This window comes from Nesoenas mayeri (genome assembly GCF_963082525.1).
Source record: "Nesoenas mayeri genome assembly, chromosome: 11".
Lineage (NCBI taxonomy): Eukaryota > Metazoa > Chordata > Aves > Columbiformes > Columbidae > Nesoenas > Nesoenas mayeri.
Window position 1 is genome coordinate 21,331,632 of NC_137563.1, and position 143,050 is coordinate 21,474,681.

The 143,050-nt window shown below is 46.0% G+C and overlaps 11 protein-coding genes and 1 pseudogene across 12 annotated transcripts; 6 read left to right on the plus strand and 6 right to left on the minus strand.

Annotated features, from left to right (window-relative positions):
* Positions 1-2,016: 2,016 nt before the first annotated feature.
* On the plus strand, positions 2,017-17,758 carry LOC308044745 (olfactory receptor 12D2-like; the record flags this gene model as incomplete). The annotated part of the gene is made up of 3 exons (XM_080351612.1): positions 2,017-2,941; positions 16,388-16,475; positions 17,506-17,758. The coding sequence occupies 3 exons, from the start codon at positions 2,017-2,019 to the stop codon at positions 17,756-17,758; spliced, it is 1,266 nt and encodes a 421-aa protein (XP_080207738.1).
* Positions 17,759-22,151: 4,393 nt separating this feature from the next.
* Positions 22,152-23,144, minus strand: LOC308044746 (olfactory receptor 12D3-like; the record flags this gene model as incomplete). The annotated part of the gene is made up of 1 exon (XM_080351613.1): positions 22,152-23,144. One exon carries the CDS (start codon positions 23,142-23,144, stop codon positions 22,152-22,154), a length of 993 nt encoding a protein of 330 aa, XP_080207739.1.
* Positions 23,145-27,870: 4,726 nt separating this feature from the next.
* Positions 27,871-34,042, minus strand: LOC308044747 (olfactory receptor 10A7-like; the record flags this gene model as incomplete). The annotated part of the gene is made up of 2 exons (XM_080351614.1): positions 27,871-28,855; positions 34,008-34,042. The coding sequence occupies 2 exons, from the start codon at positions 34,040-34,042 to the stop codon at positions 27,871-27,873; spliced, it is 1,020 nt and encodes a 339-aa protein (XP_080207740.1).
* A 2,388-nt stretch (positions 34,043-36,430) lies between these two features.
* On the plus strand, positions 36,431-50,041 carry LOC308044748 (olfactory receptor 12D2-like; the record flags this gene model as incomplete). Its single annotated transcript, XM_080351615.1, has 2 exons — positions 36,431-37,355; positions 49,944-50,041. 2 exons carry the CDS (start codon positions 36,431-36,433, stop codon positions 50,039-50,041), a joined length of 1,023 nt encoding a protein of 340 aa, XP_080207741.1.
* A 5,359-nt stretch (positions 50,042-55,400) lies between these two features.
* Positions 55,401-56,174, minus strand: LOC308044749 (olfactory receptor 12D1-like; the record flags this gene model as incomplete). The annotated part of the gene is made up of 1 exon (XM_080351616.1): positions 55,401-56,174. One exon carries the CDS (start codon positions 56,172-56,174, stop codon positions 55,401-55,403), a length of 774 nt encoding a protein of 257 aa, XP_080207742.1.
* A 7,282-nt stretch (positions 56,175-63,456) lies between these two features.
* On the minus strand, positions 63,457-64,676 carry LOC308044750 (olfactory receptor 12D1-like; the record flags this gene model as incomplete). The annotated part of the gene is made up of 2 exons (XM_080351617.1): positions 63,457-63,474; positions 63,738-64,676. 2 exons carry the CDS (start codon positions 64,674-64,676, stop codon positions 63,457-63,459), a joined length of 957 nt encoding a protein of 318 aa, XP_080207743.1.
* A 2,343-nt stretch (positions 64,677-67,019) lies between these two features.
* On the plus strand, positions 67,020-73,189 carry LOC308044751 (olfactory receptor 10A7-like; the record flags this gene model as incomplete). The annotated part of the gene is made up of 2 exons (XM_080351618.1): positions 67,020-67,054; positions 72,205-73,189. 2 exons carry the CDS (start codon positions 67,020-67,022, stop codon positions 73,187-73,189), a joined length of 1,020 nt encoding a protein of 339 aa, XP_080207744.1.
* A 4,727-nt stretch (positions 73,190-77,916) lies between these two features.
* On the plus strand, positions 77,917-78,909 carry LOC308044752 (olfactory receptor 12D2-like; annotated as a pseudogene). The gene has a single exon. The product of its transcript is annotated as an olfactory receptor 12D2-like (transcript).
* A 6,802-nt stretch (positions 78,910-85,711) lies between these two features.
* LOC308044754 (olfactory receptor 12D1-like) lies at positions 85,712-86,485 on the plus strand (the record flags this gene model as incomplete). Its single annotated transcript, XM_080351620.1, has 1 exon — positions 85,712-86,485. The coding sequence occupies one exon, from the start codon at positions 85,712-85,714 to the stop codon at positions 86,483-86,485; it is 774 nt and encodes a 257-aa protein (XP_080207746.1).
* A 21,612-nt stretch (positions 86,486-108,097) lies between these two features.
* Positions 108,098-113,622, minus strand: LOC308044755 (olfactory receptor 10A7-like; the record flags this gene model as incomplete). The annotated part of the gene is made up of 2 exons (XM_080351621.1): positions 108,098-109,082; positions 113,588-113,622. The coding sequence occupies 2 exons, from the start codon at positions 113,620-113,622 to the stop codon at positions 108,098-108,100; spliced, it is 1,020 nt and encodes a 339-aa protein (XP_080207747.1).
* Positions 113,623-116,166: 2,544 nt separating this feature from the next.
* LOC308044756 (olfactory receptor 12D2-like) lies at positions 116,167-117,159 on the plus strand (the record flags this gene model as incomplete). Its single annotated transcript, XM_080351622.1, has 1 exon — positions 116,167-117,159. The coding sequence occupies one exon, from the start codon at positions 116,167-116,169 to the stop codon at positions 117,157-117,159; it is 993 nt and encodes a 330-aa protein (XP_080207748.1).
* Positions 117,160-135,943: 18,784 nt separating this feature from the next.
* LOC308044757 (olfactory receptor 10A7-like) lies at positions 135,944-141,480 on the minus strand (the record flags this gene model as incomplete). The annotated part of the gene is made up of 2 exons (XM_080351623.1): positions 135,944-136,928; positions 141,446-141,480. 2 exons carry the CDS (start codon positions 141,478-141,480, stop codon positions 135,944-135,946), a joined length of 1,020 nt encoding a protein of 339 aa, XP_080207749.1.
* Between the last annotated feature and the right edge of the window lie 1,570 nt (positions 141,481-143,050).

Sequence of the window (143,050 nt, forward strand, 5' to 3'; positions counted from 1 at the left end):
TTCCTCCATGCATCCTACCTGAATAACTACAAGCCCCTGAGAACTCACAGTAGTCGTTGTCATCACAGCTGCAGTATTGATCTCTCAGCTACAAGAATGCCAAGGAGATACCACAGAAAAAAGGAGAGCAGAAATTCTCGGTCTCTTAACTCCACAAAATATGTTGGTTTATCCTCAGCTCGGCTTTCTGACTCTCAATCAGAGAGCCCTACTACAATGAGAAAACTGCCGACTGACAGTGAGGTTTGTGCATAATTCATGTCTTTTTTATGATTGATCAGTTAAATAGTTGGAAAAATAGACAAGCTTCAGCATGAAAAATCTTGTCTTTGCATTTGTATTTAATGTAGAGTCTTAAAGTAATAAAAAAATCAATAAAAGAAAAAAGCAGATTGGGAGAACTATTTGACTGGATGTGTTCATCAGTTACTTTGAGTATTTATTAGTCAGCACCTGTGAAACAGAAGGGAAGTAGTAGAAGGAGAAGAAAAAAAAAGAAGTTCAGAAGGAAGAGAGGAAAGGGATTAGATCACCTGTGGTTGGCTGAGAAAAACAGGCAGAACCAGAGGAGGTAGTGGAACACACCTGAATGAAATGCTGTCTTTCTGCAGATGCATTTCACTGAGGAGGGCTTTGGAGCCTAAAGGTGGCAAATCACATGGAAGAAACTGAAGCATCGGTATTGCACAGAGAATGGCATCTCTAACTCTTGCGATGCAGCTGACACACTAAAAGATTGATAAGGCCGTAATATTATCAAATCTAATGTTTCCAATGGAGCTTGTTCAAAGATCAGACTGAAAGTATTTTCATATGTGCATAAATTACTTTCAGCCTACGTGCTCAAGGTCTTATATTGTTAAATCAGTTTGAAAGTTCTCTGCTTGTTTCCTGTTTTCACGCTGAAATAATAAGCTAAGGAAGCATGAGACAAGGAGTGCTTGGGACGGAGACCTCTCATAATGGTTTTCAAAAATCACCTATTTTCAATAGAGGTATATACTACAACAGGATGGACAAGAAAGATTGTGAGATATATCTATATATGTTCTAACCTATTTGAAAGGCGTATTTTGCAAGTAATTATATTTTTTTTAGTTGGATTCCTCAATCTTAATCATCACTGCATTGAATGTACAGAGAAAACTACTCATCTTGTAAGATTTGCAGTCTCTGTTGTAAGCCAGAAACACCTGTGCCTGCTTGCTCTAGTAGAATAATGTCAGGACTATGTTCTTTGTTCGTCATGAAAAAACAACATGAGAGCAAGTGTGTACTCATCTGCATTTCAGAAGACGAACGATGGTGACAGAACTGACTGTGTTGTCTCATTGGGCAGTATGACCGACTTTCAGTGGGATGAGCCCGTTCGTCTGGAACCTGCACCAGGTAACTCGTCTCCTGCAAGTTCAGTCTTGCTCCATCACAGTATTGCGGGAGATGAGATCTTGGCTTTTGTCCCATTCGTCTGCTGCTGAGCAACCAAGAGACATTCTTTAGGCAAAGTATACAGTCCAACAGCAAAACCAGTTTGTGATCACAAGCTTGGGCAGCCTCTTCCTTTATTCTCATCAGCATCCAAAAGAAACGTTGATGACTGTATGGTACCTTAGAGCACCTTCTGCTGGCTGTTTGTACAAAATTGGAAATTGTGCAGTTTTTGAGATGGAAGAATTGTCTGGAAGAGATGGCAACCATTAGAAATGTGAAAGTTGAAATCGACTTAATGAAATGTAGGGACAATAGTGGAAAGAAAGCATCAGGAGTGATTCACATGATGAGTTATGAGCTTGATTGATGAGATCATGGTTTGCAGCAGAAAGTTACAGATGAGGACAACTGAAATATAAATGTGGGTGAATGTGAGAAATTAGCCCTGTTTTACATCATAGATAAATACATCATATGCACATCATTTCTATTGTGTTTGATTACATGTCAGATGTTTTGTTATGCTCTTGCTGCTCACAACAGTGGAACGTTGACATTTTGCTTTTGTTTCTTACTGTTCTAGCAATGCTGAACCAGACTGCGCTCAGCGAGTTCATCCTCTTGGGTCTCACTGATATCCAGGGGCTGCAGCACTTTTTCTTCATCTTCTTCCTGTTTCTCTACTCGACCAGTCTTCTGGGAAATGGTGCCATTGTGATCATGGTGATAGCTGAGCCCCGTCTTCACACACCAATGTACTTCTTCCTGGGGAACTTGTCCTGCCTGGACATTGTCTTCTCCACAGTCACTGTTCCCAAGATGTTGACTGGCCTTCTCTTTGGACATCAGCCCATCTCTTTTGGTGGGTGCTTGGCCCAGATCCACTTCTTCCACTTCCTGGGCAGCACTGAGGCTGTGCTACTGGCCACCATGGCCTATGACCGCTATGTGGCCATCTGCAATCCTTTGCGCTACACCCTTGTCATGAGCCCCCAGACTTGTCTGCTGCTGGCCACGGCCAGCTGGTCCATTGGTTTTGTGCATGCCATGATACACTCAGTCATGACCTCTCAGCTGACTTTCTGTGGCCACAACCACATTCATCACTTCTTCTGTGACATCAAGCCACTGTTGAATTTGGCTTGTAGTAGTACCAGCCTCAACATGACCCTCCTCAATGTCATTACCACAACTGTTGCACTAGGCTCCTTTGCTCTCATAGTCCTCTCCTACCTCTACATCATCTGCTTCACCTTCCATAAAGTCCGGTCCCAGGAAGGAAGATGGAAGCCCTTCTCCACCTGTGCCTCCCACCTCACCGTTGTGGCACTGTTGTACATACCAGTGCTCTTCAATTATACACCACCCTCGTCAGGAAGGTCCCTTCAAAGGGATGTGCAAGTGTCTCTCCTGTACAGTGCTGTCACCCCAGCTCTGAACTCCTTGATCTACACTCTTAGGAACCACGAGATGAGAACTGCCCTGAAAAAATTGCTAGGGAAAAAACCACGTAATGTGACTAAAACAAGGACAAGTCTCAGAATGTAGTTTACTCCACCTCTCCTGTTTCTCAGAGAGCTCAGGACACTGTGTTGCAAGAAACTGGAAAACGACAGATTATCTCATGTAGTTTAACACGTTAAGAAGGTAATTGTGTAGATCTAAATCAAAGTTGAGATATTAATGGACTTGATGCTCCTTCCATCATATTTAGATGCAATGTGTATGGTAGCCCATGTGGTCTCCGGCTTCTAATACAGATGCATTTGTGCCTCTTACAGGACTTGAGGCAGAGCTGAAAGTCCCATGCAGGTGTCCTAGATGTCTAAGATATGAAATTACTTAACAACTTTGTTAAGGCAGCTGAATGACCCTGTGGTCATTCAGAGCTCCTGTATAGCTGAAGAGAGTTAGCAAGTGTTATGTTTTGTGTGGACATAACTTGAGCATGATATTGTCAACATTTGACTTGAGTCAGCCCCCTGGAGGGATCTGGTGAACGGTGAAAGAATTGATCTGTATTTGCATGGACTACTACAAACATGTTAAATGTCCTTGAGTATCCTACCATGACTTTGCCTGTGGATCCAGAACTGGACACGTCTGTTGCAGTTTCTTTGTCACAGTCCATGCCTCTGAATTAAGGAGATTTCGAAGAGCACTAGATATCTATTTGTACTTGGGTACCAAATCCCAACCTTAGTGTGGAGTGCAGCAGTTTATAAGGGCTTCATTTTTATATTCTGTGTGTCTTTACATAGACATTCAGCACCTTCAGTCTTAGCCTGGATTACAGTTCCATGTCATGGAATCGTATCATAGAATCATAGAATCGTTTCAGTTGGAAGAGACCCTCAGCATCACCGAGTCCAACCATAACCCAGCTCTAGCACTAAACCATGTCCCTAAGAACCTTCTCTAAACACCTTTGATACCCCTTTCAGGTATAGTGACTCCCCACTGCCCTGGGCAGCCTGTTCCAATAGCTGAAAACCCTTTCCAGGAAGAATTTTTTTCTAATATCCAATCTAAACCTCCCCTGGTCAACTTGAGGCCATTTCCTCTTGTCCAATCACTTGCAACTTGGGAGAAGAGACCAACCCCCTCCATTCTCCAGCCTCCTTTCAGGCAGTTGTAGATAGCAGTAAGGTCTCCCCTCAGCCTCCTTTTCTTGAGGCTAAACAGACCTTGTTCCCTCAACCACTCCTCATCACACTTGTGCTCCAGCCCCTCACCAGCTTCATCACCTCCTCTGCACTCTCTCCAGTACTTCAATATCCCTCTTATGATGAGGGGCCCAAAACTGAACACACTGTTCAAGGTGAGACCTCTCCAGCACCGAGTGCAGTGGCACAACTCCTCTAGTCCACCTGGACACCCTGCTGGCTCATGTTCAGTCGGCTGTCAATCAACACTCCCAGATCCCTTTCTGCCAGGCAGCTTTTCAGCCACTCTTCCCTGAGCCTGCAGTGTTCATGGGGATGTTGTGACCCAAGTGCAGGCCCCAGCATTTGGCCTTGGTGAACCTCAAAAAACTGGCCTCTGCCCAGTGATCCAGCTGGTCCAGATGCCTGTACATGGCCTTCCCACCTGCCAGTAGATCAACACTCCCACTCAATTTGGTGTCATCTTCAAACTTAGTGAGAGTGCACCCAATCCCCTCACTCAGTTTATTGAAAACAAGATTAAACAAAACTGGGCCCAGTACAGAGCCCTGGGGACACCACTCATATCCAGCCACCAACTGGATTTGGCTCCTCTCACCACAACTCTTTGGGCCCGGCCATCCAGCCAGTTCTTTACCCATTGCAGATACACCATCCAGGCCATGAGCTGTAGATTCTCCAGGAGATGCTGTGGGATATGGTGTCAAAGGCCTTACTAAAATCTAACTACACAACAACCACAGCCTTTCCCTCATCTACTACATGGGTCATCTTGTCGTACAAGGAGATCAGGTTGGTCAAACAGGACCTGCCTTTCATAAACCCATGTTGACTGGGCCTGATCTTATGGTTCTCTTCTATGTGCTATGTGATACTACCCAAGATCATCTGCTCCATGACCTTTCCTAGCACCAAGATTAGACTGACAGGTCTGTAGATCCTCGAGTTCTCCTTACGGCCCTTCTTGTACGTGGGCATCACATTAGCCAACTTCCAGTCAACTGGGACCTTCCCAGTTAGCCAAGATTGCTGATAGATGATGGAAAGTGGCTCAGTGATCACCTCCGCCAGGTCCCTCAGCACCCTTGGGTGTATCTCATCTGACTCAATAGACTTGTGCATGTCCAAGCAGTGTAGAAGGATGCTAATCATTTATCCTTGGATTACTGGATTTTGATTCTGCTCCCCATGCCTGTCTTCTGGCTCAGGGGGCTGGGTACCTGAAGCACAAGTGTTCTGACTATTTAAGAATGAGGCAAAGATGGCATTTAATACCTCAGCCTTTCCCTCATCTTCTGTCAATTTGTTTCCCTCTGTATCCATCTGGGGATGAAGATTCCCCTTAACGCTCCTTATGTTGCTGACATATTTATCTTTCTGCCTTTTACAGTGGTGAACAGGCCCGTATCTTGACAAAATGGAGTGCAACAGACTTATCACAGAATCCCGGAATGTTAGTAATTGGAAGGGCCCTGGAAAGCTCATGCAGTGCAATCCCCCCATGGAGCAGGAACACCCAGATGAGGTTACACAGGAAGGTGTCCAGGCAGGTTGGAATGTCTGCACAGAAGGAGACTCCACAACCCCCCTGGGCAGCCCGGGCCAGGCTCTGCCACCCTCACCCCAAACAAGTTGCTTCTCAGATTTCAGTGGAACCTCCTGTGTTCCAGTTTGCACCCATTGCCCCTTGTCCTGTCCCTGGTTGTCACCAGAAGAGCCTGGCTCCATCCTCCTGACACTGTCCCTTTCCATATTGATAACCATTAATGAGGTCACCCCCGTAGTATCCTCTTCTCCAAGCTAAAACTTTTAGGTTTAACCAATCAGTTAACAGGGAATGTTGGTGGGGACATATAAGAAGATGTTGCTGGCTGAATATGAAAGGCAGATGGCAAATCTTGTATGCTCCAAGTACCTCAGTCAATGGGGAAAGGAGGAGGAATCACCTGTGGCTGGGATTAGGGTAAATACGGGGCTGTGTCTTCCCACACTTTTGAGAGACCCCATAGAGACTCCAGTGGCCTTTATTTATCAGTGTCCTCCAGGCTGAACAAACCCAGTGACTTTAGCTGCTCTTCATTTGGCTTCCTCTCCAAACCCTTCACCAACTTTTTAGCCTTCTTCTGCACACTCTCTAGTAGCTTCATGTCTTCTTTATCCCATGGCACCCAGCCCTGCACACAGTGTCTCAGGTGAGGCGGCTCCAGTGCAGAGCAGAGCGGGACAGTCCCCTCCCTCACCCGCTGGCCATGCTGTGCTGGATGCACTCCAGGGTACGGTTGGACCTCTTGGCTGCCAGGGCACACTCTTGGCTCATGTCCAACTTGCTGTCGAACAGAACCCCCAGATCCTTCTCCGTGGAGCTGCTCTCCAGCATCTGGTCCCCCAGTCTGTATGTACAGCGAGGGTTGCCGAAGAGGGGAGAAGGACAAAGCAAGGCCCTTGCGCTTGCCAGCCCGAGTGCGGGGGCACTGAGGTTTGCAGGGAGAGCTCGATGCAGCCTGGTGATGGGTGCAGGGAAGAGGAGGGCAGGAGGTCTGAGCAGCAGCGCTGGTGCTGGCAGGTCCAGGCAGCGTCAGGCAGGGCTGGGGAGGTCCCTGCAGAGCTGCTGGGGGGAGCAGAGTGGCGCAGCGGGAGCGTGCTGGGCCCATAACCCAGAGGTCGATGGATCGAAACCATCCTCTGCTACTTGATTTTGGCCTCGCTCCAGCCCCACCAGACACTGCCTCTCCCTTGCAGCGTCCACCAGCTGCTCCCTGCACTGCTGCCCTCCTGCCCTCTGGACACCCAGGGCTGCCCAGGGCTGTCCCACAGCCTCAGCCCCCTCTCTCTGACACTGACACCTTCTCCTGTACTTTCTCTGCAGGAACAACTTCCAAAGTGCCCATCAGCAAGGCAGAGGAGGCTGCGAAGCAGCAGCCAGAGCACAGCACAAAGTTTCCCCCAGCAGGCAAGGGATGTCCTGGGGACACTGCTGTTTCTCCCTTCCCACCAGGCAGCTCAGTCCCCACCTTTCCAGACACAAGAGCGGACCATCAGGGTTCTGCAGCTGGGGCACCCAGCCCTGCACACAGTGTCTCAGGTGAGGCGGCTCCAGTGCAGAGCAGAGCGGGACAGTCCCCTCCCTCACCTGACTGGCCATGCTGTGCTGTGCTCAGCTCTGCAGTGCACCTGCTGCGCCATAAAGCTGAGCCATCAGCAATGTGTGTGGCCCCTCTGTAAAGACATATTCGAGAAAGGGCAGAAAAAGCCAGGCTGAGAGAGGAGGAAGGAACAAAAAGAGTGGGAAAGGGCGGAGAGAAGATGCATCCTGCTCGTGCATGTAAAGGAGCCTGGTGTGAAGGAGTCTGGAACAGCTTTAGGAGATGAACGCCATTCTCACTGAGGGAGAGGCCACATTGGGACTGAAGGGAACAGTGTGTCCTGGAAGAAAGGACCAGGGTTTGAAGTCAGCCAAGACAATCCTAGCAGAGGAAAGCAGTCCGGACCATGCAGGGTCTCCAACATCAGGGTGAAGGGAAGCAGCAGCAGAGAGCACAAGTACAAGCATCAAACCACCCATCTCTGGGCTATCAATGCACTCTGTGAGGGGCAATGCTGAAGAGCGTAAGCTGGAAACTTCATAACCAGGTCTTATGAACAGAAAGAGATATTCTCAGGGCTTAGCAGCCTGTGTCTTGTGACAGAAGGCATGTCAGGCTTGTGCAAAAAGCTCTGGAATTCCCTTGAAAAGCCCTGTGAGTGGTGGGTGCCTGGTGGGCCTGGAGGAATGGAGTTTGTACTTGGTGATGGCCAGGGAACTGGAGAGAGTGCCAGGCTCACCTAGGACCATATGGCTGCACTAGGGTGCGACAACAGCTGTTCAGCAGGTCCCATGGTGTAATGGTGAGCACTCTGGACTCTGAATCCAGCGATCTGAGTTCAAATCTCAGTGGGACCTCAAGTTTTAGCTCTCTCAGAGCTTTCCTCAGCATGCACACACCTCCACAGCCCTGCTGTTGGGTCACTTTAATGCATTCCCATCAGCCCTCCTCCCCTGTGCTCCCAGCCCTGGGACTGGCACCTGTGCCCCTTCTCCTGCCCTCTGCCCAACAAACCTCTGCAGCTTTCCCGAGCTCTGGCCCTGCCCTGTCTCAGCTCCCTTGTTCCTGATGGCTGCTTCTGGATGGGGGATCCAGCAGCGGCTCAGCAAATCACACAAGAGCTGAGGTGCAGACCATGCAGGCCAAGCCTGGCTCAAAGCAGGGTCAAGAAAAGGAGGGTGTTGAGGGCCTTGTCTGGTTGGCTGTTGGACATTTTCTAAGATGGAGAATCTACAGCCTTGCTGGGAACCTTTTCCCCATCTTGACCACCACTGTTTCTGGCATAAAGTTGATTTCCTCTCCTGTCCGTTGCTTCTGGTGTCCTGTTAGGGAATTCCACCCACCCTGGCACTGTTTCTGCATGGGGTCACAGTCATTGTCATGGGAAAGAGCAGGTTCTCTGTCTTTCTTGCACAGCGGTTGAACAACTGACAGAGGAGGAGGACAAACCACCATGAGTCTCCAGCTATGCTGCACAAAGTCTTTAATGAAAAGGAGGAAATGCAGTGGCACAGAACAGAGACCAAGAAACACATCTGCAAGGTTCAGGGCAACACAGAGAACAGCCCATTTCCCAAGGACAGGCTGGAAACACAAAGTGTTTGCCTTTCCCCATTGTCCTCCACCTGCTGGCAATCCCAGCCCAGCAAGAGCAGTGCCTGACTCCAGCACCCTCCCCCAGCACCAGGAGGTTCAGCAAAGCAGAAGAGAACGAGCCCTTTCTCAAGGAGCTCAGAGCAAAGCAGAGCCAGAGGAGGCACAGCGAGGCCTGACGTGCAGCCAGGAGCCGTGGGCACAGGTCCCTCCTGCCAGCTGGTGTGAGGACACCCAGCCCATCTGCAAGGCCTGGCCACACTCCTGCTGTGCCGTCCCCATCATTCTTCCTGCTCCAGAAGGGACGATGCAGCAGGTTCAGCAGTTCAGACGGCAGCGGGGGGGAGGCAGACACAGCCCTGACCCCCCCAGACCAAGGGAGCCCCCAGAAGAGATGGGAACCCCCCCAGTGCTGAGGGAGCTCCCAACAGCAGCTGACAGAGAGGATCCCACAACTGTGTTCTGAGGGAAAGAAGTGAGGATGGGGCCCGGCAGGGTCACCACCACTGGAGAGGCCTCAATGGCCACCGTTGAGTCACCACAGCGGGCGACACAGGGCTCACTGCAGCTGCTTGCAAGTGGGGTTGGGCCAGAGGAACCACAAGGTGGTGGGATACAGGGTCTGAAGCAAGACATCTCTGGGTGAGGGAGGCAAAGCTGAAACACAGAGCACAGAGACAACACAATTTCAGTCTGTCTGTCTTGTCCTCACTTCTCTCTGCAGATGCACTTCACTGTCCTCCACCGGCCTTGTAACTATGAGCACAGAAATTGCCTCCAGCTCATCTTGCTGCCATGTACAACAGGCGTAACATCTCAGCTTAGAGCTAGATTTGAACATCTATGACCAAAGAAGTGCCTAACTGATTGCTGATGTCACAAGGACCTCCTCGTGCATTACCCAGTGCAAAAGCCCAGATGGAGGTTGATGCAACTACTCCAGCACAAATGGGCTGCGTGGAACAAGGGTCTCAGAAATTAGCTCTGGAGAACACACTGTGTGCACAGAGCTGCCATGGCCCTCACTGTGCTCTCTGAGTTGCATGGTCCAGAAAGGCTGAACCACTTTTGGGACAGGACCCAGCTCAATGGATTTAAAGCTCCTGTGGAGAGCCTGATCATACTCCATCTCCAGAACAGGCAGTGCTGCATGGAAGGAGGCACTGGATGCACTTGGCCATTTGGTTAGAGACCATCTCTCTAAAGCAGAAATTCTGCTCAACAGATCTCCCTGCAGCTGAGCCTGAAAGAACCTCCCTCTTCCCAGCTCTCCCCAGCCAGCCCATCAGAAGGGAAAGAGGTGGCAGCCCTTCAACAGTTCTTTTGCTGTGCATGTGTGGGCAGCCCAAGGATCCAGCTGAGTAGCCACCATGACAGCAGTTCAGCCCATGGGGAGAGATGGAGTGCACAGAGGCTTACCTCGTTCCTGGAGGAAAGGGAGGCAAGAGAGGAGGATGCAGAGCCTGGAGCTGCCCAGGCTTTTATGCTGTGGCCTAGTGCTCTGTGGGGTCACAAACATTCCTTGCTCATGAAGCATCTAAACACATAGTAACTGTTGCTTGATGAGTCTTCGCTGGTGCTTAATTACTTGGTCCTTTCATCCCAAGTGTTGTGTTCCTTTTTCATACTGCTGGACACCAAAATAATCAATGTGTGCCCCAGCTTCATAAGACAACTTATTTCTGAGGTCTAAGTCTAGTATTCAGGTCGATTTTTTGGTGTTTTTTTTGGTGATATGGACTGTCACATTGCCTTCTTAATGGTGAGTACAACCACCACTCATGGTGAAGTTCTACTTTAAAGGATACGTCAAGTCAACTCTCCAATGTTTTCAGTGCAGACACACAGGCTAAACCTGAGCCACATTTCTCCCCACAGGTCGTTGTAGACACGGAGGACACTGAGTAAGTTGTAAGAGAATGTTGAGACTGTGCAATCTCATACATGAGAAGAGATGCACCTCTACAGGGATGTGGCAAAGCTGAACAGCAAGGAAAAACCATTTGGGGCTGGAGGGAAGTCCCTTGTGGGTTGGAATGACAGCCACGATGACCTTGTTCATGTTCAGGAGGATGCAGAGCCTGGAGCTGCCCAGGCTTTTATGCTGTGGCCTATTGCCCCGTGGGGTCACAAACATTACTTGCTCATGAAGCATCTAAGCTCCCATTAGTTGTTGCTTGCCAAAGCCTTGCTGGTGATTGAGTCCCTGCCCCTTTCATCTGAAATATTTTGCTCCCACTTCATAATAACTGGAATGAGCAGTGAATCACAGAATGGGTTTTGATTCTAAAGGACCTTAAGTATAATTTTATTCTACCCCCCCTCACGTGGACAAGGACACCTTCCACGAGAAAAGGTTTCTCAAAGGCCCTTCCACCCAAGCTTTGAAGACTTCCAAGATGGGGCAATCACAGCTTCTATGGACGACCTGTTCCAGTGTCTCACCACCATCACAGGGAAGAGTTTCTTTCCAATATCTAATCTACATCTAACCTTTTTCGTTTTAAAACATTGCCTCTCTTCTTGTCACTGCACTCCCTGACAAAGTGTCCCTCCCTATCTTTCTTGAGGTCTCTAAAGAGTCTTCCATTCTCTAGCATAAAAAACCCCAAATCTCTCATCCCTTCCTCCTAGGGGATGTGCCCAGACCCCTGATCATCTGTGTGTACTACTCTGGACCCAACTGAGGAGGTCCATGTCTTTCCTATGTTGGAGGCGCTACTTCTAAACACTGTACTCCAGGTGGAGTCTCATGGGGCAGAGTAGATGGGCACAATCACCTCCTCTGACTTTCAGGCCACCCTTCTTCTGATACAGCCCAGGATACAACTGGCTTTCTGGGCTGCAAGCATGCATTGGCAGCTCATATTCAGTTCTTCATCCACCAATATGCCCAAATCCTCCATCACTGGACTGCTCTCTATTCACTCATGGCACAGCCCATATCCATGTTTGGAATTGCCCTGATCCGGGTGCAGGACTTTGCATATGGCCTTGTTGAACTTCATGAGGTTCACCTGGACCCCCTCTCTAGCCTGTCAAGGTCCCTCTGGCTGGCATCCCTTCCCTCTAGAGTAACAACCATGTCACTCAACTTGGTCCCATCTGCAAGCTTGTTGAGGGTGAACTCAATCCCACTGTCTATGTTCTCAGCAAAGATTTTTAATAATACTGGTCCCAGTACAGACCCTTGAGGGACACCACTGATCATTGGTCTTCACCCAGACTTCAAGACGTTGACTGCAACTCTTTGAGTGTGGCCACTCAGCCAATGTGTAGAAGGCCGATAAGTTTCTCAGGCACAATTTGCCATGACAGCCATGTTGGCTGTCACCAATCACCTTTGTTTCCATGTTCCTTAGACTAGTTTACAGGAGGATCTTCCTTATGGTCTTGCTGGGCAAAGAGGTGAGACTGATCAGGCTGCAGTTCCCTCAGTCTTCCTTTCTACACTTTTTAAAAGTGGGGCTTATGTTTTCACTTTTCCAGAAATTTCACTAACCTGCCATAGCTCTTCAAATTTAATCGCTATTGGCTTTGAAACTTCATCTGCCAATTCCTTCAGGATCCTTGGACGCATCTCATCAAGTCCCATGGAGTTGTGCACATTCACGTTTGTTATATGGGCTGATCTCCTGTGATGACTGGTACTTCATTCTCCCAGGTCCTGCCTTTGGATTCCATTAATTTGGTGTTGTGGCTAAGACACTTGCCAGTGAAGAATGTGACAAAAAAGTTGTTGAGTATATCTACCTCTTGCATGTCAGTTGTAGTCATACTACCCCAGTCTTGACCCCTTGGATAAATTTTTCTGCATTAGTAAACAACAGGTCCAGTAGTGCCTCTCCTCTCGATGGAGTTTCCATCACCTGTAATTAAAAGTTGTCCTCAGCACATTCCAGTAGTTTCCTGGACTGCTTGCGGTTTGCCGTACCACTTTTCCAGCAGATGTCTGGGTAGCTGAAGCCCCCTATCAGGATCAGCACTTGGTGACTGTGATATGTTGAAACAATTCTTCTGTTTCCCACATTTGTAAGGTAAATAAACTCTGAGGTCTCAGCTTGTGTGCAGCCAGATTTTAAGTGGGTTTGTGTCTCATGAATTGCCTTTGTCACATTGCCCTCTTCCTGGTGAGCATAAACACGAGCCACGGTGAAATGCATCTATGATGGACACCTTGAGTTAGCTGTTGGGTGCTTTTAGTGCAGATATTCAAGCAAAACCTAGGGAACATTTCTACAATGGGTCATTGCAGACACACAGGAGAGAGCAAGTAGGTTCAAGACTGCACAATCTTGTACAGGAGAATAGATGCTGTTCTGCAGGGATGTTGCAAAGCTCAGTAGCAAAGAAGGATCATTGTGGGCTGGAGGGAAACCCCTTGCAAGCAAGACTGAGGGCCACAAGGCCCTTAAATACTCGTATCAGTCTCTGCCACAGCTTGTTTAATCGGCCCATGAGCCCAGGGAACAAAAGGCAGATTAATAATAATGAAGAGCAGACCAGAGGGTCAAGCCGGTCTCTTTCAAGTAACCTCTCCATGAGATCTCCATAGCCACATCCCTAGATAACCAGGCCCTCATGTTTCTTCCACCCAGGGATCTAGGCTCAGATCGGGAAGTGAAGAACCTTTTGAAAAGAAGCAAATCAACACATAGGAGGGTGATCACAGAGAAGCCCATGCCCATCTCTGAAAGACACCCACACCTAAATTGGCTTGATTTGCTCAGAAAGAGCATCCCATACCCCAGAGGTCTGCATGGCCTGATTTTGCAGAGAGGTTCAGGGCAGAGAGCCAAAAGCTCATGGCCTTTTTTCTTGGTCACAGATGGGGTGACCCATTCCATACATTTCAGACTACAAAGGGACATTGGATCAGTCTCACAGAGCACCTGGGAGTCATCATGATGTGGTAGAGTTGGGAAAAACCCTGAGCTCCTGGCAAACGTGAGTCATCATGCTGTTTACTCCAGCGGACAAAGTGCCCCAGCCTCAGGCATGTCAGAGATACCAGAGTCATAGCCTCATTCCTCTGAAAGTTCTGCTTTCCTCAAAGGCATTTCCACACCTTTTAGCATCATTCCTGAATCAACCGGTGCTTCTATGCAGCCTTGTGCTGCTGACGACTTCCAAGGCCTTGCTGTTTGTTTGCTGCTCTTGAGACTCCATGCTCTTCCAAATAATGATGGTTAGAAGGGACCTGAGGAGGTCCTCTTGGGCAATCTCCTGCTCTGAGCAGACAAAGCTTCCCACTTACCTCAGGAAGCTCTGGGCCTTGTCCTGTTGACTTCTGAACTCTGCCACCATTGGAGAAGTCACTGTCTCTAGGACATCCAGGGCTGCACTGTGCCCCTTGTGGGCCACCAGGAGATGGCAGTGAGGGTGCCAGCATTGTTTAGCAGTTACAGAGAAAGGTCTGGGGAGATGAGATGAATAGATTTTTTTCATGTGGTCAGTGTAAAGACAACTCAGGGGTGGCCACTTCTCTTTCTCCTCAGTCTGGTTGTTCCATCCCTCATTTGAAACCCACCGATATCTAGGTTTGATCTGAATGAGCCAAGAAATCTGATTGTGCTCCATGAAGACCATGAGTGCTGGATGTATGAATGCCACCTGGTCTGCATTTCACTTTCATGCCATTGAGTAGAAGAACCCCCTTCTGGGCAGCAGGTGTGACAGGAAGAAGAGGGAAAGTCTGTAGAAGCAGAACTTTCACTCTAAATCCTGGAAGGAGCCTGCACTCCTAATCCTTCTATTTACTTCCCATCCACCTCCAGACCTCATCCCATAACCCTGGGATCTTCTGGAGAGAAGTACTGGCAGAGGAACAGACAGAACGTGAGGGCTGGAGCACGTGGTGTATAGGGTAAGTCTCAGGTTACTAGGGTTGTGGAGTCTAGTGAAAATGAGCAAAGTGGAGAGCAGGAGATGCATGTAACTGCAAAAGGGTAAGAGGCCTTAAGCTGTTGAGTTATCAGGGAATTTGGGCTGCTCGGAGCAGTTCATTGGAGCAGAGGACCTCCAGACACCCATTCCAACTGTTGTACTTCTCAGGTATGCTGAATCAAAGAGTGACTTTGGTTGGAAGAGACCCTCAAGAAAATCAAGTCCAGCCGTTGACCTAACGCTGTCACATGAGTCCTTGAGCAGCCAGCAAAAGGTCATGCCTTGAACACAGCAACAGTTCAAGATCACGTAGAAGCACCAATGGCTTCATGAGGCTATCAGCTCTGGTATCACCGGTGCACGTGAGGCCAGGACAACATGTCCACTGAAATTCACAGCAATGACTCATGTTTGATGGCAGCTCAGGGTTTTTCCCAGGTACTCTAGGAGTCTGATGCAATGTTGCTTTGTAGTCTGAAATGTATGGAATGGGCCATGCCACTCCTGACTCAAGAAAAATGGCCATGAGCATTTGGTTCCTTGCCCTGCACTTGTCCTCATAAGCCGGCCATGCAAGCCTTTGGGCTCTGGGGTTCCTTGCAGAGCAAATTAGGTCCATTTGGGTGTGGGTCCCTTTCAAGAAAGGACAAGGGCATCTCTTTAATCACAAAACCTGGATGTGGTACAGCCTGATGAACATGAACAAGGTCATCGTGGCTGTCATTCCAACCCACAAGGGACTTCCCTCCAGTCCCAAATGGTTTTTCCATAGAAATCACTCCAGTAAAATCAGCATCTATTATTCCCAGTAAAACAAAAACTCCTTTTCTGGATGTAGAAGATCTCCCCAGCAGTAGCGCCCTCAACCCCCGACCCAAAGGTCTGTGCCTTTCAGTAGGAAAGCAGCAAACCTGGGAATCACCAGAGTTGTCTCTACTGCTGTTGAGACATCCACTCCTGCACTCCCTGAGGGGGCGGTGGCGCTGCTGTCCAAACAGCCTGCCTGTGAGGGTTGCTGTTTTGTGTCATGGCGCTGCCCCTCCCCACGCTCAGTGATTCCTTTCCCAAAGGTCTACCATGCTTAGTAAATTTTGATCTGCAATCCACAGCCTTGTGTCCAAGCTTTTGACAAGTACAGACAACTGTGTTGGCGCTACCAGATTCCTTCGTCAGTTGTCTCGGCTTACTTGCTTTGCGCTGCACTCTTATGTGACCTGATCTTCCACAATTATAACACAAAGGTCCTGATTCCTGTTTACCTTTTTGAATTAATGGCTTTATGGCTGCTGCAAAAGCATTAGCCATATAACCACCGTGCTCTTCTGGTGTACCCACCCTTGAACATGCCTCTAGCATATCAACTAAAGTAGAATTCTTTGGCATCGCCTGTAAAATACATTTACAAGCAGGATTAACATTGTCCACTGCTAAAGTCACAAGCAGTGATTCACGAACCGGATCAGTTAACTGTGACCTTTCCAATACTTCACGTAAATGCTCTAAAAATGCTGTGTAGGACTCATTTTGACCCTGTTTAACAGTAGTATATGGAGGTATAACTTTTCCATCTTCAGGTAGTGTTTTTAGTGCTTCTCTAGCTAAGTTCGTTGACTGAGGTAATATTGGTGCAAGCAATCTAGCTTGTCTTTGTACATCAGCAAAGTCTCCCTGACCTAAGAGCATATCAGCTGTTGCTGTTTTTAATGGATCTCCATCCTCCCTTTCTAGATTTTGTGTTACTGCTTCCTGTACCAAATCATACCAGCGCGTTGGCCACAGTAGCTGCTGAATTGGTGTTAGTATCATTTGCATCAACGTACGCAAATCTGAAGGTGTCATAAGATTAGTAATAAAAATATTGTCAATAAATGCTTGAGTATAAGGCGACTGTAACCCATGTTCTTTTACTGATTTCCTCGCCACATTAATTATTTCCCAAGGAAAAGAAGCCCAGTAATTAGGTTTCTGTTTCCCATCATTCCCTGTACCCCCCAATATCACTGGATACATGGACGGTAAAACTTCCCCCTCAAGCAATGCATTTTTTATAACACCCTGCCACCTCATGGTAGGATTACCACCCACAGCACCCTCCGCAGCTCCCGTACCTCCCACCACCCCCCCAGAATGCTTATCGGAAATGTTCTGTTCCAGTCTATGTATTATCATGTCTTCTCTGTTTGTTTGATCTTCTAAATAAGCTTGTTGAATCTGGTGGTGTTTCTCCAAACCTTCCAGTTTCCGAATAAGCTCTTGGGCCCATTTAGGCTTATCAGGAAACCCGGGATGAATCAGAGGTTCAGGAGTAGGCGGTGTAGATGGCGGCAAAGGAGGATAAAATAGTTTCTTCTTCGTCGAGTCGGTTGGTGTGTTTTGATCAATTTCCATGTTGCCAGTATGCTGGCTCTGTTTTTTCGGTGGTTCTTCTTACAAGGGAGGTGCAGATGGTTCCTCTACCGGCACTTCCTCTGGAACTGAATACTGTGTTGGATCATGAGCAAAAACTTGCAACTTAATCGGCATTTGAGCTGGAAATGCCTGTTTTGAGTCACTAAGCCTCATAACAGTCTTTTCTTCTTTTATAGAACTTAATGCTGCAAATGCGCCTTGTTTAACAGTCTTTTCAGCTTTTAACTGTTTCAGTGTGGTAATTATCAGTTGCCAGGCAGTTACAAGACCAAGAACATATTTTTCTCCGCGACTGATCGCCTCCCACAAAACAGTTCCCACTTTTTCCCAAGTCTCTATTTGAAAAGCTCCTGATGGATCAGCAGGAAATCCATTGTCCCTGCACCAAATTAATAGTCTTTTGAGGTTACTCTCCTCATATTTCACTCCTCTCCTAGAGAGAATATGCGAGAGGAGACGCAGTATTGCTTCTTCTTCTTCAGATATATTCTGCCTCATGTCCTCTCGCCCCTGGCTGCTCACCTCTTTGGCTGTCCGTTGCAACGATATGGGATCCTCTATTCCTCCTCCACCGCTTCTGCAGCCATCATTCAGGAGGCACGCAGCCCGCAGACGGCGTCCCGGTCACGGTCCAGCCACGCCGGCTCCAGCCAGGGCTCGTTCCTCTCAGCAGTCGTCCCCTCACCATAAATTCTCCTTTGGGATCACGTTGGGAGGGTGAAAAATCATGGCCTCCACACAATCCAATGTGAATTTAAGCGAAGCTGTTTATTGCTTGTTACAACTCTCCTTAAGTATCTTTTGACCTGTCCACGTGCTGTCCATGCATCAGAAGGCTGCTTGTAATTGCTCAATAGCTACTGTTCACGTGCTGCAAACTAATAGGTGATTGGATTATACAGTTCTGCACAAGCTCTAATATTAAACAAAATGTATCTATATTATAGCTGACTTGCTGACTCTTTTCTTCACTAGATAGTCTTTCTTTTGTTTTACCCAAGGTTGTACAAAGTCATGTAAGACACGTCGGCTGCTCGACTCTTGCACTCTTGCTGTCTTGCTGGACACGTAGGCCTCAGAGGCCTGTTCAGTTCAATTCCATACAATGCCCATTAACTTCAAGAAAATCACTCAAATAGCCCACATCTGTTCACATCTTACATTGCTACCTTGCATTTTCCAGAGGATTGCAACATATGAAGCTGAGCTGGTTTGACTGAAAATGGGTTAATTGTCTTTGTGCAGTTACAAACTTTTCTTTTTTCATAGCTAGCATGCTCATTATTTGGACTTAATTGAGAACAAGCAGATAACACTCCAGCGCAGAGTTAATGTTTTAAATTGATCTGGTGTGACAGCCAAGGACATTCTGAACACCTTGCTTACAGGTGTGAGGCATCGAGGAAGGGCGACAGAAATAGGGCAGAGCTTGACTGACATTCAGACTGATCAACGAGATTATTCCATCCTGTTGGTGTCACGCTTCAGTACACAAGAGTGGGACCTGCCTGTTGGCTCTTCCACTATAGCTCCTCTTCACTATTTATTTGTGGAAGCTGGGGGAGTGTGGTGTGCTACATTTAATTCATCTTTTTGCTATTTTGCAGAGGCCTTCGGGCTTTTCTGCCATAGCTTAGGTGCTATTTTGGAGATCCCCCAGTAGAGAGGTAACTAAAATAGAACATGCCCTTTGCAAATGTATTTGTGGCCTCTGGCTCTTCTTGCCATGTTCCTGTGTTGGTTCACACAATGCCTAGAGATGCCTTTTCTTAGGCAGCCAAGTCACATTTGTGCTTTAACTGCGAGTATTGTTTAAAATGCCTCACTGTCAGATGTCTAATGCTATTGCATGGATCTGAGTTGTCACACTGGAAAGCATGAAATCTTTCTAAAATCTCTGGAATGCAAGTCCATGGGCAACTGGGTGAAGGTATCACCTCCAGAAATCACACCTGTACCCAGGAGTTTGCCCTCCGTTCTTTGCATCCAGGCCATTATGCAGACAGGTCCGAGTACCCCTTTATTCTGTCCTCAGAAATCCAAAAGGCTGACAAAGCAGGTCTGATGTCCAAGAATGTCTGTGCTTTTCATCTAAGTCTACAAAGGAGTCCAGGAAGCCTGGTGTCTCTTTGGGACGGTAATCTTAGAGGTGCAGGAGCAGGTTGTCCCCGTGTGGTGGAAGGCGAGCGGGCGTGGAAGCAGGCTGCCTTGGCTGAACAGAGAGCTGCGGCTGGAACTTAGGAATAAAAGAGAATTTATAACTTTAGGAAGGAGGGGCAGGCTACTCAAGAGGAATCCAAGAATTCTGTGCGGTTACGCAGGGAGAAAATTAGGAGAGCCAAAGCCCAACTAGAGCTGGGCCTGGCTACTGCTGTAAAAGACAACGAGAAAAGTTTCTACAACTATATCAGCAACAAAAGGAGTGCTAAGGAGAATCTCCATCCCCTGGTGAATGTAGGGGAAATATAGTGACAGAAGCGGAGGGAAAGGCTGAGGTACTAAATGCCTTTTTCACCTCAGTCTTTAGCAAATAGCAAAATTTCACCACCAGGTCCTGTGTTCCCTATAGGACCCTTTTTCCCTGACTTCACATTGCCTTTGTTTTGTTCAGCTGTAGACATTGTTTTTAGTCCATATCCTTGAAGGTACCATTTTGTCTGGATAAATCTTTCTTCTCAGCAAAGTGCAAAAATAGGCCCCTCTTCGCAGACGTCTGTGATCTCTCTGTGTTGGTCTTGGATAGTTGTTTTCCCAGTCAGTTCCATTTTTCCCAGCAAAATACAAGCTAGACTTCATCTTGCAGGCGTTTAGTGTAGTCTGCAGTTGCTTTTGGCAAATAACAGCTTAAAATCTAGGCAAATCTAGTCTAGTAAGCAACATGAATCAAAGAGTATATTAAAAATCATACAACCTTATATCTCTAAATAAGCCATTACATTTAGGTGTGCATCTACTTACGCTAAAAGACTAATCTTGAACTTGAATTGGGCTCATCCACTGACCTGTGAACAGTAAAACCATCGCCATACAGCTCACTCATTTAGCAGGGAGAGCTCAAAGTGGCTCATCCAGGCTGTCGCATTTATTGAATGAAGTGGTTGACTCGTAGTCAAACTGCACACAGTAGGAAAGGTCTGGACAAGACTCCCTGCGTACATAAGGCCTTTCCCTCCTCTGGAGCCTGGACCAAAGTGCTCTGGTTTGGCTGGGGATGTCGAGTGCTTTCACCACAGGGAACTGGTGGAGGTGATCACTGAGCCACTTTCCTTTATCTATCAGCAATCTTGGCTAACTGGGGAGGTCCCAGTTGACTGGAAGTTGGCTAACGTGATGCCCATCTACAAGAAGGGCCGTAAGAAGGACTCGGGGAACTACAGACCTGTCAGTCTAACCTTGTTGCTAGGGAAGGTCATGGGGCAGATCATCCTGAGTGACATCACACGGCACATACAAGAGAACCATAAGATCAGGCCCAGTCAACATGGGTTTATGAAAGCCAGGTCCTCTTTGACCAACCTGATCTCCTTGTATGACAAGGTGACCCACCTAGCAGATGAGGGAAAGGCTGTGGATGTTGTGTACTTAGACTTCAGTAAGGCCTTTGACACCGTATCCCACAGTATTCTTCTAGAGAAGCTGCAGATCAAGGCCTGGATGGTGTATCTGCAATGGGTAAAGAACTGGCTGGGTGGCTGAGCCCAAAGAGTTGTTGTGAACAGAGCCATATCCAGTTGGGGGCTGGTTACAAGTGGTGTCCCCAGGGCTCAGTATTGGGGTCAGTTTTGTTTAATCTCTTTATCGATGATGTGGATGAGGGGATTGAGTGCACTCTTAGTAAGTTTGCAGATGACACCAAATTGGGTGGGATTGTTGGTCTCTTCTCCCAAGCTGGAAGTGATAGGACAAGAGGAAATGTCCTCAAGTTGTACCAGGGGAAGTTTAAATTGGATATTAGGAAAAAAATTGGATATTAGGAAAAAATTCTTCCCAGAAAGGGTTGTCAGGCATTGGAACAGTCTGCCCAGGGTGGAGTCACCATCCCTGGAGCTGATTAAATGGCATTTAAAGGAGGCTCTTAGGGACATGGTTTAGTACTATAGTTAGTTTAGGATTAGATTTGATGATCCTGAGAGTCTCTTCCAACTGAAACGATTCTATGATTCTATGATACGATTCCATGACATGAAACTGTAATCCAGGCTAAGACTGAAGGTGCTGAATGTCTGTGTAAAGACACACAGCACCTCAAAATTAAACACTTACAAACTGCTGCACCCCACATTAAGTTTGGAATTTGGTACCCAAGTACAAATAGATATCTGGTGCTCTTAGAAACACCCTTAATTCAGAGGCATGAAGCGTTACAAAGAACCTGCAACAGACGTGTCCAGTTCTGCATCCACAGGCAAAGTCAGAGTAGGTTACTTGAGGACATTTAACATGTCTGTAGTAGTCCATGCAAATACAGATCAATTCTTTCATCATTCACCATAATCTGGATCTGGAAAAGTAGACAGGCACATAAATACGTTCAAATATCTAAATCTAGGCAATATAAGCCATGCTGCTAAAGCTTGTGGAGATGAATCTCCCATCCATTTTTATGTTTAAATTTACATCTAGTTTCATGAGTAAGGTTTCCCTTCTACTTGATGGAAAGAAACACATCCCTCCAGTGGGCTGAGTCAAGTCAAATGTTGACAATATCACGTTTAAGTTATGCCCACCCAAAATAATACCACTCTCTCCAGTTATATAGGAGGTCTGAACAACCAGAGGGTCATTCAGCTGCTAAACCAGAGCTGTTAGGTAATTTCTTATCTTAGATCATCCAGGACACCTGCATGGGGCTGTTAGCTCTGCCTCAAGTCCTGCAAGAGGTACAAATGCATCTGTATTAGAAGCCAGAAATCACATGGGCTGCCATACACATGCCATCTAAATATGATGGAAGAAGATTCAAGTCCTCGAATATCTCCCCTTTGACTTAGATCTACACAATTACCTTCTTATTGTGTTAAACTGCATGAGATAATCAGACATTTTCCAGTCTTGCAACACAGTGTCCTTGTGAGCTCTTTCCTTAAAAACAGGTGAGCCTTGTCTTTGTTGTGAGCCTTGTCCTTGTTTTAGTCACATTCCTCCAGGAACGTGATTTTTTTCCTAGGAATTTTTTCAGGGCAGTTCTCATCTCATAGTTCCTAAGAGTGTAGATCAAGGGGTTCAGAGCTGGGGTGACAGCACTGTATAGGAGAGACACTTGCACATCCCTTTGAAGGGACCTTCCTGACGAGGGTGGTGTATAATTGAAGAGCACTGGAATGTACAACAGTGCCACAACGGTGAGGTGGGAGGCACAGGTGAAGAAGGGCTTCCATCTTCCTTCCTGGGACCGGACTTTATGGAAGATGAAGCAGATGATGTAGAGGTAGGAGAGGACTATGAGGGCAAAGGAGCCTAGTGCAACAGATGTGGCAACAACATTGAGCAGGGTCATGTTGAGGCTGGTACTACTGCAAGCCAAATTCAACAGTGGCTTGATGTCACAGAAGAAGTGATGAATGTGGTTGTGGCCACAGAAAGTCAGCTGAGAGGTCATGACTGAGTGTATCATGGCATGCACAAAACCAATGGACCAGCTGGCCGTGGCCAGCAGCAGACAAGTCTCGGGGCTCATGACAAGGGTGTAGCGCAAAGGATTGCAGATGGCCACATAGCGGTCATAGGCCATGGTGGCCAGTAGCCCAGCCTCAGTGCTGCCCAGGAAGTGGAAGAAGTGGAGCTGGGCTAAGCACCCACCAAAAGAGATGGGCTGATGTCCAAAGAGAAGGCCAGTCAACATCTTGGGAACAGTGATTGTGGAGTAGATGATGTGCAGGCAGGACAAGTTCCCCAGGAAGAAGTACATTGGTGTGTGAAGATGGGGCTCAGCTATCACCATGGTCACAATGGCACCATTTCCCAGAAGACTGGTCGAGTAGAGCAACAGGAAGAAGACAAAGAAAAAGTGCTGCAGCCCCTGGATATCAGTGAGACCCAAGAGGATGAACTCGCTGAGCGCAGTCTGGTTCAGCATTGCTAGAACAGTAAGAAACAAAAGCAAAATGTCAAGGTTCCACAGTTGTGAGCAGCAAGAACATTACAAATCATCAGACATGTAATCAGACACAAAAGAAACTAACATGGACAAAAACAACTTGAATGTAGTTTTCTTCTGTCAAGAACCAAGAAAATCTTCAAATAAAGCCTTCCATCTATGCATAACAGCAGAGTATGTAAAAGGGGATACAGGGCTACTTTCTCACCTTCACCCTCACTCATATTTCAGTTGTCCTCATCTGTAACTTCCTGCTACAACTCGTGATCCCATCAATAAAACTTCTAACTTCTGATGCTTTCTTTCCACTATTGTGCCTACATTTCATTAAGTCGATTTCAGTTTTCAGATTTCTAATGGTTACCATCTCTTCCAGACAGTTTTGAGATATGAAAAATTGCACTTTCCAATTTTGTATTAACAGCCAGCAGAAGGTGCTCTAAGGTACCATACAGTCCTCAGCATTTCTTTTGGATGCTGATGAGAATAAAGGAAGAGGCTGCCCGAGCTTGTGATCACAAACTGGTTTTGCTATTGGACTGTATACTTTGCCTAAAGAATGTCTCTTGGTTGCTCAGCAGCAGACGAATGGGACAAAAGCCAAGATCTCATCTCCCGCAATTCTGTGATGGAGCAAGACTGAACTTGCAGGAGACGAGTTACCTGGTGCAAGTTCCAGACGAACGGGCTCATCCCACTCAAAGTTGGTCATACTGCCCAATGAGACAACACGGTCAGTTCTGTCACCATCGTTCATTTCTGGGTGATTCCCAACCATCCAGAATAAAGAACAAAATCCTGACATTATTTTAGTAGAGCAGGGAGGCACAGGTATTTCTGGCTTACAACAGAGACCCCAAATCTTACAAGGTGAGTAGTTTTCTCTGTACATTCAATGCAGTGATGACTAAAATTTATCAATCCAACTAATGAAAAAATAATGACTTTCAAAATACATCTTTTAAAGAGGTTAAAACATATATAGGTACATTTCACAGTCTTTCTCATCCATTCTGTTGTACTATATACTTCTACTCGAAACAAATGATTTTTGAAAGCCATTCAGAGAGGTCTCCAGCCCTATCACTCCTTTTCTCATGCTTCCTTAACTTAGTTTTTCAGCCTGAAAACAGGAAACAAACAGGGAACTTCCAAACTGATTTCACCATAAAAGAACATGAGCCTGTTGCACACATGCGTCACTCTGGAACACTGACCATATTTCTCTGAAAATGCCTTTAGTCTGATCTTTGAACAAGCTCCATTGGAAACATTAGATTTGATAATATTACAGCCTTATCAACCTTTTAGGGTGTCACCTGCATCGCAAGAGTTAGAGATGCCATTCTCTGTGCAATACCGATGCTTCAGTTTCTTCCATGTGATTTACCACCTTTAGGCTCCAAAGCCCTCCTCAGTGAAATGCATCTGCAGAAAGACAGCATTTCATTCAGGTGTGTTCCACTACCTCCTCTGGTTCTGCCTGTTTTTCTCAGCCAACCACAGGTGATCTAATCCCTTTCCTCTCTTCCTTCTGAACATCTTTTCTTTTCTTCTCCTTCTACTACTTCCCTTCTGTTTCACAGGTGCTGACTAATAAATACTCAAAGTAACTGATGAACACATCCAGTCAAATAGTTCTCCCAATCTGCTTTTTTCTTTTATTGATTTTTTTATTACTTTAAGACTCTACATTAAATACAAATGCAAAGACAGGATTTTTCATGCTGAAGCTTGTCTATTTTTCCAACTATTTAACTGATCAATCATAAAAAAGACATGAATTATGCACAAACCTCACTGTCAGTCAGCACTTTTCTCATTGTAGTAGGGCTCTCTGATTGAGAGTCAGAAAGCCGAGCTGAGGATAAACCAACATATTTTGTGGAGTTAAGAGACCGAGAATTTCTGCTCTCCTTTTTTCTGTGGTATCTCCTTGGCATTCTTGTAGCTGAGAGATCAATACTGCAGCTGTGATGACAACGACTACTGTGAGTTCTCAGGGGCTTGTAGTTATTCAGGTAGGATGCATGGAGGAAGCTTTGCAAATGGTACTAGAAATCTCTGATGACCTAGTTAGAGGAGGAATAAAGATTTTCCTTCATGTCCAAAACATACAAAATATCAACAACCTCATGTGGGAATTAAATTTCCTATTGCTTTGATCAGTCTCCTGAGATGAGATTTCTGAATCAATGGGGAATTGCACAGCAAAATAGTGTTGCCTGAAGAAAGTGCATAGATGAGCACCCATAAAACAGAAAAGATAAAGTGAAACAGTCCACAAAAAACAAACAACCAAACTACCCTGCTCCCCCCTAAAAGATCTGACACAAAGATCTCCATCTCGGTGCACAGAGTGTATGGCTGGAATCCCTCCTGAGTTGTGCATCCCCAGCTGACCTGAAGCTCTGTTTGGGCAACATTTCCTAAATCTCTTTCAAATATTAGAATTAGAATTAGTATTTGTGAAACCTCACATTTTTCCATCTGTTGTGCTCTCTTTGGATTTCTGATGTTTTCTTTTTGTTGTGGTTTCACAGATGAGGATGAGATTCTGGTGTCTTTGTAGCAAAATACTTGCCAAATTTGCATCTCAATGTCAGGAGTCAGCCCAAGGGCTCCTGGTTTCCTTTCTGAAGCAAAACAGTCACCCATAGAAATTGTGGGATCCATACCAAGGGCTGGCTGCCCTACATGCCACTCCAATAGTAAGACAGTTTTGGTTATTCTTGGTTTATAATTCCACACCCAGGTGTCACCAACAGCAGAGCAGAGATTGAAAATAAGAAGCTATAAGATGATAGGACAGACTTCAGAGATGAGGTGCAGGGCTCACCAGGTGAGTGCATTGACTGGCCCTGTTTTCATGGGACCAGTCCATTTTATCCCTTTCCTGTTTACCCTCCCTTTGTTTCTCCCTGTTTACCTTCATCGAGTCATTGATTGACAAGGTCTGGCTCTTCTCAATGTCTCCCTTATCGTTTGTCCCTTATTACCATGTCAAGGGACTCAGTTTATTCTGCAATTTTCTGCAACTGCATGAGCATCGTACCTCTCACACTCCCCTCTGTTGTGAGGAGAAAATTAAAGGGAAGTGAAAAGAGTTGTGGATCAAGGTAATGATGGTTTAATAAGGAGAGAAAAACCTGTGTACACAAGCAAAAGTGGACTTAATTCACAACTTCACATCATCAGGCAGATGTCCAGCCACTTCCTAGGAAGCAGGAACTCAGCATGCCTAAGTGTGGCTTGAGAAAACAAACACCTTAACCGTGAACACTGTCTCATCCTCCTCCATTCCTTGAGCTTTCCTTGTTGTGCAAAACCTCCTGTGGTATGGAATATCCCTTTGGGCAGTTTGGGGCAGCTGTCCTGGCTGTGTTCCCTCCCGGTCTCCATCCTATCCCAATACTATGGGTTTTTGTGAAGAGAAAGACTTGACTCTGAACAAGCACTGCTCAGCAATAGCCAAAATATTGGTATTTTTTCAACACTCTTTAAGCCAAAAATGCAAAGCACACACCACAGGAGCTGCTAGGAAGAAGGCTGACTCCATGCCAGCCTGACACAGTACAATCTCCTCCCCTCATTCCATGTCATCTTCATCATGCTCAGGTCCAACGTTCTCTGAAACATCGAAGTATCCTCTGACCATCCCATTCACACATTGTATTATTTCTGTAACCAACTGAAACCTTTCCACTTGCCTAACTCACAATGCATTAAAATCTTTCATCCTTCTAGCCCATGGCTTTATTTTCATTTCCTATTTTATCTGGTTTTTATTCCCAAAATCAACTCTTAGCAACACTTGTTACATTTACTCCTGTAGTGGATTGGGCTGCAGCTGGACTCCCACCCAGCTGTTCTCTCATGTCCCCTCCTCAACAGAACAGGACAGGAGGAGAAAATAAGATGAAAAATCTTATGCTGAAAGAAAATAGATGCACAAGCTCCATTTCACTTTGATGAACACTCCCTCTGGCAAGCCAGAGAAAGAATCAGACAGAAAGTACCAGGTTCAATGAGTTATGGATCCATCCCCTCCCTCAGCTTTCCCTCAATCTACATGAGAAGGGAACTAATTAAAACAGCTACCGCAGCGAGCTGGCGGTGTTTCAGCTTCCCCTTTCTGTCCTGAACTGAGCAAGTTACTAGCTAGCTTGGGAAAGAGATCTTTGTTCTGAGTGGAAACAAATCAGATCAAGTCTAGACTAGAACCCAGTCTCTCCCTCCAGTAGCAGGGACACTTGCAGGAGACATGGCTCCTCCCCTCCAATCATGAGCTACTAACTTGATTCTCAACGCATTATTGAGGGTTCTTTCTTGAGGGGAAATGATCCAGGCTATAACATTTGCATTGATGGAGAGGAGAACAAATATCTGTTTCCCAAGGCAGAGAGCTTGTCTGTTTAATGGACATGGAGGGAGAGGGGGGGAGGATAAGAATTTTACAATTTTCTTTGGTATTATTCCTACTCTGAGCAAGATTTACTTCTTTGTTTGCAAGGCCCGAGGTACAAGAACTATAATTTATCCCAATATGCCAAGTAAAAAAGGCCAAATATTTCAAGGATTTAACTGCAAAGAATTGCTCAAATAGCATAGGTCTTTTGAAAAGCATTTATCTTCATTCATAAATACCATTTATTTTTTTTCCATTAGGGAAACACCTGTAATCTTTGCATCTACAAGGAATCCATCACCTGGAGAGCGAAAAAACAGTCATCTGCTTCCCGAGTAACCACTTGTCAATACACGTCCTCAGGCTTTGCTTGACTTCCTGGTTCCTCAGGCTGTAGATGATGGGGTTGAGCATGGGAGTGACCACTGTGTAAGACAGGGAAACCATTTTCTTCATGTCGGATGAGAGGCTGGACTTGGGTCGCAGGTGAATGATGCCAGTTGTGCTGTAGAAAAGAGTCACAACCACCAGGTGAGCTGCACAGGTGGAAAAGGCTCGCCTCTGGCCCACAGCCAAGGGGATCTGAAGAACAGCATGGATAATGCAAAGGTAGGAGACGGCTATGAGAGAAAAGGGAATCATCACTATTAGGACAATAGCAATAAAAACCAGTAGTTCAAAGAAGGCTGTGTCTACACACACCAGCTTCAGCAAAGGAGAAACATCACAAAAGAAATGATCAACTGTGTTTCTCCCACAGAAGGGCAGGGTAAATAACCATGTGGTGAAGCCCAGAGCCACAGGGACACCACACAGCCAAGACCCAATGGCCATCTTGAAGCAGCGATCCCTGTTCATCATGGTGGCATAATGCAATGGGTGGCATATTGCCGCTTGCCGGTCATAAGCCATTGCTCCTAAGAGGAAACACTCACAGGTGACAAAAAGAATAACGCAGTTGAGCTGCAAGGCGCAAGCTGTGAAGGAAATCACTTTTCTCTCCGCCAGCAGAATTGCAAGCATCTTGGGGACAATGGTGAGGCTGTAGCAGATTTCTGTCAAGGCAAGATTCTTTAGGAGGTAGTACATGGGCGTGTGTAGGACAGGGTCAACGGTTGTGATCACAACAATTAGAGAGTTCCCTATCAACGTGGCCAGGAACATGATGGAAATCAGCATGAAAAACAGGAGCTGCATCTTGCCATGGAAAGCAAACCCCGAAAGGAAGAAGTGAGTAGCGATGGTTTGGTTTCCTGGCTTCATTTCCTCAACAGGTTCTGTCCTAAGAGCGAAAAAGCAAAACAAAACACACAACAAAAGGGTTAGTAGCTTGGGACAGACTTGTGGTCTCAGGAATTGCTACACTTGAAAGTAAAATGGAGCTTAAAATATGAATGAGATGAAACTTGGATTGGATATGACAGTGACCCCAGTGGAAAAATATCTCAGCTGGGCAACCTCTTCAAGATCATCTTTAACAGTCACAGGCTCGGATGCATCTTCTCATATTTAGATAAACAGAAAATAGACATTCAAATTTCCAATAACCATTCTGTCTTTATTTTATATGGAAAGAAATGAATCCTTCCAAAGGGCAGGTCACCTTAGTGTAAGAGTGGCATCTATGATGTGACAGAAGAATTCACTGTGGATGGGCTGGATGTCTCTCAGTAAATTTCAACATCTAAATGTCTGCAAGCATCTAAATGTGAACCAGTCATCTTGGAACTGGTTTGTATTGAATGGTGGGAAATACTGCACGAGACAGAAGCACCATTAATTTCCTTCTAAGGTGGATGTCCAAGGATGCCAGGATTGGAGGATCATTAATAATGAAATGAGTATACAATGGCCTAATTTTTTGATAGCTGGAATTAACTGAAATATTATTGGTGCTCTAAGCCAGGTGATATGGAGATCCTGTGGCTTCCCACCTCCTGGTCTGACTCAAGCAGAAGTGATCCACCTGCGTTATTTTCACTGTTAACCCTGCAAAATACAATCCAAACCTAAACAGCTTTAAATTCAGAAAAGTGTTCACTCACTTACTTTTGTTTCATCAAATCATATAAAATCCGTATTCTGAGTATTCATTCAAGGTAAGCTCTGGGAAGTAACATGATGCTCAGCGTACCAACGGCTGCCCACATGAACGTGGCTGCCAGCATCTACACCTGGCTGCCATTTTCTGGGATTTATCATCTCAGCAGATCTGCTCACAGAATTATTTCTCTGGGAAACTTCCTGGACTGTTTCAGCCAAAATATACTTGGCTGATTTTTGAAAGACAAAGATGAAAGGGAAAAGGGGCGGGAGGAGGTGAAAGAGTATGGATGCTGTGATTCCCTTAATCAACATATTTGTCAGCAAAATAGGCAGCTACAGTTGCCAAGGTTTTCTATAGACAATAGAAATAAAATACTGTCAGTATAATTACTGTTTCACCCCTGTAGGCATCTCAGATAATATTAATCACTGATGCCTCGGAGGTTCCTATTTCTCTTGTTTGAGTGGCTAATTCAGAGTTAAAAATCTGCACTTCTGGTTCCCAAAGGCAGGTGAGATGGATTCCCCTTGTATGTCATAATAACAGTTCCAGCTTCGAATGAGAAAAAATAAACCATGGAAACACACTTTTGTCTTGGTTCTGCCATAGGAATCAAGTAAGAATCAAGTAAGAATGAGGAACAGAAATATTACCTTATCTTACTACAATGGGTAGAGTTTTCTCTCTCTCTTCAGCAGAGGCAATAATTCTCAAGGCAGAGAGGATGAGAAGTTATGACTAGAGAGAAAAAGGGAAAGGAACATCACTTTGATTTCATCTGTAAGAGGTTGCATCTTGTCTCTGATTCCAAAGGCTCTGACAGCAAATGGGTGGAAGTATTTGAATTTTCACTTGCTCCCAGTAGGATCAGATCTCCAGACAGCAACTTCTTAGGATGATGAGATCATGTGTTAAGTGATGGGGTTTTTTTTAATATCTTTGGGCTATATGAATGTGCAGTATGTCTTATGACATACTAGTAATCTAATTATAGTATTAGCAGTGTTTCCTTCCACATGTTCAGAACTGTATGAGTAAGCAAAAAAAATAGTTAACAGAAATAACAGGGTATTCTTTTTTCTTTTTCTTCTCTAGTTGACTAATATTTGGGGGGGAAAAATGGAATTTGACGTATGTTTCACAGTAGCTGAAAATTCTTCTAAAAGATCATAATGAATACTTGAGTAGCAATGGTGTTATGAATATAGAGCATTGTAATAAGATACCAATGTGTTACATGGCCCTAAATACAACAAGCCATAGAATAACAGCTATTTTTAGGCCACTTTATTCTGGAAATCATAGATTTCTTTTGGTAGATGTTTGCTGGTCATCTGAAGCACTCTTCATGAGGGTGTGGTAGCTCCATGTAAGTTAGAAGGGAAAAATTAGGTGATGTGAATTCAAGACTGAGGTATTTAACACTTAATCAACTCTGTAAAGCCTGGGTTTGCATCCTGAAATATCTAGGAAGACGAGTCAAGCAAGTGGAAGAAATTGTACCAGTGCAGTTGGAAACGTCACAGAGGAGCCATTAATATTCTCCTGTTGCTAAGGAGGATGATTTAGAGTCCCAACTCCCTGACCATGCACTGTGTGCAGCAGGATCTCATCTTGCTGCTGCTCTGTCACAGGTTACATGGCTTTCTCATTTCTGTGAATTCTCTCTTTGTCTCATCCGCGTGAATGGAAATGTCTTTATCCGTGTGTGGTGACCTGGCTTTGGGCGGCTGCCAGGCTCCCACGCAGCCGCTCGCTCACTCCCCCTCCTCAACAGGACAGGACAGGACGGGGGAGAAAACAAGAGGAAAAGCTTCCAACTCAGGGAGATCACTTACAAATTGCCATCATGGACAATTCAGACTGACCCTAATAAATGCTCAAGATATGTTACTTTAACATATACATATACTAAAATGAATTTTGCCCTGCTCTATGTTGGTTTTTCCTTAAGTACAACTGCTTGTTAGAGTTTTTGCTTGTTTGTCAAAAAAGCCAAAACCAAATGCAAACAAATAAACCCTCCAGTTTCCTTTCATATTGAGGCGATTATGGTTTCTTTTGCAACAGCTGTGAACACTTGCTCCATCCCCCTCCTGTGAGCCTCAAGCGCTCCTGGGCTCTGCCTGCCTCTTCAGAGCATTCCCGCAGTGTGTGGTGTGTGTGCGTGTTTTGCATGGCTAAAGGGATTTTTCATCAGCCACACAGGTATGTTCTCTGAAGCATCAATCTGCCAGTTTGCATGGTGAAAGTGCATGAGATAATTAAGAATTCTTATTTTTCAAACGTTCATGCTCTGTCTGAGCATGCAATAGACTCAGTTATGAAAGCCAAAGCTGAAATGAAATTGAATCTGGCCAGGAATGTCAAAGACAGCAAGAAAGACTTCTGTAAGTACACAGGTGACAAAAGGCAGACACAGGAAAATGTGGGCCCATTGCTGAATGAGTTGGGGGACCTGGTGACACAGGACACGGAAAAGGTGGATGTACTGAATGCCATCTTGGCCTTGGTGTTTACTAGCAAGACCAGGCTTCAGGAATCCCAGACCCTAGAGGTCAGGGGCAGAGTCTGGAGCATGGATGTCATATCCTTGGTGAAAGAAGATCACGGCAGGGAATACCGGACATACATAATTCCACAAACCTTGATGGGATGTTCCCATGAGTGCTGAGGGAGCTGGCTGAAGTCATCATGAGGCCACTCTGCAGAATCTTTGTATGCTCACTGTGACTGGGGGAGATGTCTGAGGACCGAAGGAATGGAAATGTCACTCCTGTCTTTGAAAAGGACAAGAAGGAGGACATGGAGAACTACAGGCTGCCCAGCTTCACCTTGGTCCCTGGGAAGGTGACGGAGCAACTCATGAGGTGAACCTTTTCCAAGCTGATGTGGCTTAACCCCAGTGAGCAATCAAAACCATGAGCGCTGCTCGCTCAGTCCACATGTCCCCCCTCTCCAAACAGGGGAGAGAAGCAAAAGGGAAAGGGGAAACTCATGGATTGGCATAAAAACAGCTTAATAAAATAACAAAATAAAGTAATATACTCCTACTGCAACTAATTATAATGTGTCTAAAATCAAAATAAGATGGAAATCCTCTGTGAGTTGTTCTTCAACTGATTCATCAGTGAATAGAAAGGAAGGACCCTCTAGCCAGAGGAAGACTCCATGCTGACATCCTTTATCTTGCTGTTGGAAGGGAAGGCAGCCTGTACATGACAAAGTGTTGTTTCTGCACAGCTTCAAAGCACAACCATGTGAGTTACTTACACCTGCTGGCATACTTCGTGCAGAAGTCGTATCTGGTCCATAAAGAATCACATTTCATCAAGAAAGACGACTCAACAGAGAAGAAGATGGAAAAAAAGCATTAGTGATATAGAATTCCAAGCAAATCCCAGCCTAACAGACTAGTTCCTTGTCGAGGGTTTTGATTGTGGGGTGACAATAAAACCCTGGCAGATGTATTGTTAACCTCCTCTCCTCCCCCCACGTTCCCCTTTTGCCCCTCCCTCTCCCCCCTTCTCACTCAGGACAGGCGATGGAGAGGAAAAGAAGAACAGAGAGAAGAGAGTTGGAAAAATTAAAAATGTTTTACTAATGCTACTAATAAGAATAGAGAAAATAATACAAAATATACAAAACCTACCTTGAAAGTCTCAGCAACTGCAGAGCCGGCACCCGAAGTCCTGGACTGGACTCTGCAGCCAACCGGAGCTGGATTCAGTCTGTCACTAGGCCTGAGTTTGCAGGGACGACTAGCAAGATCCTCTCCTAACGTCAACCATGAGGAAAAAGGGACGAGGTCCTCATGATCTCCCACTTTTATATGAAGTATTCACGTGAATGGAATGTTATACCCAGTTGGTCACTTTCTTGGTCACTTGTTTCTTGTTGCCCCTCTCGTGAGATGTGAATCTGTCCTTATCATTAAGTTTGCATTCCATTGCTATGTGTACCAAAACATGTATCTGGTTCTCAGGGAAAATGCAGCTAATATGAAGGCTTTAGCTGACAGGCAAAATCACTAAAAGAGAAACTTGTTTTTAACAAAACCAGGACATTCCTGAATGTCATGCGACTCTGACATAACTTAAGAACCTGACATCACTTTCAATGTCCTGGGAAAATGATAAACTACAAGCACCTCCAGACAGTGATCCTCCTGTACAAAGTAGTTATCGAGACAACTGGGATGGCACTGGGAAGTGCCTTTGGTTTTGTCCTTTATAGAGACAGTCTAGGACTGGTTTTTAGTTATGTGTACACAGGTATACAGAAATGGTTTAGACCCTATGGTGTGTGCCAGCTGGGGCCTAAATATCATCACAGAAGAAGAAGTGACTATATTAAGTTCTGGGTCACATCCATCATGCTAGGATACCTTATCTTGTCAAGAATTGCACTACAGATCTCCATTTAGGCAACTGAATCTGGATCTCATATCCATACTCATGGCTTGGTGAGCTTGATCACTTCATAAACAGGGACACAGACAAGCAGAGATGTCATGCTTTCTTCCTCTTGGTCTACAACACCAAAGATGGGCCCTGGGAGTCCCAGAGAACCATGCAGTGGGCAAGAATTGGGCTAATGGGTCAGGCTCAAAGGGTTCTAGTAAAAAGTTTTTGTTGGGCTGGTGAGCAGCCACTACGGGGTCCTGCAGGGATCCATCTTAGGGCCAGATATCTTCATAAACAACTTAAACACAGTACTTAAAGGAATATTAAGTAAGTTCACCAATGACACAAAACTGGGAGAAGATGTTTTCTGGTTTTTTTGGAAGGAGGGCTGAGGGTGGGTTGGTTGGTTTGGTTAGTTTTGGGAAGGTTTTGTTATTATCTAGTCTCTGTGGGCTGCTTTATTTTCACTCTTCTACTTCGCAGGTGCTCAACTACACACTACGTTGCTGTGCAATTCCCCATTGATTCAGAAAACTCATCTCAGGAGACTGATCAAAGCAATAGGAAATTTAATTCCCACATGATGTTGTTGATATTTTGCACATTCTGGACAAGAAGAAAAGACTTTCTGCTCCTCTAATTTGGTCATCAGAGATTTCTGGTAACATTTGCAAAGTCTGCTCCTTGCATCCTACCCAAATAACTACAAGCCCCTGAGAACTCACAGTAGTCATTGTCATCACAGCTGCAGCATTGATCTCTCAGCTACAAGAATGCCAAGGAGATACCGCAGAAATAAGGAGAGTAGAAACATTCTTAACTCCACAAAATCCGTTGTTTTGTCCTCAGCTTTGCTTCCTGGCTCTCAATCAAAGGGCCCTACTGCAATGAGAAAAGTGCTGATTGACAGTGAGGTGAGGATTGTGCAGAACTATTTTTTTATATTACGTAATTTATATAGTTGAAAAAATAGGAAAACCTCAGCATGAAAATCTTGTATTTGAATTTGTGTTTAAGTTAGAATGAAACTAAAATAACAATAACAATAAAATTGAAAATAAAAGAAAATGAGTTTGGGAAAATTATTTTCTTTTGACTGTGTGCTCATCAGTTTATCACAGAAAATATTATTCAGCAACTGGGTAACAGAATGGAAGTGTTAGAAACAGAAGAAAAAAAGATGTTCAGAAGGAAGAGAGGAAAGGGATTAGATCACCTGTGGTTGGCTGAGAAAATTAAATTACCTTCAGCCTACGTGCTCAAGGTCTTATATTGTTAAATCAGTTTGAAAGTTCTCTGCTTGTTTCCTGTTTTCACGCTGAAATAATAAGCTAAGGAAGCATGAGACAAGGAGTGATTGGGACGGAGACCTCTCATAATGGTTTTCAAAAATCACCTATTTTCAATAGAGGTATATACTACGACAGGATGGACAAGAAAGATTGTGAGATATATCTATATATGTTCTAACCGATTTGAAAGGCATATTTTGCAAGTAATTATATTTTTTTAGTTGGATTCCTCAATCTTAATCATCACTGCATTGAATGTACAGAGAAAACTACTCATCTTGTAAGATTTGCAGTCTCTGTTGTAAGCCAGAAACACCTGTGCCTGCCCGCTCTAGTAGAATAATGTCAGGACTATGTTCTTTGTTCGTCATGAAAAAACAACATGAGAGCAAGTGTGTACTCATCTGCATTTCAGAAGACGAACGATGGTGACAGAACTGACTGTGTTGTCTCATTGGGCAGTATGACCGACTTTCAGTGGGATGAGCCCGTTCGTCTGGAACCTGCACCAGGTAACTCGTCTCCTGCAAGTTCAGTCTTGCTCCATCACAGTATTGCGGGAGATGAGATCTTGGCTTTTGTCCCATTCGTCTGCTGCTGAGCAACCAAGAGACATTCTTTAGGCAAAGTATACAGTCCAATAGCAAAACCAGTTTGTGATCACAAGCTTGGGCAGCCTCTTCCTTTATTCTCATCAGCATCCAAAAGAAATGCTGAGGACTGTATGGTACCTTGAAGCACCTTCTGCTGGCTGTTTGTACAAAATTGGAAATTGTGCAGTTTTTGAGATGGAAGAATTGTCTGGAAGAGATGGCAACCATTAGAAATGTGAAAGTTGAAATCGACTTAATGAAATGTAGGCACAATAGTGGAAAGAGTTATGAGCTTGATTGATGAGATCATGGTTTGCAGCAGAAAGTTACACATGAGGACAACTGAAATATAAATGTGGGTGAATGTGAGAAATTAGCCCTGTTTTACATCATAGATAAACACATCATATGCACATCATTTCTATTGTGTTTGATTACATGTCTGATGTTTTGTAATGCTCTTGCTGCTCACAACTGTGGAATGTTGACATTTTGCTTTTGTTTCTTACTGTTCTAGCAATGCTGAACCAGACTGCGCTCAGCGAGTTCATCCTCTTGGGTCTCACTGATATCCAGGGGCTGCAGCACTTTTTCTTCGTCTTCTCCCTGTTTCTCTACTCGACCAGTCTTCTGGGAAATGGTGCTATTGTGATCATGGTGATAGCTGAGCCCCGTCTTCACACACCAATGTACTTCTTCCTGGGGAACTTGTCCTGCCTGCACATCATCTACTCCACAGTCACTGTTCCCAAGATGTTGACTGGCCTTCTCTTTGGACATCAGCCCATCTCTTTCGGAGAGTGCTTGGCCCAGATCCACTTCTTCCACTTCCTGGGCAGCACTGAGGCTGGGCTACTGGCCACCATGGCCTATGACCGCTATGTGGCCATCTGCAATCCTTTGCGCTACACCCTTGTCATGAGCCCCGAGACTTGTCTGCTGCTGGCCACGGCCAGCTGGTCCATTGGTTTTGTGCATGCCATGATACACTCAGTCATGACCTCTCAGCTGACTTTCTGTGGCCACAACCACATTCATCACTTCTTCTGTGACATCAAGCCACTGTTGAATTTGGCTTGCAGTAATACCAGCCTCAACATGACCCTGCTCAATGTTGTTGCCACATCTGTTGCACTAGGCTCCTTTGCCCTCATAGTCCTCTCCTACCTCTACATCATCTGCTTCATCTTCCATAAAGTCCGGTCCCAGGAAGGAAGATGGAAGCCCTTCTCCACCTGTGCCTCCCACCTCACCGTTGTGGCACTGTTGTACATTCCAGTGCTCTTCAATTATTCACCACCCTCGTCAGGAAGGTCCCTTCAAAGGGATGTGCAAGTGTCTCTCCTGTACAGTGCTGTCACCCCAGCTCTGAACCCCTTGATCTACACTCTTAGGAACCACGAGATGAGAACTGCCCTGAAAAAATTGCTAGGGAAAAAACCACGTAATGTGACTAAAACAAGGACAAGTCTCAGAATGTAGTTTACTCCACCTCTCCTGTTTCTCAGAGAGCTCAGGACACTGTGTTGCAAGAAACTGGAAAACGACAGATTATCTCATGTAGTTTAACACGTTAAGAAGGTAATTGTGTAGATCTAAATCAAAGTTGAGATATTAATGGACTTGATGCTCCTTCCATCATATTTAGATGGCAATGTGTATGGTAGCCCATGTGGTCTCCGGCTTCTAATACAGATGCATTTGTGCCTCTTGCAGGACTTGAGGCAGAGCTGAAAGTCCCATGCAGGTGTCCTAGATGTCTAAGATATGAAATTACTTAACAACTTTGTTAAGGCAGCTGAATGACCCTGTGGTCATTCAGAGCTCCTGTATAGCTGAAGAGAGTTAGCAAGTGTTATGTTTTGTGTGGACATAACTTGAGCATGATATTGTCAACATTTGACTTGAGTCAGCCCCCTGGAGGGATCTGGTGAACGGTGAAAGAATTGATCTGTATTTGCATGGACTACTACAGACATGTTAAATGTCCTTGAGTATCCTACCATGACTTTGCCTGTGGATCCAGAACTGGACACGTCTGTTGCAGTTTATTTGTCACAGTCCATGCCTCTGAATTAAGGAGATTTCGAAGAGCACTAGATATCTATTTGTACTTGGGTACCAAATTCCAACCTTAGTGTGGAGTGCAGTAGTTTATAAGGGCTTCATTTCGATATTCTGTGTGTCTTTACATAGACATTCAGCACCTTCAGTCTTAGCCTGGATTACAGTTCCATGTCATGGAATCGTATCATAGAATCATAGAATCGTTTCAGTTGGAAGAGACCCTCAGCATCACCAAGTCCAACCATAACCCAGCTCTAGCACTAAACCATGTCCCTAAGAACCTTCTCTAAACACCTTTGATACCCCTTTCAGGGATAGTGACTTCCCACTGCCCTGGGCAGCCTGTTCCAATAGCTGAAAACCCTTTCCAGGAAGAATGCTAATCATTTATCCTTGGATTACTGGATTTTGATTCTGCTCCCCATGCCTGTCTTCTGACTCAGGGGGCTGGGTACCTGAAGCACAAGTGTTCTGACTATTTAAGAATGAGGCAAAGATGGCATTTAATACCTCAGCCTTTCCCTCATCTTCTGTCAATTTGTTTCCCTCTGTATCCATCTGGGGATGAAGATTCCCCTTAACGCTCCTTATGTTGCTGACATATTTATCTTTCTGCCTTTTACAGTGGTGAACAGGCCCGTATCTTGACAAAATGGAGTGCAACAGACTTATCACAGAATCCCGGAATGTTAGTGATTGGAAGGGCCCTGGAAAGCTCATGCAGTGCAATCCCCCCATGGAGCAGGAACACCCAGATGAGATTACACAGGAAGGTGTCCAGGCGGGTTGGAATGTCTGCACAGAAGGAGACTCCACAACCCCCTGGGCAGCCCGGGCCAGGCTCTGCCACCCTCACCCCAAACAAGTTGCTTCTCAGATTTCAGTGGAACCTCCTGTGTTCCAGTTTGCACCCATTGCCCCTTGTCCTGTCACTGGTTGTCACCCAGAAGAGCCTGGCTCCATCCTCCTGACACTGTCCCTTTCCATATTGATAACCATTAATGAGGTCACCCCCGTAGTATCCTCTTCTCCAAGCTAAAACTTTTAGGTTTAACCAATCAGTTAACAGGGAATGTTGGTGGGGACATATAAGAAGATGTTGCTGGCTGAATATGAAAGGCAGATGGCAAATCTTGTATGCTCCAAGTACCTCAGTCAATGGGGAAAGGAGGAGGAATCACCTGTGGCTGGGATTAGGGTAAATACGGGGCTGTGTCTTCCCACACTTTTGAGAGACCCCATAGAGACTCCAGTGGCCTTTATTTATCAGTGTCCTCCAGGCTGAACAAACCCAGTGACTTTAGCTGCTCTTCATTTGGCTTCCTCTCCAAACCCTTCACCAACTTTTTAGCCTTCTTCTGCACACTCTCTAGTAGCTTCATGTCTTCTTTATCCCATGGCACCCAGCCCTGCACACAGTGTCTCAGGTGAGGCGGCTCCAGTGCAGAGCAGAGCGGGACAGTCCCCTCCCTCACCCGCTGGCCATGCTGTGCTGGATGCACTCCAGGGTACGGTTGGACCTCTTGGCTGCCAGGGCACACTCTTGGCTCATGTCCAACTTGCTGTCGAACAGAACCCCCAGATCCTTCTCCGTGGAGCTGCTCTCCAGCATCTGGTCCCCCAGTCTGTATGTACAGCGAGGGTTGCCGAAGAGGGGAGAAGGACAAAGCAAGGCCCTTGCGCTTGCCAGCCCGAGTGCGGGGGCACTGAGGTTTGCAGGGAGAGCTCGATGCAGCCTGGTGATGGGTGCAGGGAAGAGGAGGGCAGGAGGTCTGAGCAGCAGCGCTGGTGCTGGCAGGTCCAGGCAGCGTCAGGCAGGGCTGGGGAGGTCCCTGCAGAGCTGCTGGGGGGAGCAGAGTGGCGCAGCGGGAGCGTGCTGGGCCCATAACCCAGAGGTCGATGGATCGAAACCATCCTCTGCTACTTGATTTTGGCCTCGCTCCAGCCCCACCAGACACTGCCTCTCCCTTGCAGCGTCCACCAGCTGCTCCCTGCACTGCTGCCCTCCTGCCCTCTGGACACCCAGGGCTGCCCAGGGCTGTCCCACAACCTGAGCCTGAGGAGACTGTGGAGCAGAAGCCAAAGCACAGCACAGAGTTCCCCCCAACAGGATGTCCTGGGGACACTGTTTCACCCTTCCCACCAGGCAGCTCAGTCCCCAGCTTCCCAGACACAAGAGGGGACCATCAGGGTTCTGCAGCTGGGGAGGAGGACAAGCCTGTTAGTGTGGGAACCACCTCTGTGTCAAGAGGGAAGGGGAAGATCCGTTTGGGATGCGGACAGTTCCAGCTCTGCAGTGCACCTGCTGCATGATACAGCTGAGACATCAGCAATGTGTGTGGCCCCTCTGTGAAGACATATTCAAGAAAGGGCAGAAAAAGCCAGGCTGAGAGAGGAGGAAGGAACAAAAAGAGTGGGAAAGAGCAGAGGGAAGATGCATCCTGGAACAGCTTTAGGAGATGAACGCCATACTCACTGAGGGAGAGGCCACATTGGGACTGAAGGGAACAGTGTGTCCTGGAAGAAAGGACCAGGTTTTGAAGTCAGCCAAGACAATCCTAGCAGAGGAAAGCAGTCCGGATCATGCAGGGTCTCCACCATGGGGGTGCAGGGAAGCAGCAGCAGAGAGCATCAAACTACCCATCTCTGGTCTATCAATGCACTCTGTGAGGGGCAATGTTGAAGAGCTTAAGCTGGAAACTTCATAACCAGGTCTTATGAACAGAAAGCGAGATTCTCAGGGCTTAGCAGCCTGGATCTTGTAACAGAAGGCATGTCAGGCTTGTGCAAATAGCTTTGGCATTCCCTTGAAAAGCCCTGTGAGTGGTGGGTGCCTGGTGGGCCTGGAGGAATGGAGTTTGTACTTGGTGATGGCCAGGGAACTGGAGAGAGTGCCAGGCTCACCCAGGACCATATGGCTGCACCGGGGTGGCCACAGGAGAAAGACAAGAGGTGTTCAGCATGTCCCATGGTGTAATGGTGAGCACTCTGGACTCTGAATCCAGTGATCTGAGTTCAAATCTCAGTGGGACCTCAAGTTTTAGCTCTCTCAGAGCTTTCCTCAGCATGCATACACCTCCACAGCCCTGCTGTTGGGTCACTTTAGTGCATTCCCATCAGCCCTCCTCCCCTGTGCTCCCAGCCCTGGGACTGGCACCAGTGCCCCTTCTCCTGCCCTCTGCCCAACAAACCTCTGCAGCTTTCCCGAGCTCTGGCCCTGCCCCATCTCAGCTCCCTTGTTCCTGATGGCTGCTTCTGGATGGGGGATCCAGCAGCGGTTCAGCAAATCACACAAGAGCTGAGGTGCAGATCATGCAGGCCAAGCCTGGCTCAAAGCAGGGTCAAGAAGAGGAGGGTGTTGAGGGCCTTGTCTGGTTGACTGTTGGACATTTTCTAAGTTGGAGAATCTACAGCCTTGCTGGGAACCTTTCCCCATCTTGACCACCGTTGTTTCTGGCATTAAGTTGATTTCCTTTCCCATCGTCGCTTCTTGTGAAATCCATTTCTCTGATGTTTTCCTGCCTTTCTCTTGCCTGCTTACTTATTTTTGGTGTTGTGGTGTCCCGTCAGGGAATTCCACCCACCCTGGCACTGTTTCTGCATGGGGACACACTCATTGTCATGGGAAAGAGCAGGTTCTCCCTCTTCCTTGCAGAGCGGTTGAACAACTGACAGAGGAGGAGGACAAACCACCATCAGTCTCCAGCTATGCTGCACAAAGTCTTTAATGAGAAGGAACAAATGCAGTGGCACAGAACACAGACCAAGAAACACATCTGCAGGGTTCAAGGGAACACAGAGAACAGCCCATTTCCCAAGGACAAGCTGGAAACACAAAGTGTTTGCCTTTCCCCATTGTCCTCCACCTGCTGGCAATCCCAGCCCAGCAAGAGCAGTGCCTGACTCCAGCACCCTCCCCCAGCACCAGGAGGTTCAGCAAAGCAGAAGAGAACGAGCCCTTTCTCAAGGAGCTCAGAGCAAAGCAGAGCCAGAGGAGGCACAGCGAGGCCTGACGTGCAGCCAGGAGCCGTGGGCACAGGTCCCTCCTGCCAGCTGGTGTGAGGACACCCAGCCCATCTGCAAGGCCTGGCCACACTCCTGCTGTGCAGTCCCCGTCATTCTTCCTGCTCCAGAAGGGACGATGCAGCAGGTTCAGCAGTTCAGACGGCAGCGGGGGGGAGGCAGACACAGCCCTGACCCCCCCAGACCAAGGGAGCCCCCAGAAGAGATGGGAACCCCCCCAGTGCTGAGGGAGCTCCCAACAGCAGCTGACAGAGAGGATCCCACAACTGTGTTCTGAGGGAAAGAAGTGAGGATGGGGCCCGGCAGGGTCACCACCACTGGAGAGGCCTCAATGGCCACCGTCGAGTCACCACAGCGGGCGACACAGGGCTCACTGCAGCTGCTTGCAAGTGGGGTTGGGCCAGAGGAACCACAAGGTGGTGGGATACAGGGTCTGAAGCAAGACATCTCTGGGTGAGGGAGGCAAAGCTGAAACACAGAGCACAGAGACAACACAATTTCAGTCTGTCTTTCTTGTCCTCACTTCTCTCTGCAGATGCACTTCACTGTCCTTCACCGGCCTTGTAACTATGAGCACAGAAATTGCCTCCAGCTCGTCTTGCTGAAATGTACAACAGGCGTAACATCTCAGCTTAGAGCTAGATTTGAACATCTATGACCAAAGAAGTGCCTAACTGATTGCTGATGTCACAAGGACCTCCTCGTGCATTACCCAGTGCAAAAGCCCAGATGGAGGTTGATGCAACTATTCCAGCACAAATGGGCTGCGTGGAACAAGGGTCTCAGAAATTAGCTCTGGAGAACACACTGTGTGCACAGAGCTGCCACGGCCCTCACTGTGCTCTCTGAGTTGCATGGTCCAGAAAGGCTGAACCACTTTTGGGACAGGACCCAGCTCAGTGGATTTAGAGGCCCTGTGGAGAGCCTGATCATACCCCATCTCCAGAACAGGCAGTGCTGCATGGAAGGAGGCACTGGGTGCACTTGACCATTTGGTTAGAGACCATCTGTCTAAAGCAGAAATTCTGCTGAACAGACCTCCCTGAGGCTGAGCCACATTCATCCCCTTGTGCTTGAAAGAACCTCCCTCTTCCCAGCTCTCCCCAGCCAGCCCTATCAGAAGGGAAAGAGGTGGCAGCCCTTCAACAGTTCTATTGCTGTGCAAGCTGAGGCAACCCAAGGATTCACCTGAGTAGCCACCATGACAGCAGTTCAGCCCATGGGGAGAGATGGAGTGCACAGAGGCTTACCTCGTTCCTGGAGGAAAGGGAGGCAAGAGAGGAGGATGCAGAGCCTGGAGCTGCCCAGGCTTTTATGCTGTGGCCTATTGCCCCGTGGGGCCACAAACATTCCTTGCTCATGAAGCATCTAAGCTCCCATTATTTTTCGCTTGCCAAAGCCTTGCTGGTGATTGAGTCCCTGCCGCTTTCATCTGAAAATTTTACTCCCACTTCATAATAATTGGAATGAGCAGTGAATCACAGAATGGGTTTTGATTCTAAAGGACCTTAAGTATAATTTTGTTCTACCCCCCCTCACGTGGACAAGGACACCTTCCACGAGAAAAGGTTTCTCAAAGGCCCTTCCATCTGAGCTGTGAACACTTCCAAGGATGGGGCAATCACAGCTTCTATGGACAACCTGTTCCAGTGTCTCACCACCATCACAGGGAAGAGTTTCTTTCCAATATCTAATCTATATCTAACTTTTTTTTTTAAAACATTGCCTCTCTTCTTGTCACCGCACTCCCTGACAAAGTGTCCCTCCCCATCTTTCTTGAGGTCTCTGGAGAGCCTTCTATTCTCTAGCATAAAAAACCCCAAATCTCTCATCCCCTCCTCCTAGGAGAGGTGCCCAGACACCTGATCATCTGTGTGTACTACTCTGGACCCAGCTGAGCAGGTCCATGTCTTTCCTATGTTGGAGGTTCTACATCTAAACACTGTACTCCAGGTGGAGTCTCATGGGGCAGAGTAGATGGGCACAATCACCTCCTCTGACTTTCAGGCCACCCTTCTTCTGATACAGCCCAGGATACAATTGGCTTTCTGGGCTGCAAGCATGCATTGGCAGCTCATATTCAGTTCTTCATCCACCAATATGCCCAAATCCTCCACCACAGGGCTGCTCTCTATTCACTCATGGCACAGCCCATATCCATGTTTGGGATTGCCCTGACCCAGGTGCAGGACCTTGAATATGGCCTTGTTGAACTTTCACAACAACCCCCTGCAGCTCCAGGCTGGGCACAGAGTGGCTGGAGAGCAGTCAGGCAGAAAGGGACCTGGGGGTACTAATTGACAGGAAGCTCAACATGAGCCACCAGTGTGCCCAGGTGGCCAAGAAGGCCAGTGGTGTCCTGTCCTGTATCAAAAATAGCATGGTCAGCAGGACAAAGGAAGTGATCCTTCCCCTGTGCTCTGCATTGGTGAGGCCACACCTGGAGTATTTTGTTCAGTTCTGAGCCCTCAGCTCAGGAAACAGATTGAAGTGCTGGAGCGGGTCTAGAGAAGAGCAACACGACTGGTGAAGGGACTTGAGCACAAGCCCTATGGGGAGAGGCTGAGGGAGCTGGGCTTGTTTAGTCTGGAGAAGAGGAGGCTCAGAGGTGACCTCATCACTCTCTATAACTATCTGAAGGGAAGTTATAGCCAGGTGGGGATTGGTCTCTTCTCCCAGACATCAGCAATTGGACAAGGGGGCATGGGCTTAAACTCTGCCACGGGAAATTTAGGCTGGATATTAGGAAGAAATTCTTTACAGAGAGAGTGGTCAGGCATTGGAATGGCCTGCCCAGGGAGGTGCTGGACTCGTCGTCCCTGGAGGTTTTTAAAGTGAGGTTGGACATGGCACTCAGTGCCATGATCTAGTAAACAGACTAGAGTTGGACCAAGGGTTGGACTCGATGATCTCTGAGGTCTTTTCCAACCCAGTCGATTCTGTGATTCATGAGGTTCGCCTGGACTCCCTCTCTAGCCTGTCAAGGTCCCTCTGGCTGGCATCCCTTCCCTCTAGAGTAACAACCACATCACTCAACTTGGTCCCATCCGCAAGCTTGTTGAGGGTGAACTCAATCCCACTGTCCATGTTCTCAGCAAAGATTTTTAATAATACTGGTCCCAGTACAGACCCTTGAGGGACACCACTGATCATTGGTCTTCACTCGGACTTCAAGTCGTTGACTGCAACTCTTTGAGTGTGGCCACTCAGCCAATGTGTAGAAGGCTGATAAGTTTCTCAGGCACAATTTGCCATGACAACCATGTTGGCTGTCACCAATCACCTTTGTTTCCATGTTCCTTAGACTAGTTTCCAGGAGGATCTGCCTTATGGTCTTGCTGGGCAAAGAGGTGAGAATGACCAGGCTGCAGTTCGCTCAGCCTTCCTTTCTACACTTTTTAAAAGTGGGGCTTATGTTTTCACTTTTCCAGAAATTTCACCAACCTACCACAGCTCTTCAAATTTAATCGCTATTGCCTTAGCAACTTCATCTGCCAATTCCTTCAGGATCCTTGGACGCATCTCATCAAGTCCCATGGAATTGTGCACATTCACGTTTGTTATATGGGCTTGAACCTGATCTCCCGTGATGACTGGTACTTCATTCTCCCAGGCCCTGCCTTTGGATTCCATTAATTTGGTGTTGTGGCTAAGACACTTGCCAGTGAAGAATGTGACAAAAAAGTTGTTGAGTATATCTACCTCTTGCATGTCAGTTGTAGTCATACTACCCCAGTCTTGACCCCTTGGATAAATTCTTCTGCACTAGTAAACAACAGGTCCAGCAGTGCCTCTCCTCTCGATGGAGTTTCCATCACCTATAATAAAAAGTTGTCCTCAGCACATTCCAGTAGTTTCCTGGACTGCTTGTGGTTTGCCATACCACTTGCCCAGCAGATGTCTGGGTAGCTGAAGCCCCCTATCAGGATCAGCACTTGGTGACTGTGATATGTTGAAAAAGTTCTTCTGTGTCCCACATTTGTAAGGTAAATAAACTCTGAGGTCTCAGCTTGTGTGCAGCCAGATTTTAAGTGGGTTTGTGTCTCATGAATTGCCTTTGTCACATTGCCCTCTTCATGGTGAGCATAAACACGAGCCACGGTGAAATGCATCTATGATGGACACCTTGAGTTAGCTATTGGGTGGTTTTAGTGCAGATATTCAAGCTAAACCTAAGGAACATTTCTACAATGGGTCATGGTGGACACACATGAGAGAGTAAGTAGGTTCAAGAATGCACAGTCTTGTACAGGAGAATAGATGCTGTTCTGCAGGGATGTTGCAAAGCTCAGTAGCAAAGAAGGATCATTGTGGGCTGGAGGGAAACCCCTTGCAAGCAGGACTGAGGGCCACAAGGACCTTAAATACTCGTATCAGTCTCTGCCACAGCTTGTTTAATCAGCCCATGAGCCCAGGGAACAAAAGGCAGATTAAGAATAATGAAGAGCAGACCAGAGGGTCAAGCCGGTCTCTTTCAAGTAACCTCTCCATGGGATCTCCATAGCCACATCCCTAGATAACCAGGCCTTCATGTTTCTTCCACCCAGGGATCTAGGCTCAGATCGGGAAGTGAAGAACCTTTTGAAAAGAAGCAAATCAACACATAGGAGGGTGATCACAGAGAAGCCCATGCCCATCTCTGAAAGACACCCACACCCAAATTGGCTTGATTTGCTCAGAAAGAGCACCCCATACCCCAGAGGTCTGCATGGCCTGATTTTGCAGAGAGGTTCAGGGCAGAGAGCCAAAAGCTCATGGCCTTTTTTCTTGGTCACAGATGGGGTGACCCATTCCATACATTTCAGACTACAAAGGGACATTGGATCAGTCTCACAGAGCATCTGGGAGTCATCATGATGTGGAAGAGTTGGGAAAAACTCTGAGCTCCTGGCAAACGTGAGTCATCATGCTGTTTACTCCAGCGGACAAAGTGCCCCAGCCTCAGGCATGTCAGAGATACCAGAGTCATAGCCTCATTCCTCTGAAAGTTCTGCTTTCCTCAAAGGCATTACCACACCTTTTAGCATCATTCCTGGATCAACCGGTGCTTCTATGCAGCCTTGTGCTGCTGACGACTTCCAAGGCATTGCTGTTTGTTTGCTGCTCTTGAGACTCCATGCTCTTCCAAATAATGATGGTTAGAAGGGACTTGAGGAGGTCCTCTTGGGCAATCTCCTGCTCTGAGCAGACAAAGCTTCCCACTTACCTCAGGAAGCTCTGGGCCTTGTCCTGTTGACTTCTGAACTCTGCCACCATTGGAGAAGTCACTGTCTCTAGGACAGCACATCCAGGTCTGCACTGTGCCCCTTGTGGGCCACCAGGAGATGGCAGTGAGGGTGCCAGCATTGTTTAGCAGTTACAGAGAAAGGTCTGGGGAGATGAGATGAATAGATTCTTTCACGTGGTCAGTATAAAGACACCTCAGGGATGGCCACCTCTCTTTCTCCTTCTCAGTCTGGTTGTTTCATCCCTCATTTGAAACCCACCGATATCTAGGTTTGATCTGAATGAGCCAAGAAATCTGATTGTGCTCCATGAAGACCATGAGTGCTGGATGTGTGAATGCCACCTGGTCTGCATTTCACTTTCATGCCATTGAGTAGAACCCCCTTCTGGGCAGCAGGTGTGACAGGAAGAAGAGGGAAAGTCTGTAGAAGCAGAACTTTCACTGTAAATCCTGGAAGGAGCCTGCACTCCTAATCCTTCTATTTACTTCCCATCCACCTCCAGACCTCATCCCATAACCCTGGGATCTTCTGGAGAGAAGTACTGGCAGAGGAACAGACAGAACGTGAGGGCTGGAGCACGTGGTGTATAGGGTAAGGCTCACACCACTAGGGTTGTGGGGTCTAGTGAAGATGAGCAAGGTGGAGAGCAGGAGATGCATGTAACTGCAAAAGGGTAAGAGGCCTGAAGATGTTGAGTTATTGGGGAATTAGGTCTGCTCGGAGCAGTTCATTGGAGCAGAGGACCTCCAGACACCCATTCCAACTGTTGTACTTCTCAGGTATGCTGAATCAAAGAGTGACTTTGGTTGGAAGAGACCCTCAAGAAAATCAAGTCCAGCCGTTGACCTAACATGAGTCCTTGAGCACCCAGCAAAAGGACATGCCTTGAACACAGCAACAGTTCAAGATCACGTAGAAGCACCAATGGCTTCATGAGGCTATCAGTTGTGGTATCACCGGTGCACGTGAGGCCAGGACAACATGTCCACTGAAATTCACAGCAAGGTCACTCATGTTTGATGGCAGCTCAGGGTTTTTCCCAGGTACTCTAGGAGTCTGATGCAATGTTGCTTTGTAGTCTGAAATGCATGGAATGGGCCATGCCACTCCTGACTCAAGAAAAATGGCCATGAGCATTTGGTTCCTTGCCCTGCACTTGTCCTCATAAGCAGGCCATGCAAGCCTTTGGGCTCTGGGGTCCCTTGCAGAACAAAACAGTTCAATTTGGGTGTGGGTCTCTTTCAAGAATGGACAAGGGCTTCTCTTTAATCTCAAAATCTGGATGTGATACAGCCTGATGAACATGAACAAGGTCCTTGTGGCTGTCATTCCAACCCACAAGGGACTTCCCTCCAGCCCCAAATGGTTTTTCCTTGCTGTTCAGCTTTGCCACATCCCTGTAGAGGTGCATCTCTTCTCATGTATGAGATTGCACAGTCTCAACATTCTCTTACAATATATAGTCTCCTCCGTGTCTACAATGACCTGTGGAGTGAAACATCTCTCAGGTTTAGCCTGTGTGTCTGCACTGAAAACATTGGAGAGTTGACTTGACTTATACCTTAAAGCAGAACGTCACCATGACTGGAGGTTGTACTCACCATTAAGAAGGCAATGTGACAATCCATATCACAAAAAAACAAAAAAATCGAACTGAATACTTAGACCTCAGAAGTAAGTTGCCTAATGAAGCTGGGACACATTAATTATTTTGGTGTCCAGCAGTATAAAAAAGAAACACAACACTTGGGATGAAAGGACCAAGTAATTAAGCACCTGGAAAGACTCATCAAGCAACAACTACTATGTGTTTAAATGCTTCATGAGCAAGGAATGTTTGTGGCCCCACGGGGCAATAGGACACAGCATAAAAGCCTGCGCAGCTCCAGGCTCTGCATCCTCCTCTCTTGCCTCCCTTTCCTCCAGGAACGAGGTAAGCCTCTGTGCACTCCATCTCTCCCCATGGGCTGAACTGCTGTCATGGTGGCTACTCAGGTGGATCCTTGGGTTGCCTCAGCTTGCACAGCAATAGAACTGTTGAAGGGCTGCCACCTCTTTCCCTTCTGATGGGCTGGCTGGGGAGAGCTGGGAAGAGGGAGGTTCTTTCAAGCACAAGGGGATGAATGGAGCTCATCTTCAGGAATGTCTGTTCAGCAGAATTTCTGCTTTAGACAGACGGTCTCTAACCAAATGGCCAAGTGCATCCAGTGCCTCCTTCCATGTAGCACTGGTTGTTCTGGAGATGGGGTATGATCAGGCTCTCCACAGGGCCTCTAAATCCACTGAGCTGGGTCCTGTCCCAAAAGTGGTTCAGCCTTTCTGGACCATGCAACTCAGAGAGCACAGTGAGGGCCATGGCAGCTCTGTGCACACAGTGTGTTCTCCAGAGCTAATTTCTGAGACCCTTGTTCCACGCAGCCCATTTGTGCTGGAATAGTTGCATCAACCTCCATCTGGGCTTTTGCACTGGGTAATGCACGAGGAGGTCCTTGTGACATCAGCAATCAGTTAGGCACTTCTTTGGTCATAGATGTTCAAATCTAGCTCTAAGCTGAGATGTTACGCCTGTTGTACATGACAGCAAGATGAGCTGGAGGCAATTTCTGTGCTCATAGTTACAAGGCCGGTGAAGGACAGTGAAGTGCATCTGCAGAGAGAAGTGAGGACAAGACAGAGAGACTGAAATTGTGTTGTCTCTGTGCTCTGTGTTTCAGCTTTGCCTCCCTCACCCAGAGATGTCTTGCTTCAGACCCTGTATCCCACCACCTTGTGGTTCCTCTGGCCCAACCCCACTTGCAAGCAGCTGCAGTGAGCCCTGTGTCGCCCGCTGTGGTGACTCGACGGTGGCCATTGAGGCCTCTCCAGTGGTGGTGACCCTGCCGGGCCCCATCCTCACTTCTTTCCCTCAGAACACAGTTGTGGGATCCTCTCTGTCAGCTGCTGTTGGGAGCTCCCTCAGCACTGGGGGGGTTCCCATCTCTTCTGGGGGCTCCCTTGGTCTGGGGGGGTCAGGGCTGTGTCTGCCTCCCCCCCGCTGCCGTCTGAACTGCTGAACCTGCTGCATCGTCCCTTCTGGAGCAGGAAGAATGATGGGGACTGCACAGCAGGAGTGTGGCCAGGCCTTGCAGATGGGCTGGGTGTCCTCACACCAGCTGGCAGGAGGGACCTGTGCCCACGGCTCCTGGCTGCACGTCCGGGCTCGCTGTGCCTCCTCTGGCTCTGCTTTGCTCTGAGCTCCTTGAGAAAGGGCTCGTTCTCTTCTGCTGTGCTGAACCTCCTGGTGCTGGGGGAGGGTGCTGGAGTCAGGCACTGCTCTTGCTGGGCTGAGATTGCCAGCAGGTGGAGCAGAAGGGGGAAAGGCAAGCACTTTGTGTTTCCAGCTTGTCCTTGGGAAATGGGCTGTTCTCTGTGTTCCCCTGAACCCTGCAGATGTGTTTCTTGGTCTGTGTTCTGTGCCACTGCATTTGCTCCTTCTCATTAAAGACTTTGTGCAGCATAGCTGGAGACTCATGGTGGTTTGTCCTCCTCCTCTGTCAGTTGTTCAACAGCTCTGCAAGGAAGAGGGAGAACCTGCTCTTTCCCATGACAATGACTGTGTCCCCATGCAGAAACAGTGTCAGGGTGGGTGGAATTCCCTGACAGGACACCAGAAGTAATGGACAGGAGAGGAAATCAACTTTATGCCTGAAACAGTGGTGGTCAAGATGGGGAAAAGGTTCCCAGCAAGGCTGTAGATTCTCCATCTTAGAAAATGTCCAATAGCCAACCAGACAAGGCCCTCAACAGCCTCCTCTTCTTGACTCTGCTTTGAGCCAGGCTTGGCCTGCATGGTCTGCACCTCAGCTCTTGTGTGATTTGCTGAGCCGCTGCTGGATCCCCCATCCAGAAGCAGCCATCAGGAACAAGGGAGCTGAGACAGGGAAGGGCCAAAGGACTTGCTTTTCAAGGTCCAAGATAGTATTTCGGGCCGTAGCATGAGGTACGACATCTGTTTCCAACCATCCAATGATTGCTTCCACCATTGTAAGTACATAACGCTTACCTTGACATGTGTGTGGAAATGTAATATAATCAATTTGCCAATCTTCTCCATACTTGTACTTGAACCATCGCCCCCCATACCATAGAGGCTTTAACTGTTTTGCTTGTTTGATTTTGGCGCAAGTTTCCCTTTCATGAGTAACCTGTGAAATAGCGTCCATAATTAAATCCACCCCTCGATCGCGAGCCCTTGCTGTACATGCAGACTGGGGGACCAGATGCTGGAGAGCAGCTCCATGGAGAAGGATCTGGGGGTTCTGTTTGACGGCAAGTTGGACATGAGCCAACAGTGTGCCCTGACAGCCAAGAGGTCCAACCGTACCCTGGAGTGCATCCAGCACAGCATGGCCAGCCAGGTGAGGGAGGGGACTGTCCCGCTCTGCTCTGCACTGGAGCCACCGCACCTGAGACACTGTGTGCAGGGCTGGGTGCCATGGGATAAAGAAGACATGAAGCTACTAGAGAGTGTGCAGAAGAGGGCTAAAAAGTTGGTGAAGGGTTTGGAGAGGAAGCCAAATGAAGAGCAGCTAAAATCACTGGGTTTGTTCAGCCTGGAGGACACTGATAAATAAAGGCCACTGGAATCTCTATGGGGTCTTTCAAAAGTGTGGGAAGACACAGCCCCGTATTTACCCTAATCCCAGCCACAGGTGATTCCTCCTCCTTTCCCCATTGACTGAGGTACTTGGAGCATACAAGATTTGTGATCTGCCTTTCTTTTTCAGCCAGCAACATCCTCTTATGTGTCCCCCCACCAACATTCCCTGTTAACTGATTGGTTAAACCGATAAGTTTTAGCTTGGAGAAGAGGAGACTAAGGGGTGACCTCATTAATGGTTATCAACATGGAAAGGGGGAGTGTCAGGAGGATGGAGCCAGGCTCTTCTTGGTGACAGCCAGTGACAGGACAAGGGGCAATGGGTGCAAATTGGAACACAGGAGGTTCCACTGAAATCTGAGAAGCAACTTGTTTGGGGTGAGGGTGGCAGAGCCTGGCCCAGGCTGCCCAGGGGGCTTGTGGAGTCTCCTTCTGTGCAGACATTCCAACCCGCCTGGACACCTTCCTGTGTAACCTCATCTGGGTGTTCCTGCTCCATGGGGGGATTGCACTGCATGAGCTTTCCAGGGCCCTTCCAATCCCTGACATTCTGGGATTCTGTGATAAGTCTGTTGCACTCAGTTTTCTCAAGATACAGGCCTGGTCACCACTGTAAAAGGCAACAAGTTTAATATATCAGCAACATAAGGAGCAGTAAGGGGAATCTCCCTCCCTGATGGATACAGAGGGAAACATAGTGACAGAAGATGAGGGAAATGCTCAAGTACTAAATGCCATCTTTACCTCAGTCTTTAATAGTCAGAACAATTGTGCTTCAGATACCCAGCCCCCTGAGCCAGAAGACAGGCATGGGGAGCAGAATGAAGCACAAATAATCCAAGGGGAAATGGTTAACGTCCTGCCACACTACTTGGACATCCACAAGTCTATGGGGCCAGATGAGATGCACCCAAGGGTGCTGAGGGAGCTAGCGGAGGTGATGACTGAGCCACTTTCCATTAATTATCAGCAATCTTAGCTAACTGAGAAGGTCCCAGTTGACTGGAATTTGGCTAACGTGACGCCCATCTACAACAAGCGTCAGAAGGAAGATCCAGGGAACTACAGACCTGTCAGTGTAACCTTGGTGCTAGGGAAGGTCATGGAGCAGATGATCGTGAGGAACATGCCATGGCACATAGAAGAGAACCGTAAGATCAGGCCCAGTCAACATGGGTTTATGAAAGGCAGGTCCTGTTTGACCAACCTGATCTCCTTGTACGACAAGATGACCCATGTAGTAGATGAGGGAAAGGCTGTGGATGTTGTGTAGTTAGATTTTAGTAAAGTCTTTGACACCATATCCCACAGCATTTCCTGGAGAAGCTACAGCTCATGGCCTGGGTGGGTGTATCTGCAATGGGTAAAGAACTGGTTGGATGGCCAGGCCCAAAGGGTTGTGGTCAAAGGAACCAAATCCAGTTAGTGGTTGGTCATGAGTGGTGTCCCCAGGGCTCAATATTGGCAGCAGTTTTGTTTGATCTCTTTGTCAATAATCAGAATGTGAGGATTGAGTGCACCCTCAGTGAGTCTGCAGACGACACCAAATTGGGTGGGAGTGTTGATCTGTTGGAGGGTAGGAAGGCCATACAGAGAGATCTGGACCAGCTGGATCATTGGGCTGAGGGCAAGTGTCTGAGGTTTAACCCAAGATGTCATGGTTTAACCCAAGTTAGCAGTACAACCAATAGCCATGCGCTCTCCCCGTCTCCTGCCCCGCCCCAGCAGGGGAGAGAATCAAAAAGGAAGGGAGAAACTTGGATTGAGATAAACACAGTTTAACAAAAGAACAAAATACTAGTACACTACTAGTAAATAGATATACAGATATACAGAGATATAGAGAGAGATATATAAATAATAGAAATAAATTATACTCAAAACAATTCCAAATAAACTCTGTCCACAAATGAGCAGCTAATCCCAGCAAGCCACACCTGGTCCTAAAGCTGATCCCAGGGAGAGAGAAAGAGAGGAAAAAGGCACAGAAGCCCAGAGGCCTCTGCAAAATGGCAAAAGGCTGGGCTGAGTGTCCCAACTGAACTTCCTGGCTACCGACAGGGAGAGAGAGAGAGAGAAACCAGAGAGATCACTAGAGCCAAAACTGGAAGTTTCTAGCTCCTCAACTCTCCTTAAATCTTTAGCAGGATACTAATGGGATGGAATACTCATATTGATCAATCTGGATGTCAGTCAAGCTCTGCTCCATTTCTGCCGTCCTTCCTTGATGCCTCACACCCATAAGCAAGGTGCCCAGAATGTCCTTGGCTCTCAGACCAAAGCAATTAGAAACATTAACTCTGTCTTGGGGTGTTATCTGCTTGTTCTCAACTAAGTCCAAATATTGAGTGTGCTAGCTATGAAAAAGTAAAGTTTTCTAACTGCACGAAGAAAGTTAACTCATTTTCAGTCAAACCTGCACACAAGACCATGTGCTAGGGCCTGCACTTGGGTCACAACAACCCCATGAACGCTGCAGGCTCAGGGAAGAGTGGCTGAAAAGCTGCCTGGCAGAAGGGATCTGGGAGTGTTGATTGACAGCCGACTGAACATGAGCCAGCAGGGTGTCCAGGTGGCCAAAAAGGCCACCAGCATCCTGGTATGTATCAGGAATAGTGTGACCAGGAGGACTCGAGGAGTGGTTGTGCCACTGCACTCGGTCCTGGCGAGGTCTCACCTTGAACAGCGTGTTCAGTTTTGGGCCCCTCATCATAAGAGGGATATTGAAGTACTGGAGAGAGTGCAGAGGAGGTGATGAAGCTGGTGAGGGGCTGGAGCACAAGTGTGATGAGGAGTGGTTGAGGGAACAAGGTCTGTTTAGCCTCAAGAAAAGGAGGCTGAGGGGAGACCTTACTGCTGTCTACAACTGCCTGAAAGGAGGCTGGAGAATGGAGGGGGTTGGTCTCTTCTCCCAAGTTGCAAGTGATTGGACAAGAGGAAATGGCCTCAAGTTGACCAGGGGAGGTTTAGATCGGATATTAGAAAAAAATTCTTCCTGGAAAGGGTTGTCAGGCATTGGAACAGGCTGCCCAAGACAGTGGGGAGTCACTATCCCTGGAGGGGTATAAAAGGTGTTTAGAGAAGATTCTTAGGGACATGGTTTAGTGCTAGAGCTGGGTTATGGTTGAACTCGGTGATGCTGAGGGTCTCTTCCAACTGAAATGATTCTATAATTCTATGATACGATTCCATGACATGGAACTGTAATCCAGGCTAAGACTGAAGGTGCTGAATGTCTATGTAAAGACACGCAGAATATCAAAATGAAGCACTTATAAACTGCTGCACTCCACACTAAGGTTGGGATTTGGTACCCAAGTACAAATAGATATCTAGTGCTCTAATGCTAAAGTCCATGAATATCTCCCCTTTGATTCGTATCTGGACAATTAACTTCTTAATGTGTTAACTTACGTGAGGTGAGATAATTGGTTGTTTTCCAGTCTCTTGCAATACAATGTCCCTCTGAGCTCTTTCCTTAGAAGCAGGAGAGGTGAAGTAAACTGCATTCTGAGTCTTGTCCTTGTTTTAGTCACATTCCTCCAAGAAAGAGTTTTTTCCCTAGCATTTTTTTCAGGGCAGATCTCATCTCCTGGTTCCTGTAAGTGTAGATCAAGGGTTTCAGAGCTGGGGTGACAAAGTTGCACAGAAGAAACACTTGTACATTCCTTTGAAGGGACCTTCCTGAGGAGGGTGGTGTATAATTGAAGAGCACTGGAATGTACAACAGTGCCACAACGGTGAGGTGGGAGGCACAGGTGGAGAAGGGCTTCCATCTTCCTTCCTGGGACCGGACTTTATGGAAGATGAAGCAGATGATGTAGAGGTAGGAGAGGACTATGAGGGCAAAGGGACCTAGAACAACAGTTGTGGTAATGACATTGAGGAGGGTCATGTTGAGGCTGGTACTACTGCAAGCCAAATTCAACAGTGGCTTGATGTCACAGAAGAAGTGATGAATGTGGTTGTGGCCACAGAAAGTCAGCTGAGAGGTCATGACTGAGTGTATCATGGCATGCACAAAACCAATGGACCAGCTGGCCGTGGCCAGAAGCAGACAAGTCTGGGGGCTCATGACAAGGGTGTAGCGCAAAGGATTGCAGATGGCCACAAAGCAGTCGTAGGCCATGGTGGCCAGTAGCACAGCCTCATTACTGCCCAGGAAGTGGAAGAAGTGGATCTGGGCCAAGCACCCACCAAAAGAGATGGGCTGATGTCCAAAGAGAAGGCCAGTCAACATCTTGGGAACAGTGACTGTGGAGTAGATGATGTGCAGGCAGGACAGGTTTCCCAGGAAGAAGTACATTGGTGTGTGAAGAATGAACTGTCCACTTTTTGACCCTTTTGGATTATGAACTGATGGAAAAAGTGTCCATACCATAATAGAAATCACTCCAGTAAAATCAGCATCTATTATTCCCAGTAAAACAAAAACTCCTTTTCTGGATGTAGAAGATCTCCCCAGCAGTAGCGCCCTCAACCCCCGACCCAAAGGTCTGTGCCTTTCAGTAGGAAAGCAGCAAACCTGGGAATCACCAGAGTTGTCTCTACTGCTGTTGAGACACCCACTCCTGCACTCCCTGAGGGGCGGTGGCGCTGCTGTCCAAACAGCCTGCCTGTGAGGGTTGCTGTTTTGTGTCATGGCGCTGCCCCTCGCCGCGCTCAGTGATCCCTTTCCCAAAGGTCTACCATGCTTAGTAAATCTTGATCTGCAATCCACAGCCCTGTGTCCAAGCTTTTGACAAGTACAGACAACTGTGTTGGCACTACTAGATTCCTTCGTCAGTTGTCTCGGCTTACTTGCTTTGCGCTGCACTCTTATGTGACCTGATCTTCCACAATTATAACACAAAGGTCCTGATTCCTGTTTACCTTTTTGAATTAATGGCTTTATGGCTGCTGCAAAAGCATTAGCCATATAACCACCGTGCTCTTCTGGTGTACCCACCCTTGAACATGCCTCTAGCATATCAACTAAAGTAGAATTCTTTGGCATCGCCTGTAAAATACATTTACAAGCAGGATTAACATTGTCCACTGCTAAAGTCACAAGCAGTGATTCACGAACCGGATCAGTTAACTGTGACCTTTCCAATACTTCACGTAAATGCTCTAAAAATGCTGTGTAGGACTCATTTTGACCCTGTTTAACAGTAGTATATGGAGGTATAACTTTTCCATCTTCAGGTAGTGTTTTTAGTGCTTCTCTAGCTAAGTTCGTTGACTGAGGTAATATTGGTGCAAGCAATCTAGCTTGTCTTTGTACATCAGCAAAGTCTCCCTGACCTAAGAGCATATCAGCTGTTGCTGTTTTTAATGGATCTCCATCCTCCCTTTCTAGATTTTGTGTTACTGCTTCCTGTACCAAATCATACCAGCGCGTTGGCCACAGTAGCTGCTGAATTGGTGTTAGTATCATTTGCATCAACGTACGCAAATCTGAAGGTGTCATAAGATTAGTAATAAAAATATTGTCAATAAATGCTTGAGTATAAGGCGACTGTAACCCATGTTCTTTTACTGATTTCCTCGCCACATTAATTATTTCCCAAGGAAAAGAAGCCCAGTAATTAGGTTTCTGTTTCCCATCATTCCCTGTACCCCCCAATATCACTGGATACATGGACGGTAAAACTTCCCCCTCAAGCAATGCATTTTTTATAACACCCTGCCACCTCATGGTAGGATTACCACCCACAGCACCCTCCGCAGCTCCCGTACCTCCCACCACCCCCCCAGAATGCTTATCGGAAATGTTCTGTTCCAGTCTATGTATTATCATGTCTTCTCTGTTTGTTTGATCTTCTAAATAAGCTTGTTGAATCTGGTGGTGTTTCTCCAAACCTTCCAGTTTCCGAATAAGCTCTTGGGCCCATTTAGGCTTATCAGGAAACCCGGGATGAATCAGAGGTTCAGGAGTAGGCGGTGTAGATGGCGGCAAAGGAGGATAAAATAGTTTCTTCTTCGTCGAGTCGGTTGGTGTGTTTTGATCAATTTCCATGTTGCCAGTATGCTGGCTCTGTTTTTTCGGTGGTTCTTCTTACAAGGGAGGTGCAGATGGTTCCTCTACCGGCACTTCCTCTGGAACTGAATACTGTGTTGGATCATGAGCAAAAACTTGCAACTTAATCGGCATTTGAGCTGGAAATGCCTGTTTTGAGTCACTAAGCCTCATAACAGTCTTTTCTTCTTTTATAGAACTTAATGCTGCAAATGCGCCTTGTTTAACAGTCTTTTCAGCTTTTAACTGTTTCAGTGTGGTAATTATCAGTTGCCAGGCAGTTACAAGACCAAGAACATATTTTTCTCCGCGACTGATCGCCTCCCACAAAACAGTTCCCACTTTTTCCCAAGTCTCTATTTGAAAAGCTCCTGATGGATCAGCAGGAAATCCATTGTCCCTGCACCAAATTAATAGTCTTTTGAGGTTACTCTCCTCATATTTCACTCCTCTCCTAGAGAGAATATGCGAGAGGAGACGCAGTATTGCTTCTTCTTCTTCAGATATATTCTGCCCCATGTCCTCTCGCCCCTGGCTGCTCACCTCTTTGGCTGTCCGTTGCAACGATATGGGATCCTCTATTCCTCCTCCACCGCTTCTGCAGCCATCATTCAGGAGGCACGCAGCCCGCAGACGGCGTCCCGGTCACGGTCCAGCCACGTCGGCTCCAGCCAGGGCTCGTTCCTCTCAGCAGTCGTCCCTTCACCATAAATTCTCCTTTGGCATCACGTTGGGGTCACCACTTGCAAGGGTGAAAAATCATGGGCTCCACACAATCCAATGTGAATTTAAGCGAAGCCATTTATTGCTTGTTACAACTCTCCTTAAGTATCTTTTGACCTGTCCACGTGCTGTCCATGCATCAGAAGGCCGCTTGTAATTGCTCAATAGCTACTGTTCACGTGCTGCAAACTAATAAGTGATTGGATTATACAGTTCTGCACAAGCTCTAATATTAAACAAAATGTATCTATATTATAGCTGACTTGCTGACTCTTTTCTTCACTAGATAGTCTTTCTTTTGTTTTACCCAAGGTTGTACAAAGTCATGTAAGACACGTCGGCTGCTCGACTCTTGCACTCTTGCTGTCTTGCTGGACACGTAGGCCTCAGAGGCCTGTTCAGTTCAATTCCATACAATGCCCATTAACTTCAAGAAAATCACTCAAATAGCCCACATCTGTTCACATCTTACATTGCTACCTTGATTTTCCAGAGGATTGCAACATATGAAGCTGAGCTGGTTTGACTGAAAATGGGTTAATTGTCTTTGTGCAGTTAGAAACTTTTCTTTTTTCATAGCTAGCATGCTCATTATTTGGACTTAATTGAGAACAAGCAGATAACACCCCAGCGCAGAGTTAATGTTTTAAATTGATCTGGTGTGACAGCCAAGGATATTCTGAACACCTTGCTTACAGGTGTGAGGCATCGAGGAAGGGCGACAGAAATAGGGCAGAGCTTGACTGACATTCAGACTGATCAACGAGATTATTCCATCCCGTTGGTGTCACGCTTCAGTACACAAGAGTGGGACCTGCCTGTTGGCTCTTCCACTATAGCTCCTCTTCACTATTTATTTGTGGAAGCTGGGGGAGTGTGGTGTGCTACATTTAATTCATCTTTTTGCTATTTTGCAGAGGCCTTCGGGCTTTTCTGCCATAGCTTAGGTGCTATTTTGGAGATCCCCCAGTAGAGAGGTAACTAAAATAAAACTTGCCCTTTGCAAATGCATTCGTTGCCTCTGGCTCTTCTTGCAACGTTCCTGTGTTGGTTCACACAATGCCTAGAGATGCCTTTTCTTAGGCAGCCAAGTCACATTCGTGCTCTAACTGCGAGTATTGTTTAAAATGCCTCACTGTCAGATGTCTAATGCTATTGCATGGATCTGAGTTGTCACACTGGAAAGCATGAAATCTTTCTAAAATCTCTGAAATGCAAGTCCATGGGCAACTGGGTGAAGGTATCACCTCCAGAAATCACACCTGTACCCAGGAGCTTGCCCTCCGTTCTCTGCATCCAGGCCATTATGCAGACAGGTCCGAGTACCCCTTTATTCTGTCCTCAGAAATCCAAAAGGCTGACAAAGCAGGTCTGATGTCCAAGAATGTCTGTGCTTTTCATCTAAGTCTACAAAGGAGTCCAGGAAGCCTGGTGTCTCTTTGGGACGGTAATCTTAGAGGTGCAGGAGCAGGTTGTCCCCGTGTGGTGGAAGGCGAGCGGGCGTGGAAGCAGGCTGCCTTGGCTGAACAGAGAGCTGCGGCTGGAACTTAGGAATAAAAGAGAATTTATAACTTTAGGAAGGAGGGGCAGGCTACTCAAGAGGAATCCAAGAATTCTGTGCGGTTACGCAGGGAGAAAATTAGGAGGGCCAAAGCCCAACTAGAGCTGGGCCTGGCTACTGCTGTAAAAGGCAACGAGAAAAGTTTCTACAACTATATCAGCAACAAAAGGAGTGCTAAGGAGAATCTCCATCCCCTGGTGAATGTGGGGGGAATATAGTGACAGAAGCGGAGGGAAAGGCTGAGGTACTAAATGCCTTTTTCGCCTCAGTCTTTAATAATCAGAACAGTTGTTCTCCAGGCACCCAGCCCCCTGAGCCAGAAGATGGGGATGGGGAGCAGAATGAAAACCCAATAATCCAAGGGGAAATGGTTAGCGTCCTGCTACACTACTTGGACACGCACAAGTCTATGGGGCCAGATGAGATGCACCCAAGGGTGTTGAGGGATGTCGCGGGGGAATGATTTTAGGGTTCTGCTCGCTGTAGAACAATGTTTACATTTCTTAGAGGGAAGAGCGACTTAAAAGAGTTCAGTGGCAGCTTCACTGCGTGGGGGAAACACACCAAGCCAAATGCTGCTGAACTTCTCTCCAGGTGCCTGTACCCATTCACGAAGCAAACCGTCAGGCGTCTTCCCTCCTGATTTGCTCCAGGGGCTGTGTCTTGGGGCTCCGGAGATGAACGCTCGGGTGAGGCCGTATCCACCACAGTGCAAACAACAGGATTCCTCTTTCCCTGATAACCCTTTGCTCCAGAGTCTGTATTTTAGAACTCCAGTGGCAAACTTTCAGGCGAGGCCTTATGACCATATGCAGAGCAGAGTTCAGGAGACAAGATTCTCCTAACATGAAAAAATTAACCGAGTAGAATAGCAAAAGCGCTGGGTCAAGCTGGTACCCGCACAGAGGTCCGCCCAAGCATAGAAAACTAAAAACTTTTATATCTTCACCGACCATTTGCACCAAGATCCAGTCCAATAGCAAAATTTCACCACCAGGTCTTTTGTTCCCTCTAGGACCCTTTTTCCCTGACTCCACGTGGCCTTTGTTTTGTTCAGCTGTAGACATTGTTTTTAGTCCATATCCTTGAAGGTACCATTTTGTCTGGATAAATCTTTCTTCTCAGCAAAGTGCAAAAATAGGCCCCTCTTCGCAGACGTCTGTGATGTCTCTGTGTTGGCCTTGGATTGTTGTTTTCTTAGTTGGTTCCATTTTTCCCAGCAAAATACAAGCTAGACTTCATCTTGCAGGCATTTAGTGTAGTCTGCAGTTGTTTTTGGCAAATACGAGCTTAAAATCTAGGCAAATCTAGTCTAGTAAACAACATGAATCAAAGAGTATATTAAAAATCATACAACCTTATATCTCTAAATAAGCCATTACATTTAGGTGTGCATCTACTTACGCTAAAAGACTAATCTTGAACTTGAATTGGGCTCATCCACTGACCTGTGAACAGTAAAACCATCGCCATACAGCTCACTCATTTAGCAGGGAGAGCTCAAAGTGGCTCATCCAGGCTGTCGCATTTATTGAATGAAGTGGTTGACTCGTAGTCAAACTGCACACAGTAGGAAAGGTCTGCACGAGACTCCCTGCGTACATAAGGCCTTTCCCTCCTCTGGAGCCTGGACCAAACTGCTCCGGTTTGGCTGGGGATGTCGAGTGCTTTCACCACATGAACTGGTGGAGGTGATCACTGAGCCACTTTCCTTTATCTATCAGCAATCTTGGCTAACTGGGGAGGTCCCAGTTGACTGGAAGTTGGCTAACGTGATGCTCATCTACAAGGAGGGCCGTAAGAAGGACTCAGGGAACTACAGACCTGTCAGTCTAACCTTGTTGCTAGGGAAGGTCATGGGGCAGATCATCCTGAGTGACATCACACGGCACATACAAGAGAACCATAAGGTCAGGCCCAGTCAACAAGGGTTTATGAAAGGCAAGTCCTGTTTGACCAACCTGATCTCCTTGTATGACAAGGTGACCCACCTAGCAGATGAGGGAAAGGCTGTGGATGTTGTATACTTAGATTCCAGTAAGGCCTTTGACACCGTATCCCACAGTATTATTCTGGAGAAGCTGCAGATCATGGCCTGGATGGTGTATCTGCAATGGGTAAAAAAACTGTCTGGATGGCTAAGCCCAAAGAGTTGTGGTGAACGGAGCCATATCCAGTTGGTAGCTGGTTACAAGTGGTGTCCCCAGGGCTCAGTATTGGGGTCAGTTTTGTTTAATCTCTTTATCGATGATCTGGATGCGGGGAATGAGTGCACTCTTAGTATATTTGTAGATGACACCAAATTGGGCAGGAGTGTTGGTCTCTTCTCCCAAGTTGGAAGTGATAGGACAAGAGGAAATGTCCTCAAGTTGTACCAGGGGAAGTTTAAATTGGATATTAGAAAAAAAAATTGGATATTAGGAAAAAATTCTTCCCAGAAAGGGTTGTCAGGCATTGGAACAGTCTGCCCAGGGTGGAGTCACCATCCCTGGAGCTGATTAAAACGCGTTTAAAGGAGGTTTCTAGGGACATGGTTTAGTGCTATAGTAGGTTATGATCGGACTTGATCCTGAGAGTCTCTTCCAACTGAAACGATTCTATGATTCTATGATATGATTACATGACATGGAACTGTAATCCAGGCTAAGACTGAAGGTGCTGAATGTCTGTTTAAAGAAACACAGCACCTCAAAATTAAACACTTACAAACTGCTGCACCCCACATTAAGTTTGGGATTTGATGCTCAAGTATAAAGAGATATCTAGTGCTCTTAGAAATGTCCTTAATTCAGAGGCATGAGGTGTGACAAAGAACCTGCAACAGACATGTCCAGTTCTGCATCCACAGGCAAAGTCAGAGTAGGTTACTCGAGGACATTTAACATGTCTGTAGTAGTCCATGCAAATACAGATCAATTCTTTCATCATTCACCATAATCTGTGTCTGGAAAAGCAGACAGGCACATAAATACTTTTAAATATCTAAATCTAGGCAAGATAAGCCACGCTGCTAAAGCTTGTGCAGGTGAATCTCCTATCCAATTTTAAGTTTAAATTTACATCGAGTTTCATGAGTAAGGTTTCCCTTCTACTTGATGGAAAAAAACGCATCCCTCCAGTGGGCTGACTCAAGTCAAACGTTGACAATGTCACGCTCAAGTTATGCCCACCGGAAATGTACTACATGCTAACTCTCTTCAGCTATATAGGAGGTCTGAACAACCAGAGGGTCATTCAGCTGCTTAAACAGAGTTGTCAAGTAATTTCTTATCTTAGATCATCCAGGACACCTGCATGGGACTTTCAGCTCTGCCTCAAGTCCTGCAAGAGGCACAAATGCATCTGTATTAGAAGCCGGAGACCACACAGGCTACCATAAGACAGGTAAATATGGTGGAAGAAGCATCAAATCCTTGAATATCTCCCCTTTGACTTAGATCTACACAATTACCTTCTTATTGTGTTAAACTACATGACATAATCAGACATTTTCCAGTCTCTTGCAACACAGTGTCCTTGTGAGCTCTTTCCTTAAAAACAGTGAGCCTTGTCTTTGTTGTGAGCCTTGTCCTTGTTTTAGTCACATTCCTCCAGGACCGTGATATTTTCCCTAGCACTTTTTTCAGGGCAGTTCTCATCTCCTCGTTCCTAAGAGTGTAGATCAAGGGGTTCAGAGCTGGGGTGACAGCACTGTACAGGAGAGACACTTGTACATTCCTTTGAAGGGACCTTCCTGACGAGGGTGGTGTATAATTGAAGAGCACTGGAATGTACAACAGTGCCACAACGGTGAGGTGGGAGGCACAGGTGGAGAAGGGCTTCCATCTTCCTTCCTGGGACCAGACTTTATGGAAGATGAAGCAGATGATGTAGAGGTAGGAGAGGACTATGAGGGCAAAGGGGCCTAGTGCAACAGATGTGGTAATGACATTGAGGAGGGTCATGTTGAGGCTGGTATTACTGCAAGCCAAATTCAACAGTGGCTTGATGTCACAGAAGAAGTGATGAATGTGGTTGTGGCCACAGAAAGTCAGCTGAGAGGTCATGACTGAGTGTATCATGGCATGCACAAAACCAATGGACCAGCTGGCCGCGGCCAGCAGCAGACAAGTCTGGGGGCTCATGACAAGGGTGTAGCGCAAAGGATTGCAGATGGCCACATAGCGGTCATAGGCCATGGTGGCCAGTAACACAACCTCAGTGCTGCCCAGGAAGTGGAAGAAGTGGAGCTGGGCTAAGCACTCTCCGAAAGAGATGGGCTGATGTCCAAAGAGAAGGCCAGTCAACATCTTGGGAACAGTGACTGTGGAGTAGATGATGTGCAGGCAGGACAAGTTCCCCAGGAAGAAGTACATTGGTGTGTGAAGACGGGGCTCAGCTATCACCATGATCACAATGGCACCATTTCCCAGAAGACTGGTCAAGTAGAGCAACAGGAAGAAGACAAAGAAAAAGTGCTGCAGCCCCTGGATATCAGTGAGACCCAAGAGGATGAACTCGTTGAGCTCAGTCTGGTTGAGCATTGCTGGAACAATAAGAAGCAAAAGCAAAATGTCAAGGTTCCACAGTTGTGAGCAGCAAGAGCATTACAAAACATCAGACGTAATCAAACACAAAAGAAACTAACATGGACAAAACCAACTTAAATGTAGTCTTCTCCTATTTCTATCTAGAACCAAGAAAATCTTAAAATAAAGTATTCCACCTATGCATAAGAGCAGAATATGTAGGATGTAAAACAGAACTGCTTCCTCACCTTCACCCACATATTTCAAGTGTGCTCATCTGTAACTTCTTGCTACAATTCGTGATCCCATAAAAAGACTTCTAACTTCTGATGCTTTCTTTCAAGTATTGTCCCTACATTTCATTAAGTCGATCTCAACTTTAACATTTTTAATGGCTACCATCTCTTCCAGACAATTCTTCCATCTCAAAAACTGCACAATTTCCAAATTTGTATCAACAGCCAGCAGAAGGTGCTCTAAGGTACCATACAGTCATCAACGTTTCTTTTGGATGCTGATGAGAATAAAGGAAGAGGCTGCCCGAGCTTGTGATCACAAACTGGTTTTGCTATTGGACTGTATACTTTGCCTAAAGAATGTCTCTAGGTTGCTCAGCAGCAGACGAATGGGACAAAAGCCAAGATACGTACATTCTACAGTCTTTCTCATCCATTCTGCTGCACTATATACTTCTCCTATAAATAGGTGATTTTTGAAAGCCATTCAGAGAAGTCTCCAGCCCTATCACTCCTGTTCTCATGCTTCCTTAGCTTTGTTTTTCAGCATGAAAACAGGAAACAGGGAACTTCCAAACTGATTTCACCATAAAAGAACATGAGCCTGTTGCACACATGCGTCCACTCTGGAACACTGACCATATTTCTCTGAAAATGCCTTTAGTCTGATCTTTGAACAAGCTCCATTGGAAACATTAGATTTGATAATATTACAGCCTTATCAACCTTTTAGGGTGTCACCTGCATCGCAAGAGTTAGAGATGCCATTCTCTGTGCAATACCGATGCTTCAGTTTCTTCCATGTGATTTGCCACCTTTAGGCTCCAAAGCCCTCCTCATTGAAATGCACCTGCAGAAAGACAGCATTTCATTCAGGTGTGTTCCACTACCTCCTCTGGTTCTGCCTGTTTTTCTCAGCCAACCACAGGTGATCTAATCCCTTTCCTCTCTCCTTCTAAACATTTCTTTTCTTCTGTTTCTAACACTTCCATTCTGTTTCCCAAATGCTGACTGATATTTTCTGTGATAAACTGATGAGCACATGCAGTCAAAAAAAATAGCTTTCCCAAATTTATTCTCTTTTGTTTTCAATTTTATTGTTATTTTAGTTTCCTATAACTTAAATACAAATGCAAATACAAGATGTTTCATGCTGAGGTTTTCCTATTTTTCCAACTATATAAATTACGTCATATAAAAAAAATAGTTCTGCACAATCCTCACCTCACTATCAATCAGCACTTTTCTCATTGCAGTAGGGCCCTTTGATTGAGAGCCAGGAAGCAAAGCTGAGGACAAAACAACGGATTTTGTGGAGTTAAGAGTGTTTCTACTCTCCTTATTTCTGTGATATCTCCTTGGCATTCTTGTAGCTGAGAGATCAATGCTGCAGCTGTGATGACAATGACTACTGTGAGTTCTCAGGGGCTTGCAGTTATTTGGGTAGGATGTAAGGAGAAGACTTTGCAAATGTTACCAGAAATCTCTGATGACCAAATTAGAGGAGCAGAAAGTCTTTTCTTCTTGTCCAGAATGTGCAAAATATCAACAACATCATGTGGGAATTAAATTTCCTATTGCTTTGATCAGTCTCCTGAGATGAGTTTTCTGAATCAATGGGGAATTGCACAGCAATGTACTGTGTAGATGAGCACCTGCGAAGTAGAAGAGTGAAAATAAAGCAGCCCACAGAGACTAGATAATAACAAAACCTTCCCAAAACTAACCAAACCAACCAACCCACCCTCAGCCCTCCTTCCAAAAAAACCAGAAAACATCTTCTCCCAGTTTTGTGTCATTGGTGAACTTACTTAATATTCCTTTAAGTCCTGCGTTTAAGTTGTTTATGAAGATATCTGGCCCTAAGATGGATCCCTGCAGGACCCCGTAGTGGCTGCTCACCAGCCCAACAAAAACTTTTTACTAGAACCCTTTGAGCCTGACCCATCAGCCCAATTCTTGCCCACTGCATGGTTCTCTGGGACCCCCAGGGCCCACCTTTTGTGTTGTACACCAAGAGGAAGAAAGCATGACATCTCTGCTTGTCTGTGTCCCTGTTTATGAAGTGATCAAGCTCACCAAGTCATGAGTAGGGGTATGAGATCCAGATTCAGTTGCCTAAATGGAGATCTGCAGTGCAGTTCTTGACAAGATAAGGTATCCTAGCATGATGGATGTGACCCAGAACTTAATATAGTCCCTTCTTCTTCTGTGATGATATTTAGACCCCAGCTGGCACACTCCATAGGGTCTAAACCATTCCTGTACACCTGTGTACACATACCTAAAAACCAGTCTTAGACTGTCTCTATAAAGGACAAAACCAAAGGCACTTCCCAGTGCCATCCCAGTTGTCTCAATAATTACTTTGTACAAGATGATCACTGTCTGGAGGTGCTTGTAGTTTATCATTTTCCCAGGACATTGAAAGTGATGTCAGGTTCTTCTTAAGTTATGTCAGAGTCGCATGACATTCAGGAATGTCTTGGTTTTGTTAAAAATAAGTTTTTCTTTTAGTGATTTTGCCTGTCAGCTAAAGCCTTCATATTAGCTGCATTTTCCCTGAGAATCAGATACATGTTTTGGTAAACCTAGCAATGGAATGCAAACTTAATGATAAGGACAGATTCACATCTCATGAGATGGACAACAAGAAACAAGTGACCAAGAAAGTGACCAACTGTGTATAACATTCCATTCACGTGAATACTTCATATAAAAGTGGGAGATCATGAGGACCTCGTCCCTTTTTCCTCATGGTTGACATTAGGAGAGGATCTTGCTAGTCGTCCCTAGTGAGAGACTGAATCCAGCTCCAGTTGGCTGTGGAATCCAGTCCAGGACTTCGGGTGCCGGCTCTGCAGTTGCTGAGACTTTCAAGGTAGGTTTTGTATATTTTGTATTATTTTCTCTATTCTTATTAGTAGCATTAGTAAAACATTTTTAATTTTTCCAATTCTCTTCTCTCTGTTCTTCTTTTCCTCTCCATCGCCTGTCCTGAGTGAGAAGGGGGGAGAGGGAGGGGCAAAAGGGGAACGTGGGGGGAGGAGAGGAGGTTAACAATACATCCGCCAGGGTTTTATTGTCACCCCACAACCAAAACCCTCGACAAGGAACTAGTCTGTTAGGCTGGGATTTGCTTGGAATTCTATATCACTAATGCTTTTTTTCCATCTTCTTCTCTGTTGAGTCGTCTTTCTTGATGAAATGTGATTCTTTATGGACCAGATACGACTTCTGCACAAAGTATGCCAGCAGGTGTAAGTAACTCACATGGTTGTGCTTTGAAGCTGTGCAGAAACAACACTTTGTCATGTACAGGCTGCCTTCCCTTCCAACAGCAAGATAAAGGATGTCAGCATGGAGTCTTCCTCTGGCTAGAGGGTCCTTCCTTTCTATTCACTGATGAATCAGTTGAAGAACAACTCACAGAGGATTTCCATCTTATTTTGATTTTAGACACATTATAATTAGTTGCAGTAGGAGTATATTACTTTATTTTGTTATTTTATTAAGCTGGTTTTATGTCAATCCATGAGTTTCCCCTTTCCCTTTTGCTTCTCTCCCCTGTTTGGAGAGGGGGGACAGGTGGACTGAGCGAGCAGCTGTCATGGTTTTGATTGCTCGCTGGGTTTAAGCCACATCAGCTTGGAAAAGGTTCATCTCATGAGTTGCTCCATGACCTTCCCAGGGACCAAGGTGAAGCTGGGCAGCCTGTAGTTCTCCATGTCCTCCTTCTTGTCCTTTTCAAAGACAGGAGTGACATTTCCATTCCTTCGGTCCTCAGACATCTCCCCCAGTCACAGTGAGCATACAAAGATTCTGCAGAGTGGCCTCATGATGACTTCAGCCAGCTCCCTCAGCACTCATGGGAACATCCCATCAGGGTTTGTGGAATTATGTATGTCCGGTATTCCCTGCCGTGATCTTCTTTCACCAAGGATATGACATCCATGCTCCAGACTCTGCCCCTGACCTCTAGGGTCTGGGATTCCTGAAGCCTGGTCTTGCTAATAAACACCAAGGACAAGGCGGCATTCGGTACATCCACCTTTTCCGTGTCCTGTGTCACCAGGTCCCCCAACTCATTCAGCAATGGGCCCACATTTTCCTGTGTCTGCCTTTTGTCACCTGTGTACTTACAGAAGCTTTTCTTGCTGTCTTTGACATCCCTGGCCAGATTCAATTTCATTTCAGCTTTGGCTTTCATAACTGAGTCTATTGCATGCTCAGACAGAGCATGAACGTTTGAAAAATAAGAACTCTTCATTATCTCATGCACTTTCACCATGCAAACTGGCAGACTGATGCTTCAGAGAACATACCTGTGTGGCTGATGAAAAATCCCTTTAGCCATGCAAAACACGCACACACACCACACACTGCGGGAATGCTCTGAAGAGGCAGGCAGAGCCCAGGAGCGCTTGAGGCTCACAGGAGGGGGATGGAGCAAGTGTTCACAGCTGTTGCAAAAGAAACCATAATCGCCTCAATATGAAAGGAAACTGGAGGGTTTATTTGTTTGCATATGGTTTTGGCTTTTTTGACAAACAAGCAAAAACTCTAACAAGCAGTTGTACTTAAGGAAAAACCAACATAGAGCAGGGCAAAATTCATTTTAGTATATGTATATGTTAAAGTAACATATCTTGAGCATTTATTAGGGTCAGTCTGAATTGTCCATGATGGCAATTTGTAAGTGATCTCCCTGAGTTGGAAGCTTTTCCTCTTGTTTTCTCCCCCGTCCTGTCCTGTCCTGTCCTGTTGAGGAGGGGGAGTGAGCGAGCGGCTGCGTGGGAGCCTGGCAGCCGCCCAAAGCCAGGTCACCACACACGGATAAAGACATTTCCATTCACGCGGATGAGACAAAGAGAGAATTCACAGAAATGAGAAAGCCATGTAACCTGTGACAGAGCAGCAGCAAGATGAGATCCTGCTGCACACAGTGCATGGTCAGGGAGTTGGGACTCTAAATCATCCTCCTTAGCAACAGGAGAATATTAATGGCTCCTCTGTGACGTTTCCAACTGCACTGGTACAATTTCTTCCTCTTGCTTGACTCGTCTTCCTAGATATTTCAGGATGCAAACCCAGGCTTTACAGAGTTGATTAAGTGTTAAATACCTCAGTCTTGAATTCACATCACCTAATTTTTCCCCTCTAACTTACATGGAGCTACCACACCCTCATGAAGAGTGCTTCAGATGACCAGCAAACATCTACCAAAAGAAATCTATGATTTCCAGAATAAAGTGGCCTAAAAATAGCTGTTATTCTATGGCTTGTTGTATTTAGGGCCATGTAACACATTGGTATCTTATTACAATGCTCTATATTCATAACACCATTGCTACTCAAGAATTCATTATGATCTTTTAGAAGAATTTTCAGCTACTGTGAAACATACATCAAATTCCATTTTTTCCCCCTAAATACTAGTCAACTAGAGAAGAAAAAGAAAAAAGAATACCCTGTTATTTCTGTTAACTATTTTTTTTTGCTTACTCATACAGTTCTGAACATGTGGAAGGAAACACTGCTAATACTATAATTAGATTACTAGTATGTCATAAGACATACTGCACATTCATATAGCCCAAAGATATTAAAAAAAAAAAAAAGATCACATAACTCATGATCTCATCATCCTAAGAAGTTGCTGTCTGGAGATCTGATCCTACTGGGAGCAAGTGAAAATTCAAATGCTTCCACCCATTTGCTGTCAGAGCCTTTGGAATCAGAGACAAGATGCAACCTCTTACAGATGAAATCAAAGTAATGTTCCTTTCCCTTTTTCTCTCTAGTCATAACTTCTCATCCTCTCTGCCTTGAGAATTATTGCCTCTGCTGAAGAGAGAGAGAAAACTCTACCCGTTGTAGTAAGATAAGGTAATATTTCTGTTCCTCATTCTTACTTGATTCTTACTTGATTCCTATGGCAGAACCAAGACATAAGTGTGTTTCCATGGTTTATTTTTTCTCATTCGAAGCTGGAACTGTTATTATGACATACAAGGGGAATCCATCTCACCTGCCTTTAGGAACCAGAAGTGCAGATTTTTAACTCTGAATTAGCCACTCAAACAAGAGAAATAGGAACCTCCGAGGCATCAGTGATTAATATTATCTGAGATGCCTACAGGGGTGAAACAGTAATTATACTGACAGTATTTTATTTCTATTGTCTATAGAAAACCTTGGCAACTGTAGCTGCCTATTTTGCTGACAAATATGTTGATTAAGGGAATCACAGCATCCATACTCTTTCACCTCCTCCCGCCCCTTTTCCCTTTCATCTTTGTCTTTCAAAAATCAGCCAAGTATATTTTGGCTGAAACAGTCCAGGAAGTTTCCCAGAGAAATAATGCTGTGAGCAGATCTGCTGAGATGATAAATCCCAGAAAATGGCAGCCAGGTGTAGATGCTGGCAGCCACGTTCATGTGGGCAGCCGTTGGTACGCTGAGCATCATGTTACTTCCCAGAGCTTACCTTGAATGAATACTCAGAATACGGATTTTATATGATTTGATGAAACAAAAGTAAGTGAGTGAACACTTTTCTGAATTTAAAGCTGTTTAGGTTTGGATTGTATTTTGCAGGGTTAACAGTGAAAATAACGCAGGTGGATCACTTCTGCTTGAGTCAGACCAGGAGGTGGGAAGCCACAGGATCTCCATATCACCTGGCTTAGAGCACCAATAATATTTCAGTTAATTCCAGCTATCAAAAAATTAGGCCATTGTATACTCATTTCATTATTAATGATCCTCCAATCCTGGCATCCTTGGACATCCACCTTAGAAGGAAATTAATGGTGCTTCTGTCTCGTGCAGTATTTCCCACCATTCAATACAAACCAGTTCCAAGATGACTGGTTCACATTTAGATGCTTGCAGACATTTAGATGTTGAAATTTACTGAGAGACATCCAGCCCATCCACAGTGAATTCTTCTGTCACATCATAGATGCCACTCTTACACTAAGGTGACCTGCCCTTTGGAAGGATTCATTTCTTTCCATATAAAATAAAGACAGAATGGTTATTGGAAATTTGAATGTCTATTTTCTGTTTATCTAAATATGAGAAGATGCATCCGAGCCTGTGACTGTTAAAGATGATCTTGAAGAGGTTGCCCAGCTGAGATATTTTTCCACTGGGGTCACTGTCATATCCAATCCAAGTTTCATCTCATTCATATTTTAAGCTCCATTTTACTTTCAAGTGTAGCAATTCCTGAGACCACAAGTCTGTCCCAAGCTACTAACCCTTTTGTTGTGTGTTTTGTTTTGCTTTTTCGCTCTTAGGACAGAACCTGTTGAGGAAATGAAGCCAGGAAACCAAACCATCGCTACTCACTTCTTCCTTTCGGGGTTTGCTTTCCATGGCAAGATGCAGCTCCTGTTTTTCATGCTGATTTCCATCATGTTCCTGGCCACGTTGATAGGGAACTCTCTAATTGTTGTGATCACAACCGTTGACCCTGTCCTACACACGCCCATGTACTACCTCCTAAAGAATCTTGCCTTGACAGAAATCTGCTACAGCCTCACCATTGTCCCCAAGATGCTTGCAATTCTGCTGGCGGAGAGAAAAGTGATTTCCTTCACAGCTTGCGCCTTGCAGCTCAACTGCGTTATTCTTTTTGTCACCTGTGAGTGTTTCCTCTTAGGAGCAATGGCTTATGACCGGCAAGCGGCAATATGCCACCCGTTGCATTATGCCACCATGATGAACAGGGATCGCTGCTTCAAGATGGCCATTGGGTCTTGGCTGTGTGGTGTCCCTGTGGCTCTGGGCTTCACCACATGGTTATTTACCCTGCCCTTCTGTGGGAGAAACACAGTTGATCATTTCTTTTGTGATATTTCTCCTTTGCTGAAGCTAGTGTGTGCAGACACAGCCTTCTTTGAACTACTGGTTTTTATTGCTATTGTCCTAATAGTGATGATTCCCTTTTCTCTCATAGCCGTCTCCTACCTTTGCATTATCCATGCTGTTCTTCAGATCCCCTTGGCTGTGGGCCAGAGGCGAGCCTTTTCCACCTGTGCAGCTCACCTGGTGGTTGTGACTCTTTTCTACAGCACAACTGGCATCATTCACCTGCGACCCAAGTCCAGCCTCTCATCCGACATGAAGAAAATGGTTTCCCTGTCTTACACAGTGGTCACTCCCATGCTCAACCCCATCATCTACAGCCTGAGGAACCAGGAAGTCAAGCAAAGCCTGAGGACGTGTATTGACAAGTGGTTACTCGGGAAGCAGATGACTGTTTTTTCGCTCTCCAGGTGATGGATTCCGTGTACATGCAAAGATTACAGGTGTTTCCCTAATGGAAAAAAATAAATGGTATTTATGAATGAAGATAAATGCTTTTCAAAAGACCTGTGCTATTTGAGCAATTCTTTGCAGTTAAATCCTTGAAATATTTGGCCTTTTTTACTTGGCATATTGGGATAAATTATAGTTCTTGTACCTCGGGCCTTGCAAACAAAGAAGTAAATCTTGCTCAGAGTAGGAATAATCCCAAAGAAAATTGTAAAATTCTTATCCTCCCCCCCTCTCCCTCCATGTCCATTAAACAGACAAGCTCTCTGCCTTGGGAAACAGATATTTGTTCTCCTCTCCATCAATGCAAATGTTATAGCCTGGATCATTTCCCCTCAAGAAAGAACCCTCAATAATGCGTTGAGAATCAAGTTAGTAGCTCATGATTGGAGGGGAGGAGCCATGTCTCCTGCAAGTGTCCCTGCTACTGGAGGGAGAGACTGGGTTCTAGTCTAGACTTGATCTGATTTGTTTCCACTCAGAACAAAGATCTCTTTCCCAAGCTAGCTAGTAACTTGCTCAGTTCAGGACAGAAAGGGGAAGCTGAAACACCGCCAGCTCGCTGCGGTAGCTTTGTTTTAATTAGTTCCCTTCTCATGTAGATTGAGGGAAAGCTGAGGGAGGGGATGGATCCATAACTCATTGAACCTGGTACTTTCTGTCTGATTCTTTCTCTGGCTTGCCAGAGGGAGTGTTCATCAAAGTGAAATGGAGCTTGTGCATCTATTTTCTTTCAGCATAAGATTTTTCATCTTATTTTCTCCTCCTGTCCTGTTCTGTTGAGGAGGGGACATGAGAGAACAGCTGGGTGGGAGTCCAGCTGCAGCCCAATCCACTACAGGAGTAAATGTAACAAGTGTTGCTAAGAGTTGATTTTGGGAATAAAAACCAGATAAAATAGGAAATGAAAATAAAGCCATGAGCTAGAAGGATGAAAGATTTTAATGCATTGTGAGTTAGGCAAGTGGAAAGGTTTCAGTTGGTTACAGAAATAATACAATGTGTGAATGGGATGGTCAGAGGATACTTCGATGTTTCAGAGAACGTTGGACCTGAGCATGATGAAGATGACATGGAATGAGGGGAGGAGATTGTACTGTGTCGGGCTGGCATGGAGTCAGCCTTCTTCCTAGCAGCTCCTGTGGTGTGTGCTTTGCATTTTTGGCTTAAAGAGTGTTGAAAAAATACCAATATTTTGGCTATTGCTGAGCAGTGCTTGTTCAGAGTCAAGTCTTTCTCTTCACAAAAACCCATAGTATTGGGATAGGATGGAGACCGGGAGGGAACACAGCCAGGACAGCTGCCCCAAACTGCCCAAAGGGATATTCCATACCACAGGAGGTTTTGCACAACAAGGAAAGCTCAAGGAATGGAGGAGGATGAGACAGTGTTCACGGTTAAGGTGTTTGTTTTCTCAAGCCACACTTAGGCATGCTGAGTCCCTGCTTCCTAGGAAGTGGCTGGACATCTGCCTGATGATGTGAAGTTGTGAATTAAGTCCACTTTTGCTTGTGTACACAAGTTTTTCTCTCCTTATTAAACCATCATTACCTTGATCCACAACTCTTTTCACTTCCCTTTAATTTTCTCCTCACAACAGAGGGGAGTGTGAGAGGTACGATGCTCATGCAGTTGCAGAAAATTGCAGAATAAACTGAGTCCCTTGACATGGTAATAAGGGACAAACGATAAGGGAGACATTGAGAAGAGCCAGACCTTGTCAATCAATGACTCGATGAAGGTAAACAGGGAGAAACAAAGGGAGGGTAAACAGGAAAGGGATAAAATGGACTGGTCCCATGAAAACAGGGCCAGTCAATGCACTCACCTGGTGAGCCCTGCACCTCATCTCTGCAGTCTGTCCTATCATCTTATAGCTTCTTATTTTCAATCTCTGCTCTGCTGTTGGTGACACCTGGGTGTGGAATTATAAACCAAGAATAACCAAAACTGTCTTACTATTGGAGTGGCATGTAGGGCAGCCAGCCCTTGGTATGGATCCCACAATTTCTATGGGTGACTGTTTTGCTTCAGAAAGGAAACCAGGAGCCCTTGGGCTGACTCCTGACATTGAGATGCAAATTTGGCAAGTATTTTGCTACAAAGACACCAGAATCTCATCCTCATCTGTGAAACCACAACAAAAAGAAAACATCAGAAATCCAAAGAGAGCACAACAGATGGAAAAATGTGAGGTTTCACAAATACTAATTCTAATTCTAATATTTGAAAGAGATTTAGGAAATGTTGCCCAAACAGAGCTTCAGGTCAGCTGGGGATGCACAACTCAGGAGGGATTCCAGCCATACACTCTGTGCACTGAGATGGAGATCTTTGTGTCAGATCTTTTAGGGGGGAGCAGGGTAGTTTGGTTGTTTGTTTTTTGTGGACTGTTTCACTTTATCTTTTCTGTTTTATGGGTGCTCATCTATGCACTTTCTTCAGGCAACACTATTTTGCTGTGCAATTCCCCATTGATTCAGAAATCTCATCTCAGGAGACTGATCAAAGCAAAAGGAAATTTAATTCCCACATGAGGTTGCTGATATTTTGTATGTTTTGGACATGAAGGAAAATCTTTATTCCTCCTCTAACTAGGTCATCAGAGATTTCTAGTACCATTTGCAAAGCTTCCTGCATGCATCCTACCTGAATAACTACAAGCCCCTGAGAACTCACAGTAGTCGTTGTCATCACAGCTGCAGTATTGATCTCTCAGCTACAAGAATGCCAAGGAGATACTACAGAAAAAAGGAGAGCAGAAATTCTCGGTCTCTTAACTCCACAAAATATGTTGGTTTATCCTCAGCTCGGCTTTCTGACTCTCAATCAGAGAGCCCTACTACAATGAGAAAAGTGCTGACTGACAGTGAGGTTTGTGCATAATTCATGTCTTTTTTATGATTGATCAGTTAAATAGTTGGAAAAATAGGCAAGCTTCAACATGAAAAATCTTGTCTTTGCATTTGTATTTAATGTAGAGTCTTAAAGTAATAAAAAAATCAATAAAAGAAAAAAGCAGATTGGGAGAACTATTTGACTGGATGTGTTCATCAGTTACTTTGAGTATTTATTAGTCAGCACCTGTGAAACAGAAGGGAAGTAGTAGAAGGAGAAGAAAAGAAAAGATGTTCAGAAGGAAGAGAGGAAAGGGATTAGATCACCTGTGGTTGGCTGAGAAAAACAGACAGAACCAGAGGAGGTAGTGGAACACACCTGAATGAAATGCTGTCTTTCTGCAGATGCATTTCACTGAGGAGGGCTTTGGAGCCTAAAGGTGGTAAATCACATGGAAGAAACTGAAGCATCGGTATTGCACAGAGAATGGCATCTCTAACTCTTGCGATGCAGGTGACACCCTAAAAGGTTGATAAGGCTGTAATATTATCAAATCTAATGTTTCCAATGGAGCTTGTTCAAAGATCAGACTAAAGGCATTTTCAGAGAAATATGGTCAGTGTTCCAGAGTGACGCATGTGTGCAACAGGCTCATGTTCTTTTATGGTGAAATCAGTTTGGAAGTTCCCTGTTTGTTTCCTGTTTTCAGGCTGAAAAACTAAGTTAAGGAAGCATGAGAAACGGAGTGATAGGGCTGGAGACCTCTCTGAATGGCTTTCAAAAATCATTTGTTTCGAGTAGAAGTATATAGTACAACAGAATGGATGAGAAAGACTGTGAAATGTACCTATATATGTTTTAACCTCTTTAAAAGATGTATTTTGAAAGTCATTATTTTTTCATTAGTTGGATTGATAAATTTTAGTCATCACTGCATTGAATGTACAGAGAAAACTACTCACCTTGTAAGATTTGGGGTCTCTGTTGTAAGCCAGAAATACCTGTGCCTCCCTGCTCTACTAAAATAATGTCAGGATTTTGTTCTTTATTCTGGATGGTTGGGAATCACCCAGAAATGAACGATGGTGACAGAACTGACCGTGTTGTCTCATTGGGCAGTATGACCAACTTTGAGTGGGATGAGCCCGTTCGTCTGGAACTTGCACCAGGTAACTCGTCTCCTGCAAGTTCAGTCTTGCTCCATCACAGAATTGCGGGAGATGAGATCTTGGCTTTTGTCCCATTCGTCTGCTGCTGAGCAACCAAGAGACATTCTTTAGGCAAAGTATACAGTCCAATAGCAAAACCAGTTTGTGATCACAAGCTCGGGCAGCCTCTTCCTTTATTCTCATCAGCATCCAAAAGAAATGCTGAGGACTGTATGGTACCTTAGAGCACCTTCTGCTGGCTGTCAATACAAAATTGGAAAGTGCAATTTTTCATATCTCAGAACTGTCTGGAAGAGATGGTAACCATTAGAAATCTGAAAACTGAAATCGGCTTAATGAAATGTAGGCACAATAGTGGAAAGAAAGCATCAGAAGTTAGAAGTTTTATTGATGGGATCACGAGTTGTAGCAGGAAGTTACAGATGAGGACAACTGAAATATGAGTGAGGGTGAAGGTGAGAAAGTAGCCCTGTATCCCCTTTTACATACTCTGCTGTTATGCATAGGTGGAAGGCTTTATTTGAAGATTTTCTTGGTACTTGACAGAAGAAAACTACATTCAAGTTGTTTTTGTCCATGTTAGTTTCTTTTGTGTCTGATTACATGTCTGATGATTTGTAATGCTCTTGCTGCTCACAACTGTGGAACCTTGACATTTTGCTTTTGTTTCTTACTGTTCCAGCAATGCTGAACCAGACTGCGCTCAGCGAGTTCATCCTCTTGGGTCTCACTGATATCCAGGGGCTGTAGCACTTTTTCTTTGTCTTCTTCCTGTTGCTCTACTCGACCAGTCTTCTGGGAAATGGTGCCATTGTGACCCTGGTGATAGCTGAGCCCCGTCTTCACACACCAATGTACTTCTTCCTGGGGAACTTGTCCTGCCTGCACATCATCTACTCCACAGTCACTGTTCCCAAGATGTTGACTGGCCTTCTCTTTGGACATCAGCCCATCTCTTTTGGTGGGTGCTTAGCCCAGCTCCACTTCTTCCACTTCCTGGGCAGCACTGAGGTTGTGTTACTGGCCACCATGGCCTATGACCGCTATGTGGCCATCTGCAATCCTTTGCGCTACACCCTTGTCATGAGCCCCGAGACTTGTCTGCTGCTGGCCACGGCCAGCTGGTCCATTGGTTTTGTGCATGCCATGATACACTCAGTCATGACCTCTCAGCTGACTTTCTGTGGCCACAACCACATTCATCACTTCTTCTGTGACATCAAGCCACTGTTGAATTTGGCTTGCAGTAGTACCAGCCTCAACATGACCCTGCTCAATGTTGTTGCCACATCTGTTGCACTAGGCTCCTTTGCCCTCATAGTCCTCTCCTACCTCTACATCATCTGCTTCATCTTCCATAAAGTCCGGTCCCAGGAAGGAAGATGGAAGCCCTTCTTCACCTGTGCCTCCCACCTCACCGTTGTGGCACTGTTGTACATTCCAGTGCTCTTCAATTATACACCACCCTCGTCAGGAAGGTCCCTTCAAAGGGATGTGCAAGTGTCTCTCCTATACAGTGCTGTCACCCCAGCTCTGAACCCCTTGATCTACACTCTTAGGAACCATGAGATGAGAACTGTCCTGAAAAAATTCCTAGGAAAAAAATCACGTTCCTGGAGGAATGTGACTAAAACAAGGACAAGGCTCACAACAAAGACAAGGCTCACCTGTTTTTAAGGAAAGAGCTCACAAGGACACTGTGTTGCAAGAGACTGGAAAATGTCTGATTATGTCATGTAGTTTAACACAATAAGAAGGTAATTGTGTAGATCTAAGTCAAAGGGGAGATATTCGAGGACTTGAATCTTCTTCCATCATATTTAGATGGCATGTGTATGGCAGCCCATGTGGTTTCTGGCTTCTAATACAGATGCATTTGTACCTCTTGCAGGACTTGAGGCAGAGCTAACAGCCCCATGCAGGTGTCCTGGATGATCTAAGATAAGAAATTACCTAACAGCTCTGTTTTAGCAGCTGAATGACCCTCTGGTTGTTCAGACCTCCTATATAGCTGGAGAGAGTGGTATTATTTTGGGTGGGCATAACTTAAACGTGATATTGTCAACATTTGACTTGACTCAGCCCACTGGAGGGATGTGTTTCTTTCCATCAAGTAGAAGGGAAACCTTACTCATGAAACTCGATGTAAATTTAAACATAAAAATGGATGGGAGATTCATCTCCACAAGCTTTAGCAGCATGACTTATATTGCCTAGATTTAGATATTTGAACGTATTTATGTGCCTGTCTGCTTTTCCAGATCCAGATTATGGTGAATGATGAAAGAATTGATCTGTATTTGCATGGACTACTACAGACATGTTAAATGTCCTCGAGTAACCTACTCTGGCTTTGCCTGTGGATGCAGAACTGGACACGTCTGTTGCAGGTTCTTTGTAACGCTTCATGCCTCTGAATTAAGGGTGTTTCTAAGAGCACCAGATATCTATTTGTACTTGGGTACCAAATTCCAAACTTAATGTGGGGTGCAGCAGTTTGTAAGTGTTTAATTTTGAGGTGCTGTGTGTCTTTACACAGACATTCAGCACCTTCAGTCTTAGCCTGGATTACAGTTTCATGTCATGGAATCGTATCATAGAATCATAGAATCGTTTCAGTTGGAAGAGACTCTCAGGATCATCAAATCTAATCCTAAACTAACTATAGTACTAAACCATGTCCCTAAGAGCCTCCTTTAAATGTCATTTAATCAGCTCCAGGGATGGTGACTCCACCCTGGGCAGACTGTTCCAATGCCTGACAACCCTTTCTGGGAAGAATTTTTTCCTAATATCCAATTTTTTTCCTAATATCCAATTTAAACTTCCCCTGGTACAACTTGAGGACATTTCCTCTTGTCCTATCACTTCCAACTTGGGAGAAGAGACCAACAATCCCACCCAATTTGGTGTCATCTGCAAACTTACTAAGAGTGCACTCAATCCCCTCATCCACATCATCGATAAAGAGATTAAACAAAACTGACCCCAATACTGAGCCCTGGGGACACCACTTGTAACCAGCTACCAACTGGATATGGCTCTGTTCACAACAACTCTTTGGGCTCAGCCACCCAGCCAGTTCTTTACCCATTGCAGATACACCATCCAGGCCTTGATTTGCAGCTTCTCTAGAAGAATACTGTGGGATACGGTGTCTAAGGCCTTACTGAAGTCTAAGTACACAACATCCACAGCCTTTCCCTCATCTGCTAGGTGGGTCACCTTGTCATACAAGGAGATCAGGTTGGTCAAAGAGGACCTGGCTTTCATAAACCCATGTTGACTGGGCCTGATCTTATGGTTCTCTTGTATGTGCCGTGTGATGTCACTCAGGATGATCTGCCCCATGACCTTCCCTAGCAACAAGGTTAGACTGACAGGTCTGTAGTTCCCCGAGTCCTTCTTACGGCCCTTCTTGTAGATGGGCATCACGTTAGCCAACTTCCAGTCAACTGGGACCTCCCCAGTTAGCCAAGATTGCTGATAGATAAAGGAAAGTGGCTCAGTGATCACCTCCACCAGTTCCCTGTGGTGAAAGCACTCGACATCCCCAGCCAAACCAGAGCACTTTGGTCCAGGCTCCAGAGGAAGGAAAGGCCTTATGTACGCAGGGAGTCTTGTGCAAACCTTTCCTACTGTGTGCAGTTTGACTACGAGTCAACCACTGCATTCAATAAATGCGACAGCCTGGATGAGCCACTTTGAGCTCTCCCTGCTAAATGAGTGAGCTGTATGGCGATGGTTTTACTGTTCACAGGTCAGTGGATGAGCCCAATTCAAGTTCAAGATTAGTCTTTTAGCGTAAGTAGATGCACACCTAAATGTAATGGCTTATTTAGAGATATAAGGTTGTATGATTTTTAATATACTCTTTGATTCATGTTGCTTACTAGACTAGATTTGCCTAGATTTTAAGCTGTTATTTGCCAAAAGCAACTGCAGACTACACTAAACGCCTGCAAGATGAAGTCTAGCTTGTATTTTGCTGGGAAAAATGGAACTGACTGGGAAAACAACTATCCAAGACCAACACAGAGAGATCACAGACGTCTGCGAAGAGGGGCCTATTTTTGCACTTTGCTGAGAAGAAAGATTTATCCAGACAAAATGGTACCTTCAAGGATATGGACTAAAAACAATGTCTACAGCTGAACAAAACAAAGGCAATGTGAAGTCAGGGAAAAAGGGTCCTATAAGGAACACAGGACCTGGTGGTGAAATTTTGCTATTTGCTAAAGACTGAGGTGAAAAAGGCATTTAGTACCTCAGCCTTTCCCTCCGCTTCTGTCACTATATTTCCCCCACATTCACCAGGGGATGGAGATTCTCCTTAGCACTCCTTTTGTTGCTGATATAGTTGTAGAAACTTTTCTCGTTGTCTTTTACAGCAGTAGCCAGGCCCAGCTCTAGTTGGGCTTTGACTCTCCTAATTTTCTCCCTGCGTAACCGCACAGAATTCTTGTATTCCTCTTGAGTAGCCTGCCCCTCCTTCCTAAAGTTATAAATTCTCTTTTATTCCTAAGTTCCAGCCGCAGCTCTCTGTTCAGCCAAGCCAGCCTGCTTCCGCGCCCGCTCGCCTTCCACCACACGGGGACAACCTGCTCCTGCACCTCTAAGATTACCGTCCCAAAGAGACACCAGGCTTCCTGGACTCCTTTGTAGACTTAGATGAAAAGCACAGACATTCTTGGACATCAGACCTGCTTTGTCAGCCTTTTGGATTTCTGAGGACAGAATAAAGGGGTACTCGGACCTGTCTGCATAATGGCCTGGATGCAGAGAACGGAGGGCAAACTCCTGGGTACAGGTGTGATTTCTGGAGGTGATACCTTCACCCAGTTGCCCATGGACTTGCATTCCAGAGATTTTAGAAAGATTTCATGCTTTCCAGTGTGACAACTCAGATCCATGCAATAGCATTAGACATCTGACAGTGAGGCATTTTAAACAATACTCACAGTTAAAGCACAAATGTGACTTGGCTGCCTAAGAAAAGGCATCTCTAGGCATTGTGTGAACCAACACAGGAACATGGCAAGAAGAGCCAGAGGCCACAAATACATTTGCAAAGGGCAAGTTTTATTTTAGTTACCTCTCTACTGGGGGATCTCCAAAATAGCACCTAAGCTATGGCAGAAAAGCCCGAAGGCCTCTGCAAAATAGCAAAAAGATGAATTAAATGTAGCACACCACACTCCCCCAGCTTCCACAAATAAATAGTGAAGAGGAGCTATAGTGGAAGAGCCAACAGGCAGGTCCCACTCTTGTGTACTGAAGCGTGACACCAACGGGATGGAATAATCTCGTTGATCAGTCTGAATGTCAGTCAAGCTCTGCCCTATTTCTATCCCCCTTCCTCGATGCCTCACACCTGTAAGCAAGGTGTTCAGAATGTCCTTGGCTGTCACACCAGATCAATTTAAAACATTAACTCTGCGCTGGGGTGTTATCTGCTTGTTCTCAATTAAGTCCAAATAATGAGCATGCTAGCTATGAAAAAAGAAAAGTTTCTAACTGCACAAAGACAATTAACCCATTTTCAGTCAAACCAGCTCAGCTTCATATGTTGCAATCCTCTGGAAAATGCAAGGTAGCAATGTAAGATGTGAACAGATGTGGGCTATTTGAGTGATTTTCTTGAAGTTAATGGGCATTGTATGGAATTGAACTGAACAGGCCTCTGAGGCCTACGTGTCCAGCAAGACAGCAAGAGTGCAAGAGTCGAGCAGCCGACGTGTCTTACATGACTTTGTACAACCTTGGGTAAAACAAAAGAAAGACTATCTAGTGAAGAAAAGAGTCAGCAAGTCAGCTATAATATAGATACATTTTGTTTAATATTAGAGCTTGTGCAGAACTGTATAATCCAATCACCTATTAGTTTGCAGCACGTGAACAGTAGCTATTGAGCAATTACAAGCAGCCTTCTGATGCATGGACAGCACGTGGACAGGTCAAAAGATACTTAAGGAGAGTTGTAACAAGCAATAAACAGCTTCGCTTAAATTCACATTGGATTGTGTGGAGGCCATGATTTTTCACCCTCCCAACGTGATGCCAAAGGAGAATTTATGGTGAAGGGTCGACTGCTGAGAGGAACGAGCCCTGGCTGGAGCCGGCGTGGCTGGACCGTGACCGGGACGCCGTCTGCGGGCTGCGTGCCTCCTGAATGATGGCTGCAGAAGCGGTGGAGGAGGAATAGAGGATCCCATATCGTTGCAACGGACAGCCAAAGAGGTGAGCAGCCAGGGGCGAGAGGACATGGGGCAGAATATATCTGAAGAAGAAGAAGCAATACTGCGTCTCCTCTCGCATATTCTCTCTAGGAGAGGAGTGAAATATGAGGAGAGTAACCTCAAAAGACTATTAATTTGGTGCAGGGACAATGGATTTCCTGCTGATCCATCAGGAGCTTTTCAAATAGAGACTTGGGAAAAAGTGGGAACTGTTTTGTGGGAGGCGATCAGTCGCGGAGAAAAATATGTTCTTGGTCTTGTAACTGCCTGGCAACTGATAATTACCACACTGAAACAGTTAAAAGCTGAAAAGACTGTTAAACAAGGCGCATTTGCAGCATTAAGTTCTATAAAAGAAGAAAAGACTGTTATGAGGCTTAGTGACTCAAAACAGGCATTTCCAGCTCAAATGCCGATTAAGTTGCAAGTTTTTGCTCATGATCCAACACAGTATTCAGTTCCAGAGGAAGTGCCGGTAGAGGAACCATCTGCACCTCCCTTGTAAGAAGAACCACCGAAAAAACAGAGCCAGCATACTGGCAACATGGAAATTGATCAAAACACACCAACCGACTCGACGAAGAAGAAACTATTTTATCCTCCTTTGCCGCCATCTACACCGCCTACTCCTGAACCTCTGATTCATCCCGAGTTTCCTGATAAGCCTAAATGGGCCCAAGAGCTTATTCGGAAACTGGGAGGTTTGGAGAAACACCACCAGATTCAACAAGCTTATTTAGAAGATCAAACAAACAGAGAAGACATGATAATACATAGACTGGAACAGAACATTTCTGATAAGCATTCTAGGGGGGTGGTGGGAGGTACGGGAGCTGCAGAGGGTGCTGTGGGTGGTAATCCTACCATGAGGTGGCAGGGTGTTATAAAAAATGCATTGCTTGAGGGGGAAGTTTTACCGTCCATGTATCCAGTGATATTGGGGGGTACAGGGAATGATGGGAAACAGAAACCTAATTACTGGGCTTCTTTTCCTTGGGAAATAATTAATGTGGCGAGGAAATCAGTAAAAGAACATGGGTTACAGTCGCCTTATACTCAAGCATTTATTGACAATATTTTTATTACTAATCTTATGACACCTTCAGATTTGCGTACGTTGATGCAAATGATACTAACACCAATTCAGCAGCTACTGTGGCCAACGCGCTGGTATGATTTGGTACAGGAAGCAGTAACACAAAATCTAGAAAGGGAGGATGGAGATCCATTAAAAACAGCAACAGCTGATATGCTCTTAGGTCAGGGAGACTTTACTGATGTACAAAGACAAGCTAGATTGCTTGCACCAATATTACCTCAGTTAACGAACTTAGCTAGAGAAGCACTAAAAACACTACCTGAAGATGGAAAAGTTATACCTCCATATACTACTGTTAAACAGGGTCAAAATGAGTCCTACACAGCATTTTTAGAGCATTTACGTGAAGTATTGGAAAGGTCACAGTTAACTGATCCGGTTCGTGAATCACTGCTTGTGACTTTAGCAGTGAACAATGCTAATCCTGCTTGTAAATGTATTTTACAGGCGATGCCAAAGAATTCTACTTTAGTTGATATGCTAGAGGCATGTTCAAGGGTGGGTACACCAGAAGAGCACGGTGGTTATATGGCTAATGCTTTTGCAGCAGCCATAAAGCCATTAATTCAAAAAGGTAAACAGGAATCAGGACCTTTGTGTTATAATTGTGGAAGATCAGGTCACATAAGAGTGCAGCGCAAAGCAAGTAAGCCGAGACAACTGACGAAGGAATCTGGTAGCGCCAACACAGTTGTCTGTACTTGTCAAAAGCTTGGACACAAGGCTGTGGATTGCAGATCAAAATTTACTAAGCATGGTAGACCTTTGGGAAAGGGATCACTGAGCGTGGGGAGGGGCAGCGCCATGACACAAAACAGCAACCCTCACAGGCAGGCTGTTTGGACAGCAGCGCCACCGCCCCCTCAGGGAGTGCAGGAGTGGATGTCTCAACAGCAGTAGAGACAACTCTGGTGATTCCCAGGTTTGCTGCTTTCCTACTGAAAGGCACAGACCTTTGGGTCGGGGGTTGAGGGCGCTACTGCTGGGGAGATCTTCTACATCCAGAAAAGGAGTTTTTGTTTTACTGGGAATAATAGATGCTGATTTTACTGGAGTGATTTCTATTATGGTATGGACACTTTTTCCATCAGTTCATAATCCAAAAGGGTCAAAAAGTGGACAGTTCATTCTTCACACACCAATGTACTTCCTCCTGGGAAACCTGTCCTGCCTGCACATCATCTACTCCACAGTCACTGTTCCCAAGATGTTGACTGGCCTTCTCTTTGGACATCAGCCCATCTCTTTTGGTGGGTGCTTGGCCCAGATCCACTTCTTCCACTTTCTGGGCAGTACTGAGGCTGTGTTACTGGCCACCATGGCCTATGACCGCTATGTGGCCATCTGCAATCCTTTGCGCTACACCCTTGTCATGAGTCCCCAGACTTGTCTGCTGCTGGCCACGGCCAGCTGGTCCATTGGTTTTGTGCATGCCATGATACACTCAGTCATGACCTCTCAGCTGACTTTCTGTGGCCACAACCACATTCATCACTTCTTCTGTGACATCAAGCCACTGTTGAATTTGGCTTGCAGTAGTACCAGCCTCAACATGACCCTCCTCAATGTCATTACCACATCTGTTGTTCTAGGCCCCTTTGCTCTCATAGTCCTCTCCTACCTCTCCATCATCTGCTTCATCTTCCATAAAGTCCGGTCCCAGGAAGGAAGATGGAAGCCCTTCTCCACCTGTGCCTCCCACCTCACCGTTGTGGCACTGTTGTACATTCCAGTGCTCTTCAATTATACACCACCCTCCTCAGGAAGGTCCCTTCAAAGGAATGTACAAGTGTTTCTTCTGTGCAGTTTTGTCACCCCAGCTCTGAAACCCTTGATCTACACTTACAGGAACCAGGAGATGAGATCTGCCCTGAAAAAAATGCTAGGGAAAAAACTCTTTCTTGGAGGAATGTGACTAAAACAAGGACAAGACTCAGAATGCAGTTTACTTCACCTCTCCTGCTTCTAAGGAAAGAGCTCAGAGGGACATTGTATTGCAAGAGACTGGAAAACAACCAATTATCTCACCTCACGTAAGTTAACACATTAAGAAGTTAATTGTCCAGATATGAATCAAAGGGGAGATATTCATGGACTTTAGCATTAGAGCACTAGATATCTATTTGTACTTGGGTACCAAATCCCAACCTTAGTGTGGAGTGCAGCAGTTTATAAGGGCTTCATTTTTATATTCTATGTGTCTTTACATAGACATTCAGCACCTTCAGTCTTAGCCTGGATTACAGTTCCATGTCATGGAATCGTATCATAGAATCATAGAATCATTTCAGTTGGAAGAGACCCTCAGCATCACCGAGTCCAACCATAACCCAGCTCTAGCACTAAACCATGTCCCTAAGAATCTTCTCTAAACACCTTTTATACCCCTCCAGGGATGGTGACTCCCCACTGTCTTGGGCAGCCTGTTCCAATGCCTGACAACCCTTTCCAGGAAGAATTTTTTTCTAATATCCGATCTAAACCTCCCCTGGTCAACTTGAGGCCATTTCCTCTTGTCCAATCACTTGCAACTTGGGAGAAGAGACCAACCCCCTCCATTCTCCAGCCTCCTTTCAGGCAGTTGTAGATAGCAGTAAGGTCTCCCCTCAGCCTCCTTTTCTTGAGGCTAAACAGACCTTGTTCCCTCAACCACTCCTCATCACACTTGTGCTCCAGCCCCTCACCAGCTTCATCACCTCCTCTGCACTCTCTCCAGTACTTCAATATCCCTCTTATGATGAGGGGCCCAAAACTGAACACACTGTTCAAGGTGAGACCTCGCCAGGACCGAGTGCAGTGGCACAACCACTCCTCGAGTCCTCCTGGTCACACTATTCCTGATACATACCAGGATGCTGGTGGCCTTTTTGGCCACCTGGACACCCTGCTGGCTCATGTTCAGTCGGCTGTCAATCAACACTCCCAGATCCCTTCTGCCAGGCAGCTTTTCAGCCACTCTTCCCTGAGCCTGCAGCGTTCATGGGGTTGTTGTGACCCAAGTGCAGGCCCTAGCACTTGGCCTTGTGTGCAGGTTTGACTGAAAATGGGTTAACTTTCTTTGTGCAGTTAGAAAACTTTCCTTTTTCATAGCTAGCACACTCATTATTTGGACTTAGTTGAGAACAAGCAGATAACACCCCAAGACAGAGTTAATGTTTCTAATTGCTTTGGTCTGAGAGCCAAGGACATTCTGGGCACCTTGCTTACGGGTGTGAGGCATCAAGGAAGGGCGGCAGAAATGGAGCAGAGCTTGACTGACATCCAGATTGATCAATTTGAGTATTCCATCCCATTAGTATCCTGCTAAAGATTTAAGGAGAGTTGAGGAGCTAGAAACTTCCAGTTTTGGCTCTAGTGATCTCTCTGGTTTCTCTCTCTCTCTCTCCCTGTCGGTAGCCAGGAAGTTCAGTTGGGACACTCAGCCCAGCCTTTTGCCATTTTGCAGAGGCCTCTGGGCTTCTGTGCCTTTTTCCTCTCTTTCTCTCTCCCTGGGATCAGCTTTAGGACCAGGTGTGGCTTGCTGGGATTAGCTGCTCATTTGTGGACAGAGTTTATTTGGAATTGTTTTGAGTATAATTTATTTCTATTATTTATATATCTCTCTCTATATCTCTGTATATCTGTATATCTATTTACTAGTAGTGTACTAGTATTTTGTTCTTTTATTAAACTGTGTTTATCTCAATCCAAGTTTCTCCCTTCCTTTTTGATTCTCTCCCCTGCTGGGGCGGGGCAGGAGACGGGGAGAGCGCATGGCTATTGGTTGTACTGCTAACTTGGGTTAAACCATGACATCTTGGGTTAAACCTCAGACACTTGCCCTCAGCCCAATGATCCAGCTGGTCCAGATCTCTCTGTATGGCCTTCCTACCCTCCAACAGATCAACACTCCCACCCAATTTGGTGTCGTCTGCAGACTCACTGAGGGTGCACTCAATCCTCACATTCTGATTATTGACAAAGAGATCAAACAAAACTGCTGCCAATATTGAGCCCTGGGGACACCACTCATGACCAACCACTAACTGGATTTGGTTCCTTTGACCACAACCCTTTGGGCCTGGCCATCCAACCAGTTCTTTACCCATTGCAGATACACCCACCCAGGCCATGAGCTGTAGCTTCTCCAGGAAATGCTGTGGGATATGGTGTCAAAGACTTTACTAAAATCTAACTACACAACATCCACAGCCTTTCCCTCATCTACTACATGGGTCATCTTGTCGTACAAGGAGATCAGGTTGGTCAAACAGGACCTGCCTTTCATAAACCCATGTTGACTGGGCCTGATCTTACGGTTCTCTTCTATGTGCCATGGCATGTTCCTCACGATCATCTGCTCCATGACCTTCCCTAGCACCAAGGTTACACTGACAGGTCTGTAGTTCCCTGGATCTTCCTTCTGACGCTTGTTGTAGATGGGCGTCACGTTAGCCAAATTCCAGTCAACTGGGACCTTCCCAGTTAGCTAAGATTGCTGATAATTAATGGAAAGTGGCTCAGTCATCACCTCCGCTAGCTCCCTCAGCACCCTTGGGTGCATCTCATCTGGCCCCATAGACTTGTGGATGTCCAAGTAGTGTGGCAGGACGTTAACCATTTCCCCTTGGATTATTTGTGCTTCATTCTGCTCCCCATGCCTGTCTTCTGGCTCAGGGGGCTGGATACCTGGTGCACAACTGTTCTGACTATTAAAGACTGAGACAAAGATGACATTTAGTACTTGAGCATTTCCCTCATCTTCTGTCACTATGTTTCCCTCTGTATCCATCAGGGAGGGAGATTCCCCTTACTGCTCCTTATGTTGCTGATATATTAAACTTGTTGCCTTTTACAGTGGTGACCAGGCCTGTATCTTGAGAAAACTGAGTGCAACAGACTTATCACAGAATCCCAGAATGTCAGGGATTGGAAGGGCCCTGGAAAGCTCATGCAGTGCAATCCTCCCATGGAGCAGGAACACCCAGATGAGGTTACACAGGAAGGTGTCCAGGCGGGTTGGAATGTCTGCACAGAAGGAGACTCCACAACCCCCCTGGGCAGCCTGGGCCAGGCTCTGCCACCCTCACCCCAAACAAGTTGCTTCTCAGATTTCAGTGGAACCTCCTGTGTTCCAGTTTGCACCCATTGCCCCTTGTCCTGTCACTGGTTGTCACCAGCAGAGCCTGGCTCCATCCTCCTGACACTCCCCCTTTCCATGTTGATAACCATTAATGAGGTCACCCCTTAGTCTCCTCTTCTCCAAGCTAAAACTTATCGGTTTAACCAATCAGTTAACAGGGAATGTTGGTGGGGGGACACATAAGAGGATGTTGCTGGCTGAAAAAGAAAGGCAGATCACAAATCTTGTATGCTCCAAGTACCTCAGTCAATGAGGAAAGGAGGAGGAATCACCTGTGGTTGGGATTAGGGTAAATATGGGGCTGTGTCTTCTCATGCTTTTGAGACACCCCATAGAGACTCCAGTGGCCTTTATTTATCAGTGTCCTCCAGGCTGAACAAACCCAGTGACGTTAGCTGCTCTTCATTTGGCTTCCTCTCCAAACCCTTCACCAACTTTTTAGCCTTCTTCTGCACACTCTCTAGTAGCTTCATGTCTTCTTTATCCCATGGCACCCAGCCCTGCACACAGTGTCTCAGGTGAGGTGGCTCCAGTGCAGAGCAGAGCGGGACAGTCCCCTCCCTCACCTGGCTGGCCATGCTGTGCTGGATGCACCCCAGGGTATGGTTGGACCTCTTGGCTGTCAGGGCACACTGTTGGCTCATGTCCAACTTGTCCAAAGTGCCCATCAGCAAGGCAGAGATCATTAGGGAGCAGAACATCTCCCGTGTGAGGAAAGGCTGAGGGAGCTGGGTCTCTTTAGTTTGGAGAAGAGGAGAATGAGGGGTGACCTTATTAATGTTTACAAACATATAAAGATTGAGTGTTGCGAGGACGGAGCCAGGCTCTTCTTGGTGATAACCAACGGTAAAACAAGGGGTAATGGGTTCAAAGTGCAACACAAGAGGTTCCACTTGAATTTGCAAAGGAACTTCTTCCCAGTGAGGATGGCAGAGCCTGGCCCAGGCTGCCCAGGGAGGTTGTGGAGTCTCCTTCTGTGCAGACATTCCAACCCGCCTGGACACCTTCCTGTGTAACCTCATCTGGGTGTTCCTGCTCCATGGGAGGATTGCACTGGATGAGTTTTCCAGGTTCCTTCCGATCCCTGACATTCTGGAATTCTGTGAAGCAGCAGCCAGAGCACAGCACAAAGTTCCCCCAGCAGGCAAGGGATGTCCTGGGGACACTGCTGTTTCTCCCTTCCCACCAGGCAGCTCAGTCCCCAGCTTCCCAGAAACAAGAGGAGACCATCAGGGTTCTGCAGCTGGGGAGGAGGACAAGCCTGCTAGTGTGGGAACCACCTCTGTGTCAAGAGGGAAGGGGAAGACCAGTTTGGGATGTGGACTCTTCCAGCTCTGCAGTGCACCTGCTGCATGATACAGCTGAGCCATCAGCAATGTGTGTGGCCCCTCTGTGAAGACATATTCGAGAAAGGGCAGAAAAAGCCAAGCTGAGAGAGGAGGAAGGAACGAAAAGAGTGGGAAAGAGCAGAGAGAAGATGCATCCTGCTCGTGCAGGTAAAGGAACCTGGTGTGAAGGAGTCTGGAACAGCTTTAGGAGATGAACGCCATTCTCACTGAGGGAGAGGCCACATTGGGACTGAAGGGAACAGTGTGTCCTGGAAGAAAGGACCAGGGTTTGAAGTCAGCCAAGACAATCCTAGCAGAGGAAAGTAGTCCAGATAGTGGAAGGTCTCCAGCATGGGGGTGCAGGAAAGCAGCAGCAGAGAGCATCAAACCACCCATCTCTGGGCTATCAATGCACTCTGTGAGGGGCAATGTTGAAGAGCGTAAGCTGGAAACTTCATGACCAGGTCTTACGAAGAGAAAGCAAGATTCTCAGGGCTTAGCAGCCTAGATCTTGTAACAGAAGGCATGTCAGTCTTGTGCAAAGAGTTCTGGCATTCCCTTGAAAAGCCCTGTGAGTAGCGGGTGCCTGGTGGGCCTGGAGGAATGGAGATTGTACTTGGTGATGGTCAGAGAACTGGAGAGAGTGCCAGGCTCACCCAGGACCATATGGCTGCACCGGGGTGGCCACAGGAGAAAGACAAGAGGTGTTCAGCAGGTCCCATGGTGTAATGGTGAGCACTCTGGACTCTGAATCCAGCGATCTGAGTTCAAATCTCAGTGGGACCTCAAGTTTTAGCTCTCTCAGAGCTTTCCTCAGCATGCACACACCTCCACAGCCCTGCTGTTGGGTCACTTCTTTAATGCATTCCCATCAGCCCTCCTCTCCTGTGCTCCCAGCCCTGGCACTGGCACCAGTGCTCCTTCTCCTGCCCTCTGCCCAACAAACCTCTGCAGCTTTCCCGAGCTCTGGCCCTGCCCTGTCTCAGCTCCCTTGTTCCTGATGGCTGCTTCTGGATGGGGGATCCAGCAGCGGCTCAGCAAATCACACAAGAGCTGAGGTGCAGATCATGCAGGCCAAGCCTGGCTCAAAGCAGGGTCAAGAAGAGGAGGGTGTTGAGGGCCTTGTCTGGTTGGCTGTTGGACATTTTCTAAGATGGAGAATCTACAGCCTTGCTGGGAACCTTTTCCCCATCTTGTCTACCACTCTTTGTAGCATTAATTTGATTTCCTCTCCTGTCCGTTGCTTCTGGTGTCCTGTCAGGGAATTCCACCCACCCTGGCACTGTTTCTGCATGGGGACACAGTCATTGTCATGGGAAAGAGCAGGTTCTCTGTCTTTCTTGCAGAGCGGTTGAGCAACTGACAGAGGAGGAGGACAAACCAACATGAGTCTCCAGCTATGCTGCACAAAGTCTTTAATGAGAAGGAGCAAATGCAGTGGCACAGAACACAGACCAAGAAACACATCTGCAGGGTTCAGGGAGACATAGAGAACGGCCGATTTCCCAAGGACAAGCTGGAAACACAAAGTGCTTGCCTTTCCCCATTCTGCTCCACCTGCTGGCAATTCCAGCCCAGCAAGAGCAGTGCCTGACTCCAGCATCCTCCCCCAGCACCAGGAGGTTCAGCAAAGCAGAAGAGAACGAGCCCTTTCTCAAGGAGCTCAGAGCAAAGCAGAGCCAGAGGAGGCACAGCGAGGCCTGACGTGCAGCCAGGAGCCGTGGGCACAGGTCCCTCCTGCCAGCTGGTGTGAGGACACCCAGCCCATCTGCAAGGCCTGGCCACACTCCTGCTGTGCAGTCTCCATCATTCTTCCTGCTCCAGAAGGGACGATGCAGCAGGTTCAGCAGTTCAGACGACAGCGGGGGGGAGGCAGACACAGCCCTGACTCCCCCAGACCAAGGGAGCCCCCAGAAGAGATGGGAACCCCCCCAGTGCTGAGGGAGCTCCCAACAGCAGCTGACAGAGAGGATCCCACAACTGTGTTCTGAGGGAACGAAGTGAGGATGGGGCCTGGCAGGGTCACCACCACTGGAGAGGCCTCAATGGCCACAGTCGAGGCACCACAGCGGGCGACACAGGGCTCACTGCAGCTGCTTGCAAGTGGGGTTGGGCCAGAGGAACCACAAGGTGGTGGGATACAGGGTCTGAAGCAAGACATCTCTGGGTGAGGGAGGCAAAGCTGAAACACAGAGCACAGAGACAACACAATTTCAGTCTCTCTGTCTTGTCCTCACTTCTCTCTGCAGATGCACTTCACTGTCCTCCACCAGCCTTGTAACTATGAGCACAGAAATTGCCTCCAGCTCATCTTGCTGACATGTACAACAGGTATAACATCTCAGCTTAGAGCTAGATTTGAATGCCTAGGACCAAAGAAGTGCCTAACTGATTGCTGATGTCACAAGGACCTCCTCGTGCATTACCCAGTGTAAAAGCCCAGATGGAGGTTGATGCAACTATTCCAGCACAAATGGGCTGCGTGGAACAAGGGTCTCAGAAATCAGCTCTTCAGAACACACAGTGTGCACAGAGCTGCCATGGCCCTCACTGTGCTCTCTGAGTTGCATGGTCCAGAAAGGCTGAACCACTTTTGGGACAGGACTCAGCTAAGAGGATTTAGAGGCCCTGTGGAGAGCCTGATCATACCCCATCTCCAGAACAACCCGTGCTGCATGGAAGGAGGCACTGGATGCACTTGACCATTTGGTTAGAGACCATCTGTCTAAAGCAGAAATTCTGCTCATCAGACCTCCCTGCAGCTGAGCCCCATTCATCCTCTTGTGCTTGAAAGAACCTCCCTCTTCCCAGCTCTCCCGAGCCAGCCCATCAGAAGGCAAAGAGGTGGCAGCCCTTCAACAGTTCTATTGCTGTGCACTTGTAGGCAGCCCAAGGATCCACCTGAGTAGCCACCATGACAGCAGTTCAGCCCATGGAGTGAGATGGAGTGCACAGAGGCTTACCTCGTTTCTGGAGGAAAGGGAGGCAAGAGAGGAGGATGCAGAGCCTGGAGCTGCCCAGGCTTTTATGCTGTGGCCTAGTGCTCTGTGGGGCCACAAACATTCCTTGCTCACGAAGCATTAAACCAATAGTAGATCTTGCCTGATGAGTCATTCCAGGTGCTTAATTACTTGATCCTTTCATCCCAAATATTGTGTTCATTTTTCATACTGCTGGACACCAAAATAATCAATGTGTGCCCCAGCTTCATAAGGCAACTTATTTCTGAGGTCTAAGTCTAGTATTGAGGTTATGTTTTTGGGGTTTTTCTGGTGATACGGATTGTCACATTGCCTTCTTAATGGTGAGTGCAACTACCAGTCATGGTGAAGTTCTGCTTTAAAGGATACGTCAAGTCAACTCTCCAATGTTTTCAGTGCAGACACGCAGGCTAAACCTGAGAGACATTTCTCCCCACAGGTCATTGTAGACATGGAGGAGGCTGTGAGTATGTTGTAAGAGAATGTTGAGACTGTGCAATCTCATATAGGAGAAGAGATGCACCTCTACAGGGATGTGGCAAAGCTGAACAGCAAGGAAAAACCATTTGGGGCTGGAGGGAAGTCCCTTGTGGGTTGGAATGACAGCCACGACGACCTTGTTCATGTTCATCAGGCTGTACCACATCCAGGTTTTGTGATTAAAGAGATGCCCATGTCCTTTCTTGAAAGGGACCCACACCCAAATGGACCTAGTTTGCTCTGCAAGGAACCCCAGAGCCCAAAGGCTTGCATGGCCTCCCTATGAGGACAAGTGCGGGGCAAGAAAGCAAATGCTCATGGCCATTTTTCTTGAGTCAGGAGTGGCATGGCCCATTCCATGCATTTCAGACTACAAAGCAACATTGGATCAGACTCCTAGAGTACCTGGGAAAAACCCTGAACTGCCGGCAAACATGAGTCATTGCTGTGAATTTCAGTGGACATGTTGTCCTGGCCTCACGTGCACCAGCAATATCACAGCTGATAGCCTCATGAAGCCATTGGTGCTTCTATGTGATCTTGAACTGTTGCTGTGTTCAAGGCATGACCTTTTGCTGGCTGCTCAAGGACTCATGTGACAGTGTTAGGTCAATGGCTGGACTTGATTTTCCTAGGGTCTCTTCCAACTAAAGTCACTCTTTCATTCAGCATACCTGAGAAGTACAACAGTTGGAATGGGTGTCTGGAGGTCCTCTGCTCCAATGAACTGCTCCGAGCAGCCCAAATTCCCTGATAACTCAACAGCTTAAGGCCTCTTACCCTTTTGCAGTTATATGCATCTCCTGCTCTCCACCTTGCTCATTTTCACTAGACTCCACAACCCTAGTAACCTGAGACTTACCCTATACACCACGTGCTCCAGCCCTCACGTTCTGTCTGTTTCTCTGCCAGTACTTCTCTCCAGAAGATCCCAGGGTTATGGGATGAGGTCTGGAGGTGGATGGGAAGTAAATAGAAGGATTAGGAGTGCAGGCTCCTTCCAGGATTTACAGTGAAAGTTCTGCTTCTACAGACTTTCCCTCTTCTTCCTGTCACACCTGCTGCCCAGAAGGGGGTTCTACTCAATGGCATGAAAGTGAAATGCAGACCAGGTGGCATTCATACATCCAGCACTCATGGTCTTCATGGAGCACAATCAGATTTCTTGGCTCATTCAGATCAAACCTAGATATCGGTGGGTTTCAAATGAGGGATGAAACAACCAGACTGAGAAGGAGAAAGAGAAGTGGCCACCCCTGAGTTGTCTTTATACTGACCACATGAAAAAAATCTATTCATCTCATCTCCCCAGACCTTTCTCTGTAACTGCTAAACAATGCTGGCACCCTCACTGCCATCTCCTGGTGGCCCACAAGGGGCACAGTGCAGACCTGGACGTGCTGTCCTAGAGACAGTGACTTCTCCAATGGTGGCAGAGTTCAGAAGTCAACAGGACAAGGCCCAGAGCTTCCTGAGGTAAGTGGGAAGCTTTGTCTGCTCAGAGCAGGAGATTGTCCAAGAGGACCTCCTCAGGTCCCTTCTAACCATCATTATTTGGAAGAGTATGGAGTCTCAAGAGCAGCAAACAAATAGCAATGCCTTGGAAGTCGGCAGCAGCACAAGGCTGCATAGAAGCACCAGTTGATCCAGGAATGATGCTAAAAGGTGTGGTAATGCCTTTGAGGAAAGCAGAACTTTCAGAGGAATGAGGCTATGACTCTGGTATCTCTGACATGCCTGAGGCTGGGGCACTTTGTCCACTGGAGTCCACAGCATGAGGACTCACGTTTGCCAGGAGCTCAGGGTTTTTCCCAACTCTACCACATCATGATGACTCCTAGGTGCTCTGTGAGACTGATCCAATGTCCCTTTGTAGTCTGAAATGTATGGAATGGGTCACCCCATCTGTGACCAAGAAAAAAGGCCATGAGCTTTTGGCTCTCTGCCCTGAACCTCTCTGCAAAATCAGGCCATGCAGACCTCTGGGGTATGGGGTGCTCTTTCTGAGCAAATCAAGCCGATTTGGGTGTGGGTGTCTTTCAGAGATGGGCATGGGCTTCTCTGTGATCACTCTCCTAGGGTCCTTGAGGCCCTCAGTCCTGCTTGCAAGGGGTTTCCCTCCAGCCCACAATGATCCTTCTTTGCTACTGAGCTTTGCAACATCCCTGCAGAACAGCATCTATTCTCCTGTACAAGATTGTGCAGTCTTGAACCTACCTGCTCTCTCCTGTGTGTCTACCATGACCCGTTGTAGAAATGTTCCTTAGGTTTAGCTTGAATATCTGCACTAAAAGCACCCAACAGCTAACTCAAGGTGTCCATCATAGATGCATTTCACCGTGGCTCGTGTTTATGCTCACAATGAAGAGGACAATGTGACTAAGGCAATTCATGAGACACAAACGCACTTAAAAGATGGCTGCACACAAGCTGAGACCTCAGAGTTTATTTACTTTACAAATGTAGGACACAGAAGAATTGTTTCGACATATCACAGTCACCAAGCGCTGATCCTGATAGAGGGCTTCAGCTACCCAGACATCTACTGGGAAAGTGGTACGGCGAACTGCAAACAGTCCAGGAAACTACTGGAATGTGCTGAGGACAACTTTTTATTACAGGTGATGGAAACTCCATCGAGAGGAGAGGCACTGCTGGACCTGTTGTTTACTAATGCAGAAGAATTTATCCAAGGGGTCAAGACTGGGGTAGTATGACTACAATTGACATGCAAGAGGTAGATATACTCAACAACTTTTTTTCACAGTCTTCACTGGCAAGTGTCTTAGCCACAACACCAAATTAATGGAATCCAAAGGCAGGGCCTGGGAGAATGAAGTACCAGTCATCACGGGAGATCAGGTTCAAGCCCATATAACAAAAGTGAATGTGCACAATTCCATGGGACTTGATGAGATGCGTCCAAGGATCCTGAAGGAATTGGCAGATGAAGTTTCAAAGCCAATAGCGATTAAATTTGAAGAGCTATGGCAGGTTAGTGAAATTTCTGGAAAAGTGAAAACATAAGCCCCACTTTTAAAAAGTGTAGAAAGAAAGACTGAGGGAACTGCAGCCTGGTCAGTCTCACCTCTTTGCCCAGCAAGACCATAAGGCAGATCCTCCTGGAAACTAGTCTAAGGCACATGGAAACAAAGGTGATTGGTGACAGCCAACATGGTTGTCATGGCAAATTGTGCCTGAGAAACTTATCGGCCTTCTACACATTGGCTGAGTGGTCACACTCAAAGAGTTGCAGTCAACGTCTTGAAGTCTGGGTGAAGACCAATGATCAGTGGTGTCCCTCAAGGGTCTCTGCTGGGACCAGTATTATTAAAAATCTTTGCTGAGAACATAGACAGTGGGATTGAGTTCACCCTCAACAAGCTTGCAGATGGGACCAAGTTGAGTGACATGGTTGTTACTCTAGAGGGAAGGGATGCCAGCCAGAGGGACCTTGACAGGCTAGAGAGGGGGTCCAGGTGAACCTCATGAAGTTCAACAAGGCCATATGCAAGGTCCTGCACCCGGGTCAGGGCAATTCCAAACATGGATATGGGCTGTGCCATGAGTGAATAGAGAGCAGTCCAGTGATGGAGGATTTGGGCATATTGGTGGATGAAGAACTGAATATGAGCTGCTAATGCATGCTTGCAGCCCAGAAAGCCAGTTGTATCCTGGGCTGTATCAGAAGAAGGGTGGCCTGAAAGTCAGAGGAGGTGATTGTGCCCATCTACTCTGCCCCACGAGACTCCACCTGGAGTACAGTGTTTAGAAGTAGCGCCTCCAACATAGGAAAGACATGGATCTCCTCAGTTGGGTCCAGAGTAGTACACACAGATGATCAGGGGTCTGGGCACATCCCCTAGGAGGAGGGGATGAGAGATTTGGGGTTTTTTATGCTAGAGAATGGAAGACTCTTCAGAGACCTCAAGAAAGATGGGGAGGGACACTTTGTCAGGGAGTGCGGTGACAAGAAGAGAGGCAATGTTTTAAAACGAAAAAGGTTAGATGTAGATTAGATATTGGAAAGAAACTCTTCCCTGTGATGGTGGTGAGACACTGGAACAGGTCATCCATAGAAGCTGTGATTGCCCCATCTTGGAAGTGTTCAAAGCTTGGGTGGAAGGGCCTTTGAGAAACCTTTTCTCATGGAAGGTGTCCTTGTCCACGTGAGGGGGGGTAGAATAAAATTATACTTAAGGTCCTTTAGAATCAAAACCCATTCTGTGATTCACTGCTCATTCCAGTTATTATGAAGTGGGAGCAAAATATTTCAGATGAAAGGGGCAGGGACTCAATCACCAGCAAGGCTTTGGCAAGCAACAACTAATGGGAGCTTAGATGCTTCATGAGCAAGGAATGTCTGTGGCCCCATGGGGCAATAGGCCACAGCATAAAGGCCTGGGCAGCTCCAGGCTCTGCATCCTCCTCTCTTGCCTCCCTTTCCTCCAGGAACGAGGTAAGCCTCTGTGCACTCCATCTCTCCCCATGGGCTGAACTGCTGTCATGGTGGCTACTCAGGTGGATCCTTGGGCTGCCTACACGTGCACAGTAATAGAACTGTTGAAGGGCTGTCACCTCTTTCCCTTCTGATGGGCTGGCTGGGAAGAGCTGGGAAGAGGGAGGTTCTTTCAAGCACAAGAGGATGAATGAGGTTCAGCTACAGGGAGGTCTGCTCAGCAGAATTTCTGCTTTAGATAGACAGTCTCTAACCAAATGGTCAAGTGCATCCAGTGCCTCCTTCCATGCAGCACGGGTTGTTCTGGAGATGGGGTATGATCAGGCTCTCCACAGGGGCTTTAAATCCACTGAGCTGGGTCCTGTCCCAAAAGTGGTTCAGCCTTTCTGGACCATGCAACTCAGAGAGCACAGTGAGGGCCATGGCAGCTCTGTGCACACTGTGTGTTCTGAAGAGCTGATTTCTGAGACCCTTGTTCCACGCAGTCCATTTCTGCTGGAATAGTTGCATCAACCTCCATCTGGGCTTTTCACTGGGTAATGCACGAGGAGGTCCTTGTGACATCAGCAATCAGTTAGGCACTTCTTTGGTCCTAGATGTTCAAATCTAGCTCTAAGCTGAGATGTTACGCCTGTTGTACATTTCAGCAAGACGAGCTGGAGGTAATTTCTGTGCTCATAGTTACAAGGCCGGTGGAGGACAGTGAAGTGCATCTGCAGAGAGAAGTGAGGACAAGACAGACAGACTGAAATTGTGTTGTCTCTGTGCTCTGTGTTTCAGCTTTGCCTCCCTCACCCAGAGATGTCTTGCTTCAGACCCTGTATCCCACCACCTTGTGGTTCCTCTGGCCCAACCTCACTTGCAAGCAGCTGCAGTGAGCCCTGTGTCGCCCGCTGTGGTGACTCGACTGTGGCCATTGAGGCCTCTCCAGTGGTGGTGACCCTGCCGGGCCCCATCCTCACTTCTTTTCCTCAGAACACAGTTGTGGGATCCTCTCTGTCAGCTGCTGTTGGGAGCTCCCTCAGCACTGGGGGGGTTCCCATCTCTTCTGGGGGCTCCCTTGGTCTGGGGGGGTCAGGGCTGTGTCTGCCTCCCCCCCGCTGCCGTCTGAACTGCTGAACCTGCTGCATCGTCCCTTCTGGAGCAGGAAGAATGATGAGGACTGCACAGCAGGAGTGTGGCCAGGCCTTGCAGATGGGCTAGGTGTCCTCACGCCAGCTGGCAGGAGGGACCTGTGCCCACGGCTCCTGGCTGCACGTCGGGGCTCGCTGTGCCTCCTCTGGCTCTGCTTTGCTCTGAGCTCCTTGAGAAAGGGCTCGTTCTCTTCTGCTTTGCTGAACCTCCTGGTGCTGGGGGAGGGTGCTGGAGTCATGCACTGCTCTTGCTGGGCTGGGATGGCCAGCAGGTGGAGGACAATGGGGAAAGGCAAACACTTTGTGTTTCCAGCTTGTCCTTGGGAAATGGGCTGTTCTCTGTGTTCCCCTGAACCCTGCAGATGTGTTTCTTGGTCTGTGTTCTGTGCCACTGCATTTGTTCCTTCTCATTAAAGACTTTGTGCAGCATAGCTGGAGACTCATGGTGGTTTGTCCTCCTCCTCTGTCAGTTGTTCAACCACTGCAAGAAAGACAGAGAACCTGCTCCTTCCATGACAATGACTGTGTCCCCATGCAGAAACAGTGCCAGGGTGGGTGGAATTCCCTTACAGGATACCAGAACACCAAAAATAAGCAAGTAGGCCAGAGAAAGGCAGGAAAACATCAGAGAAATGGATTTCACAAGAAGCGACGATGGGAGAGGAAATCAACTTAATGCCAGAAACAACGGTGGTCAAGATGGGGAAAGGTTCCCAGCAAGGCTGTAGATTCTCCATCTTAGAAAATGTCCAAAAACCAACCAGACAAGGCCCTCAACAGCCTCCTCTTTTTGACCCTACTTTGAGCCAGGCTTGGCCTGCATGGTCTGCACCTCAGCTCTTGTGTGATTTGCTGAGCCGCTACTGGATCCCCCATCCAGAAGCAGCCATCAGGAACAAGGGAGCTGAGACGGAGCAGGGCCAGAGCTCGGGAAAGCTGCAGAGGTTTGTTGGGCAGAGGGCAGGAGAAAGGGCACTGGTGCCAGTGCCAGGGCTGGGAGCACAGGAGAGGAGGGCTGATGGGAATGCATTACAGTGACCCAACAGCAGGGCTGTGGAGGTGTGTGCATGCTGAGGAAAGCTCTGAGAGAGCTAAAACTTGAGGTCCCACTGAGATTTGAACTCAGATTGCTGGATTCTGAATCCAGAGTGCTCACCATTACACCATGGGACATGCTGAACATCTGTTGTCTTTCTCCTGTGGCTACCCCAGTGCAGTCATATGGTCCTGGGTGAGCCTGGCACTCTCTCCAGTTCCCTGGCCATCACCAAGTACAAACTCCATTCCTTCAGGCCCACCAGGCACCCGCTACTCACAGGGCTTTTCAAGGGAATGCCAGAACTCTTTGCACAAGACTGACATGCCTTCTGTTACAAGACCCAGGCTCCTAAGCCCTGAGAATCTCGCTTTCTGTTCATAAGACCTGGTTATGAATTTTCCAGCTTAAGTTCTTCAACATTGCCCCTCACAGAGTGCATTGATAGCCCAGAGATGGGTGGTTTGATGCTCTCTGCTGCTGCTTTCCTGCACCCCCATGCTGGAGACCCTGCATGATCTGGACTGCTTTCCTCTGCTAGGATTGTCTTGGTTGACTTCAAACCCTGGTCCTTTCTTCCAGGACACACTGTTCCCTTCAGTCCCAGTGTGGCCTCTCCCTCAGTGAGTATGGCATTCATCTACTAAAGTTGTTCCAGACTCCTTCACACCAGGCTCCTTTACCTGCACGAGCAGGATGCATCTTCCCTCTGCTCTTTCCCACTCTTTTTGTTCCTTCCTCCTCTCTCAGCCTGGCTTTTTCTGCCCTTTCTCGAATATGTCTTCACAGAGGGGCCACACATATTGCTGATGTCTCAGCTGTATCATGCAGCAGGTGCACTGCAGAGCTGGAAGAGTCCACATCCCAAACTGGTCTTCCCCTTCCCTCTTGACACAGAGGTGGTTCCCACACTAACAGGCTTGTACTCCTCCCCAGGTAAAGAGCCATGGGGAGGCTCTTGTGTCTGGAAAGGTGGGGACTGAGCTGCCTGGTGGGAAGGGGGAAACAGCAGTGTCCCCAGGACATCCCCTGCCTGTTGCAGGGAACTCTGTGCTGTGCTCTGGCTGCTGGTCCACAGAATCCCAGAATAATGTTAGAGATTGGCAGGGACCTGGAAGGTCATCCAGTGCAATCCCCCCGCCGGAGCAGGAACACCCAGGTGAGGTTACACAGGAAGTTGTCCAGGTGGTTTTGAATGTCTGCAGAGAAGGAGACTCCACAACAGCCCTGGGCAGCCTCTTCCAAGCTCTGGAAGCCTCACTGGGATGAAGTTCCTTCTCAGATTTAAGTGGAACCTCTTGTGTACCAGTTTGAACCCATTACCCTTTGTCTTACCATTGGTTGTCACCGAGAAGTGCTTGGCTCCATCCTCCTGACACTAACTCTTCATATAAGTGTAAACATTAATAAAGTCACCCCTCATTCTCCTCCAAACTAAAGAGACCCAGGTCCCTCATCCTTTCCTCCTTAGGGAGATGTTCAACTCCCTTAATGATTTCTGCCTTGCTGATGGGCACTTTGCAAGTGGTGCCTGCAGAGAAAGCAAAGGAGAAGGTGTCAGTGTCAGAGAGAGGGGGCTCAGGCTGTGGGACAGCCCTGGGCAGCCCTGGGTGTCCAGAGGGCAGGATGGCAGCAGTGCAGAGAGCACTTAGACTTCAATAAGGCCTTTGGCACCATATCCCACAGCATCTCCTGGAGAAGCTGCAGCTCATGGCCTGGATGGGTGTATCTGAGCTGGATAAAGAACTGGTTGGATGGCCGGGCCCACAGAGTTGTGGTGAATGGAACCAAATCCAGTTAGTGGTTGGTCATGCGTGGTGTCCCCAGGGCTTAGTATTTGTGCCGGTTTTGTTTAATCTCTTTATCAATAATCTGAATGAGGGGATTGAGTGCACCCTCAGTGAGTCTGCAGATGACACCAAATTGGGTGGGAGTGTTGATCTGTTGGAGGGTAGGAAGGCCATACAGAGAGATCTGGACCAGCTGGGTCGTTGGACTGAGGGCAAGTGTCTGTCCATTCTGTCATACTATGTACTTCTATTTAAAATAGGTGATTTTTGAAAGTCATTATGAGAAGTTTCCAGCCCAATCACTCCTTTTCTCATACTTCCTTAGCTTTGTTTTTCAGCATGAAAACAGGAAACAAAGAGAGAATTTCTAAACTGATTTCACCATAAAAGAACATGAGCATATTGCACACATGCGTCCACTCTGGAACACTGACTGTATTTCTCTGAAAATACTTTTAGTCTGATCTTTGAACAAGCTCTATTGGAAACATTAGATTTGATAATATTACAGCCTTATCAACCTTTTAGTGTGTCACCTGCACTGCAAGAGTTAGAGATGCCATTCTCTGTGCAATACCAATGCTTCAGTTTCTTCCATGTGATTTGCCACCTTTAGGCTCCAAAGCCCTCCTCATTGAAATGCATCTGCAGAAAGACAGCATTTCATTCAGGTGTGTTTCACTACCTCCTCTGGTTCTGCCTGTTTTTCTCAGCCAACCACAGGTAATCTAATCCCTTTCCTCTGTTCCTTCTAAACATCCTTTTTTCTTCTTTTTCTACTACATCCCTTCTGTTTCACAGGTGTTGACTAATATATTCTTGAAGTAACTGATGAACATATCCAGTGAAAGGAAAATAATTCTCCCAGTCTTTTTTTTTTTTCTTTAATTTTTAAAAATTTTGAATACAAATGCAAAGACAAGATTTTTCATGCTGAAGCTTGCCTATTTTTCCAAATATTTAAATCGTATCTTAAAAAAGAAAAGTTAATTCTGCTCAAACCTCACCTCACTGTCCATCGGCACTTTTCTCATTGTAGTAGGGCTCTCTGATTGAGAGTTAGAAAGCAAAGCGGAGGATAAATCAGCATATTTTGTGGAGTTAAGAGACCGAGAATTTCTGCTCTCCTTTTTTCTGTGGTATCTCCTTGGCATTCTTGTAGCTGAGAGATCAATACTGCAGCTGTGATGACAATGACTACTGTGAGTTCTCAAGAGCTTGTAGTTATTCAGGTAGGATGCATGGAGGAAGCTTTGCAAATGGTACTAGAAATCTCTGATGACCTAGTTAGAGGAGGAATAAAGATTTTCCTTCATGTCCAGAATGTGCAAAATATCAGCAACCTCATGTGGGAATTAAATTTCCTATTGCTTTGATCAGTCTCCTGAGATGAGATTTCTGAATCAATGGGGAATTGCACAGCAATGCAGTGTTGCCTGAACATAGTGCGTAGGTGAGCACCCGTAAAACAGAAAAGATAAAGTGAAACAGTCCACAAAAACCAAACAACCAAACTACCCCTCCTTCTCAAACCCGCCCCCCCCCAAAAAAAAAAAAAAAAAAAATCTATCACAAAGATCTCCATCTCAGTGCACAAAGTTTATGACTGTAATTCTTCCTGAGTCACACAACCTCAGCTGAACTGAAGCGGTGTTTGGGCAACATTTCCTAAATCTCTTTCAAATAGTAGAATTTGTGAAACCTAGCATTTGTTCCCTCTATTGTGATCTCTTTGGATTTCTGATGTTTCATTTTTGTTGGGGTTTCACAGATAAGGAGGAGGCATGTCAGACTATTAATCACCCTGGTGTCCCTGTGTTCCTCCACTGGACTCGCTCCACTAGGCAAAGTCTTTCCGGTACTGGGCAGTCCAACATGGGGCATATGGTTCCTGATGTCAACTCATAAGTGCCAAGGAGACCGGCTGCCTGTGCTCCTGCCAATGCAGCCCAAGATGCATTTTGGACTTGCTTTACAGCCAAGCCACACTGCTGGCACACATGTGAATTCTTGTCCACCTGACTCCCAAAAGCTGCTCTTTTCTGCAAAGCTGCTTTCTACCCAATCATGCCCTGGCCTGCCCTGTGGTGTGAGATTGTTCCTTTCTTCCCAGATGTACAAGTTTTCATTTCCTTTTGTTGAACTCTGGGATGTTCCAGTCAGACCATTTTTCTGGTCTGCCGATGTCCCCTGAAGACAGGCTCTTCCCTCCAAAGCATCACCACTCCCTCCAGTTTGGAAGCATCAGCAAATATGAGGAGAGAGTGCTCTATTCCGTCATTCAGGTTGTCAATAAATAAATTAAGTTGTAGTAGTCACAGTAATAATCCCTAAGAAATACCACTAGTAATTTGCTGCTAGCAGGACTTCTTACCATGTAGCCATTACAGCCTGGCAATTGTTACCATTGTCATTCTTACCACTTTAGTACCCAGAGCATATCTTCCAAATTTAGATTAAAGTAACCTGTAGGAGACCGTACTGAAGGCCTTGCTCAAATTAAGGTATACAACATCCACATCTATCCAGACATTTATCTCATCATAGAAGTCAATCACATTGATCAGGCCTGATTTCCCTCATCATATTCATGCTGGCTGTTGCCAACCACCTTCCTGTTCTTCATGTACCTCACAATGCCTACCAGAAGGATTTATTCCATTGTCTTCCTAGGCACTGAGGTGAGATTCTAGTTCCTTAGCTCCTCCTTCTTGCCTTTCTTGAAAAGGGATGTGACATTTCCACCTTCCATGTTCTTCCTTTCTTGCTTGATCCAGGGGAGTCAGGAGTCACCCCAAGGGCTCCTGGTTTCCTTTATGATGCAAAACAGCCACCCATAGTAATTGTGGGATCCATACCAAGGTCTGGCTGCCCTACATACCACTCGAATAGTAAGACAGTTTTGGATATTCTTGGTTTGTAATCCCACTCGTTCCAGTCTCTGACACCTCGGGCTGCAAGGAGTCCACAACCAGGTCTTGCCAGCAGCAGAGAAGAGATTGAAAATAAGAAGCTATAAGATGACAGGGCAGACTGCAGAGATGAGGCGTAGGGCTCACCAGATGAGTGCACAGATGAGTGCCCATTTTATATCCTTTTCTGTTTACCCTCCCTTTGTTTCTCCCTGTTTGCCCTTCATGGAGTCATTGATTGACAAAGTTTGGTTCTTCTCAATGTCTCCCTTATCGTTTGTCCCTTATTACCATGTCAAGAGACTCAGTTTATTCTGCAATTCTCTGCAACTGCATAGGCATCGTATCTCTCACACTTCCGTCTCTTGTGGGGAGAAAATTAAAGGGAAGTGAAAAGAGTTGTGCATCAAGGTAATGACAGTTTAATAAGGAGAGAAAAAGCTGCGTACACAAGCCAAACTGGACTTAATTAAATACTTTGCATGATCAGGCAGATGTCCAGCCACTTCTTAGGAAGCAGGGGCTCAGCATGCCTAAGTGTGGCTTGTGAAAACAAACACCTTAACTGTGAACATGGTCTCTTCCTCTTCCATTCCTTGAGATTTTCTTGCTGTGCAAAACATAATACAGTATGGAATATCCCCTTGGGCAGTTTGGGCCAGCTGTCCTGGCTGTGTTCCCTCCCGGTCTCCATCCTATCCCAATACTATGGGTTTTCGTGGAGAGAAAGACTTGACTCTGTACAAGCACTGCTCAGCAATAGCCATTGGTGTTTCTTCAACACTCTAAGCCACAAAAGCAAAGCACACACCACACGAGCTGCTAGGAAGAAGGCTGACTCCATGCCAGCCCGACACAGTACAATCTCCTCCCCTCATTCCATGCCATCTGCATCATGCCCAGGTCCAACGTTCTCTGAAACATCGAAGTATCCTCTGACCATCCCATTCGTACATTGTGTTATTTCTATAGCCAACTGAAACCTTTCCACTTGCCTAACCCACAATGCATTAAAACATTTCATCCTTCTAGCCCATGCTTTTCTTTTTATTCGCTATTTTATCAGTTATGTATTCCAAAATCCACTCTTAGCAACACTCGTTACATTTACTACTGTAGTGGATTGTCCTTGGGCTGCAGCTGGACTCCCACCCAGCTGTTCTCTCACATCCCCTCCTCAACAGAATGGGCCAGGAGAAGAAAATATGGCAAAAAATCTCTTGAGGTAAGAACGCGAAGATCATTGACTGATTACCATCAAAGGCAAAACAGGCTAACAGGGGAAAATTAATCAATTTTTTGCCAATTAAAATAGATTGGATGGTGAGAAACAAAGACAAAACAAAAACATCTTCTCCCACCTCTCCTTATTCTTCCCAGGCTAAATTTCACTCCTTCATTCCCCTGTCTCCTACAGTGATGTACATTAGGTATTAATGACACAAACTGGAAGAGAAAAAGCTGCTTGGTATAAGCAATTCTAGAATTGGGATTGTAATGAGATCAAAATAATCTGAGAGAAAATAGAAGCACAAGTTACATTTCACTTTAATGAACACTCCCTCTGGCAAGCCAGAGAAAGAATCAGACAGAAAGTACCATGTTCAATGAGTTATGGATCCATCCTCTCCCTTAGCTTTCCCTCAGTCTACATGAGAAGGGAACTAATTAAAACAAAGCTACTGCAGCGAGCTGGCAGTGTTTCAGCTTCCCCTTTCTGTCCTAAACTGAGCAAGTTACTAGCTAGCTTGGGAAAGAGATCTTTGTTCTGAGTGGAAACAAATCAAATCAAGTCTAGACTAGAACCCAGTCTCTCCCTCCAGTAGCAGGGACACTTGCAGGAGACATGGCTCCTCCCCTCCAATCATGAGCTACTTACATGATTCTCAATGCATTATTGAGGGTTCTTTCTTGAGGGGGAAACGATCCAGGCTAGAACTTTTGCATTGATGGAGAGGAGAACAAACATCTGTTTCCCAAGGCAGAGAGCTTGTCTGTTTAATGGACATGGAGGGAGAGGGGGGGAGGATAAGAATTTTACAGTTTTCTTTGGTAATATTCCTACTCTGAGCAAGATTTACTTCTTTGTTTGCAAGGCCCGAGGTACAAGAACTATAATTTATCCCAATATGCCAAGTAAAAAAGGCCAGATATTTCAAGGATTTAACTGCAAAGAATTGCTCAAATAGCACAGGTCTTTTGAAAAGCATTTCACTTCATTCATAAATACCATTTTTTTTTTCCATTAGGGAAACACCTGTAATTTTTGCATGTACATGGAATCCATCACCTGGAGAGCGAAAAAACAGTCATCTGCTTCCCGAGTAACCACTTGTCAATACACGTCCTCAGGCTTTGCTTGACTTCCTGGTTCCTCAGGCTGTAGATGATGGGGTTGAGCATGGGAGTGACCACTGTGTAAGACAGGGAAACCATTTTCTTCATGTCGGATGAGAGGCTGGACTTGGGTCGCAAGTGAATGATGCCAGTTGTGCTGTAGAAAAGAGTCACAACCACCAGGTGAGCTGCACAGGTGGAAAAGGCTCGCCTCTGGCCCACAGCCAAGGGGATCTGAAGAACAGCATGGATAATGCAAAGGTAGGAGACGGCTATGAGAGAAAAGGGAATCATCACTATTAGGACAGCAGCAATAAAAATAAGTAGTTCAAAGAAGGCTGTGTCTACACACACCAGCTTCAGCAAAGGAGAAACATCACAAAATAAATGATCAACTGTGTTTCTCCCACAGAAGGGCAGGGTAAATAACCATGTGGTGAAGCCCAGAGCCACAGGGACACCACACAGCCAAGACCCAATGGCCATCTTGAAGGAGCGATTCCTGTTCATCATGGTGGCATAATGCAACGGGTGGCATATTGCCGCTTGCCGGTCATAAGCCATTGCTCCTAAGAGGAAACACTCACAGGTGACAAAAAGAATAACGCAGTTGAGCTGCAAGGCGCAAGCTGTGAAGGAAATCACTTTTCTCTCCGCCAGCAGAATTGCAAGCATCTTGGGGACAATGGTGAGGCTGTAGCAGATTTCTGTCAAGGCAAGATTCTTTAGGAGGTAGTACATGGGCGTGTGTAGGACAGGGTCAACGGTTGTGATCACAACAATTAGAGAGTTCCCTATCAACGTGGCCAGGAACATGATGGAAATCAGCATGAAAAACAGGAGCTGCATCTTGCCATGGAAAGCAAACCCCGAAAGGAAGAAGTGAGTAGCGATGGTTTGGTTTCCTGGCTTCATTTCCTCAACAGGTTCTGTCCTAAGAGAGAAAAAGCAAAACAAAACACACAACAAAAGGGTTAGTAGCTTGTGACAGAGTTGTGGTCTCAGGAATTGCTACACTTGCAAGTAAAATGGAGCTTAAAATATGAATGAGATGAAACTTGGATTGGATATGACAGTGACCCCAGTGGAAAAATATCTCAGCTGGGCAACCTCTTCAAGATCATCTTTAACAGTCACAGGCTCGGATGCATCTTCTCATATTTAGATAAACAGAAAATAGACATTCAAATTTCCAATAACCATCCTGTCTTCATTTTATATAGAAAGAAATGAATCCTTGCAAAGGGCAGGTCACCTTAGTGTAAGAGTGGCATCTATGATGTGACAGAAGAATTCACTGTGGATGGGCTGGATGTCCCTCAGTAAATTTCAGCATCTAAATGTCTGCAGGCATCTAAATGTGAACCAGTCATCTTGGAACTGGTTTGTATTGAATGGTGGGAAATACAGCACGAGACAGAAGCACCATTAATTTCCTTCTAAGGTGGATGTCCAAGGATGCCAGGATTGGAGGATCATTAATAATGAAATGAGTATACAATGGCCTAATTTTTTGATAGCTGGAATTAACTGAAATATTATTGGTGCTCTAAGCCAGGTGATATGGAGATCCTGTGGCTTCCCACCTCCTGGTCTGACTCAAGCAGAAGTGATCCACCTGCGTTATTTTCACTGTTAACCCTGCAAAATACAATCCAAACCTAAACAGCTTTAAATTCAGAAAAGTGTTCACTCACTTACTTTTGTTTCATCAAATCATATAAAATCCGTATTCTGAGTATTCATTCAAGGTAAGCTCTGGGAAGTAACATGATGCTCAGCGTACCAACGGCTGCCCACATGAACGTGGCTGCCAGCATCTACACCTGGCTACCATTTTCTGGGATTTATCATCTCAGCAGATCTGCTCACAGCATTATTTCTCTGGGAAACTTCCTGGACTGTTTCAGCCAAAATATACTTGGCTGATTTTTGAAAGACAAAGATGAAAGGGAAAAGGGGCGGGAGGAGGTGAAAGAGTATGGATGCTGTGATTCCCTTAATCAACATATTTGTCAGCAAAATAGGCAGCTACAGTTGCCAACATTTTCTATAGACAATAGAAATAAAATACTGTCAGTATAATTACTGTTTCACCTCCGTAGGCATCTCAGATAATATTAATCACTGATGCCTCGGAGGTTCCTATTTCTCTTGTTTGAGTGGCTAATTCAGAGTTAAAAATCTGCACTTCTGGTTCCTAAAGGCAGGTGAGATGGATTCCCCTTGTATGTCATAATAACAGTTCCAGCTTCGAATGAGAAAAAATAAACCATGGAAACACACTTATGTCTTGGTTCTGCCATAGGAATCAAGTAAGAATCAAGTAAGAATGAGGAACAGAAATATTACCTTATCTTACTACAACGGGTAGAGTTTTCTCTCTCTCTTCAGCAGAGGCAATAATTCTCAAGGCAGAGAGGATGAGAAGTTATGACTAGAGAGAAAAAGGGAAAGGAACATCACTTTGATTTCATCTGTAAGAGGTTGCATCTTGTCTCTGATTCCAAAGGCTCTGACAGCAAATGGGTGGAAGTATTTGAATTTTCACTTGCTCCCAGTAGGATCAGATCTCCAGACAGCAACTTCTTAGGATGATGAGATCATGTGTTATGTGATCTTTTTCTTTTTTTAAATATCTTTGGGCTATATGAATGTGCAGTATGTCTTATGACATACTAGTAATCTAATTATAGTATTAGCAGTGTTTCCTTCCACATGTTCAGAACTGTATGAGTAAGCAAAAAAAATAGTTAACAGAAATAACAGGGTATTCTTTTTTCTTTTTCTTCTCTAGTTGACTAATATTTGGGGGGAAAAAATGGAATTTGATGTATGTTTCACAGTAGCTGAAAATTCTTCTAAAAGATCATAATGAATACTTGAGTAGCAATGGTATTATGAATATAGAGCATTGTAATAAGATACCAATGTATTACATGGCCCTAAATACAACAAGCCATAGAATAACAGCTATTTTTAGGCCACTTTATTCTGGAAATCATAGATTTCTTTTGGTAGATGTTTGCTGGTCATCTGAAGCACTCTTCATGAGGGTGTGGTAGCTCCATGTAAGTTAGAGGGGAAAAATTAGGTGATGTGAATTCAAGACTGAGGTATTTAACACTTAATCAACTCTGTAAAGCCTGGGTTTGCATCCTGAAATAACTAAGAAGTTGAGTCAAGTGGGAGAAGTTGTACCAGTGCAGTTGGGAAACATCACAGAGGCGCCATTAATATTTCCCTGTTGCAAAGAGGGTTTAGTTGAGTCCCGACTCCCTGACCATGCACTGTGTGCAGCAGGATCTCATCTTGCTGCTGCTCTGTCACAGGTTACATGGCTTTCTCATTTCTGTGAATTCTCTCTTTGTCTCATCCGCATGAATGGAAATGTCTTTATCCGTGTGTGGTGACCTGGCTTTGGGCGGCTGCCAGGCTCCCACGCAGCCGCTCGCTCACTCCCCCTCCTCAACAGGACAGGACAGGACGGGGGAGAAAACAAGAGGAAAAGCTTCCAACTCAGGGAGATCACTTACAAATTGCCATCATGGACAATTCAGACTGACCCTAATAAATGCTCAAGATATGTTACTTTAACATATACATATACTAAAATGAATTTTGCCCTGCTCTATGTTGATTTTTCCTTAAGTACAACTGCTTGTTAGAGTTTTTGCTTGTTTGTCAAAAAAGCCAAAACCAAATGCAAACAAATAAACCCTCCAGTTTCCTTTCATATTGAGGCGATTATGGTTTCTTTTGCAACAGCTGTGAACACTTGCTCCATCCCCCTCCTGTGAGCCTCAAGCGCTCCTGGGCTCTGCCTGCCTCTTCAGAGCATTCCCGCAGTGTGTGGTGTGTGTGCGTGTTTTGCATGGCTAAAGGGATTTTTCATCAGCCACACAGGTATGTTCTCTGAAGCATCAGTCTGCCAGTTTGCATGGTGAAAGTGCATGAGATAATGAAGAGTTCTTATTTTTCAAACGTTCATGCTCTGTCTGAGCATGCAATAGACTCAGTTATGAAAGCCAAAGCTGAAATGAAATTGAATCTGGCCAGGAATGTCAAAGACAGCAAGAAAGACTTCTGTAAGTACACAGGTGACAAAAGGCAGACACAGGAAAATGTGGGCCCATTGCTGAATGAGTTGGGGGACCTGGTGACACAGGACACGGAAAAGGTGGATGTACCGAATGCCGCCTTGTCCTTGGTGTTTATTAGCAAGACCAGGCTTCAGGAATCCCAGACCCTAGAGGTCAGGGGCAGAGTCTGGAGCATGGATGTCATATCCTTGGTGAAAGAAGATCATGGCAGGGAATACCAGACATACATAAGTCCACAAACCCAGATGGGATGCTCCCATGAGTGCTGAGGGAGCTGGCTGATGTCATCATGAGGCCACTCTGCAGAATCTTTGTATGCTCACTGTGACTGGGGGAGATGTCTGAGGACCGAAGGAATGGAAATGTCACTCCTGTCTTTGAAAAGGACAAGAAGGAGGACATGGAGAACTACAGGCTGCCCAGCTTCACCTTGGTCTCAGGGAAGGTGATGGAGCAACTCATGAGGTGAACCTTTTCCAAGCTGATGTGGCTTAACCCCAGTGAGCAATCAAAACCATGACAGCTGCTCACTCAATCCACATGTCCTCCCTCTCCAAACAGGGGAGAGAAGCAAAAGCGAAACGGGAAACTCATGGATTGGCATAAAAACAGCTTAATAAAATAACAAAATAAAGTAATATACTCCTACTGCAACTAATTATAATGTGTCTAAAATCAAAATAAGATGGAAATCCTCTGTGAGTTGTTCTTCAACTGATTCATCAGTGAATAAAAAGGAAGGACCCTCTAGCCAGAGGAAGACTCCATGCTGACATCCTTTATCTTGCTGTTGGAAGGGAAGGCAGCCTGTACATGACAAAGTGTTGATTCTGCACAGCTTCAAAGCACAACCATGTGAGTTACTTACACCTGCTGGCATACTTTGTGCAGAAGTCATATCTGGTCCATTAAGAACCACATTTCATCAAGAAAGAAGACTCAACAGAGAAGAAGATGGAAAAAAAGCATTAGTGATCTAGAATTCCAAGCAAATCCTGGCCTAACAGCGTAGTTCCTGAATGTCATGCGACTCTGATATAACTTAAGAAGAACCTGACATCACTTTTTATGTCCCGGTAAAATGATAAACTACAAGCACCTCCAGACAGTGATCATCCTGTACAAAGTAGTTATGGAGACAACTGGGATGGCACTGGGAAGTGCCTTTGTTTTTGTCCTTTATAGAGACAGTCTAGGACTGGTTTTTAGTTATGTGTACACAGGTGTACAGAAATGGTTTATGCCCCATGGAGTGTGCCAGCTGGGGTCTAAATATCATCACAGAAGAAGAAGGGACTATATTAAGTTCTGGGTCACATCCATCATGCTAGGATACCTTATCTTGTCAAGAACTGCACTGCAGATCTCCATTTAGGCAACTGAATCTGGATCTCATACCCGTACTCACGGCTTGGTGAGCATGATCACTTCATAAACAGGGACACAGACAAGCAGAGATGTCATGCTTTCTTCCTTTTGGTGCAGAACACAAAAGGTGGGCCCTGGGGGTTCCCAGAGAACCATGCAGTGGGCAAGAATTGGGCTGATGGGTCAGGCTCAAAGGGTTCTAGTAAAAAGTTTTTGTTGGGCTGGTGAGCAGCCACTACGGGGTCCTGCAGGGATCCATCTTAGGGCCAGATATCTTCATAAACAACTTAAACACAGTACTTAAAGGAATATTAAGTAAGTTCACCAATGACACAAAACTGGGAGAAGACGTTTTCTGGTTTTTTTGGAAGGAGGGCTGAGGGTGGGTTGGTTGGTTTGGTTAGTTTTGGGAAGGTTTTGTTATTATCTAGTCTCTGTGGGCTGCTTTGTTTTCACTCTTCTACTTCGCAGGTGCTCATCTACACAGTACATTGCTGTGCAATTCCCCATTGATTCAGAAAACTCATCTCAGGAGACTGATCAAAGCAATAGGAAATTTAATTCCCACATGATGTTGTTGATATTTTGCACATTCTGGACAAGAAGAAAAGACTTTCTGCTCCTCTAATTTGGTCATCAGAGATTTCTGGTAACATTTGCAAAGTCTGCTCCTTACATCCTACCCAAATAACTGCAAGCCCCTGAGAACTCACAGTAGTCATTGTCATCACAGCTGCAGCATTGATCTCTCAGCTACAAGAATGCCAAAGAGATACCACAGAAATAAGGAGAGTAGAAACACTCTTAACTCCACAAAATCCGTTGTTTTGTCCTCAGCTTTGCTTCCTGGCTCTCAATCAAAGGGCCCTACTGCAATGAGAAAAGTGCTGATGGACAGTGAGGTGAGGATTGTGCAGAACTATTTTTTTTTTATATGACGTAATTTATATAGTTGGAAAAATAGGAAAACCTCAGCATGAAACATCTTGTATTTGCATTTGTGTTTAAGTTATAGGAAACTAAAATAACAATAAAATTGAAAACAAAAGAGAATAAATTTGGGAAAACTATTTTCTTTTGATTGCATGTGCTCATCAGTTTATCACAGAAAATATTATTCAGCAACTGGGTAACAGAATGGAAGTGTTAGAAACAGAAGAAAAGAAATGTTTAGAAGGAGAGAGGAAAGGGATTAGATCACCTGTGGTTGGCTGAGAAAAACAGGCAGAACCAGAGGAGGTAGTGGAACACACCTGAATGAAATGCTGTCTTTCTGCAGATGCATTTCACTGAGGAGGGCTTTGGAGCCTAAAGGTGGCAAATCACATGGAAGAAACTGAAGCATCGGTATTGCACAGAGAATGGCATCTCTAACTCTTGCAGCGCGGGTGACACCCTAAAAGGTTGATAAGGCTGTAATATTATCAAATCTAATGTTTCCAATGGAGCTTGTTCAAAGATCAGACTAAAGGCATTTTCAGAGAAATATGGTCAGTGTTCCAGAGTGGACGCATGTGTGCAACAGGCTCATGTTCTTTTATGGTGAAATCAGTTTGGAAGTTCCCTGTTTGTTTCCTGTTTTCATGCTGAAAAACAAAGCTAAGGAAGCATGAGAAAAGGAGTGATAGGGCTGGAGACTTCTCTGAATGGCTTTCAAAAATCACCTATTTATAGTAGAAGTATATAGTGCAGCAGAATGGATGAGAAAGACCGTAAAATGTATGTCTCTTGGCTTTTGTCCCATTCGTCTGCTGCTGAGCAACCAAGAGACATTCTTCAGGCAAAGTATACAGTCCAATAGCAAAACCAGTTTGTGATCACAGGCTCGGGCAGCCTCTTCCTTTATTCTCATCAGCATCCAAAAGAAACGTTGATGACTGTATGGTACCTTAGAGCACCTTCTGCTGGCTGTTGATACAAAATTGGAAATTGTGCAGTTTTTGAGATGGAAGAATTGTCTGGAAGAGATGGCAACCATTAGAAATGTGAAAGTTGAAATCGACTTAATGAAATGTAGGGACAATAGTGGAAAGAAAGCATCAGGAGTGATTCACATGATGAGTTATGAGCTTGATTGATGAGATCATGGTTTGCAGCAGAAAGTTACAGATGAGGACAACTGAAATATAAATGTGGGTGAATGTGAGAAATTAGCCCTGCAGAGAAATTAGCCATTAAAAATGTGAAAGTTGAGATCGACTTAATGAAATGTAGGGACAATACTGGAAAGAAAGCATCAGAAGTTAGAAGTCTTTTTGATGGGATCATGAATTGTAGCAAGAAGTTACAGATGAGCACACTTGAAATATGTGGGTAAAGGTGAGGAAGCAGTTCTGATTTACATCCTACATATTCTGCTCCTATGCATAGGTGGAAGACTTTAAGATTTTCTTGGTTCTAGATAGAAATAGGAGAAGACTACATTTAAGTTGGTTTTGTCCATGTTAGTTTCTTTTGTGTTTGATTACGTCTGATGTTTTGTAATGCTCTTGCTGATCACAACTGTGGAACCTTGACGTTTTGCTTTTGCTTCTTATTGTTCCAGCAATGCTCAACCAGACTGAGCTCAGCGAGTTCATTCTCTTGGGTCTCACTGATATCCAGGGGCTGCAGCACTTTTTCTTCATCTTCTTCCTGTTGCTCTACTTGACCAGTCTTCTGGGAAATGGTGCCATTGTGATCATGGTGATAGCTGAGCCCCGTCTTCACACACCAATGTACTTCTTCCTGGGGAACTTGTCCTGCCTGGACATTGTCTTCTCCACAGTCACTGTTCCCAAGATGTTGACTGGCCTTCTCTTTGGACATCAGCCCATCTCCTTTGGTGGGTGCTTGGCCCAGCTCCACTTCTTCCACTTCCTGGGCAGTACTGAGGCTGTGCTACTGGCCACCATGGCCTATGACCGCTATGTGGCCATCTGCAATCCTTTGCGCTACACCCTTGTCATGAGCCCCCAGACTTGTCTGCTGCTGGCCACGGCCAGCTGGTCCATTGGTTTTGTGCATGCCATGATACACTCAGTCATGACCTCTCAGCTGACTTTCTGTGGCCACAACCACATTCATCACTTCTTCTGTGACATCAAGCCACTGTTGAATTTGGCTTGTAGTAGTACCAGCCTCAACATGACCCTCCTCAATGTCATTACCACATCTGTTGTTCTAGGCCCCTTTGCCCTCATAGTCCTCTCCTACCTCTACATCATCTGCTTCACCTTCCATAAAGTCCGGTCCCAGGAAGGAAGATGGAAGCCCTTCTCCACCTGTGCCTCCCACCTCACCGTTGTGGCACTGTTGTACATTCCAGTGCTCTTCAATTATACACCACCCTCGTCAGGAAGGTCCCTTCAAAGGGATGTGCAAGTGTCTCTCCTGTACAGTGCTGTCACCCCAACTCTGAACCCCTTGATCTACACTCTTAGGAACCACGAGATGAGAACTGCCCTGAAAAAAGTGCTAGGGAAAATATCACGGTCCTGGAGGAATGTGACTAAAACAAGGACAAGGCTCACAACAAAGACAAGGCTCACCTGTTTTTAAGGAAAGAGCTCACAAGGACACTGTGTTGCAAAAGACTGGAAAATGTCTGATTATGTCACGTAGTTTACCACAATAAGAAGGTAATTGTGTAGATCTAAGTCAAAGGGGAGATATTCAAGGATTTGATGCTTCTTCCACCATATTTACCTGTCTTATGGTAGCCTGTGTGGTCTCCGGCTTCTAATACAGACGCATTTGTGCCTCTTGCAGGACTTGAGGCAGAGCTGAAAGTCCCATGCAGGTGTCCTGGATGATCTAAGATAAGAAATTACTTGACAGCTCTGTTTTAGCAGCTGAATGACCCTCTGGTTGTTCAGACCTCCTATATAGCTGGAGAGAGTGGTATTATTTTGGGTGGGCATAACTTAAACGTGATATTGTCAACGTTTGACTTGAGTCAGCCCACTGGAGGGATGTATTTCTTTCCATCAAGTAGAAGGGAAACCTTACTCATGAAACTCGATGTAAATTTAAACTTAAAATTGGATAGGAGATTCACCTGCACAAGCTTTAGCAGCGTGGCTTATCTTGCCTAGATTTAGATATTTAAAAGTATTTATGTGCCTGTCTACTTTTCCAGACCCAAATTATGGTGAATGATGAAAGAATTGATCTGTATTTGCATGGACTACTACAGACATGTTAAATGTCCTCGAGTAACCTACTCTGACTTTGCCTGTGGATCCAGAACTGGACATGTCTGTTGCAGGTTCTTTGTCACGCTTCATGCCTCTGAATTAAGGACATTTCTAAGAGCACTAGATATCTCTTTATACTTGGGTATCAAATCCCAAACTTAATGTGGGGTGCAGCAGTTTGTAAGTGTTTAATTTTGAGGTGCTGTGTGTCTTTACACAGACATTCAGCACCTTCAGTCTTAGCCTGGATTACAGTTTCATGTCATGGAATCGTATCATAGAATCATAGAATCGTTTCAGTTGGAAGAGACTCTCAGGATCATTAAGTCCAATCATAACCTACTATAGCACTAAACCATGTCCCTAGAAACCTCCTTTAAACGCCTTTTAATCAGCTAATCAGCTCCAGGGATGGTGACTTCACCCTGGGCAGACTGTTCCAATGCCTGACAACCCTTTCTGGGAAGAATTTTTTCCTAATATCCAATTTTTTTTTCTAATATCCAATTTAAACTTCACCTGGTACAACTTGAGGACATTTCCTCTTGTCCTATCACTTCCAACTTGGGAGAAGAGACCAACACTCCCGCCCAATTTGGTGTCATCTACAAACATACTAAGAGTGCACTCATTCCCCTCATCCAGATCATCGACAAAGAGATTAAACAAAACTGACCCTTATACTGAGCCCTGGGGACACCACTTGTAACCAGCTACCAACTGGATATGGCTCCTTTCACCACAACTCTTTGGGCTCAGCCATCCAGCCAGTTCTTTACGCATTGCAGATACACCATCCAGGCCATGAGCTGCAGCTTCTCCAGAAGAATACCATGGGATACGGTGTCAAAGGCCTTACTAAAATCTAAGTACACAACATCCACAGCCTTTCCCTCATCTGCTAGGTGGGTCACCTTGTCATACAAGGAGATCAGGTTGGTCAAAGAGGACCTGGCTTTCATAAACCCATGTTGACTGGGCCTGATCTTATGGTTCTCTTGTATGTGCCGTGTGATGTCACTCAGGATGATCTGCCCCATGACCTTCCCTAGCAACAAGGTTAGACTGACAGGTCTGTAGTTCCCCGAGTCCTTCTTACGGCCCTTCTTGTAGATGGGCATCACGTTAGCCAACTTCCAGTCAACTGGGACCTCCCCAGTTAGCCAAGATTGCTGATAGATAATGGAAAGTGGCTCAGTGATCACCTCCGCCAGTTCCCTGTGGTGAAAGCACTCGACATCCCCAGCCAAACCAGAGCAGTTTGGTCCAGGCTCCAGAGGAGGGAAAGGTCTTATGTATGCAGGGAGTCTCGTGCAGACCTTTCCTACTGTGTGCAGTTTGACTACGAGTCAACCACTGCATTCAATAAATGCGACAGCCTGGATGAGCCACTTTGAGCTCTCCCTGCTAAATGAGTGAGCTGTATGGCGATGGTTTTACTGTTCACAGGTCAGTGGATGAGCCCAATTCAAGTTCAAGATTAGTCTTTTAGCGTAAGTAGATGCACACCTAAATGTAATGGCTTATTTAGAGATATAAGGTTGTATGATTTTTAATATACTCTTTGATTCATGTTGTTTACTAGACTAGATTTGCCTAGATTTTAAGCTCGTATTTGCCAAAAGCAACTGCAGACTACACTAAATGCCTGCAAGATGAAGTCTAGCTTGTATTTTGCTGGGAAAAATGGAACCGACTAAGAAAACAACAATCCAAGGCCAACACAGAGAGATCACAGACGTCTGCGAAGAGGGGCCTATTTTTGCACTTTGCTGAGAAGAAAGATTTATCCAGACAAAATGGTACCTTCAAGGATATGGACTAAAAACAATGTCTACAGCTGAACAAAACAAAGGCCACGTGGAGTCAGGGAAAAAGGGTCCTATAGGGAGTAAAGGACCTGGTGGTGAAATTTTGCTATTGGACTGGATCTTGGTGCAAATAGTCGGTGAAGATATAAAAGTTTTTAGTTTTCTATGCTTGGGCGGACCTCTGTGCGGGTACCAGCTTGACCCAGCGCTTTTGCTATTCTACTCGGTTAATTTTTTCATGTTAGGAGAATCTTGTCTCCTGAACTCTGCTCTGCATATGGTCTCGCCTGAAAGTTTGCCACTGGAGTTCTAAAATACAGACTCTGGAGCAAAGGGTTATCAGGGAAAGAGGAATCCTATTGTTTGCACTGTGGTGGATACGGCCTCACCCGAGCGTTCATCTCCGGAGCCCCAAGACACAGCCCCTGGAGCAAATCAGGAGGGAAGACGCCTGACGGTTTGCTTCGTGAATGGGCACAGGCACCTGGAGAGAAGTTCAGCAGCATTCGGCTTGGTGTGTTTCCCCCACGCAGTGAAGCTGCCACTGAAATCTTTTAAGGCGCTCTTCCCTCTAAGAAATCTAAACATTGTTCTGCAGCGAGCAGAACCCTAAAATCATTCCCCCGCGACATCCCTCAACACCCTTGGGTGCATCTCATCTGGCCCCATAGACTTGTGGGTGTCCAAGTAGTGTAGCAGGACGCTAACCATTTCCCCTTGGATTATTTGTGCTTCATTCTGCTTCCCATCCCCGTCTTCTGGCTCAGGGGGCTGGGTGCCTGGAGCACAACTGTTTGGACTATTAAAGACTGAGGCGAAAAAGGCATTTAGTACCTCAGCCTTTCCCTCCGCTTCTGTCACTATATTTCCCCCACATTCACCAGGGGATGGAGATTCTCCTTAGCACTCCTTTTGTTGCTGATATAGTTGTAGAAACATTTCTCGTTGTCTTTTACAGCAGTAGCCAGGCCCAGCTCTAGTTGGGCTTTGGCCCTCCTAATTTTCTCCCTGCGTAACCGCACAGAATTCTTGGATTCCTCTTGAGTAGCCTGCCCCTCCTTCCTAAAGTTATAAATTCTCTTTTATTCCTAAGTTCCAGCCGCAGCTCTCTGTTCAGCCAAGGCAGCCTGCTTCCGCGCTGGCTCGCCTTCCACCACACGGGGACAACCTGCTCCTGCACCTCTAAGATTACCGTCCCAAAGAGACACCAGGCTTCCTGGACTCCTTTGTAGACTTAGATGAAAAGCACAGACATTCTTGGACATCAGACCTGCTTTGTCAGCCTTTTGGATTTCTGAGGACAGAATAAAGGGGTACTCGGACCTGTCTGCATAATGGCCTGGATGCAGAGAACGGAGGGCAAACTCCTGGGTACAGGTGTGATTTCTGGAGGTGATACCTTCACCCAGTTGCCCATGGACTTGCATTTCAGAGATTTTAGAAAGATTTCATGCTTTCCAACGTGACAACTCAGATCCATGCAATAGCATTAGACATCTGACAGTGAGGCATTTTAAACAATACTCACAGTTAGAGCACAAATGTGACTTGGCTGCCTAAGAAAAGGCATCTCTAGGCATTGTGTGAACCGGCACAGGAACGCTGCAAGAAGAGCCAGAGGCCACGAATGTATTTGCAATCAACAAGTTTTATTTTAGTTACCTCTCTACTGGGGGATCTCTGCAAAATAGCAAAAAGATGAATTAAATGTAGCACACCATACTCCCCCAGCTTCCACAAATAAATAGTGAAGAGGAGCGATAGTGGAAGAGCCAACAGGCAGGTCCCACTCTTGTGTACTGAAGCGTGACACCAATGGGATGGAATAATCTCGTTGATCAGTCTGGATGTCAGTCAAGCTCTGCCCTATTTCTGTCGCCCTTCCTCGATGCCTCACACCTGTAAGCAAGGTGCTCAGAATGTCCTTGGCTGTCACACCAGATCAATTTAAAACATTAACTCTGCGCTGGGGTGTTATCTGCTTGTTCTCAATTAAGTCCAAGTAATGAGCATGCTAGCTATGAAAAAAGAAAAGTTTCTAACTGCACAAAGACAATTAACCCATTTTCAGTCAAACCAGCTCAGCTTCATATGTTGCAATCCTCTGGAAAATGCAAGGTAGCAATGTAAGATGTGAACAGATGTGGGCTATTTGAGTGATTTTCTTGAAGTTAATGGGCATTGTATGGAATTGAACTGAACAGGCCTCTGTAACCAAGGTTACACTGACAGGTCTGTAGTTCCCTGGATCTTCCTTCTGACGCTTCTTGTAGATTGGCGTCACGTTAGCCAAATTCCAGTCAACTGGGACCTTCCCAGTTAGCTAAGATTGCTGATAATTAATGGAAAGTGGCTCAGTGATCACCTCCGCTAGCTCCCTCAACACCCTTGGGTGCATCTCTTCTGGTCCCATAGACTTGTGGATGTCCAAGTAGTGTGGCAGGACGTTAACCATTTCCCCTTGGATTATTTGTGCTTCATTCTGCTCCCCATGCCTGTCTTCTGGCTCAGGGGGCTGGGTACCTGGTGCACAACTGTTCTGACTATTAAAGACTGAGACAAAGATGGCATTTAGTACTTGAGCATTTCCCTCATCTTCTGTCACTATGTTTCCCTCTGTATCCATCAGGGAGGGAGATTCCCCTTACCGCTCCTTATGTTGCTGATATATTAAACTTGTTGCCTTTTACAGTGGTGACCAGGCCTGTATCTATTCCAGCACAAACGGTCTGAGTGGAAAAAGGGTCTCAGAAATCAGCTCTTGAGAGTGTGCACAGAGCTGCCACGGCCCTCACTGTGCTCTCTGAGTTGCATGGTCCAGAAAGGCTGAACCACTTTTGGGACAGGACCCAGCTCAGTGGATTTAGAGGCCCTGTGGAGAGCCTGATCATACCCCATCTCCAGAACAGGCAGTGCTGCGTGGAAGGAGGCACTGGATGCACTTGACCATTTGGTTAGAGACCATCTCTCTAAAGCAGAAATTCTGCTGAGCAGACCTCCCTGCAGCTGAGCCCCATTCATCCCCTTGTGCTTGAAAGAACCTCCCTCTTCCCAGCTCTCCCCAGCCAGCCCATCAGAAGGGAAAGAGGTGGCAGCCCTTCAACATTTCTATTGCTGTGCCAGCTGAGGCAGCCCAAGGATCCACCTGAGTAGCCACCATGACAGCAGTTCAGCCCATGGGGAGAGATGGAGTGCACAGAGGCTTACCTTGTTCCTGGAGGAAAGGGAGCCAAGAGAGGAGGATGCAGAGCCTGGAGCTGCCCAGGCTTTTATGCTGTGGCCTAGTGCTCTGTGGGGCCACAAACATTCCTTGCTCATGAAGCATCTAAGCTCCCATTATTTTTCGCTTGCCAAAGCCTTGCTGGTGATTGAGTCCCTGCCCCTTTCATCTGAAATATTTTACTCCCACTTCATAATAACTGGAATGAGCAGTGAATCACAGAATGGGTTTTGATTCTAAAGGACCTTAAGTATAATTTTGTTCTACCCCCCCCTCACGTGGACAAGGACACCTTCCACGAGAAAAGGTTTCTCAAAGGCCCTTCCACCCAAGCTTTGAACACTTCCAAGGATGGGGCAATCACAGCTTCTATGGACGACCTGTTCCAGTGTCTCACCACCATCACAGGGAAGAGTTTCTTTCCAATATCTAATCTATATCTAACCTTTTTTGTTTTAAAACATTGCCTCTCTTCTTGTCACCGCACTCCCTGACAAAGTGTCTCTCCCCATCTTTCTTGAGGTCTCTGGAGAGCCTTCTATTTTCTAGCATAAAAAACCCCAAATCTCTCATCCCCTCCTCCTAGGAGAGGTGCCCCGACCCCTGATCATCTGTGTGTACTACTCTGGACCCAACTGAGCAGGTCCATGTCTTTCCTATGTTGGAGACGCTACTTCTAAACACTGTACTCCAGGTGGAGTCTCATGGGGCAGAGTAGATGGGCAGAATCACCTCCTCTGACTTCCAGGCCATTCTTCTTCTGATACAGCCCAGGATACAACTGGCTTTCTGGGCTGCAGAAAGCCCAGAAAGCCACTCTTGGCAGCTCATATTCAGTTCTTCATCCACCAATATGCCCAAATCCTCCACCACAGGGCTGCTCTCTATTCACTCATGGCACAGCCCATATCCATGTTTGGAATTGCCCTGACCCAGGTGCAGGACCTTGCATATGGCCTTGTTGAACTTCATGAGGTTCACCTGGACCCCCTCTCTAGCCTGTCAAGGTCCCTCTGGCTGGCATCCCTTCCCTCTAGAGTAACAACCATGTCACTCAACTTGGTCCCATCTGCAAGCTTGTTGAGGGTGAACTCAATCCCACTGTCTATGTTCTCAGCAAAGATTTTTAATAATACTGGTCCCAGTACAGACCCTTGAGGGACACCACTGATCATTGGTCTTCACCTGGACTTCAAGACGTTGACTGCAACTCTTTGAGTGTGACCACTCAGCCAATGTGTAGAAGGCCGATAAGTTTCTCAGGCACAATTTGCCATGACAACCATGTTGACTGTCACCAATCACCTTTGTTTCCACGTGCCTTAAACTAGTTTCCAGGAGGATCTGCCTTATGGTCTTGCTGGGCAAAGAGGTGAGACTGACCAGGCTGCAGTTCCCTCAGTCTTCCTTTCTACACTTTTTAAAAGTGGGGCTTATGTTTTCACTTTTCCAGAAATTTCACCAACCTACCACAGCTCTTCAAATTTAATCGCTATTGCCTTAGCAACTTCATCTGCCAATTCCTTCAGTATCCTTGGACGTATCTTATCAAGTCCCATGGAATTGTGCACATTCACGTTTGTTATATGGGCTTGAACCTGATCTCTCGTGATGACTGGTACTTCATTCTCCCAGGCCCTGCCTTTGGATTCCATGAATTTGGTGTTGTGGCTAAGACACTTGCCAGTGAAGAATGTGACAAAAAAGTTGTTGAGTATATCTACCCCTTGCATGTCAATTGTAGTCATACTACCCCAGTCTTGACCCCTTGGATAAATTCTTCTGCATTAGTAAACAACAGGTCCAGCAGTGCCTCTCCTCTCGATGGAGTTTCCATCACCTGTAATAAAAAGTTGTCCTCAGCACATTCCAGTAGTTTCCTGGACTGCTTGCGGTTTGCCGTACCACTTTTCCAGCAGATGTCTGGGTAGCTGAAGCCCCCTATCAGGATCAGCGCTTGGTGACTGTGATATGTTGAAAAAGTTCTTCTGTGTCCCACATTTGTAAGGCAAATAAACTCTGAGGTCTCAGCTTGTGTGCAGCCAGATTTTAAGTGGGTTTGTGTCTCATGAATTGCCTTTCTAATATTGCCCTCTTCATGGTGAGCATAAACACGAGGCACGGTGAAATGCATCTATGATGGACACCTTGAGTTAGCTGTTGGGTGCTTTTAGTGCAGATATTCAAGCTAAACCTAAGGAACATTTCTACAATGGGTCATTGTAGACACACAGGAGAGAGCAAGTAGGTTCAAGAATGCACAATCTTGTACAGGAGAATAGATGCTGTTCTGCAGGGATGTTGCAAAGCTCAGTAGCAAAGAAGGATCATTGTGGGCTGGAGGGAAACCCCTTGCAAGCAGGACTGAGGGCCACAAGGACCCTAGGAGGGTGATCACAGAGAAGCCCATGCCCATCTCTGAAAGACACCCACACCCAAATCGGCTTGATTTGCTCAGAAAGAGCATCCCATACCCCAGAGGTCTGCATGGCCTGATTTTGCAGAGAGGTTCAGGGCAGAGAGCCAAAAGCTCATGGCCTTTTTTCTTGGTCACAGATGGGGTGACCCATTCCATACATTTCAGACTACAAAGGGACATTGCATCAGTCTCACAGAGCACCTGGGAGTCATCATGATGTGGAAGAGTTGGGAAAAACCCTGAGCTCCTGGCAAACGTGAGTCATCATGCTGTGGACTCCAGTGGACAAAGTGTCCCAGCCTCAGGCATGTCAGAGATACCAGAGTCATAGCCTCATTCCTCTGAAAGTTCTGCTTTCCTCAAAGGCATTACCACACCTTTTAGCATCATTCCTGGATCAACCGGTGCTTCTATGCAGCCTTGTGCTGCTGCGGACTTCCAAGGCATTGCTGTTTGTTTGCTGCTCTTGAGACTCCATGCTCTTCCAAATAATGATGGTTAGAAGGGACCTGAGGAGGTCCTCTTGGGCAATCTCCTGCTCTGAGCAGACAAAGCTTCCCACTTACCTCAGGAAGCTCTGGGCCTTGTCCGTTGACTTCTGAACTCTGCCACCAATGGAGAAGTCACTGTCTCTAGGACAGCACGTCCAGGTCTGCACTGTGCCCCTTGTGGGCCACCAGGAGATGGCAGTGAGGGTGCCAGCACTGGTTAGTAGTTACACAGAAAGGTCTGGGGATATGAGATGAATAGATTTTTTGCTGTGGTCAGTATAAAGACACCTCAGGGGTGGCCACTTCTCTTTCTCCTTCTCAGTCTGGTTGTTTCATCCCACTTTTGAAACCCACCGATATCTAGGTTTGATCTGAATGAGCCAAGAAATCTGATTGTGCTCCATGAAGACCATGAGTGCTGGATGTGTGAATGTCACCTGATCTGCATTTCACTTTCATGCCATTGAGTAGAACCCCCTTCTGGGCAGCAGGTGTGACAGGAAGAAGAGGGAAAGTCTGTAGAAGGAGAACTTTCACTCTAAATCCTGGAAGGAGCCTGCACTCCTAATCCTGGTTTTTACTTCCCATCCACCTCCAGACCTCATCCCATAACCCTGGGATCTTCTGGAGAGAAGTACTGGCAGAGGAACAGACAGAACGTGAGGGCTGGAGCACGTGGTGTATAGGGTAAGGCTCACACCACTAGGGTTGTGGGATCTAGTGAAGATGAGCAAGGTGGAGAGCAGGAGATGCATGTAACTGCAAAAGGGTAAGAGGCCTGAAGATGTTGAGTTATTGGGGAATTCGGTCTGCTCGAAGCAGTTCATTGGAGCAGAGGACCTCCAGACACCCATTCCAACTGTTGTACTTCTCAGGTATGCTGAATCAAAGAGTGACTTTGGTTGGAAGAGACCCTCAAGAAAATCAAGTCCAGCCGTTGACCTAACACTGTCACATGAGTCCTTGAGCAGCCAGCAAAAGGTCATGCCTTGAACACAGCAACAGTTGAAGATCACGTAGAAGCACCAATGGCTTCATGAGGCTATCAGCTGTGGTATTGCTGGTGCACCTGAGGCCAGGACAACATGTCCACTGAAATTCACAGCAATGATTCACGTTTGCCGGCAGTTCAGGGTTTTTCCCAGGTGCTCTAGGAGGCTGATCCAATATCCCTTTGTAGTCTGAAATGCATGGAATGGACCATGCCACTCCTGACTCAAGAAAAATGGCCATGGCATTTGGTTCCTTGCCTTGCACTTGTCCTCATAAGCAGGCCATGCAAGCCTTTGGGCTCTGGGGTTCCTTGCAGAACAAAACAGGTCCATTCGGGTGTGGGTCCCTTTCAAGAAAGGACATGGGCATCTCTTTAATCACAAAACCTGGATGTGGTACAGCCTGATGAACATGAACAAGGTCATCGTGGCTGTCATTCCAACCCACAAGGGACTTCCCTCCAGCCCCAAATGTTTTTTCCTTGCTGTTCAGCTTTGCCACATCCCTGTAGAGGTGCATCTCTTCTCCTGTATGAGATTGTACAGGCTCAGCCTTCTCTAACAACTTATAGACTCCTCCGTGTCTACAATGACCTGTGGGGAGAAATGTCTCTCAGGTTTAGCCTGTGTGTCTGCACTGAAAACATTGGAGAGTTGACTTGATGTATCCTTTAAAGCAGAACTTCTACATGACTGGTGGTTGTGCTCACCATCAAGAAGGCAATGTGACAATATATATAACAAAAACCAAACAAATAAAATCGACCTGAATACTAGACTTAGACCTCAGAAGTAAGTTGCCTAATGAAGCTGGGACATAGATTAATTATTTTGGTGTCCAGCAGTACGAAAAAGGAACACAAAACTTGGGATGAAAGGACCGAGTAATTAAGCACCAACAAAGATGCATCAAGCAACAGTTACTATGTGTTTAGATGCTTCATGAGCAAGGAATGTTTGTGACCCCACGGGGCAATAGGACACAGCATAAAAGCCTGGGCAGCTCCAGGCTCTGCATCCTCCTCTCTTGCCTCCCTTTCCTCCAGGAACGAGGTAAGCCTCTGTGCACTCCATCTCTCCCCATGGGCGGAACTGCTGTCATGGTGGCTACTCAAGTGGATCCTTGGGCTGCCTCAATGTGCACAGCAACAGAACTGTTGAAGGGCTGCCACCTCTTTCCCTTCTGATGGGCTGGCTGGGGAGAGCTGGGAAGAGGGAGGTTCTTTCAAGCACAAGGGGATGAATGGGGCTCAGCTGCAGGGAGATCTGTTGAGCAGAATTTCTGCTTTAGAGAGATGGTCTCTAACCAAATGGCCAAGTGCATCCAGTGCCTCCTTCCATGCAGCACTGCCTGTTCTGGAGATGGGGTGTGATCAGGCTCTCCACAGGGCCTCTAAATCCACTGAGCTGGGTCCTGTCCCAAAAGTGGTTCAGCCTTTCTGGACCATGCAACTCAGAGAGCACAGTGAGGGCCATGGCAGCTCTGTGCACACTGTGTGTTCTCCAGAGCTGATTTCTGAGACCCTTGTTCCATGCAGCTCATTTCTACTGGAATAGTTGCATCAACCTCCATCTGGGCTTTTGCACTGGGTAATGCACGAGGAGGTCCTTGTGACATCAGCAATCAGTTAGGCACTTCTTTGGTCCTAGGCATTCAAATCTAGCTCTAAGCCGAGATGTTATACCTGTTGTACATGTCAGCAAGATGAGCTGGAGGCAATTTCTGTGCTCATAGTTACAAGGCTGGTGGAGGACAGTGAAGTGCATCTGCAGAGAGAAGTGAGGACAAGACAGACAGACTGAAATTGTGTTGTCTCTGTGCTCTGTGTTTCAGCTTTGCCTCCCTCACCCAGAGATGTCTTGCTTCAGACCCTGTATCCCACCACCTTGTGGTTCCTCCGGCCCAACCCCACTTGCAAGCAGCTGCAGTGAGCCCTGTGTCGCCCGCTGTGGTGACTCGACGGTGGCCATTGAGGCCTCTCCAGTGGTGGTGACCGTGCCGGGCCCCATCCTCACTTCGTTCCCTCAGAACACAGTTGTGGGATCCTCTCTGTCAGCTGCTGTTGGGAGCTCCCTCAGCACTGGGGGGGTTCCCATCTCTTCTGGGGGCTCCCTTGGTCTGGGGGGGTCAGGGCTGTGTCTGCCTCCCCCCCGCTGCCGTCTGAACTGCTGAACCTGCTGCATCGTCCCTTCTGGAGCAGGAAGAATGATGGGGACGGCACAGCAGGAGTGTGGCCAGGCCTTGCAGTTGGGCTGGGTGTCCTCATGCCAGCTGGCAGGAGGGACCTGTGCCCACGGCTCCTGGCTGCACGTCCGGGCTCGCTGTGCCTCCTCTGGCTCTGCTTTGCTCTGAGCTCCTTGAGAAAGGGCTCGTTCTCTTCTGCTTTGCTGAACCTCCTGGTGCTGGGGGAGGGTGCTGGAGTCAGGCACTGCTCTTGCTGGGCTGGGATGGCCAGCAGGTGGAGTAGAATGGGGAAAGGCAAACACTTTGTGTTTCCAGCTTGTCCTTGGGAAATGGGCTGTTCTCTGTGTTCCCCTGAACCCTGCAGATGTGTTTCTTGGTCTGTGTTCTGTGCCACTGCATTTCCTCCTTTTCATTAAAGACTTTGTGCAGCACAGCTGGAGACTCATGGTGGTTTGTCCTCCTCCTCTGTCAGTTGTTCAACCGCTGTGCAAGAAAGACAGAGAACCTGCTCTTTCCCATGACAATGACTGTGTCCCCATGCAGAAACAGTGCCAGGATGGGTCGAATTCCCTGACGGGACACCAGAACACGAAAAACAAGAAAGTAGGCAACAGAAAGGCAGGAGAACATCAGAGAAATGGATTTCACAAGAAGCAACGGACAGGAACGGAAATCAACTTAATGCCAGAAACAGTGGTGGTCAAGATGGGGAAAAGGTTCCCAGCAAGGCTTTAGATTCTCCATCTTAGAAAATGTCCAAAAACCAACCAGACAAGGCCCTCAACAGCCTCATCTTCTTGACCCAGCTTTGAGCCAGGCTTGGCCTGCATGGTCTGCACCTCAGCTCTTGTGTGATTTGCTGAGCCGCTGCTGGATCCCCCATCCAGAAGCAGCCATCAGGAACAAGGGAGCTGAGACGGGGCAGGGCCAGAGCTCGAGAAAGCTGCAGAGGTTTGTTGGGCAGAGGGCAGGAGAAAGGGCACTGGTGCCAGTCCCAGGGCTGGGAGCACAGGAGAGGAGGGCTGATGGGAATTCATTAAAGAAGTGACCCAACAGCAGGGCTGTGGAGGTGTGTGCATGCTGAGGAAAGCTCTGAGAGAGCTAAAACTTGAGGTCCCACTGAGATTTGAACTCAGATCGCTGGATTCAGAGTCCAGAGTGCTCACCATTACACCATGGGACCTGCTGAACACCTGTTGTCTTTCTCCTGTGGCCACACCGGTGCAGCCATATGGTCCTGGGTGAGCCTGGCACTCTCTCCAGCACCCTGGCCATCACCAAGTACAAACTCCATTCCTCCAGGCCCACCAGGCACCCGCTACTCACAGGGCTTTTCAAGGGAAGTCCAGAGCTTTTTGCACAAGCCTGACATGCCTTCTGTTACAAGACCCAGGCTCCTAAGCCCTAAGAATCTCGCTTTCTGTTCATAAGACCTGGTTATGAAGTTTCCAGCTTAAGCTCTTCAACATTGCCCCTCACAGAGTGCATTGATAGCCCAGAGATGGGTGGTTTGATGCTCTCTGCTGCTGCTTCCCTGCACCCCCATGTTGGAGACCCGGCATGATCTGGACTGCTTTCCTCTGCTAGGATTGTCTTGGCTGACTTCAAACCCTGGTCCTTTCTTCCAGGACACACTGTTCCCTTCAGTCCCAGTGTGGCCTCTCCCTCAGTGAGTATGGCGTTCATCTCCTAAAGCTGTTCCAGACTCCTTCACACCAGGCTCCTTTACCTGCACGAGCAGCATGCATCTTCCCTCTGCTCTTTCCCTCTCTTTTCGTTCCTTCCTCCTCTCTCAGCCTGGCTTTTTCTGCCCTTTCTCGAATATGTCTTCACAGAGGGGCCACACACATTGCTGATTTTTCAGCTTTATGGTGCAGCAGATGCACTGCAGAGCTGGAACAATCCACATCCCAAACTGGTCTTCCCCTTCCCTCTTGACACAGAGGTGGTTCCCACACTAACAGACTTGTCCTCCTCCCCAGGTAAAGAGCCATGGGGAGGCTCTTGTGTCTGGGAAGCTGGGGACTGAGCTGCCTGGTGGGAAGGGGGAAACAGCAGTGTCCCCAGGACATCCCCTGCCTGTTGCGGGGAACTCTGTGCTGTGCTCTGGCTGCTGCTCCACAGAATCCCAGAATAATGTCAGAGATTGGCAGGGACCTGGAAGGTCATCCAGTGCAATCCCCCCGCCGGAGCAGGAACACCCAGATGAGGTTACACAGGAAGGTGTCCAGGTGGGTTTTAATGTCTGCAGAGAAGGAGACTCCACAACAGCCCTGGGCAGCCTCTTCCAAGCTCTGGAAGCCTCACTGGGATGAAGTTCCTTCTCAGATTTAAGTGGAACCTCTTGTGTACCAGTTTGAACCCATTACCCTTTGTCTTACCATTGGTTGTCACCGAGAAGTGCTTGGCTCCATCCTCCTGACACTAACTCTTCATATAAGTGTAAACATTAATAAAGTCACCCCTCATTCTCCTTCAAACTAAAGAGACCCAGGTCCCTCATCCTTTCCTCCTTAGGGAGATGTTCAACTCCCTTAATGATTTCTGCCTTGCTGATGGGCACTTTGCAAGTGGTGCCTGCAGAGAAAGCAAAGGAGAAGGTGTCAGTGTCAGAGAGAGGCGGCTCAGGCTGTGGAACAGCCCTGGGCAGCCTTGGGTGTCCAGAGGGCAGGATGGCAGCAGTGCAGAGAGCACTTAGACTTCAATAAGGCCTTTGGCACCATATCCCACAGCATCTCCTGGAGAAGCTGCAGCTCATGGCCTGGATGGGTGTATCTGAGCTGGATAAAGAACTGGTTGGATGGCTGGGCCCACAGAGTTGTGGTGAATGGAACCAAATCCAGTTAGTGGTTGGTCATGCGTGGTGTCCCCAGGGCTTAGTATTTGTGCCGGTTTTGTTTAATCTCTTTATCAATAATCTGAATGAGGGGATTGAGTGCACCCTCAGTGAGTCTGCAGATGACACCAAATTGGGTGGGAGTGTTGATCTGTTGGAGGGTAGGAAGGCCATACAGAGAGATCTGGACCAGCTGGGTCGTTGGACTGAGGGCAAGTGTCTGTTTGTCCATTCTGTCATACTATGTACTTCTATTTAAAATAGGTGATTTTTGAAAGCCATTATGAGAGGTCTCCAGCCCAATCACTCCTTTTCTCATACTTCCTTAGCTTTGTTTTTCAGCATGAAAACAGGAAACAAAGAGAGAATTTCTAAACTGATTTCACCATAAAAGAACATGAGCATATTGCACACATGCGTCCACTCTGGAACACTGACTGTATTTCTCTGAAAATACTTTTAGTCTGATCTTTGAACAAGCTCTATTGGAAACATTAGATTTGATAATATTACAGCCTTATCAACCTTTTAGTGTGTCACCTGCACTGCAAGAGTTAGAGATGCCATTCTCTGTGCAATACCAATGCTTCAGTTTCTTCCATGTGATTTGCCACCTTTAGGCTCCAAAGCCCTCCTCATTGAAATGCATCTGCAGAAAGACAGCATTTCATTCAGGTGTGTTCCACTACCTCCTCTGGTTCTGCCTGTTTTTCTCAGCCAACCACAGGTGACCTAATCCCTTTCCTCTGTTCCTTCTAAACATCCTTTTTTCTTCTTTTTCTACTACATCCCTTCTGTTTCACAGGTGTTGACTAATATATTCTTGAAGTAACTGATGAACATATCCAGTGAAAGGAAAATAATTCTCCCAGTCTTTTTTTTTTTTCTTTAATTTTTAAAAATTTTGAATACAAATGCAAAGACAAGATTTTTCATGCTGAAGCTTGCCTATTTTTCCAAATATTTAAATCGTATCTTAAAAAAGAAAAGTTAATTCTGCTCAAACCTCACCTCACTGTCCATCAGCACTTTTCTCATTGTAGTAGGGCTCTCTGATTGAGAGTTAGAAAGCAAAGCGGAGGATAAATCAGCATATTTTGTGGAGTTAAGAGACCGAGAATTTCTGCTCTCCTTTTTTCTGTGGTATCTCCTTGGCATTTTTGTATCTGAGAGATCAATGCTGCAGCTGTGATGACAACGACTACTGTGAGTTCTCAAGAGCTTGTAGTTATTCAGGTAGGATGCATGGAGGAAGCTTTGCAAATGGTACTAGAAATCTCTGATGACCTAGTTAGAGGAGGAATAAAGATTTTCCTTCATGTCCAGAATGTGCAAAATATCAGCAACCTCATGTGGGAATTAAATTTCCTATTGCTTTGATCAGTCTCCTGAGATGAGATTTCTGAATCAATGGGGAATTGCACAGCAACGCAGTGTTGCCTGAACATAGTGCGTAGATGAGCACCCGTAAAACAGAAAAGATAAAGTGAAACAGTCCACAAAAACCAAACAACCAAACTACCCCTTCTTCTCAAACCCGCCCCCCCCAAAAAAAAAAAAAAAAAAAAATCTATCACAAAGATCTCCATCTCAGTGCACAAAGTTTATGACTGTAATTCTTCCTGAGTCACACAACCTCAGCTGAACTGAAGCGGTGTTTGGGCAACATTTCCTAAATCTCTTTCAAATAGTAGAATTTGTGAAACCTAGCATTTGTTCCCTCTATTGTGATCTCTTTGGATTTCTGATGTTTCATTTTTGTTGGGGTTTCACAGATAAGGAGGAGGCATGTCAGACTATTAATCACCCTGGTGTCCCTGTGTTCCTCCACTGGACTCGCTCCACTAGGCAAAGTCTTTCCGGTACTGGGCAGTCCAACATGGGGCATATGGTTCCTGGTGTCAACTCAGAAGTGCCAAAGAGACCGGCTGCCTGTGCTCCTGCCAATGCAGCCCAAGATGCATTTTGGACTTGCTTTACAGCCAAGCCACACTGCTGGCACACATGTGACTTCTTGTCCACCTGACTCCCAAAAGTTGCTCTTTTCTGCAAAGCTGCTTTCTACCCAATCATGCCCTGGCCTGCCCTGTGGTGTGAGATTGTTCCTTTCTTCCCAGATGTACAAGTTTTCATTTCCTTTTGTTGAACTCTGGGATGTTCCAGTCAGACCATTTTTCTGGTCTGCCGATGTCCCCTGAAGACAGGCTCTTCCCTCCAAAGCATCACCACTCCCTCCAGTTTGGAAGCATCAGCAAATATGAGGAGAGAGTGCTCTATTCCGTCATTCAGGTTGTCAATAAATAAATTAAGTTGTAGTAGTTACAGTAATAATCCCTAAGAAATACCACTAGTAATTTGCTGCTAGCAGGACTTCTTACCATGTAGCCATTACAGCCTGGCAATTGTGACCATTGTCATTCTTATCACTTTAGTACCCAGAGCATATCTTCCAAATTTAGATTAAAGTAACCTGTAGGAGACCGTACTGAAGGCCTTGCTCAAATTAAGGTATACAACATCCACATCTATCCAGACATTTATCTCATCATAGAAGTCAATCACATTGATCAGGCCTGATTTCTCTCATCATATTCATGCTGGCTGTTGCCAACCACCTTCCTGTTCTTCATGTACCTCACAATGCCTACCAGAAGGATTTATTCCATCGTCTTCCTAGGCACTGAGGTGAGATTCTAGTTCCTTAGCTCCTCCTTCTTGCCTTTCTTGAAGAAGGCTGACTCCATGCCAGCCCGACACAGTACAATCTCCTCCCCTCATTCCATGCCATCTGCATCATGCCCAGGTCCAACGTTCTCTGAAACATCGAAGTATCCTCTGACCATCCCATTCGTACATTGTGTTATTTCTATAGCCAACTGAAACCTTTCTACTTGCCTAACCCACAATGCATTAAAACATTTCATTCTTCTAGCCCATGCTTTTCTTTTTATTCGCTATTTTATCAGTTATGTATTCCAAAATCCACTCTTAGCAACACTCGTTACATTTACTACTGTAGTGGATTGTCCTTGGGCTGCAGCTGGACTCCCACCCAGCTGTTCTCTCACATCCCCTCCTCAACAGAATGGGCCAGGAGAAGAAAATATGGCAAAAAATCTCTTGAGGTAAGAACGCGAAGATCATTGACTGATTACCATCAAAGGCAAAACAGGCTAACAGGGGAAAATTAATCAATTTTTTGCCAATTAAAATAGATTGGATGGTGAGAAACAAAGACAAAACAAAAACATCTTCTCCCACCTCTCCTTATTCTTCCCAGGCTAAACTTCACTCCTTCATTCCCCTGTCTCCTACAGTGATGTACATTAGGTATTAATGATACAAATTGGAAGAGAAAATGCTGCTTGGTATAAGCAATTCTAGAATTGGGATTCAAATGAGATCAAAATAAGCTGAGAGAAAATAGAAGCACAAGTTACATTTCACTTTAATGAACACTCCCTCTGGCAAGCCAGAGAAAGAATCAGACAGAAAGTACCAGGTTCAATGAGTTATGGATCCATCCCCTCCCTCAGCTTTCCCTCAATCTACATGAGAAGGGAACTGGGTTGCAGGGAACAAAGCTACTGCAGTGAGCTGGCGGTGTTTCAGCTTCCCCTTTCTGTCCTGAACTGAGCAAGTTACTAGCTAGTTTGGGAAAGAGATCTTTGTTCTGAGTGGAAACAAATCAGATCAAGTCTAGACTAGAACCCAGTCTCTCCCTCCAGTAGCAGGGACACTTGCAGGAGACACGGCTCCTTCCCTCCAATCATGAGCTACTAACTTGATTCTCAACGCATTATTGAGGGTTCTTTCTTGAGGGGGAAACGATCCAGGCTAGAACTTTTGCATTGATAGAGAGGAAAACAAACATCTGTTTCCCAAGGCGGAGAGCTTGTCTGTTTAATGGACATGGAAGGAGAGGGGAGGAGGGTAAGAATTTTACAATTTTCTTTGGTAATATTCCTACTCTGAGCAAGATTTACTTCTTTGTTTGCAAGGCCCGAGGTACAAGAACTATAATTTATCCCAATATGCCAAGTAAAAAAGGCCAAATATTTCAAGGATTTAACTGCAAAGAATTGCTCAAATAGCACAGGTCTTTTGAAAAGCATTTATCTTCATTCATAAATACCATTTATTTTTTTCCATTAGGGAAACACCTGTAATCTTTGCATGTACACGGAATCTATCACCTGGAGAGCGAAAAAACAGTCATCTGCTTCCCGAGTAACCACTTGTCAATACACGTCCTCAGGCTTTGCTTGACTTCCTGGTTCCTCAGGCTGTAGATGATGGGGTTGAGCATGGGAGTGACCACTGTGTAAGACAGGGAAACCATTTTCTTCATGTCGGATGAGAGGCTGGACTTGGGTCGCAGGTGAATGATGCCAGTTGTGCTGTAGAAAAGAGTCACAACCACCAGGTGAGCTGCACAGGTGGAAAAGGCTCGCCTCTGGCCCACAGCCAAGGGGATCTGAAGAACAGCATGGATAATGCAAAGGTAGGAGACGGCTATGAGAGAAAAGGGAATCATCACTATTAGGACAATAGCAATAAAAACCAGTAGTTCAAAGAAGGCTGTGTCTGCACACACTAGCTTCAGCAAAGGAGAAATATCACAAAAGAAATGATCAACTGTGTTTCTCCCACAGAAGGGCAGGGTAAATAACCATGTGGTGAAGCCCAGAGCCACAGGGACACCACACAGCCAAGACCCAATGGCCATCTTGAAGGAGCGATCCCTGTTCATCATGGTGGCATAATGCAACGGGTGGCATATTGCCGCTTGCCGGTCATAAGCCATTGCTCCTAAGAGGAAACACTCACAGGTGACAAAAAGAATAACGCAGTTGAGCTGCAAGGCGCAAGCTGTGAAGGAAATCACTTTTCTCTCCGCCAGCAGAATTGCAAGCATCTTGGGGACAATGGTGAGGCTGTAGCAGATTTCTGTCAAGGCAAGATTCTTTAGGAGGTAGTACATGGGCGTGTGTAGGACAGGGTCAACGGTTGTGATCACGACAATTAGAGAGTTCCCTATCAACGTGGCCAGGAACATGATGGAAATCAGCATGAAAAACAGGAGCTGCATCTTGCCATGGAAGGCAAACCCCGAAAGGAAGAAGTGAGTAGCGATGGTTTGGTTTCCTGGCTTCATTTCCTCAACAGGTTCTGTCCTAGAAGAGAAAAAGCAAAACAAAACACACAACAAAAGAGTTAGTAGCTTGTGACAGAGTTGTGGTCTCAGGAATTGCTACACTTGCAAGTAAAATGGAGCTTAAAATATGAATGAGATGAAACTTGGATTGGATATGACAGTGACCCCAGTGGAAAAATATCTCAGCTGGGCAACCTCTTCAAGATCATCTTTAACAGTCACAGGCTCGGATGCATCTTCTCATATTTAGATAAACAGAAAATAGACATTCAAATTTCCAATAACCATTCTGTCTTTATTTTATATGGAAAGAAATGAATCCTTCCAAAGGGCAGGTCACCTTAGTGTAAGAGTGGCATCTATATTGTGACAGAAGAATTGACTGTGGATGGGCTGGATGTCTCTCAGTAAATTTCAGCATCTAAATGTCTGCAGGCGTCTAAATGTGAACCAGTCATCTTGGAACTGGTTTGTATTGAATGGTGGGAAATACAGCACGAGACAGAAGCACCATTTATTTCCTTCTAAGGTGGATGTCCAAGGATGCCAGGATTGGAGGATCATTAATAATGAAATGAGTATACAATGGCCTAGTTTTTTGATAGCTGGAATTAACTGAAATATTATTGGTGCTCTAAGCCAGGTGATATGGAGATCCTGTGGCTTCCCACCTCCTGGTCTGACTCAAGCAGAAGTGATCCACCTGTGTTATTTTCACTGTTAACCCTGCAAAATACAATCCAAACCTAAACAGCTTTAAATTCAGAAAAGTGTTCACTCACTTACTTTTGTTTCATCAAATCATATAAAATCCGTATTCTGAGTATTCATTCAAGGTAAGCTCTGGGAAGTAACATGATGCTCAGCGTACCAACGGCTGCCCACATGAACGTGGCTGCCAGCATCTACACCTGGCTACCATTTTCTGGGATTTATCGTCTCAGCAGATCTGCTCACAGCATTATTTCTCTGGGAAACTTCCTGGACTGTTTCAGCCAAAATATACTTGGCTGATTTTTGAAAGACAAAGATGAAAGGGAAAAGGGGCGGGAGGAGGTGAAAGAGTATGGATGCTGTGATTCCCTTAATCAACACATTTATCAGCAAAATAGGCAGCTACAGTTGCCAACATTTTCTATAGACAATAGAAATAAAATACTGTCAGTATAATTACTGTTTCACCTCCGTAGGCATCTCAGATAATATTAATCACTGATGCCTCGGAGGTTCCTATTTCTCTTGTTTGAGTGGCTAATTCAGAGTTAAAAATCTGCACTTCTGGTTCCTAAAGGCAGGTGAGATGGATTCCCCTTGTATGTCATAATAACAGTTCCAGCTTCGAATGAGAAAAAATAAACCATGGAAACACACTTATGTCTTGGTTCTGCCATAGGAATCAAGTAAGAATCAAGTAAGAATGAGGAACAGAAATATTACCTTATCTTACTACAACGGGTAGAGTTTTCTCTCTCTCTTCAGCAGAGGCAATAATTCTCAAGGCAGAGAGGATGAGAAGTTATGACTAGAGAGAAAAAGGGAAAGGAACATCACTTTGATTTCATCTGTAAGAGGTTGCATCTTGTCTCTGATTCCAAAGGCTCTGACAGCAAATGGGTGGAAGTATTTGAATTTTCACTTGCTCCCAGTAGGATCAGATCTCCAGACAGCAACTTCTTAGGATGATGAGATCATGTGTTAAGTGATCTTTTTGTTTTAATATCTTTGGCCTAAATGAATGTGCAGTATGTTTTATGACACACTAGTAATCTAATTATAGTATTTGCAGTGTTTCCTTCCACATGTTCAGAATTGTATGAGTAAGGAAAAAAAAATAGTTAACAGAAATAACAGGGTATTCTTTTTTCTTTTTCTTCTCTAGTTGACTAATATTTGGGGGGAAAAAATGGAATTTGATGTATGTTTCACAGTAGCTGAAAATTCTTCTAAAAGATCATAATGAATTCTTGAGTAGCAATGGTGTTATGAATATAGAGCATTGTAATAAGATACCAATGTGTTACATGGCCCTAAATACAACAAGCCATAGAATAACAGCTATTTTTAGGCCACTTTATTCTGGAAATCATAGATTTCTTTTGGTAGATGTTTGCTGGTCATCTGAAGCACTCTTCATGAGGGTGTGGTAGCTCCATGTAAGTTAGAGGGGAAAAATTAGGTGATGTGAATTCAAGACTGAGGTATTTAACACTTAATCAACTCTGTAAAGCCTGGGTTTGCATCCTGAAATAACTAAGAAGATGAGTCAAGTGGGAGAAGTTGTACCAGTGCAGTTGGGAAACATCACAGAGGAGCCATTAATATTTCCCTGTTGCAAAGAGGGTTTAGTTGAGTCCCGACTCCCTGACCATGCACTGTGTGCAGCAGGATCTCATCTTGCTGCTGCTCTGTCACAGGTTACATGGCTTTCTCATTTCTGTGAATTCTCTCTTTGTCTCATCCACGTGAATGGAAATGTCTTTATCCGTGTGTGGTGACCTGGCTTTGGGCGGCTGCCAGGCTCCCACGCAGCCGCTCGCTCACTCCCCCTCCTCAACAGGACAGGACAGGACAGGACGGGGGAGAAAACAAGAGGAAAAGCTTCCAACTCAGGGAGATCACTTACAAATTGCCATCACGAGCAATTCATACTGACCCTAATAAATGCTCAAGATATGTTACTTTAACATAATCCTAAAATGAATTTTGCCCTGCTCTGTTTGCTTTTCCTTAAGTACAACTGCCTGTTAGAGTTTTTGCTCGTTTGTCAAAAAAAAAAAACCAAAAAACCAAAACCAAACAAATAAACCAAACAAATAAACCCTCCATTTTCCTTTCATATTGAGATGATTTTGGTTTCTTTTGCAACAGCTCTGAACACTTGCTCCATCCCCCTCCTGAGCCTCAAGCGCTCCTGGGCTCTGCCTGCCTCTTCAGAGCATTCCCGCAGTGTGTGGTGTGTGTGCGTGTTTTGCATGGCTAAAGGGATTTTTCATCAGCCACACAGATATGTTCTCTGAAGCATCAATCTGCCAGTTTGCATGGTGAAAGTGCATGAGATAATTAAGAATTCTTATTTTTCAAATGTTCATGCTCTGTCTGAGCATGCAATAGACTCGGTTATGAAAGCCAAAGCTGAAATGGAATTGAATCTGGCCAGGGATGTCAAAGACAGCAAGAAAGGCTTCTGTAAGTACACAGGTGACAAAAGGCAGACACAGGAAAATGCGGGCCCATTGCTGAATGAGTTGGGGGACCTGGTGACACAGGACACGGAAAAGGTGGATGTACTGAATGCCGCCTTGTCCTTGGTGTTTACTAGCAAGACCAGGCTTCAGGAATCCCAGACCCTAGAGGTCAGGGGCAGAGTCTGGAGCATGGATGTCATATCCTTGGTGAAAGAAGATCACGGCAGGGAATACCGGACATACATAAGTCCACAAACCCTGATGGGATGCTCCCATGAGTGCTGAGGGAGCTGGCTGATGTCATCATGAGGCCACTCTGCAGAATCTTTGTATGCTCACTGTGACTGGGGGAGATGTCTGAGGACCGAAGGAATGGAAATGTCACTCCTGTCTTTGAAAAGGACAAGAAGGAGGACATGGAGAACTACAGGCTGCCCAGCTTCACCTTGGTCTCAGGGAAGGTGATGGAGCAACTCATGAGGTGAACCTTTTCCAAGCTGTTGTGGCTTAACCCCAGCGAGCAATCAAAACCATGACAGCTGCTCGCTCAGTCCACCTGTCCTCCCTTTCCAAACAGGGGAGAGAAGCAAAAGGGAAAGGGGAAACTCATGGACTGGCATAAAAACAGCTTAATAAAATAACAAAATAAACTAATACACTCCTACTACTACTAATTATAATGTGTCTAACATAAAATAAAATGGAAATCCTCTATGAGCTGTTCTTCAGCTGATTCATCAGTGAATAGAAAGGAAGGACCCTCTAGCCAGAGGAAGATTCCATGCTGACACACTTTTTGTTGCTGTTGGAAGGGAAGGCAGCCTGTACATGACAAAGTGTTGTTTCTGCACAGCTTCAAAGCACAACCATGTGAGTTACATACACCTGCTGGCATACTTTGTGCAGAAGTCATATCTGGCCCATTAAGAACCACATTTCATCAAGAAAGAAGACTCAACAGAGAAGAAGATGGAAAAAAAGCATTAGTGATCTAGAATTCCAAGCAAATCCTGGCCTAACAGCGTAGTTCCTGAATGTCATGCGACTCTGATATAACTTAAGAAGAACCTGACATCACTTTTTATGTCCCGGTAAAATGATAAACTACAAGCACCTCCAGACAGTGATCATCCTGTACAAAGTAGTTATGGAGACAACTGGGATGGCACTGGGAAGTGCCTTTGTTTTTGTCCTTTATAGAGACAGTCTAGGACTGGTTTTTAGTTATGTGTACACAGGTGTACAGAAATGGTTTATGCCCCATGGAGTGTGCCAGCTGGGGTCTAAATATCATCACAGAAGAAGAAGGGACTATATTAAGTTCTGGGTCACATCCATCATGCTAGGATACCTTATCTTGTCAAGAACTGCACTGCAGATCTCCATTTAGGCAACTGAATCTGGATCTCATACCCGTACTCACGGCTTGGTGAGCATGATCACTTCATAAACAGGGACACAGACAAGCAGAGATGTCATGCTTTCTTCCTTTTGGTGTAGAACACAAAAGGTGGGCCCTGGGGGTTCCCAGAGAACCATGCAGTGGGCAAGAATTGGGCTGATGGGTCAGGCTCAAAGGGTTCTAGTAAACAGGTTTTTGTTGGGCTGGTGAGCAGCCACTATGGAGTTCTACAGGCATCCCTCTTAGGGCCAGATATCTTCATAAACAACTTAAACGCAGGACTTAATGGAGTTTTAAGTAAGTTCACCAATGACACAAAACTGGGAGAAGATGTTTTTTTGGAAGGAGGGCTGAAGGTGAGTTGGTTGGTTTGGTTAGTTTTGGGAAGGTTTTGTTATTATCTATTCTCTGTGGGCTGCTTTATTTTCACTCTTCTACTTCGCAGGTGCTCATCTACACACTACGTTGCTGTGCAATTCCCCATTGATTCAGAAAACTCATCTCAGGAGACTGATCAAAGCAATAGGAAATTTAATTCCCACATGATGTTGTTGATATTTTGCACGTTCAACAATTGTTGTTGATATATTGCTCCTCTAATTTGGTCATCAGAGATTTCTGGTAACAGTTGCAAAGTTTGCTCCTTGCATCCTACCCAAATAGCTACCAGCCCCTGAGAACTCACAGTAGTCATTGTCATCACAGCTGCAGCATTGATCTCTCAGCTACAAGAATGCCAAGGAGATACCACAGAAATAAGGAGAGTAGAAACACTCTTAACTCCACAAAATACATTGTTTTGTCCTCAGCTTTGCTTCCTGGCTCTCAATCAAAGGGCCCTACTGCAATGAGAAAAGTGCTGATTGACAGTGAGATGAGGATTGTGTAAAATTATCTGTTTTAATATTATGCAATTTATATAGCGGGAAAAATATGAAACTTCATGATGAAAAATTTGTCTTTGCATTTGTGTTGAAGTTAGTTTAAAAATAATAACAATAAAGTTGAAAATTAAAGAGAGGTTTGGAAAAGCTATTTTCTTTTGACTGGATGTGTGCATCAGTTAATCAGAGAAAATATTAGTCAGCATCTGGGAAACAGAAGGGAAGTGCTAGAAACAGAAGAAAAAAAGACGTTTAGAAGGAAGAGAGGAAAGGGATTAGATCACCCGTGGTTGGCTGAGAAAAACAGGCAGAACCAGAGGAGGTAGTGGAACACACCTGAATGAAATGCTGTCTTTCTGCAGATGCATTTCAATGAGGAGGGCTTTGGAGCCTAAAGGTGGCAAATCACATGGAAGAAACTGAAGCATTGGTATTGCACAGAGAATGGCATCTCTAACTCTTGCAGTGCAGGTGACTCACTAAAAGGTTGATAAGGCTGTAATATTATCACTTCTAATGTTTCCAATAGAGCTTGTTCAAAGATCAGACTAAAGGCATTTTCAGAGAAATATGGTCAGTGTTCCAGAGTGACGCATGTGTGCAACATGCTCATGATCTTTTATGGTGAAATCAGTTTGGAAGTTCCCTGTTTGTTTCCTGTTTTCATGCT